The sequence below is a fragment of the Psammomys obesus genome, unplaced genomic scaffold (genome assembly GCF_907164565.1).
Source record: "Psammomys obesus unplaced genomic scaffold, mPsaObe1.curated_primary_1811, whole genome shotgun sequence".
In the NCBI taxonomy this organism is placed as follows: domain Eukaryota; kingdom Metazoa; phylum Chordata; class Mammalia; order Rodentia; family Muridae; genus Psammomys; species Psammomys obesus.
In genome coordinates this window covers 737,657-880,387 of record NW_026594322.1, presented here as the reverse complement: position 1 = coordinate 880,387, position 142,731 = coordinate 737,657, and the positions used below count along the sequence as shown (strand labels likewise).

The 142,731-nt window shown below is 43.8% G+C and overlaps 5 protein-coding genes across 10 annotated transcripts in view; 3 read left to right on the top strand and 2 right to left on the bottom strand.

Moving 5' to 3' along the window:
• The first annotated feature begins 29,048 nt into the window (after nt 1–29,048).
• On the top strand, nt 29,049–35,628 carry Spink4 (serine peptidase inhibitor Kazal type 4). Its single transcript, XM_055618623.1, has 4 exons — nt 29,049–29,172; nt 32,213–32,253; nt 33,849–33,961; nt 35,494–35,628. The coding sequence occupies exons 1-4, from the start codon at nt 29,103–29,105 to the stop codon at nt 35,537–35,539; spliced, it is 270 nt and encodes an 89-aa protein (XP_055474598.1). The 5' UTR covers nt 29,049–29,102; the 3' UTR covers nt 35,540–35,628.
• Nucleotides 35,629–39,278: 3,650 nt separating this feature from the next.
• Bag1 (BAG cochaperone 1) lies at nt 39,279–51,534 on the bottom strand. The gene is made up of 8 exons (XM_055618622.1): nt 51,040–51,534; nt 49,573–49,701; nt 46,702–46,784; nt 45,506–45,562; nt 44,762–44,875; nt 42,694–42,801; nt 40,743–40,805; nt 39,279–40,275 (listed from the first exon to the last, which is right to left on the bottom strand). The coding sequence occupies exons 1-8, from the start codon at nt 51,110–51,112 to the stop codon at nt 40,186–40,188; spliced, it is 717 nt and encodes a 238-aa protein (XP_055474597.1). The 5' UTR covers nt 51,113–51,534; the 3' UTR covers nt 39,279–40,185.
• Nucleotides 51,535–51,840: 306 nt separating this feature from the next.
• Nucleotides 51,841–66,471, top strand: Chmp5 (charged multivesicular body protein 5). The gene is made up of 8 exons (XM_055618617.1): nt 51,841–52,003; nt 52,754–52,858; nt 53,929–53,975; nt 55,452–55,545; nt 56,108–56,179; nt 60,697–60,805; nt 62,860–62,972; nt 65,737–66,471. The coding sequence occupies exons 1-8, from the start codon at nt 51,935–51,937 to the stop codon at nt 65,785–65,787; spliced, it is 660 nt and encodes a 219-aa protein (XP_055474592.1). The 5' UTR covers nt 51,841–51,934; the 3' UTR covers nt 65,788–66,471.
• Nucleotides 66,472–68,435: 1,964 nt separating this feature from the next.
• Nfx1 (nuclear transcription factor, X-box binding 1) lies at nt 68,436–129,003 on the top strand. Of its 4 annotated transcripts, XR_008721454.1 has the most exons (25): nt 68,436–72,238; nt 77,148–78,137; nt 84,374–84,532; nt 86,151–86,228; nt 88,794–88,899; nt 91,842–91,913; nt 92,729–92,868; nt 95,054–95,153; nt 95,254–95,471; nt 101,678–101,775; nt 104,514–104,544; nt 106,502–106,581; nt 108,791–108,899; nt 109,317–109,436; nt 112,505–112,584; nt 118,580–118,810; nt 119,325–119,398; nt 121,365–121,466; nt 122,031–122,072; nt 124,352–124,450; nt 124,967–125,033; nt 126,462–126,607; nt 127,224–127,328; nt 127,813–128,508; nt 128,599–129,003. XR_008721454.1 is itself a non-coding variant. In XM_055618614.1 (24 exons), the coding sequence occupies exons 1-24, from the start codon at nt 72,214–72,216 to the stop codon at nt 127,883–127,885; spliced, it is 3,345 nt and encodes a 1,114-aa protein (XP_055474589.1). In that variant the 5' UTR covers nt 68,436–72,213; the 3' UTR covers nt 127,886–129,003. The 4 variants fall into 4 exon arrangements, 3 of the variants coding, with proteins under 3 accessions (XP_055474589.1, XP_055474590.1, XP_055474591.1); XM_055618614.1 differs by having other exon boundaries at nt 127,813–129,003; XM_055618615.1 differs by lacking the exon at nt 127,224–127,328 and having other exon boundaries at nt 127,813–129,003.
• Nucleotides 129,004–138,832: 9,829 nt separating this feature from the next.
• The window catches only part of Aqp7 (aquaporin 7), a 9,015-nt gene continuing 5,116 nt past the window's right edge, over nt 138,833–142,731 (bottom strand). The window contains exons 2-6 of one of the 3 annotated variants that reach the window (XM_055618631.1): nt 140,685–140,811; nt 140,155–140,292; nt 139,807–139,925; nt 139,454–139,671; nt 138,833–139,186 (exon numbers count right to left, since the gene is read on the bottom strand). In XM_055618631.1, the coding sequence (XP_055474606.1) occupies nt 138,898–139,186; nt 139,454–139,671; nt 139,807–139,925; nt 140,155–140,292; nt 140,685–140,811 (891 nt within the window). In that variant the 3' untranslated portion in view covers nt 138,833–138,897. The remainder of the gene's footprint in view (nt 139,187–139,453; nt 139,672–139,806; nt 139,926–140,154; nt 140,293–140,684; nt 140,812–142,731) is intronic. The other 2 variants (XM_055618629.1, XM_055618630.1) reach the window with 2 other exon arrangements.

Below are 142,731 nucleotides of genomic sequence, written 5' to 3'. Positions count from 1 at the left end.
GAATTGAATGGCTCTCTTCGTTCCTCCAGCCATTAAGTCAAAGATGGGGACTGGGACCGGCTCATCCCTTGGAATGATGCTAATATCAGGGAGTAAGGTTGCCTGTACACAGGTCCCAGTCCAATCTGTGGGCAAGAACATATAGGTTTCGTTATTCCCGCATAAGAAAACAGTGTTATTGTCAGGGCAGAGAGCTATGAAGATGTCAATTGTTAGGGGGGCAAGCTCGAGCCAGCTGTACTTCTCATGCTATTTTTTCCTAAGAAGGAGCCCATTATTTTTTCACTATTTTTATAATGCTTTTAATACTAAATCTAATTCATTACTTCTCTTAAAATTACTTTTCTTCCGTTCTATTCTTGTTAAAGCTTTTGGTAATCTATCAAGAATATATTTCCTTGAATAGTTAATTGTGCTGTTTTAGGAATCACAGAGAAAGATCCAAAAAACTCATTAATCCAGCCCCACAACCGTGACCGAAAAAGTGTAGAGACCCTAGAATGCGTCTTTTTAACTTAGGTGGTCAGGGGAACCTGCCATTGACCTCCAGGGAGCGAATTTCCGAAGAAAGCATATCTCCCGCCCTGTAATGCTACACTGGCGACACTGGAGTGGGTGTAGCACAGAGCCAGCAGTCACTTGCAAGTGAAGGATTGGTGTCATTTAGGAGGCTATGAGTGACAGTAATAACATCTATAGTCTGGGGGTCTAAAATAAAGTTTCCTCTATTATCAGGAAGAACCAGAGGGTGGTAATTGAGGGACGGGTATTTTTTTTTCTATTACCTCTTCAATGTTTAACCTGTTCTTGTCTGACCTGATCCTGCGGCTCTCCTCTGTCTGAGAGGTAAATGGGAGGTACCTTACTCCAGCATACAGGCTTCCCTACCGTTCCCGAACAAGGGGCCTGGAGTAATTTAGATCCATGGCCTCCTATTGACACGTTGTGGGACCAATCATCTATCCTCATCACCCCCTGACTTGGTTTAATATGGCAGTGAAAAAGGTGGTGTTATCTTTTCCAGCACATTGTTACACAACCCCATAGCAACTGCTATGCACAGCCTGTTGATAGGTATCACAAGGGCAAGGCCCGGGGCACCCATTTACATAAGGAACCATTTTAGGCTTGGTTACACAATGCCATTCTAAACTTGGAATGCTCCCTGAAGGTTGTAGAGCTCTATATGCCCATTTATCGCCATACTCAACTTGAGCATAGACCTTGTTGGGCCCCCAAATCTCACCATTTAGATTCTGTTCTGCCATTCATCACCCCACCCTTGCAATCACAGGGTTTACCATACATTGCTTCCAGGGCCTTGCAAGCCTGGTGAGGATCGCCAAAGCTCCCGTCAATAGTTTCCCATTTGAGTACAAACAACACCATCCAGAGGTACCATTGTCTGTCCACTTTACTGGTCAGAGAGTTCATTGTCCCTGATGAGTTTCAGTTTTAGCGAGTTGCTAGGGGTTTGGACTTTTCCAGGTGTCGGCAGGTTGATGAAGAGCAGGCTTGACTGTGATGCGTGGATCCAAGTGCGATGCCCTCGACTTTGACGGCAGTTGGTATAGTGGTGAGCAGGACGTAATAAGGACCCTTCCACCAAGGTTCCAGATTCTGGCTGTGGTGTCATCGCATGTACACCAGATCTCCAACCCAGAACTGACGGGGCACCTCCAAGGACCCGGGTGCATATGCACTGCCAACCTTGTTCCAAATCTCTTTCTGAATAAGTTGCAGTCCTTTCAGCCTGGACAACAAGTCAGAGTTACCACTAGTTATGTCAAGGAGGTCCCCAAGAAGAGTCAGGGGAGCAGGAACCCCATAGAGTAGTTTGAAGGGAGTTAAGCCTAGTAGGGAGGGAGTATTTTTGACTCTAAAGAGGGCCAAGGGAAGGAGCACCACCCAGTCACCACCAGTCTCCATGGTCAATTTGGTGAGAGTCTCTTTTAGAGTTCTATTCATTCTTTCTACCTGTCCTGAACTTTGGGGTCTATAAGCACAGTGTAATTTCCAATCAAGCCCCAGAAACCTGGCCACCTCCTGGCTTACCTGAGCAACAAAGGCTGGCCCATTGTCTGACCCAATTACCTTTGGAATACAGAACCAAGGAAAAATGTCTTCCAGAATCTTTTTGGCCATGACCAGGGCAGTTTCTTTCTTTGTGGGAAAAGCTTCCACCCATCCTGAGAAAATGTCCACAAAAACCAGGAGATATTTATTGCCGTACCTGGCTGGTTTAATTTCAGTGAAATCTACTTCCCAATGCATTCTGTGTCTAGTTCCTCTCAGCCGATTCCCTGGGCTCTGGAAACCCTTACCTATGTTTACCCTCTGACAAGGTTCACATGCCCTAGTCACTCTCTCAATCAGGGCAGTAAGGTTTAGTATTCGGTACTGGGATTGGTGGGCAACTTCAGCCAATTTCTTTGCCCCCAAGTGAGTCCATTTATGCATCTGAGTTACTAATTTCTCCGTGTCTTCCTGTGGTAGAATGATTTTACCTTTGGAGTCAATCCATGCCCCCACATCGGTGTCAAATAGCCCCTGTTTTTGCCATATTAGCTTTAAGTCACTTTCTGAGTAGTTTAACCATTCTTCTCTGGGCAGTTCAGCGGTTAGTACCACTGGGACAGAGTTTCCTCTAGCGGCTGCTTTAGCCTCGTGTTCGGCCATGTTATTCCCCTTTGCTGCCCTGGAAGTTCCCTTCTGATGTCCTGGGCAATGAATAATGCTTACCTTGGCGGGCAGCAACAAGGCTTTGAACAAAGCCAGAATCTCATTTTTATTTTTGATCTCTTTACCGGCTGATGTTAGCAGGCCTCTCTGCTGATAGATGGCCCTGTGCACATGGGCTGTTGCAACGGCGTACCGACTATCATTTATCTTTTTATCCTTTCCCAGAGTTAATGCCTGGGTTAGAGTAATCAATTCAGCTTGCTGAGCAGAAGTGCCCTCCAGCAACACCTGGGCCCATATTACCTTATGTCCATCTACCACCACTGCCCCTGCCTTTCTCTTCCCGTTCTCCAAAACACTGCTCCCATCTGTAGAGTATGTCACCTCAGTGTCAGGCAGAGGCTGATCTTTCAAGTCCTTTCACCATCCCTGTTCCTCTGCTAGAACCTGCAAACAATCATGCTCTGGGGGCTGGATTTCTGGATCCAGCAATAAGGTGGCAGGGTTTAGCCCCGTAGCCAGAGCAAAGGTGACTCTATAGTTATTCAAGAGCAAAGCTTGGTAATGTGTCATGCGGGCGTTCGTGAGCCAGTGATCAGGTGGCTGCCTTATGACACTCTCAAGGGCATGAGGAGCAGAGATGGGGAGGTCCTGTCCCAGAGTCAGTTTATCTGCATCTTTTACTAGAGCCACCACTGCTGCTACTATTCAGAGGCAGGTTGGCTATCCTGCCGCTACCGAGTCAAGCTTTTTGGATAGATAGGCTACCGATCTCTTCCAGGGTTCAATTTTCTGTGTTAGCACCCCTTTGGCCATTCCCCAATTTTCAGCCACATAGAGATGGAAGGGTTTGGTCACATAAGGGAGTCCCAATGCTGGGGCTGACATTAAGGCTTGTTTGATATTATCAAATGCAGCTTGTTCATCCTTTCCCCAGATGAAAGAGTCGTTGCCCTTTGTAAGGGCATACAGAGGGGCTGCCATCTTGGCAAATCCTGGAATCCACAGCCGGCAAAACCCCCTGTACCTAAAAATTCCCTCAGTTGTTTAGTAGTCTGTGGAGGGGGAACATGAAATACAGTCTCTTTTCTAGCCTCTGTTAGCCATCTCTTTCCCCCTCTTAATATATATCCCAGATAACTGACCTGTTTCCTGCAGAGCTGGGCCTTTTTCACCGACGCTCTATACCTGAGGTCACCCAGCTCTTGTAACAGCCAGTCGGTGGCTTCAAGACAGGTTTCTTTACAATCTGCAGCTAATAGAATGTCATCCACATATTGGAGAAGAGTTACCTGGGGATTGGTGGCCCGGAAGTGTGCCAGGTCCCGAGGTAGGGCTTCATCAAATATGGTAGGGGAACTTTTAAACCCTTGAGGAAGTTGAGTCCATGTAAGTCGGCCCGAGACCCCTGAGTCCAGGTCTTTCCATTCGAAAACGAAAATGTCTTGGCTGGTAGGGCTAAGTTGAAGACAAAAGAATCCTTACGGTCCAGAACCGTACACCAAAGCCTGTCAGGGGAAGGGAACTCAACAGGTTATATGGGTTGGGCACGGTAGGATATAAGTCCGTGACCTGTTTGTTAACTTCGCTCAAGTCCTGTACAGGTCGGTAATCATTGCTTCCAGGCTTCCAAACTGGCAGCAATGGAGTACTCCAGGCGGATTGGCACCTTCTGAGCGCCTCTAGGTCAAGGAGCCGCTGTATGTGAGGGCAGATCCCGTCACGGGCTACCTTAGACATTGGATATTGTTGCACCGCGATCGGGGTAGCCTGAGGCTTCCCTCTATCTGAACTGGGGGCTGTCTCTCTGCTTTTCCTGGGCCAGCTGTTTCAGCCCGTGCCCTGGGATGTCTCTCTAGCCACCAGTCAATGTCTTTTTCCGGACTTACCACCTTTTCAAACAGGCGGTGTTCATCTTCCAGTTGAATCATCAGCACATGAATGGGATTTCCTTTATTGTCTGTCGCCTGTGGGCCATCTGGTCTAAGATGATATGGGCCCCTGTCTTAGTTAGGGTATCTCGCCCTAACAGCGGGTACGGGCATGTGGGGACAACTAAGAATGAGTGGGATACCTGGCCCACTCCAAGGTCCCCCATTCTTCGAGTAGTCCATGAGTATTGTTTACATCCAGGGGCTCCTTGGACCCACGATTTTTCTCTTTTTTAGCTCCTAAGTCTTGTAACAGAACAGAATGGTGGGTGCCAGTGCCCACCAAGAAGTGGACTGGCTTCCCCTCCACCTTAAGGGTTACCCTGGGCTCGGGGAGAGGGGCCGAATCCCATCCCCCCTAATCGCTGTCATCACCCAGGGTTAGGACCCGGGTCGCCAGGGCTCGGGCGTTCAATTTTTCTGGCTTTTTCTTTCTTTTGGACAATCCTTGATGCAGTGTCCTTTCTCCTTGCAATATGCACACTGATCCTTAGACAGAGGGCCTCCCTGATTGCCAGGAACTCTCTCCCTGTCATTACGACTCTCCTGCACTACGGTGGCCAGGATCCTAATTAACTTTCTGTCTTGTCTCTTAACCTTTTCTCTTTCTCTCTCTTCCTGCTCTTTCTGCTTCCTTTCCTTCTTTTCTTCTTCCGTCTCCCAACTATAGAAAACCTTCTCTGCTACCTGCACTAAATCCTTCAGCAACTTGTCCTGCAATCCTTCTATTTTCTGGAGCTTTTTACGAATATCTCTGGCTGACTGGTCTATAAAAGTTATAGTCACCATTGCCCTATGCTCACCTGAGGTAGGGTCATAGGGCATAAACCGGCGGTATGCCTCCATCAGCCGTTCAAGAAAGGCTGCAGGAGATTCATCCGGCCTCTGAACTGTCTCTCTTACCTTCGTCAAATTGGTGGGCTTTCGAGCAGCCCCACGGAGACCCAGCATTAGAGTCTGGCAGTAGACCTTCTGGTGTTCCCTACCTCCAGGTGTGTTGTAATCCCAGTTGGGATGGGTGAGGGGAAAGCCATCATCAATCTCATTAGGGAGGACGGAGGCCTCCCGTCCATTCCCGGCACATTCTTTCTCACCTCAAGGAGAACCCGTCCCCATTCCTCATTAGTCAGGAGGGCCTGCAAGAGTTGCTGGCAATCATCCCAAGTGGGCTGGTGTGAAAATAGGACAGATTCAAACAAATCAGTTAAGGCTTGGGGATTTTCAGAAAAGGGGGGGGGGGTTATGGGCTTTCCAGTTATAGAGATCAGCTGATGAAAAAGGCCAATACTGAAGGGGTTGATTTCCATTGCCATCAGGGCCCACAAAGATAGGGCCATAGAGCCTGGCTGAGCTGCCCATGGACCACTTTCGCTTTCGCTTTCGGAATCTGGTGGTGACTGCGGATGTGTTGAAGGGCTGGTGGCATCCTGCTGCGGACCTGCTGGGAGATTAGTGATGGGGAGAACTGGTGAGTAGGGAGGCAGAAGATCAAAAAGAAGGAAATCTGTATCTGGAGTGGCAAGTATCTTCTTCTCCTTGACCACACAGGTGGCTGTCAGGGAAGTCTCTGTGGGAAGAATAAAGGAGCACAACCAAGGAGGTGGGTGATGAACTAGATCCTCCCAAGTCAGAATATAGGGAACCTGATCAGGGTGGCATCCTGGAGTCTGGAGGGTTATAATCTTGACAGCAAGGATTTTGTCAAGGTGAAGGGTGCCCTCCGGTGGCCGTCCAACCTGAAAAGTAGGCCATTCTGAGGAACAGAAAGTTTGCCATTTCCCCTTTTTCACTTCAACTGGAAGGTTATGTGCCCTATATCTCACCTCCGGGAAATGATCAAGGGTGAGAGATAAGGGTGTAGTCACAGTCTGTCCCATAATAAAGTAGTCCATCAAGAAAGTCAAAGAGGAAACAACAATAGAGACAAAGAGAACAAGACAAGCAATTAGACAAGGACGCCCTTGAGGGTGGTACCACAGAACTCTGATTGAGAGGCTGCCTGGCGGTGGCCGTCTCCGACAGGAAACAGATAGGAGGAGGACCGTCCCGGTCCTAGCCTCCCAAACCGGAGCGTCCTCCAGTTCCCAGTCAAGCGATATTCTGACATGAGTGTCTATCGCAGTGACTGATCAGATGACCAAAAAAAGGTCCAGATAGGCACCTAAACAGAAACAGATTGGTAAGACAGAAACAAGCAAAGCAAAACAGAAATCAGACTAACCTGTTCCAAGCTCGACCTCTGAGCTCAGTCTGATGAGGGTTGGGGAAGGGGCACGCCCTTTTCTGGCCAAATGCACCAAAAATTTAAGACCTGGGGTCTCACAGCTCAGGAGTTCAAGATCATGCCCTTCCCAGAAACTCCCACAGACCACGACTCGATGCAAAAGCAAGAGATTTTTTTTATTCCAATCGTGATAGGGTTGCCCCTCCAAAGGCAGGAGACGACCCCAAGCATGCAAAGCACAGGGTTTTATACTTAAAAATCTGGCCACTTTTGCTCTATACATTGATTGGGCAGCAAGAATAGCATGAAGATAGTTTACAGCTAGTTGTTTGCAGTTTTTGGCCATTCGTAAGTTTTCTCAAAACAATTCACCCTGCCCTTATTTTTTAAAAAACTATCTCGAAGCAGTTCATCCTGCCCTTTGAGAGCTATCTGCCTCTGGCTTCAATTCAAGGCCAGCTCGGAGCAGTTCATCCTACCGTTCGAGAGCTATGTGCCTCTGGCTTTAATTCAAGGATGGGAATAGTCACAGCTGTTTTTCTTTTACAGTTGTTTGCATTCTCAGGTGGGCTCTCAGTACCAGAACTATTTTTTCAGCTATCTATAATCTGCAGAGGTCAGAGGATACTTTGAGAGAGCTGGGTCTCTTCTTCTACCATGTGATCCCAGGATTGAGCTCCAGTGCCAGGCTGGGTAAGCACCTTTTCAGGCCAGAAGATGGCAAAGGATTCCTTTAAGTGGAGAAGTGGAGTGACAAATGCTGTGAACTGCCATGTGAGTGCTGGGAACTCTTCCAGTGGAAGACCAGTAAGTGCCATCTTGCAGCCTTGTTTATATGCTATTTAAAATGTACTCTTGAAGAATTTCACACTCGTGTACAATGTACTTTGATGATCATGTTCATCCTCCACATCTACTTAATGTGTGTGCGTGCACACACATGTGTACATACACGGAGGTCAAAGAACAACTTGTTGGAGTTGGTTCTTTCCTTTCACCATATGGCTCTGGGGAGCACACTCAGGTCATCAGGTTTGGCAGCAAGTTCCCCTAACCCACCAACCCATCTTGCTGGCCACAATGTGCCCTTAAAAAAGTTTGTGTGGGGGCTGGGAGATGAGTCATCAGTTAAGAGCACATTCTGCTCTTCCAGAAGACCCAGGTTAGTTCCCACATGTGGTCTCATGGTCAACGCAGGTGCATTTCTTGGTTTCAATCAGATTTTAAAATTTTACACTGCAACTGCTAAAAGATTGTAAATGCTTCTACTGTGGGCTGCACAAATGGCTCAACACTTAAAAGTATTGGCTGCTCTTCCAAAGGATGCAGGTTCAATTCCTAGCACCCATGTGGTAACCTGCAACCAAATTTGTAAGTTCAGTTCCAGGGAATAAATGGTGCACAAGCATACATGTAAGCAAAATACCCATTCAACAGAATAAAAATTTTAATGATTTAAAAATGGTTGTACTGATTACTCTTAGTGCCACTGATGTAAGTACTCTACTCTGAGCTTCCTACCTCATGTCTTTTCGCGTTCCAACACAGGGCTTGCCACCTTGCCCATCTCTATGTAAGATTTTGAGCATAAGACCCTCATAATGGGAGAGTTCTCTCATCCTCTAAGGCTCCCTCTGCCTGACACCATGCTACACATTCAAAAGACACTCAAGAAAACGAAAACAAATGCTAACAAAAGCAGGTCAAGTTGGTGGGAAAGAGGTGGGAAGTGGGCTGGTGTGACTACCAAGAAAGGAACTTACAAACCACACTATTCTAAGATTCTCAAAAAAGGGCTTTTCACTTCCAGACAAATTTCTTTAGTTCAGTTTTACTATGTTTACTTTAAAAACTGAAAGCTGGTCATCTAATTTTAAGTTCAAGTCATACGGCTGGACTTAGTGTATTGGATCTGGTGCCTTGAGTTACTTCCTAGGGGTTGGTAAATGAAATAATGCACTAGTGTGTATCAGTTTTCTCTAAGATTGAAATAATCTATCCTTAAGCCTGAAGTAAACTCAAAATAGTTTCAGGAAGTACCTGAAACTGACCAGATTCACTAGGTTGGTCCCTCTCTCCCTCCCAGAGTGAACAACACAGAGACACCAGAGAGTTGCTCTGAGACAGCCCAAGTTGCAAAAACACTGTGAGAAGACCAGCTGCCTGGTGGAGGCTTTGACCAACTGAACTTGCAGTGTGCAATGTGCTCCAGGTTCCCAGCTTTTGTGAGTTGTCACCTATGCTGGGGTGACAACTACATCAGCCATCACTGAGACATTTCTATTCCTATAAACACCAATAAAATTCATTGGTTCACCAAGTCGGAGTAGATGTCTCCTCGGGAAATATGATGTAGACAACAGTTAGCAACCAAGCTGAGCAGACCAAGAAAAACTGAAAACAATTGTCCATCAACGAAAAATGGTGGCCTAGCCAGTAACACCATGGTTCTCAACCTGTGGGTTGTGACCCCTTGTAGGAGAGGGGAGTCAAATGACCCCTTTACAAGGGTTGTCTAAGAGCATTCATAACAGCAGCAAAATTAGAGTTACAAAGTAGCTCTAATTTAATGGTTGGGGTTCACCACAACATGAAAAACTGTATTTAAGGTTTGTAGCATTAGGAAGGTTGAGAACCACTAATTAATAGGTCACTCTATTGATATTTTAAAAATCAATGTTCGGGAGAGGAAAGGATGGCTCAGCAGTCTGATTCCAAACAGCTACATGGCAGTTTATAATCATTTGTAACTCCAGATCCAGAGGATACAACACCCTCTTCTTTAGTGGACACTGCATGCAACTCTTAGATAGACAGACAAACACATAAACATAAAGTTAAATAAATCTATATTGGGGGGCAAGATGGCTCAGTGGATAAAGACGTTTGTCTCCAAATCCAACAACCTGACCTCTATCCTCAGGACCTAAATGGCAGAAAGAGAGAACTGACTCTTGCCTTCTGTCCTCTGATCTCCACATTAATGTACACATGTGTATTTACAAATAAAATTAAAATAATTAAGAGAGTAAATACAAATTGGCATTACATTGTTCAGATATGGTGCTGTATGCTTGTAATGTTGATTCAGGATGCTGAGTCAGAGGATCAAGAATCTGAGGCCAGCATAAGACATTGCAAGTTGGAGGTCAGGCTGGATGCAAACTAAGACTTGTCTCAACTCCTCAGAAAACAAAGTACTCATTTTATTAACATCAGTATCACAGATAAGGAAACTAAGGTCCATTCTTGCTTCCACCTGTATTGTATCTTGTTACAGCCCTGGTCATAGCTGGACTCACTTGAGTCTACCCTTGTCCCCCTGCTGCGTTTGGGCCCCTGAGATAAGGTCTCATTATAATCTGAATCCCTACCATGGTAGATGCTCAACAGCTTCTTGATGGATATCTTTTAAAGGCAACTCACAAAAGGCATAGATGGTTAATATCTAAGGCACTGTCTTAGTTTGGATTTTATTGCTGTGAAAAGACATCATGACCAAGGCAACTCTTATGAAGGTGAACATTTAATTGGGGCTCTTACAGTGTCAAAGGTTCACTCCATTATCATCATGGCAGGAAGCATGGCAGCATGCAGGCAGACGTGGTCCTGGAGGAGCCCAGAGTTGTATGTCTTGATTCGTGGGCAGCAGGAGACTGTCCTACTGGACATGGCCTCCAACAGGGTCACACCTGCTCCAACAAGGGCATACCTCCTAATAGTGCCATCTCCCTTTGGGCCTATAGAGGCCAATTACATCCAAACTACCACAGGGTACACATCCTAGACTGCTAATTAGGATATTCTGAGGGTTGTTATTAGATATTTGTTTGGGGGAAAATAAGGAAGATTTTGCAATCACTTAAGCTGGAAAATATGGAATAGAACATGAATACCCACAGTGTATCAAAGCAGATACTGAGATTCAACCAAACCTTCGGCAGAGTGCAGGGAATCATATGAAAGAAGGGGGAGTTAGTATGACCTGGAGAGGACAGAAGTTCCACAAGGACCTAATATATCTGGGCACAGAGGTCTTTTAAGAGACATGGGATGCAGCCCATGGCAGCTCAGTATCCAAGTGGGTACTCTAGTAAGGGGAAGAGGGACTATTTCTGACATGAACTTGTTAGGCCCAGCATGAGCCTAATTTTCAGAAAAGATGAAGAAAACTCAGGAGACCAGATCTCATCGATGCAAAATCACAAGAGGTTTATTTTAACCATTGTGCAATGGGGTCACCCCTGCCAGTCAGCAAAGAGTGGCACCGGGAGACAAAGGCCTTGGGTTTTTAAAAGACAAGGCACGGGAATTTTGAGGTTGCAGTCTTGGCAATTCAGGATTGGATGAGGAAGCTATAAAGTAAGATAATTGATTAGTCTTAGGTGCTCAAGCTTGGCCAGTCCTGCCAAGTGAGGATGCAGCTGCAATTAAAGGTGTCCTCACAGATAAGGTCACATTCCTCCATTCTCTGGAAAGGTACTAAGAGGCTTTAGCTTAACCTGGACCTAAAACTCAAAATTATAGGCTTTAGAAGACATATAGGTTACAAAGTTGGTCTGATCCTTTCAAACTCAATGGTTGGCTCTTTGACACCCCCCCCCCCGGGTAGAGCAACCCTGCTAGGCCACAGAGGACTTTGCAGCCAGTCCTGAAGACACCTGATAAACCAGGGTCAGATGGAAGGGGAGGAGGTCCTCTTCCATCAGTGGACTTGGAAAGGGGCAGGGAGGAGATGAGGGAGGGAGGGTGGGAATGAGGGAGTGGGATACAGCTGGGATACAAAGTTAATAAACTGTAACTAATATTTAAAAAAAATTTTTTTTAAACTATAAAAAAAAAAAAAGAAAGAAAATGAATACCCAAAGAATTCCTAATTCCTAACTACTGGTTGTGGGCATGTCTAAGATAGAAATCCAGTGCACAGCATCAGCCTGCTTCTTGACCACAGAGTGCATCTCTGGAGAAACATCTGGTGGGGTGAGGAAGTGTGCTGAGGGAGAAACAAGAAATGATTGCAACCTAATGTTCACAAAAGAATTATTGTCTAGCCAAATTGACAAGCCTCCAGCTCATCTCAAAATGAAAATATCAAGGGCTAGAGAGATAATTCCACAATTATGTGCACTTGTTCTTTCAGATGACCTGGGTTTGATTCCTAGCCACATACTTGGCTCACAACCATCAGTAACTCCAGTTCCAGAGGACCAGTGCCCTCTTCTGACCACCACAGGTACCAAGCAGGCACATGGTGCACATACATATGCCCAGGGAAAATTTAGACATAAAATAAATATTTCTAAAAATTAAAAATGAACCAAAGTGCTGCCCTGGCCTTGAAGCTTGGAGCAGTAAAAAACACCCAAGCACCACCCTGGCCTCAGCTGGGGACCAGCGGGAGTCTCTAGGATGAACAAATACGTGATGGAGAGGTGGGAAAGTTAGGAAAAATTGAGTGGTGCACGAGCTATGGAGAGAGGTGGAACTGGAGACAGGATGGCAGGGACAGGTGAGAGAGAGGGCTGAGGTCGACATGTTATCGTCACCCAGTAGGATCAGCCTGGAGCTTACACAAATGCAGACTCAGCCCCTGCGACCCAGTTGCTGGATACCCCTGTCTCTTGGCAACCACGAAGGCCTAAGAAATGAGGAAAGTTTTACTTTCTGGGGTGGACCTCCTCGAAGGACCATGATGCATCGGGAGGCTATGTTCGTGTCTGTGGTCTATGCTGTGGCCCCAGGCTGCAATGAAGACTAAGATCCATGTAGCCGTATGTAATCTGTGCTTCTGCCTGATGCCTTGGTGTTGTCCTCTGGCTTTGCTGCATGGGGGACAGCAAGAGGCATCCTGACGTGAGTCGCATGTGCAGCCACCTGAGGCCATGTTAAGGCCACCTCCCATGCAACCACTGAGAGCCATGAGTGGGTCGGTGGTCTTGATACGAGAAGGGCCGTGTTGATGTCTGTGGCCCGGGTTACCACTGAAGTCCATGCAGATGACTGTGGTCTGGGCTGCCATAGAATCCATGTTAACCACCATGGTTTCAGGGAAGCTGGCCCCAATCCTGTCACACCATAGCTTTTGTCAGGCTTCCGGCACAGAAAGACTCATTCTCCCTTGGCAAGTTGGCTGCTAGGAATTTGATCATTTGCCAGTGAGTATATGGACAACACAAAATGAACCTGTTCCCCACACACACTTTCTCTTTTGTTGGCGTTGGGAGTCACGGGGGAGAACAGACATGGGAAGACTGGGAGGTGAATGTGATTGAGGCACATGATTGAGGTGGGGTTACCAAACAGTAAAAATAATTTTTTAAAGGTGGTATCTCTGTAGGCCTTAATTTTGGAAAGCAGCTACTTACCCCTCAGAGAATAAAGTATTATGCATTTTTATCAATTTGAAAAATATATCTACAGGATTATTGCTGAATATTTTGTTACTACTAAGGGACAATTATTTTAAGACCGGTTGTTGTTTGCTTTTTTTAACACATATTCTGTTCCTGCAGAAGATGATATTGGTAACTTACCAAAAAGAATCAATACAGTATGTGTGCTTTAGCCTTCTTCTATTTATCTCATCTGCAGATGTTGAGAATGTATGTGTTATATAAAATGTTTATTTTATGTCTTTGTTCAGTTTTTTAATTAAAAGACAAAATTTAAATTAAAAAAAAAAAGGAGCAGTCTGGCTAGTGCTGGCACACACCTGTAATCCCAACACTTGGGAGGCAGAGCCAGGCAGATCTCTGAATTCGAGGCCAGCCTGGTCTACCAAGCAAGTTTCAAATCATCTAGGTCTACACAGAAAAACCCATCTTAAAAAAACAAAACAAAACAAAAAACAAGGGGCTGGAGAGATGGCTCAGAGGTTAAGAGCATTGGCTGTTCTTCCAAAGGTCCTGAGTTTAACACCCAGCAACCACAGGAGGCTCACAACCATCTAGAATGAGATCTGGTGTCCTCTTCTGGGGTGCAGGTGTACATGCAGACAGAATATTGTATACATAATAAATAACTATATATAAACAAAACAAAAAAAGAAACAGCAGAGGAAGACACCCAGTGCTAACTTCTGGCATCCATATGCACTCTTACACACAGACACACATACACAAAAGTACATGGGAACAAAACAAAACTTCAGGACATTGCCTGAATTTAGCTGTGATTAGCACCAGAAGAAATTTGGAGGCAATTTTTAAGAAAGAAAAAAACATGAAAAAAATATGAGATTAGAATCCTGTCACTCCTCCTAGCTATATAACTAGAGAAATCTTTACCCAGGTTCAATAAAAGACATACAAGAGGGTATTTTGTCATTAAGATATTTGCAGCTGTTTGGAGAGCTGGATGTAATGATACATCTACAAGGAAGGGAAAGGGAACCTGTGATGTTTGCTAACCTCATGATATTTATTTCTAAACTAGGTGTACCTACAACAAAAACAGGTTCTTAAAACTTAATGCCAAATGGAGGAGAAAGAATGAGAAGCAGAAAGAGACCTCCAACACAATATTAATGATTGAGTAAAAAAATACAAGCCTACCAAACAATGACTTCTGCTTTCAAGAAAACCATTCACACCTTTAATCCTAGCCCTTAGGAGGCAGAGGCAGGTGGATCTCTGAGAGTTCAAAGGCAACCTGGTCTACATGATAAGTCTCAGGCCAGACTGGGCTACACAGTAAGAATGTCAGAAAAGGTAAAGGGAAGGGAAGGGAAGGGAAGGGAAGGGAAGGGAAGGGAAGGGAAGGAAAGGGGAAGAGGGAGGGGAGAGGAGGGGAGAATCGGGGAGGGGAGCTAGCTAGTGGTGGAGGTATACACCTGTAACTACAGCACTTTGGAAATAGAGGTAGAGGATCAGGAGTTCAAGATCACCTTCAACTACATTTTGAGTTCAAGGCAATCTCGGTCACTGTTAAACTTTTGTGAATCATCACTACGTTGTGGTAGTAACTCCAAATTGAGCCAGAATTCCAATTAAAAAGAAATAAATTTGCTTGCCTGTTTGGTTGGGGAAGGTGAGTAGGTGTGTGTCAGTACCATGAGGAGGTCATAGGAAATTTGCAGGAATCGGTACTCTCTTTCCACTGCACATATTCCAGGATCAAACTTGGGTCCTCAGGCTTAGCCACAAGTCCTTTTATTTGCTAAGCCATCTTACCAGCCCTCTCCCTACCATCCACTGGTTAAAATAGAGGTCACTATGTATCCCTGACTGACGCAGAACTTGCATGTAGACCAGGCTGGCCTCCCACCTGTTGAGACTAAAGACATATGTCATTTTGCCAGGCTCCCTTTAAAAACAAAGAAGCAATCAAACAAAACAAATTAAATTTACATACAGCAAATAGCTCCAGTCAGTTGTACATTCTGAAACTGTATCAGGAGGCTTTTGTGTAAATGTCATATATTTACAGGGTAATCACATTCATGGTGGCCTTGGAGGCAACTAAGAGAGGCCTAGACCAGGTGGCTACAGTATACTGTTTTCCATAATTAGAAACAGTATATTTTAAGCTAACAGAAAGCATATAGTGATAAAACATACACTGAAAACACAGTAAGTTATTAATATTGTCTGTTTGTTTGTTTGTTTGTTTGTTTGTTTGTTTGTTTGTTTTGAGGCAGAATCTATTTATGTAACCAAGGGCAGCCTGGAACTCACAGTTCTTTTGCTTTCCCTCTCCTGCTGGGCATACAAGCATGCAACCATTGCATTCATATGGAAGTGAGAGGACAATCTGCATGAGTCTGTTCTCTCCTTCCACCATGTGGATCACAAGGATTGAACTTAAGTTATCAGATTTAGCAGCAAGCCTTTGTCCAGTGAGCCATCTTGCAGGCCCCAAGGCACACTTCTGTACAATTGGCACCATGGTGGGTTTGTCTGCATTCCCACAAACATGTAAGCATGGCACTGTATTCTGTATAACACTTATGGCTAAGATTACTAGATAATAAGAATTCTCCAGCTTCCTCATAGTCTTATAGATTGTGATTAATGTGTCATCTGTTGTCTGCCCACTGTTGAAATGTCATTATGCAGCACACAACTGTCTTTAATTTTAAAGGGTCTTGTTTATTTCTTGGTGCTGGGGATGGAGCCAACAGCCTTGAACATGCCAAGTATGTGATCTACCACTGACCTGTATCCCCAAGCATTAATTTGATGATTTTTTTACATGTATGCACCTTGTAATTAATGGTCTAAACAATATATGAAAAGTATGGAATACAGGGTATGGTATGCGTTTAATCCCAACACTTGGGAGGCAGATCTTTGTGAGCCTGAGGCCAGCCTGGTCTACACAATGAGTTCCAGGCCATTCAAGACTACATTGTAAGAATCTGTCATATATATATATATATATACAATCTAGCATCTAAGGGAACCCATTCCTGATATGAGAATTTTATTCCAGGTATCTACTTAGGGTATTGTTCTCCCATTATAGGCTAGCACCCCATTTAAACTCTTTCATATATGTATATATTTTAGGATGTTTCTATAGTACTAAGTTCTCATATGGCCTTTCAAAGGTCCTTTAGCATTAATTTTTCCTCTCCATGTTCCCCTCTACCCTCGCTTCTCATCCCCTACCATATTTAACCCCTCTTGCTCTGTGAAAGATCCCCTCCTCCTCAAATGCTCAACATACAGAGAACAAGGCTTTAGGATGCTCATCCCTAAATATGTTCATATCACACTCAAGCCTCAGGGACCTATGGGAAGAAGGACCAGAAAGATTGTAAGAGCCAGAGGAAACAGTATTTTCCATTTTCCAGACACAAAGTGCAGATGCACCCTCCAGAGACTATGACAGAGCGTACAGGACTCTGTAGGCTCATGCCAGACAAATATCCCAGCATGAAGGTGGGCGCAAAGAGCTATTGATAGGTATTTGGTTGCTGCTGGAAGACAGAAAGGTAGACAGGTGGTGGTGCTTCTTGGGGTCAGGGTAGATTTGGAGTCTCTCTAAGAGGGGTCTGTCCTCACTATCCAGGTCCACAAAATCTGGAAGCTAAGCTAGTCGCTGTGAAGAGACACTGTCAGTGTGCAACAAGCTTGGCTACAGCACTTAAATTGCCCCATTAATCCAGTCCAGCAGCAGTCAAGATCCCCCTTTTGAAAAAGGAAACCAGCACTCAGGGCCACACAACAAGAAAGCCACGGGATGCTATGAAAGACAGATTCCTGCTCTTTCCCAGCTCTCAGCTGGTCTTTGTGGGAATCCTGAAAGAAAGAACTTGCAGCTGTCATGCAAATTAAGAGGAAGAACTGCTCATCAGGGTCCCAGGACCCCTTCCAGCAGGCGGAAAGGATCAGGTGAGACCACATCCTGCCCACACCCACCACAGAGAGTGCAGCACGCTCCTTTTGGCTAGCTTTCAGGAGGCAATCACCAGGGAGGGGCTGACCAGCTCTCATGCCTCACCTGTCAATTCACTGGGAAAGTAAATATTTAGTGACTGCCTTTTGAAACTTCTTTTCCATCTGTCCCTGGACCAATGTTCATGAGCTGCTGAAACAACCACCAGAAGTTAGTGGCTTTCTTTGAGAGGAAGTGGGCCAGGTTGGGCACCTTGGTCAAGTGATGGAATTTCCCGGACTCCCACAACAAGTACCAAGGACAGTTAGTTTTTAGGATCCTTGGGCTAGGACTTCTGCTAGACAGCATAATAACTAATTATTTCATTCTGCTCCCTTAGCCACAATGTGGCACACGTCATTTTGGCAAACTGGTAAAAGGCCAGTTCCTGTGCCACACTGACAGACTGAGAGATGAGCGTGCACATTGTACAACCCACACTCAGTCTTCCCATGGGTTTGGGGTTTTTGTTGTTGCTTGCTTATATTGATACTTCTTGGTTTGGGTTGGGTTGGGTTGAGATGGGTTTGGGCTTTTTGAGACAGGGTCTGTCTATCTGCCTTGGCTGTCCTGGACCTCTCTGTATAGACCTGGCTGTCCTGGCACCCATTGGTGAGGCATTCTTACACCACGTCATGTCCTCCAACCTGACCTGGGATTGCAGCTTGCAGCCATATCTGTCCTCTAGCGGTGTGGATGAAGCCTGTCTACAGCAGGTGAGATAATTGTAGCCCCTGCGAGGTGCCTCTTTCAGTCTCCTCTCCTGCATAGGTGTGAGCATGCACACACCTGCACACTCACTCACACAGTCATACACACACACATAATAATTAAATGTTGATGTATTTATTAAGACTTATTCAGTAATATAGCCTTGGCTGACCTAGAACTATGTAGACCAGAGTAGCCTCAAAGTCACAGAGGTCTGCCTGCTTCTGCCTCTGGGGCACTGGGATTAAAGGTGTAAACCACCATGACCAGCCCTTTTTTTAAGATTTATTTTCTTTATGCATATGAGTGTTTTTCCTGGATGTACGTCTATGTATAACATGCATTTCTGGTGCCCATGGAAGCCAGAAGAGGGTGTCAGATCTCCTGAAACTGTAGTTACAGATAGTTGTGAGTCAGCATGGTGCTAGGATCAGAACCCAAGTCTTCTGTAAGAACAACTCATGCTCTCAACCACTGAGCCATCTCTGCAGCCCTGCCCAGCCTATTTTTATTTCTGGCTTTATGTGTGTACCTGTGTGTTTGTGCATGTGAGTGAAGTGCTTGAGAAGGCCAGAAGAGAAAGTAGAATTATAGGCAATCATAAGCCGCTGAGCATGGGTGCTGGGGATTGAACTTCAGTCCTGTTCAAGAAAAGTATGTGCCTAACTGTTAAGCTGTCTCTCCAGCCCCAAGTAAATCTTTTAAAAATATATACAAGCAGAGGCCTGCCTGCCATCTCTTGGTGCAGGCAACAGAAGATATCCACAAGTGATGTGGTGAAGTGATGGGAAAGAAAGAGAAGTGGAATGGTTTGAGCACAATGAAGAGAAGTGGAACTGAAGGCACAAAATTGGTGAGGAACAGCCTGATGTGTTCAGCCTGCCCAGCCACCTGAGGCCAGGGTGAGGGCCTGGCCCATGCTGCCACTGAGGACCATGTCTGATCCATGGCCATACAGCACAGGGGTCTGTGTAGACATCCATGGCCCATAATGCCACCAAAGGCTATGGTGACCTCCTTGGTCTGGGCTGTTGCGTGGGACTGTGTTTATGTCCAAGGGCTGTAAAGAGCTGACCCATCCCCTCACTAGCTGCAACACTGGAGAGCAGCCTAGGCACCTGTGGTGGCTGGGAGAGCTGGCCCCATCCCCACGCTGGCTGCAGCACTGGAGAAAATGGGTCCTGCACCATGCCTGGGTAGCACAGTAGAGCTGGCCCTGGTGGCATGGGTAAGCTAGCCAAGGCAGTGCTGGAGAGCTCTTCGTGGTGTTGCAGGCTCAGGAGATCTGGTGGGCTGCCCACCTCAGCTACCATCCAAGCCCAGATCCAGGACTTTGAGCTGGCCCACCCCAACATCTACCCAATCTACGAACTGCTGGATCAGGTAAAGGAGCTGGTCCTGCACAACCAAAGCTGCAGGATATCCATGGCACAGACAACAGTATGATATCTGAGAGGAATCCCAGTGAGTATCCAGTATTGATAGTGTAGCAGAATCCAGATGCCTCCAACCAGACCAAATGACTCACTGAAGTGAAGATTTGCGAGTAAAAATGTGTGGACAGGAAGGTGTACTGTGTGACACATTACAGCTTCCACAAAGAGATAGGGTTTTTTTGTTTGTTTGGTTGGGTTTTTTGTTGTTGTTGTTGTTGTTGCTGCTGCTGCTATTGTTTTAATTTTCTTTGGGGGGCAAGGTTGCAAGGGTGGAGGACCAATATGAAAGGACAGGAAGATGAGTGGGATTAGAGTACGTGATGTGAAATTCAAAAAGAACCAATATAAAGTATATATGCACGCACACGCACGCACGCACACGCACGCACACACACACACACACACACACACACAAAAGACTTTCAAAACTGTGAAATGAATCTGGGCAGTTGTGGTTTACGACTTTAATCAGCACTCGGGAGGCAGAGGCAGGCAGATTTCTGTGAATTTGAGGCAATCCTGATCTACAGAGTGAGTTCCAGGACAGCCAAGGTTACACAGAGAAACTCTGTATTGAAAAACAAACAAACAAACAAACAAAAAGTGGAAGTTGGTCCTGTGAGCTTTTGTTGGAAATTCCTTTGATTGTTTTTTTTCTATTCCTTTCTTTTCTTTTTTTTTCACTTTTTTTTTATTAATTACACTTTATTCATTTTGTATCCCCCCATAAGCCCCTCCCTCCTCACCTCCCGATCCCACCCTCCCTCCCCTTTCTGCATGCATGCCACTCCCCAAGTCCACTGATAGGGGAGGTTCTCCTCTCCTTTCTGATCTTAGTCTATCAGTTCTCATCAAAAGTGGCTGCATTGTCCTCTACTGTGGCCTGGTAAGGCTGCTCCCCCCTCAGGGGGAGGTGATCAAAGAGCAGGCCAATCAGATTATGTCAGAGGCAGTCCCTCTTCCCATTACTATGTAACCCACTTGGACACTGAACTGCCATGGGCTACATCTGTGCAGGGGTTCTAGGTTATCTCCACGAATAGTCCTTGGTTGGAGTATGAGTCTCTGGGAAGTTCCCTGTGTTCAAATTATCTTGTTCTGTTGCTCTGTTTGTGGAGTTCCCGTCCCCTCTTACTATTTCCCACTTCTTACATAAAATTCCATTCACTCTGCCCATCAGTTGTCCATCAGGCTCAGCATCTGCTTTGACAGTCTATACTGCAGAGGCTTTCAGAGGCCCTCTGTGGCAGGTTCCAAGGTTGTTTCCTGTTTTCTTCTGGCTTTCAAAGGCCCTCTGTAGCAGGTTCTGAGGTTGTTTCCTATTTTCTTTTTCTTCTGATGTCCATCCTCTTTGCCTTTCAGGATGGGGATTGAACATTTTAGTTAGGGTCCTCTCTTTTGCTTAGTTTGTTTAGATGTACAGATTTTAGTGGGTTTATTCTATGTTGTATGTTTATATGAGTGAGTATATACCATGCGTGTCTTTTTACTTCTGGGACAACTCACTCAGGATGATCCTTTCCAGGTCCCACCATTTACCTGCAAATTTCATGATTTCCTTATTTTTCATTGCTGAGTAATACTCCATTGTATAGATGTACCACAGTTTCTGCATCCATTCTTCAGTTGAGGGGCATCTGGGCTGTTTCCAGCTTCTGGCTATTACAAATAAAGCTGCTACAAACATGGTTGAGCAAATGTCCTTTTTGTGTACTTGAGCCTCTTTTGGGTATATGCCTAGGAGTGGTATGGCTGGATCTTGAGGAAGCGCTATTCCTAGTTGTCTGAGAAAGTGCCAGATAGATTTCCAGAGTGGTTGTACAAGTTTACATTCCCACCAGCAGTGGAGAAGGGTTCCCCTTTCTCCACAACCTCTCCAGCATGTGTTGTCCCTTGAGTTTTTCATCTTGGCCATTCTGCTGGGTGTAAGGTGAAATCTCAGGGTTGTTTTGATTTGCATTTTCCTAATGGCTAATGAGGTTGAGCATTTCTTTAAGTGCTTCTCTGCCATTCGATATTCCTCTACAGAGAATTCTCCTTTGATTGTTTTTAAAGACTAATTATGTATACAATGTTCTGCCTACATGTACACCTGCAGGCCAGAAGAGGGCACCAGATCTCATTATAGCTGTGAGCCACCATGTGGTTGCTGGGAAATGAACTCTGGACCTCTGGAAGATTAGACAGTGCTCTTAACCTCTGAGCCATCTCTCCAGCTCCCTAAACTCCAGAACACCAGGTTTCTCATGCAGGTTCATTCTGAAGCCAATTGATGGTAGTCCTTCCAACTTTGTGGTATCAAAGCAGAACTCCCTCCTTGCACTAGCACAGAAGAGACATCCTTGAAACTGCTACCTATAGCCCAGAAGATGGTCTTTAGGTAGTTTTTTTAGATAAAGAACCACATTTTTGTTTTGGTGGTGACATGCTGGGTTCTTGGCTGCCCAGAGAAGTGGTGGTTCTTTGGAACAGAGCATCACCTCCTTCCTACTGTGTGTACACAATACAGCATGCCCAATGGTTGGGCACTCAGAACACCTGAAGCCCTTGGACCAGCAGACCAAGACTCTGGAACTAGGTCTCTTGCTGTCTCTAGGTTTTACCCAGTGCCAGTCATATTCACAGAGTTAGCAAGAAGACACCAGAGCTTGTGCAGAACTATCACTGGGATATAAGGTGAACCGTATGTCCTTATTCCTCTCTGTTGGGAATTATGACAGTTACATATGTCACATGACAAGACAGGGTCAGGAGCATTGCAGGAAGCATAGGAATAGGTACCTGGTCAGATGGCACCCCGATTAGGGTAGGCTGAAAGGAAAATCAAGAAAGAAGATTTCAAGTACAGCAGAGGGAGCAGTACAAAGAAAGCTATATCCAGAAGGAAGCCTGAAGGTGGCCTGTCTGATAGTCAAGTGTCCAGAGTGTGAGAGTTGAAGTAAGAGGAACCACCAACCCTTCCCCACCCAGCCCCAGTTAGAAATGTTCAAGTATGTCAGAGGTCCAAACACTAACAGAAATGAGGCTTTGTGGGACTCCTCTACATAACTCCAATTAACTGCTTAATTTACCAAGCTATCCCTGATGAAATTTTTTTTAAAAAAAACTACCCCTTCAGCTGGGAATGTGGCTCGGTTAGTAGGGTGCTTGTGTTGCTTGTTCCAGTTCCCGGGTTCTGTTTCCAACCACACACAAACCAGGCATGGTGGCACGTGCTTGCAATCCTTGCTAACAACAAGCTAAGAAAATCCTCCTTGGACTCAAAGCTCAGACAAATGAATGGCATCCATCTCCCCTAACAGAGGCCCAATGAAGTAGAATGGAAATGGTGAGTTTCAGAGTCAGGTGTCTGAGGAGCCCTGGACAGTACACACTGCGCAGCTGTGTGGGTTCAGACCAGCCTCTCTAGTTAGAGCGGGTGCTGACACAGCAGGTACATGTGCAAGGAAGGGCACTTTAGACTTCAGGAAGGGTGGAGCAGGATATGGGGCTAGGGCCAAGGAAAGTGGTCCAGAGACAAGCTGGCCTTGTTGACCATGCCATCTGGCAGGCCCAAAGCCTGCTTGAGCTCAGTTAATCCATCCCAAGCCAAACAAGGTCCTGCTCCCTCCACCTATAAACTGGCATTGTGACTCAGACCTCACAGATGAGCTGCTGCTGTCATTGGCAAGTGCTCCCAGGAGAGCTAGCCTTGTCCCAAACTGAAAGGATGGCATGAGGGCCCCTGGTGAGGCTAGGAGTGTTGGCATAACCAAAACACATGTCCTTGCCTTCCCCTCAATAGCACAGATAAAGAAATGGCTGGCATCCCTTCTGGTGCCAGGTGTAAGCACTGTATTCTAACTGTATCAAAGCCAGCACCTGTCTAGGTTTGAGCTCTCTCCTTTGGGGAATCCTTGGGAGCTAGAGTTACAGGCAGTTGTACAAGAGCAGCACCTACCCTCAATCACTGAGCATATCCCCAGGCCAAGCCCATTTCTTGGATGGGTGAACATGTGCAGGCCCAATGAGGCGGCATGCACTCAAGGTTCTCCAAGTGGATGGTGGCTGTCTGGGACTTGAGTGTGGTAGCTTTCATCTCCCACAAGTTATCTTCTCATTTTTCTCACTCTGGCTGAAACAGACTTCCTGGTATTTACTTTTTGAGGATGCTGAGCATATTCCTACCACAGGCCCTTTGTGATTATGTCCCTCTGCTGGGAAAGTTTCTTCCCTCAGATCTTCAAGGCCTGTTCACTCTCTGCCCACATGCTCTATCTAAAAGCCTTCACCCCACCACCTCTCTGCCTTAAAGTGCCTGGTTTCCTCCTACACAGCATGCCACGTGTTCACTGCTGAGGTCTTTGATGTCTGTCTGCCCAGCAGATCCGAGTGCCACATGCCAGGGACTTTATCCCGCTTATAACTTGATCTCAATGGCTCAAAAACTGCATAGAGCATGAGACACATAGCAAGCATTTGTTGAACAGATGAACAAACCCAGTCTGCCTTACTCCTGATTCAGACCCTCTATGCATCCCAGAGCTGCCAAGAGAGTAGTAGGGCTAGGAGAAGTTGGTTCAGGCTTCAGAAAAGTGATCTTATCCCTTACTAAGGCACAGCAGACACTCTGACCCAAGTCCTGCACTTGTGTCTGATAGTCTTGGGCACCCAGAAGTATGGGGTTATCAGCAGGTTTCTCTGCCCTCTGCTTTCTCTTGGGTGAATCACTCAACATTTATTGAGCACATTCTGTGTGTGTGCAGATAAAAGAAGTATCACCCTCTCTCTTAGGGATCTCATAGCTGTCAGCAAAGCAGAAGAGCATGAGAGAGGCTGCAAGGGAGAGGAGATGTAGTCATAGGAGCAGGGCATTGGGGGTGGCCAATGACAGCAATGCTGAGTAAGAAGGGGCTCTTAGGGAAGGTTTCAGAAGAGTTTCTAGCACTTGTTCCAAAGGACTGGGACTACAGTGGGGAGTGGTTCAGAGAGGGAGACTCAGCATAACTGGCAAGAAACACATTGTACAGGGCTAGGGAAGTAGCTAGAGGGTGGGGCACCCACATAGTGTTTGAGGACCTGGTCTGATCCCTAGAGAATGTACACATACAGAGAGAGAGAGAGAGAGAGAGAGAAGGGGATACAATCCACAGGATGCAGTTGAACTAAAAAAAAATACAAGTCCAAGGAACAGTGAGGAAAACAGGGTGGAATTCAATGTTGAAGGGCTTTGCATGCCTGACTCAGGAACTTGAGCCAAATGCTGTCAGTAGTGGCCAACATTGCAGTGTCTGGGGCATAGATGAACTGGCTTGTTTTGCATGATTTTGGAGTGGCAGATGGTGAGCCAAGGAAATTACTTGAAGGCATCATTGAAATGGCCAAGATAGATGCAGTAGTAGTGGGTCTAGGGCATACCAGTGGATTTGGGTGAGGAGGAGAAGGCATAAGAGTTACTCAGGGCCTGGCAGTAGTGTCTTACGCCTTTAATCGGCAGAAGCAGGCCGATCTCTTTCAGTTTGAAGATAGCCTGGTCTACAGAGTGAGTCCAGGACAGCCAAGGCATCACAGAAAAACCCTCTCCTGAGAGAGAGAGAGAGACTGAGAGATCTGAGAGAGATACCTCTCACAATCATTGGACATGGTGGCTCACACCTGTGATCCCAGCACTTGGGGAGTAGAGGAAGAAAGATCAGCAGTTCAACTTTGCCTATACAGTGAGTTTGAGGCTAGCCTGTACTATAGGAGACCCTATCTGAAAACAGACAAGAAATACTTAGGAAGCAGACATGCATACTCAGTGGTAAGTCAAACAAGACTAAGGGTCAGTTTCTGAGGTCCCTCAGATGTTGGTGGAGCATGGGGTGGGCTTGTCTAAATGGACTCGCTGTCATGGGGTGCTGTGCAGCTGCAGGTGGGTACAGTAGTGAGGCCCATGCTTGAACAGGATGACAGGTTAAGAAGTTACTAGGAATGAATCTAGAAAGTGCCCAGAGACAGATCTTTGTCAAGGTAGGATGGTGGTGGACTTGACATGCCATGGACTGCCCTCCGTACTTTGAAGGATGCACAGTTGAAGATCCCTGCTTCCTTGCAGCAAGGAGAGCCACTGGTAGTATCCCTGCAACATGAGGTCTGAAGTTCAAAATGAGAAAATATACAAATTCCTGTGTCCCCTCTGTCCCTTTCTCACACTGATGTGAGACAATGACAGACATGGCAAGAGATCAGATAGACAATGAATTGCTTTCCAGAAGTCTCTCTGTGTGCAAGGGAGGGGGAGCAGGCAAGGGACACGTCTGTTCACTGGTATTTCTGTGGCTCAGGGGGCCAGAGTCAAATCTAGGACATACCCCCACCCCACAAGCCTCAGAACAGCAGATCTCTTGGGTAAAAGTTCTGTTCAAAGCCTTCCAGTGGTGAGAGTGGTTGGTAGTGTGCTCCAGCCACACCACTGCAGGGTCAATGGCTTCCTGGTTGGAGCTGCTGGGGGGAAATCCTGAGTGGAAGGTGGATGACCTGATTTTGAGGACCATTTTGAGTTCCTCTCTACCTTGCTTCACATCAGGAAATCATCAAGTATTTGCATGGCTTGGCTGTGTAAGGGACTCTACTACCTACCTCAAAGGACCCTTGCCAGTTCCCAAAGAGGAAAAGGATTTTGAACCTGAGTCAAGGACCAGGGCACACTTCAGGCAAGGTTCTACTGCAATGTGGGCTGCAGAGGTGTCTGCCTCGATGCCTGATGATTCCCAAAGAATCTTCCTCTTGGTTCATTATACTATTCTTACAACTCTGAGGCCCGGAATCTTTCAAAATAAGTAACTCACAATAAGCAACAGAAAAAGCAGGGCTTTGTTTTTATTTATTCTCTGATATAGGTATGTATTTATTTTGGTGGTGAGGAGATCAAGTACAGAAAATAATTCATGCTAGGCAGGTGCTCTATGAATAAGCTACAAAGCCAGCCTTAAAAACAGCAACAAAAACATTGTTTTTCTTTTGATACAGGATCTCATGTATCTCAGAGTGGTTCAAAATTTCTAGTAGCTGACAATGATATTGAATTTCTGATTCTCCTGCCTTCGCTTCCCAAGTGCTGGGATTACAAGTGATCATTATGGGGTGCTGGGAATCAAAGCCAGGATGTCATGCTCACTGGGCAAACTCCAGCTGAGGCACATCATCAGCCCCAGGTTGAGGTCTTGAGACAACATATTAGATTGCCAGACTGACCTCAAACTTGCCCCCATCTATTTCAGCATTACAAAGTAGCTAGGATTACAGGCTTCCACTACCGCTACTGGCTAGCATCTGCATTTTTTAAATTATCTTCCCAGGGAAAATTAATCTGCAGGTAGAGCTTATTAACCTTGATCTAACTATGGAGAAAATAGTTTGTAAATATAATTGTTCTTTTTAATACATCAGAAATTGCTTGAAAGCAGACAAACTACTCATTCATATAAATTATACGGGTAAGGAGGGGTTATAGATACTGCTTTTCTTGAAAAGAATCTTGTCTGCATCCCGTAAAAATGCAAATGGGCACAGAGGACCTGAAAAGCATGACAGCATTTTTCTTTTTCAAATTTTTAAGTTTTAACATTTACTTATGGGGCTGGAGAGATGGCTCAGAGGTTAAGAGCACTGGTTGTTTTTCCAAAATTCTTGAGTTCAATTCCCACAATTACATGGTGGCTTACAACCATCTATAATGAGATCTGCTGCCATATTCTGGCCTGCAAGTGTACATGCAGCCAGAATACTGTAGAAATAAAAAGCAAAATAAATCTTTTTAAAATAAACACTTATTTATTATTGTGTGTTTGTATGCAAGTGCATGCTGGGGGGGGGGGGGTGTTCTTGTACCATGATGAAAGTGTAGGGGTCAGAGGACAACTTTGTACATCTGTTCTCACCTTCTACCTTTACGTGATTTCTGGGCATTGAACTCAGGTTGTCAGGTTTGCGCTACCTGTGTTTTTATCTGTTGAGCCTCCTCAAAAGTACTTCTGTTTCTCTGAGCCAGAATCTCAGTTGTATTCCAGGCTGGTCTATGAACAGCTGGCACTGGCAACAATCCTCCCTCCCCAGTCTCCTAAGCACTGAGATGGCAGGTATATGCCACCATGGCCAGTTTAGCATGTCTCTCTTACTATGTTTTACTGAGAGGAGGTCACAGGTATAGGGCCAAGCCATAGAGCATGTGAAGTGTGCTGTGTTTTATTTTTTTACATTTATTTATTTTATGTGTATGAGTGCTTTTCCTGCAAATACATGTGCACCACATGCGTGCCTGGTGCTCAATGAAGTCAGAAGAGGGCTTCGGATCCCCTAGAAATAGAATTATAGATGTTTGTAAATCATATGGGTTCTTGGAATCGAACCGGGGTCCTCTGAAAAAACAGGAAGTATTCTTATCTACTGAGTCATCTCTCCAACCCCAATATGCTGTAATTAAAACAAAATATATTGTCAGTTAGTTGTACCCACTTCATGGTATCAAAAAAGGGAGTGGAGATGAATGGCTTACCAGTTAAGAGCATATGCTGCTCTTGCAGAGGGCCCAAACTCAGTCCCCAACACCCACATCAGTCATCTGCAACTCCAACTCCAAAGGATCCAATCTTCCTGAGCTCCACAAGCACCGGTGCTCATATATGTGCATACCCACATACAGGCACACATAAACACGTGTGTAAAGAAAAAAACATTAAAAAATAAAAGTAAGTTTTAGGGACTGGAGAGGTGGATCCCTGTTTAAGAGTACTTGCTGCTCTTGCAGAGGACCTGGGTTTGGTTTCCAGCCCCCACACAGTGCTTTACAACCATCCATAACTCCAGGGTATCCAACATCCACTTCTGGCCTCTGAAGGCACCAAGCATATACATGGTACACACACATACATGCAGGAAAAACATTCAAACACATAAAAACAAAAATAAGTGACTCTGAAAAAAATGCTTTAAAAAGGTTGTAAAATCAGTACTTCATTCCACATTTGGCAAAATGCTTTCCTGCCTGGTATCACCACCGCGCTCGATGCCGCCCCAGGATGGAAGCAGAGCCAGAACAGTCATCTTTGTTTCATGTGTTGGTAAACTGAGGCCCAGTTGGGCAGGCCTGGTTGTACTGCTCAGAAGGATGAAGCAGAAAGTTCAAGTTCAAGGCTTACCTGCCCTACAGAGCCAATAAGAGGCCTGACTAAGCAACTAAGCAGGAGCCTGTCTCAAAGAGTAAAAAGGGGGTTGGGGATGTACCAGCAGAAAAGCATTTGCCCAGCCCTCACGAAACTCAGTCCTCAGCACTAAAACCAAAGAAACACTCAACTGAGTTCCAAATAAGGAAAGCAGCTTTTTTGAATCATGGATTTGGCAGAGGCAGCCCTGACAAAGGCACCGTGATTCTCTTCCTCTATCTCTGCCATCTATTTTGTGTTTCTCCCTGCTTCCACTCTCTCCCACTTCTCTCCTTAATCAATAAATGGAGTCAACTTTGCAAACCATCCAAAAAACCTTTGCTCTCTCTGAACACCTGCTAGCCCTAGCTCTGTCCCTGGCCCCAGCCCCAGCACCATAAAGTCTGCATCATTCCTTGAGCAAGCCTTTTCCAGGTGTCAGGATGAAGAGATTAACTTGGGGTGACACTCTGGCTGCCAACTGGCCAAAGATAAGATAAGGATGTAGATTGGCACAATAAATAGGCACCAGCCTCACTCTGTGCCCAGACCACAGTGGGTGAGTTCACACCAGCTCATGAGCAGCATGGCTATGCATCTGTGGTTGGTCACCCTGACCTTGGTTTCCTTCCTTGCCATGGACAGGGGTGAGTGGATAGAACTTGAATTCTCAGAAGCTTGATCTTAGTAGGTAAACTTGTAGGGGTCGGGGCAAGGCAAGGCCTACAGTTTCCTGTGAGACCGTGCTTTCTGCATAGTTCTTTCTTCTGCATTCATTCTAGAATAGTGGGAAAAAAGAAATGGGTTCAGTCCTGACTCTGGACCAGAACTGCCAAGTCCTCATCCTTGGAATTGTGAAGTAGAATGCTGTTTCAATTTGAAGCTGCATTGGGCATTGTGGACTGGAGGCTGAGGAGACAGAGGGAGCAGTCAAGCCTCAGGTTGACTATGGGGTGTCAAGTGCTAAGAGAGACTTGGCCTGGGCCCTCATGGTCCTGTTCTGCCTTGACAAGGTAAAGAATGGAAGCCATCCGAACATATGGTGGGGGCCCTCGGGTGGCTAGACACATACAGCAGAGATGGGATTCCTCAGGCAAGCCTGGAGCACCTCAACAGTCTCACAGTTACTGTCTGGGACTTTACTGGCCCTTTAACATATTAGGGACCAACACAAACAAAAAGCACTGTCCCAGCAGATCTTAAACTTGGTGGATAGGGGAGGGGATAGACAATGAGTACAATGTAAGTACACAATAAAGGCTAAGGGAAGTATGGCACTAGGAGATTGGGGTTCAGAGGCAGCTGCAGTTTTAAATCAGGGGAGGTCTCTTAGAGAGGTTCAGGTTTGAGGAACGCTTGAAAAAGGTAAGGGAGTGAAGGTTGGACAAGAAAGTTCCCCATCATGGAGAGGACTAACCGATATGAAGGCCCTGAGGTAGAAGCATGTCTGGAATGTTTAAGGTACTGTGTGGATGGAGGGAGTAAAGGGCATGGGAAAGTGAAAGGAGATGAGGGGGAGAAGAGGGGAAGGGAGAGGAGAGGTGAAGGGGGAAGGGGGAAAGGAAGCAACTGGGAGCAAAGTCTTGGGAGTTAATAAACATGTGAGACTCAGTGATGGGAACCAGAGAAGGGACGTTCTGCCTTTTAAATTTTTGAAGTTTTTTGTTTTGCTGTGTACTTCAGTCTCATCTTGGACTTTTGATCTTTCTGCTTCAACTTCCCAAGTGCAAGGACTATAGGTCCCTTCCTCCACTCACTCAGCCTTTGTAAGTATTTTTTTTCCTAATAGTTACAGGCCATGAAACACATAGTATTTTTGCTCAGAAAACTTATGGATGTGCTGTGACAACACACAAACTTATATGTTCCAAATCTCTATCAAGATGCAGAACTCGGAGGCTGGAGAGATGCCTCAGTAGTTAAGAGCACTTGACTGTTCGGCCAGAGGTCCTGACTTCAATTCCCAGCAACCATATGGTGGCTTACAACCATCTGTAATGCGGCCTATTTCCTTCTTCTGGTGTGCATGAAGACAGAGCGTTCATATACATAATACTTGAATATTCAAGATACAGAATGCAGCTGGTCGAGGATTACACTCTTGCGTGTGCTTGTTTTCCTTGCTGTGTAGTACTCCACTGTATATATGCTTCATGCCTTATCTGTTCTCTTCTGGGAAGACATCCGGGTCATTTCTAGTTATGACCATTATAAGAGAAAACTTTAAGCATTATGGTGACAAGCTTAGGTTTACATTTTGATCTCCCATTGCCAAGCTGACAAGGCATACTAGAGGTGGCAGTTTTCATCTATGCCTTTTTATCTTTGTCTGGAAAATCCCCAAGAAAAGGTCAAATCAGCTAAGCTTGCAGTAGATGTGGGATTCTAGTGCTGGAGACAGCTTTCTTTATGGTAACACAGCTTTCTGTTCCACACAGAAATGTAGTCCACCTTCCCACAGTCTCTTGCACTGACAGGATCCTAACGTAAGGCAGGAAGAGCCCATCTCTCCATCAGACTCTGGACAGCCCTTCAGAGTCATCTAGAAGCATCCATGCCTTCTCCAACCTTCAGAGCCTCTCTTCCTCCACCTGGGCCTTAGACACAGCCCAAGTTCTCTCGCCCACCTGCTATGCCCATGGACACACCGCTTTGCTCATTCACATCCAATAAGCAGCTCAGGCAAACCTTGAGGGCCACAACAGTGTGTCAGGAGTCAGGCCTGGGGTGGCAAACCTGTGTGTGACTCATAGCTCTGCTTTATCCGACCATGTTATTCAAGCTCTCTGGGGTCCATCACAGGTCGGTTAAGTGTTCCAGCAAACAGAGCCAAGGCTGCTGGGAAGTGTAGAAATGCTACACACCCAGAACAAGAAAGCTGGCTGAGTGTATGCATGTGTCAGTTGGCCCTGCAGGAAGCTTTGGAGCTGGGTGGCCCCTCCAGCGTGTTCCAAAGACATGAGGGCTGGTCTTGCAGCCATACCGCTATCAGGACCCATGACAGGGGAGGCAAGGTAGGGTGAGGCAGCTCCATTCCCCAAGGATAATTCCTAGGAAGCGACTGGCTGTGAACAGGCAGCACTCCTCAGACGTGTGCTGGACTCTGGGTAGCAGATACAGCATTCACTACCTCCACTCTTCCTTCTGTTATACAGTGGTGAGAGTATGGAGAGAACCAAAAGACATGTATTCTCAATGTCTGACATACAGCTAACTGATTTTTTAAAATATGTATTATTTATACAGTATTCTACCTGCATGTACACCTGCACACCAGAAGATGACATCAGATCTCACTATAAATGATTAGGGGCCACCATGTGGTTGCTGGGAATTGAAGTCAGGACCTCTGGAAGAACAGTCAGTGCTCTTAACCTCTGAGAAATCTCCAGCAGTAACAGCTGATTTTTTGTATTATTATTATTTGATGGGACACAAAAATTCCACTGGGCTCTGCGTAATTAGAGTAATTAGTAATTAGAAGTAATTCCAGACTTTCTGTCTTTATTCATATAACCCAACAATATGTCAGTTGTCTGCTAGTCCCGTCATCTGCATCTCCCTTTCTTTGAGAAGTCCAGATTGGCAGCACCTAGGTCAGGTGCTCCACAGGAGGCATTCTCACATTCTGACCAGGTAGCCAGAGCTGACAGCACAGCACTTTATTTTGCTCATTTTGTCTTTCAGAGCTGCAAGTGTCAGCGGGAAGGCTCCTTTTCTCAAGAATGGTAAGGCCATCACTCTGTTGGGAGTTCTCAGGCACTCTAGCATATCTGCCCTTCTGCTGACACCTTCAACTGGCCAAAGGCCGCCTCCTGAACCTGCATTTTCCTCAGATACCTCCTCCAGACTAAGCAGGCTCAAGCTCCAAACCTGGGCTCAAGCCCTCAGGATCTGGCAACCCAGGTCTCCAAGGTCCTTTCCTCAGCGGCAACTCTTCACCCAGCGTGGCAGCACCTGCTGTGCTGTGTAGCACAAGACAGGTCACAGGTTTCAGGCCCCAAAGAGGTCACACCCCAACACACTGAGGGGCATGTTGGCCTCTACCATGCACAGCTCATTGTTTGTCCCTTCACTTTAAGTGGGCAAACACCAGGCTGCCTGATTCCACCTTGGGTCTCACACCTCCGAAGACAAGGCCCGAGTATCACCTCAGGATCTTCCCTATTCATTAGTCCTTTGAACCCAGTCTGACTTGGTTCCAAAGAACTGAATATTTTATATGTATGGCTTCAGCTAATCCTATGTGAGATGAACACTGTCATCTACCATTTTCACTGAGGAGAAAACTGGGGCTCTGAGAATGTAAATAACTTACCAAGTTTACAAAGCCTCAGTGGCTGAACTGGGGTCACTAGAATGCAGACTTTAGTTGTTTTGTTTTTGAAGCAGGGTCTCATGTGGTGGAGGCTGATTTTTAACTAGTTAAATAACTAGTTAAAGAACTGTGTCCCTCCTGCTTCCACTGTCCCACTGCTGGGATTGCAGGTGTGCGCCGCCATGCCCAGCTGCAGAGCATGGGTTTCTACTGCTACCCTTGCCCTGCCTCTCTCGCCCCTCCTTGACCCAGGCTCCAATCCCAGTCTTGACTCAATTCTCCCTCGGCCTGAGAACCTCTCTGTCTGAGACTAAGCTATGAGACCTGCACCATTTCTCCAGCCTTCCTGCAGGGTCCTGAAAGGCAATAAAGAGCTGGGAGAGCTCAGTCAGTAACTGCTTGCCTTGTAAATGTGAAGACCTGAGTTTGACCTCCAGTGCTCATATAGCCCTAGTACTTGTGAAACTGAGACAGAAACATCCCTAGTGCTTGCAGGATACCTGGCCTGGTCTCCCTGGTGAGTTCCAGGCCATGAGAGGACCTGTCTCAAAACAAACAAAAACAATGTGAATGGTTCTTAAGGAACAATATCTGATGTTCAATGGCCTCTAGAAATATGTATACATTATTCCCCACTCCCTCCAACACATACATGCATACATATGCACACACAAAAAAGACAATTTTGGCCTTGGTAAGTGAAACATTTCCTAGGAATGATGGATGGCTGGTCACTGGGCTCACAAATGGACCCAGAGCAGATTTTCTAAATACATCCAATGATGAGTGTGTGAATCAGTCCCTGGAAGTTTTGAGGGGCACAGACTTCCTCCACACACATGAGCACACGCAGGATGTCACCACAGCTCAACAGACATCGGCTCCACATGCACACACACAAGTAGACACACCATGGAGTCCTGAAGGGTTGGTTTCCTGTTCCAAGCAGCACCCTCGGCCCCTGAGCACTGCCTCTGAATCATCCACTACTTCTTTTTTTCACAGCCCATCTGTGAGCACATGGCAGATCCTCCAAACTGTTCCCAGGCACCTAACCTGATCTGTGGCACTGATGGGCTCACATATAAAAATGAATGTCATCTCTGCATTACCAGGATGTAAGTCCCCCCCCCCCCGTCCAACTTCTTTGGGTGGCCCCCCTCTCTGGGTCATGCAAGTCTGAAAGGAGCAGGGCCTGACCTCATCTTCCTTCACACACACTGACTTAGCCAAAGAAGAGTCCGCAGGCATTTGTCTAACAGAATGAGCTAAATGTAACTCAAAGAAAGCACAGGGATCCAGGTCAAAAGCCAGAAACTGACTGGGTGGAGGCTGCAGAAACCCTGTTATTTTCCTTGTTCTGTCCCTGACTAGACACTCACATCTGATCTTTCATTCCTCTAGCCAACTACGGCTACTACCTGAGAGCCTCTCTAGTCTCTGGGAATAGGCTAAGAAAGGGAGGCCAAGGCAACAGTCAGCCCCCTCAAGATTCAGAGGGAGTTACACAGAAGCAGAAAATGAGCAGGGCCAGAGAAGACTAGAGGAGGTAAAACCCATGCTCATCCCTGCAACATAAGCAGAAATCAGCTAGAGAAAAGGAAGAATTGTAATTCCAGGAACAAGGGAATTTGAAAAGGTCTCTAAAGGAAAGTTAGTTTAAGTTAGTTTAAGGAAGAGGAGGAAGTTGGATATAGCAGAATGTGAAGTGGGGAAAGAAATGATAAATGAGACAAGCAGGGGCTAGACCACAACCTTGGTCTCAGTATCCTCACCAGTCAAATTATCAGACTGAGAGCCTAGTGAGATCAGGGAGATAGAGATCTTTGGCTAATGCCAAGCTCTTTAGGCAGATGTGAAAGTCTGCACTGGAAGAAATGTAAATCAATAGGGTCCTGGCTCTGGTCATGATCAAAGCTTATGGTAAGGAGACATTTGGGGGCAGAACTGACATCCTCAGTCTGTGATTGGAGGGTGAGAGGAGAGAGGATAAAGAACAACTGCCCTCCCTCCCTTCCCTTTCTCTACTCTTTCTGAAACAGGGTCTTGCTATATTGCCCAGATTGATCTTGAATTCCTGGCTTGGTTTGGTTTCAGTACTAGGGATTGAACCTCCCATAAGCTAGGCAAGCACTCTACCATTCAGCTACACCTGCACCCTTCATTCTTAAACAGGCCTTGAACTCATTTTATAAAGCTCAGGAAGGCCTTGACATTAAAATTCTTTGCCCAGACTCCTGAATAAGGGATCCCAGCCCTGTGGTTCCAGCCCTAGTACATGCTACTTATGGCCTGGGATGGCCAGTGGTAAGATGGGGGCTCTAAGGACAGCTTTGGGATGCAATGATGTTTATGGACAGTTTGGCCTCTGATATATTTTAGTGAGGCCATGCTATAGGTGCAAGTACAGAACAGAGGTTTGGTGGCTGTCAGCAAACAGTGGTAGCTGAGACCCCAGGAAGCTGGAAGTTCTCAGAGCATGTCTAAGAGGGTCAGCTTCTAAAGTGTGTGCTAACAGATCCCTGAATCTGCATCAGCATAGTTCAAGGTGGGGATCAGCACGGACTCTACCTGGACAGGACCTCATTTTTTAATCACCTCTTACAGTTCCTACAGTTAATGGCCTCATCCTTGTCTTCTCTGATTCTAGGAAAACCAGAAAAGACATCCAGATCATAAAGGATGGCAAATGCTGAGCTCAGAGGTGCACTCAAGCCATGAAACTTCCTGCTGAAGAACACTGATGCTCCAGAGGCTATGATATGAAATAAAACATGCAGCCCCAGCTGGTGATGTGGACCAGTCTTTGGGAACTCTGGGGAGACGGCCGAAAGTATGCAATCAGCTTCCCAGCTGAATGTTACCCAGCTGCCCTGGCAGACCCCAACCTTATTACACGTCCCAGGTTAGGGCTCCAGTCATCTTCTATCTTCTTGAGGGCAGACTGACCCCAGGGCACCACCCAGTGCTCCACCTACCTCAGACCAAGAACCTAAGTGAGAGGAGCATCCTGATGCCATGTGGGAGGTGAAATGGCCCTGAATCCATGCACGGATTTCTCCGGAGCTGACCAGCACTTGGAGGCACATGCACGTACACGTGCTTGACAGGGTGCAGCTGGCATTCAGGCAGTGTGCACCGTACAACTCAACTACTTCTTATAATATCAAACAATTTTTTTTTTTTTTTGGTTGAGACACAAAAGCCCACGCTGGCTTTAAACTCTGAAGCCTCCTGCCCAAGCCTCCTGAGTGCTGTGGACTAGGTGTGTATTAATAAACATTCACAACTGGGCAATGTGAGTGCTTCCCTACACAGATCATCTGGAGAGCCCTAGATCTCAGGTCCAGTCTCAGGTCAGCTCCTAGCACAGCAGGATGACCAGCATACCTGCCCTGCTGACATATCCACTGTGACTGGCTCACACCAGCTGGGCCTGAACAGAGTCTCAGAGAGGTGGGATTTCTCTGTGGAAATCTGATGATGTCCTAAGATGAACAGAAGTCACCTAACAAAGGAGTAGAGGAAAGTTGGTGTGAGGCTGTCCACAGAGACAGCAGGAGGTGCAAAGACCCCCAGAGCAGTAGGAAACACCATGAATCTGGGAACCTGAGAGACTAGAATGGCTGAGGGGCCAGAATAACGTGAGAGAAGACAGAGAAAGGGACTCTTATCTTTTCTTCTGAAGGGTGTGACAGGTGTTGAGACAGGATCTCACAGTGTGGTAAGGGTACCCTTGAACTTATGACAATCCTCCTGAGTCAGCCTCTCTGGCGCTAGGATTATACATGTAAGTTACCATGTCTGGCAGGGACTGTAGGGTCTTTATCCTAAGGGGCACTGGAGCCACTGGAGGTCTCTAAATAGAACTCTCACATATTTTACATCACTTAGGGTGCTCTGAGAATGAACTGGAGAGAGGTAGAGACCAATTGTCTTAGTTTTGTATCCTGTTGCTATGATAAATATCCCAACAAAGGCAACTAAGGAAAAGGGGTTTATTTGGCTCTTTAGTTCCAAGTTGGTCACACTGCATACATGAGACTGAATGCATACATGCTAGTGCTCAGTCTTCATACAGTTCAGAATCCTCTGCCTAGGGTCTGGTGTTGCCCACAGTGGATCTGATCTGTCTTCCCACCTCAGTTAACATACTCAAGACTTATTAACATACTCAGTCTTATACACAGGCCAACCTAATTTAGTCAAACCTTCCCAGGTTTCTACATTGTCAAGTTGACAACACTAACCTTCAAGGGGCTGGAGATGGTTGTTCTGCAGTTGAGAGTATATTGCTCTTGTAAGAGAACGCGAGTTCGGTTCCCAGCACTCACGGCAGGCAAATCACAACCACTGCTACCAGCACCTCTGGCCTCTGTGGCTATCATGAGTGTGTGTGTCACACACATTTTACAAAAATATATCTTAAAGAACAGAACAAGTGTGTATGACTCCATGCCAATTTGGAAGAAAGCAGAAATTAACAGCATGTGTGGAGGATGTTAGCAAGCTTGCCTGGTATGTCTAAGGCCCTGGGTTTGATTCCCAGCACTACGAGAGAGAGAGAGAGAGAGAGAGAGAGAGAGAGAGAGAGCGCCAGCTAGCTAGAGATGGCTTGGAAGTTAAGAGCACTGGGTGCTCATGCAGAGGACCCAAGTTCAATTCCCAAAACTCACATGGCAGCTCACAACTGTCTATAACTCCAGTCTCAGGGGATCTATGTCCCCTTCTGGCCTCTGCAGCCAACAAGCACACACATGGAGCACAGACATGCATGCAACCAAAACTTCCATATACATACTACAAATTACACACACACACACACACACACACACACACACACACAGAATTCTGACACAAAGTGCCCAGCTTTGTCACCTTCTCCCTGTCCTCTCCCTCTTTATTATGTGAGGATCAGATCACTGAGATATACAAAAACCAGTGCTTTGTGCTGAGTAGCTGAGTTTTCTGTGTGTGCAGTGCCAGAGAAAACCTCAGACTTTGTTACTCACTAGCCATCCACACTGTTTATTCTTTTTTAAACAGAGACTAGCTGGCCAGTGAGCCCCAGTGAGCCTGTCTATTTTCCCAGTGCTAGGATTACAAACATGTGCCACTACTGCCAGCTTTAAAAAACAAAACAACAAAACAAAAAACATGAGCTTTGAAATGAGACTCAGATCCTCTTCCTTGTGTGGTAAACCCTTCACCAACTAAGCTATCTCCTCAAATCCCACAGTAACACGGCCAAATGACTGCCACATGACACAGACAGTGAACTGCTCCAGTAAAGTTGGACGTGGGGCCTGTCTACCTGTTTGCCTCTACCACCAGGTCTGATGTCTTATCTACTCAGTTCTAAATCACTGGGACTTCAGTGAATCCCTCTTGGTTATAAGCCTCAGAGTGGCCTGTTGAGAGTCTGTCTCCTGAGTAATGTGCTAAAAAATGAGCTGACAGCAACTGACTAACTTAAAAGAGACAGAATCACTCTCAGCTTCATCAAACGTAAATGCTGGCAAGCCATAAGTCTTTTCTTTCTCATATAAACAAGAAATAAACACTATATACAGTTGTGTACACCTAAAATTCAAGAATTCAGGAGGCAAAGGAAGACAAGTTCAAGACCAGCCTAGGATGTACAGCAACTCTGTCCAAAGGAGGGACACATGCATTGTGGAAAGAGAGAGAGTATGTACATTCCAAATACTCTTGTACTTGATAACAGCACACAAACTGACTTTAAAAGCAGTGGAGGGGCTGGAGAGATGGCTTTGCAGTACAAGTACCGCTGGCTCTGTGGAGGATAGGGAGGAGGCAGCACCCACATGACAGCTAGCAACTGTGTCTAGCTCCATTTCCAAGATCTGCCAACCTTTTCTGACCTCCAAGGGCACTGCATGCACATGCATACGCACAGGCAAAACACTCATATACACAAGATAAAAATATATAATGTAAAAAATATAAAAATAAAACAGTGGAAGCGGAAGTCAACAAAATCAACAGGCAGAGCCTCAGAAGGGACCAGAGCTCAGAGGGTATGGTTAACAGAAGCTGTCATCTGGTTTCTCCCTTATACACTCAAACTACCATCTTGGCCTTCCTAAGCCACAGTTCTGAACTGCTTTCAGGCAGAGACTCACTTGACATTGGGTTCTGAACATTCTGGAGATATGTTTGGGGGCAAGGTCATTCATCCAACTACAGGGCCCAACTTGGAATTGCACCTTGAAGCTGGGCGGTGATGGCACACATCTTTAATCCCAACACTTAGGAGGCAGAGGCAGATGGATCTCTGAGTTCCAGGCCAGCCTGGTCTACAGAGTAAGTTCCAGGATAGCCAGGGCTACATAGAGAAACCCTGTCTCAAAGAAAGAAAAAAAAAAAAAAACTGGAGAGAGGAAAAAAAAAAAAGCACCTTGAAACCAGGCATAGTGGTGCTTGTCTTTAATCCCAGTACTTGGCACGTGAGAAGCAGAGGCAGATAGATCTCAGGTCTACATGGTGAATGTCAGAACAGACAGAGCTACATAGTGAATGGGGAGAAGCAGTGGAGGATGTGGAGAAGCAGTGGAGGATAAGGAGGGACAGTGGAGGTCAGGGAGGGGCAATGGAGGATGAGGAGGGGCAGTGGAGGATGGGGAGGGACAGTGGAAGATGTGGAGAAGCAGTGGAGGATGAGGAGGGGCAGTGGAGGATGAGGAGGGGCAGTGGAGGATGAGGAGGGGCAGTGAAGGATGGGGAGAAGCAGTGAAGGATGGGGAGAAGCAGTGGAGGATGTGGAGGGGCAGTGGAGAATGAGGAGGGGCAGTGGAGGATAAAGACAAGGTCTTTAAAAAATCAATGCAGTCAGATGTTCTAGAATCAGGTCACAGCAAAACAGCAAGGTAGTCTGCGGATTGTCAAGGTACCAAATCTGTATCCAACATTCCCATCTGGACGCAATCTCCTGCTCTTACCTCTACAAACTGAGGTCACAAGTTCATGAATTTGAAGAAGAGAGTGTCCTACAAACCTGGAACTAGCTCCAGATAAACTAGAGTTCTTCCCAGCTCAGAAAGCAACTGGGTGACAAGAGCTGGTAACACATGGGCAGGGCAGCCTCTCCTGCAAAGGCAGCTGAGGGACAGCACAACCACACATCCACAATGAGAAAACAGGAAGTCTATTTGAGGTTGAAAAAGACAGTACTTTTTCATTGAGAACTGATGGAGGAATAGCGAAATTGACATTTGACCAGTTGCCTCTGGCCACCCTAGAGAAACAAGCAACTTCTGTTTCAGAGTGAGCAGGGCTATGAAGCTGCCCTCAGGCCAGCACACACACTCTCTACCACACTTCATTCAGCAAGGGCCAAGTTCGTAGACTGCAGCCGTTCTGTCTCTTGGCAGATGTATTGCTCCACTGTGTCGCACTCTGCTAGGAGCACCTACAAGACAGACAGAGGCAGTGAAATTCAGGGCCACCCATTGCCCGTAAAAGGTGCTTTACTTAGCCATCCTGAGGGAACTGTAGATTAGACTCTAAATAGACTGTACATGGATGGACATGGGCTCGCAGACTGGACTACAAAGGGAACAGGAGTAAAGAATAGTGAAACAAAGGGCCATGGTTTCTGACTATGCTCTAGCCCAACAACCTTTCAAAACGGGGCACAGAACACACCACTGGCCCTTACCGGAACTTTGCCAGCCCTACCTGCTCTCCAAAGAATGTGCCCAAACTGATTAAATGAGGTAAAAAGAGGACAAGAATGCCCTTCTTGGGTTCATGCTAATAAACAATAACAGACCACCCTCTTATCACAGTTCTACACTACCCCTGGTTCGAACAGATAAACATACATACCAATACACTAATATATTATAGCTTGTTATGTACTGCCACATAACTCACCTGAACCTTTTTCACCAAATTCTTCCTTTTTAGCCTGCTGTCTTTAAAATTTTCTGGTAGGACCTATGGAAGAAACAGTTGACACCAGACAACTGACACCAGCAGTGACAATGACATGAAACACTGGAATTGCATACAATACACCAAACAGGTCAGCAATAAGAGTGGGATGAGCGTTTTCAGGTACAGTTCTCTAGGTCTGCATTCTGTGTGAGTCCTCTTATGGCTCTTATTCCTAAGATGGCTCCCTCCCTTGGTTGCGATGTCTGGAACACAGATTTTGGGTTTTCTTTGTTTCCTATGTATGGATACTACTATGCCAGGGAAAGTACCTTCTGTTGTTTTGGTTTTTTTAAATCCCTCTGCCAGAACAGCAGAGACATTCAGTCTCAAGAGTGAAGTACCAGGTAGAGACCCGCTTACTATCATCTGTTGGAGGTTGGTCTGATGCAACCTCTGATCAGATCAGATCTGGCGCTCAAGATCTGGTTATACCTATCTTTGTTTCGTAAACCTGCCTAATACATACCTGATTGGTTGATTAAATAGCCTATACCTGGGCAGGGCAGAATGGGGTAGGCGTGGATAAGATTCCCAGACTTCTGGGTTCAAGAGAGAATCACAGGAAGAGAGGAAGACACCACAATGGGTTAGGCTGGAGAAGGACCCACATGGGGCCTGGAGGAAGGACTCCAATAATGGTGTGAAGAGGCCCAGATGAAGGATACAAGCAAGTATCTTGGGATTATGGATGAAAGAGAGTCCAGATAGGAATGGTGAAGGTGGATGGCATTGGATGGGGCTCGGAGATAGATGGTGAGGATATTGAGCCAGCGTAGGTGAACTATCTGCCCAGCCCAAGGGAAATAAGGCAATTATAAAATCTAACAGGTGTCTGCATCTTATTATTTGTGATAGTGAGTTAAATAATACCGCCATCATAATCTTAAGACAAATGATAAACATTATATAGCCCAACACTCATTTTATTTTTTTATTTACTACAACAATCATCTGTTAAAGAAACCTGGGTCAAAGCTTCACAGCCTCCCAGGATCTGTATGTGGCTGAATCTGTAACAGACACTAGCTCAGCAACATCACCAGCCACCCAAGCCTTAGGAAAACCTTAACCACAAGATCATAAACTTCTTGGGCTCCAGGTCCATGACCACACACACGCACACACTCATCAAATATATTACAAAAGCCCTGTAAATGCCTGCAGATCAGAAAATCCATATATTCACCCAGAACCTAGCATGCTATCCTATTTCCTCCCTGCTGCTGTGGAAAAACACTCTGATCAGTTAAAAGAGGAAAGGGTTTATCTGGCTTATACTTCCAGCTCATGGTCCATTATCAATGAAGTCAGGGCAGGATAAAGCAGAAGCCATGGAGGAACACTGCTTGCTGGCTCACTCTGGCCCACGCTTAGCTTGCTTTCTTTTTAAGGTTTATTTCATGGGTGTATACGTACACCACATGCACACCTGGTACTTGAGGCTAGAAGAAGATACTGGATCTCCTAGAACTAGAGTTACAATGGTTGTGAGCCACTGTGTGGGTTCTGCAAATCAAACCTAGGTTCTCTGGAAAAGTAACCAGTACTTTTAACCACTGATCATCTCTCCAGCTCAAAGTTAGCTTTCTTACAAAGCCCAGGAAGGATGCAGCCCATAATGGGCTATATCAATTACCAAAACAACCTCGTCCCCACGTGCCCATATACCACCCAGATCAGTAAAATTCCCTCAATTGAGATGCACTTCTTAGGTACCGCTAGGCTGTGCTGAGTTGACAGTTAAGGTTAACTATGATATATAGTACCTGGCACACAGGTAGATGCCTGACACCCCCAAGTAACAGATTTTCCCAGATAACAGAAGTACAAGATGATAGAATGGACTGAAATACTGTCATTAAAGACTAGTATCTGAATATTTACTTACCATTGTGTCAATCTCCTCTAAGATCTTCATGAATTGCTCAATTGTAGCCTTTACTTTCCTATCAAGTTTGCAGAGAGCTTCTGCTTGCAATTCCTTAGCCAGAAAACCCTGTGAAGGAATAAGGGACCAATGCAAGTGTTTCTTGAGACTCATGGAAAACCATGCCATAGACTGGAGAAGCGACCCAGAGTTCACCATTGATCTAATAAGCCAGGCAGAATCTCAGACCTTCATCCCTTGGGAAATTTAAAAATGTGGCCTTGGCCAGTCTAAGAATTCTACAGGCTGCAGACTGTTCTTTCTCACACAGGCCACTGGTGCTCTGAATGTCTCCTGAGGCCTAACAATGTATAGCCTTCAACACAAGTGTATACTTGTACATTAGACAGACATTAAGAACACACACTTAAATGCTAGCACAATGGCATGTATACAGCATGTGGACATCAAAGGTTGGCATGGGGTGACTTTGTCAAACATTCTCTGTGTGGTGGTTTGAATAGGAATGACCCCCACAGGCACATATATTTGGATGCTTGGTCATTATGGAGTGGCAATACTTGAAAGGAATCACGAGGTGTGGCCTTGTTGGAGGAAACATGTCACTGGGGGTTTCAAAAGCTCAGGGTTTCAAAAGCCCAGTGTGTTCCTCTATATGCTACTGGTGGATCCAGGTGTAGAGCCCTCAGCTTCCTCCCCAATACAATGTCTGCCTGCATGCTGCCATGCGTCCCAGCAGGACAAGTTACTTAAACTATCCATGTCTCACTGCTCTCTGAAGGGGAAGATGTGTAGATGCTCAAGTAACTCATGGCACAGACAGATACAAATGATAACAGAGGATGGCAGTATTCATTTTAGTCCTGTTTTGAGACAGATCTTGTGAAGTACAAGCTGGTCTCCACTGCATAGTCAATGCTCCCCTTGAACTCCTGACTCCCCTCTCCCCATCTCAGAAGGGCTGGTATTATAGGTGTGCAAGCCACACTGCTTCAAGCAGCGCTTAGGCTCTTTACACCACTTGCTGTTTATTCACATCTCTCTGCCTAATCATCAGTTAGCTGGCAACTGAGCTGAAAAGCAGGACTTTCTGAAAAGGGATTATCAAGCCAGAGTAACAAACGCATATTTGACAACATACAGCAAGAAGTTCAAATATCACTCAAAAATCCAAATTCAATCCCATCAAGAATAATCACAACTGCTCAAAAAAGACTTAAGGTCTAAGGGCACCAAAAGAAGCATCACACATACAGAAAAAATAATTAGGTAAAACAATAGAGAATAGAGACTAGGTTAGGTAAACCACGATATATTCATATGCAATAAAATATGCTCACTTTCAATGACACAGGAAAATGTTAATTTTAGTCAATAAAAAAATTTACCAAATGTACATCATATTAAAATTTAATATGATAGAGGTAAAACATTTTTCAGAGTAATAGAATCTCTGGATCACAAGTTAATATGTGCACACAAGAAGCAACAGTAAAAGGACAGAGTTTAGGATGTGATAGGCCTCAGTTTGAATCTATAGGTACATTTAAAACTTTTAGGTAAGTATCATAAATAATTTTATAATCAAAAACACAAAACAGGCCTGGAAGATGTAGCTAAGGGCACTTCCAGTCTGCTCTTCCAGAGGTCCTGAGTTCAATTCCCAGAAACCACATAGTGGCTCACAATCATCCTGGGATCGGACACCCTCTGCTGGCATGCAGGCGTATATAGAATGTGTAGTGCTCTTCTAGATGATCTGAGTTCTATTCCCAGAATCCACATAGAGGCTCACAACCTCATGTAACTCCAGCTCTAGGGGAATCTGAGACTTCTGGTCTCCCTCCTCTAGTCCCACCAGCACACATAAGCACTTACTCTCACACAGACGCACATGTGCATGTGGACATGCACACATACAAAAATACATACATACATACATACATACATACATACATATATATACATATATATAAAATTTTAAAAAGAAATCTTTTTTTTTTTCTTTTTTTTTAAGCCAACCAGGCAACAACACCATAGCACTGTATCTACAGAACAGAGATGTCACCTGCTGGATGCCAGAAAGCTCTTTATTCAACTCTTCCAGGTGGTTAGCTGTCTTCTCTACAGATACCTCCAAATCATTCAGCTTCTTTAACTCAACCTCTTCCTCTGGATTGCTCTAACATAAAGAATAAAATGAGGTCAGTAATCACAAAGAAGAACAGAAGTCTGTCAGAAGAAAATCAGACCACAACTGGGCTAAACCACTCACCCACAAGACTGAACTAACTCTGATACTTCTTGGAAAGTATGGTAAAGGGTTAGACTATAAAGTTTCCTATCTACAAAGTCTAGTCCAGGGCGATGGAGGCTGTGAGGCAAACATCTGGTGAGAATCTTAACGATGTATGCACAGAGAATGGAGCCAATCCAAGCATCAAATTCAGCCTTAGCCTTGGGCTAACCCCAACTCCAACAGTGTAAGCAAGGACTAGAGAGAATTCAGTGCTCTTCCAGAGGACCTGGGTTCAGTTTCCAGGACCCATACAGTGGCTCACAATCTTTTGTGATTCAGTTCCACAGAGTCCAGCCCCTCTTATAGCCTCCATGGGCATCAGTCATAAACATAGGACACACACAGAAATGCAGGCAAAATAGTCATACACATAAAATAGGATAAGTCTTTCCTCCCACCTCAGCTTCCTAAGTGCTGGGATTACAAATGATGCACTACCACGCTCAGCAGTATGACAAATCTTTTCTTTTTCCAGGCAGTGTCTTAAATAGCACAGGGTGGCCTCCTACTTACTATGAAATGGGAGGATGGTCTTGAACTCCGGATCCAGCTGCCTGTATCTTCCCCAGGCTAGAATTACAGGCATGTGTCACCATGTTTGGTTTATGACTATATCCTTTCAAATGGAAATGTTGAACTCTACTATTTAATATGATGGTGACAATAATTTATTGAATGCTCCTCATATGCCAGGGACTATGCTCACCATGTTACCTAAGCTATTGTTAAGCCCTGCCACAACCCTAAGAGGTAAAAACTGTTTTATAATGAAAATGGAGCTTTTTGTAGTAATGGGACCTAAAGTCCCAATGTCCAAAGGGGAGGGACAGACTATAATTTAGATGTGGCTCCTGATCCTAACCAGTTTTAACCGAAACTACCACAGTTTCTGCAAACTGAGACCATGGGTACTGCCTGCTGCCATGCTGTTCTCAAAAGCTTCAGCCAGACATCAGTATCCTTTCTCTCCCACAGCTGGCATCCAGGGCCAGCAGCTTCCGGCTTTGTTACACTCCCCTAAACTGTTCATTCTTCTTTGTGGCCAAATCTCAAGCCCAGTCTCCTGGAGGCTCCAAATCAAGATTAGACTTTCATTTCTCCCATTTAGCTCATCCTTGTCTTCAATATACTCAGCCACATCACTAAGAAACCTTTTGAAGTTCAGTAATGCCACTGTGTCACAATGCAGGGCTGGGCACAGTGTCCATCACCTCAGGGGCCACAGCCCTCACCTGTCACCAACTAACTCCTTCTCTTTCCCCCTCAGTTATTAAGTTTGAATCTTTCTACTCAAAGTTGGGTTTCTTCTTATAGATTTTAGTAAAAGAAGCAGTTACAGGAAGGCAGGCTCCAGAAACTTGACCAAGGGTACTCACTTGTGGTATCTACAGCTTTACCAAAGGTTCTCTTGAGAATTCTAAGGAAAGCCTAGTTCTGGCACATTTTAGCTAAACAGAGTCAACAAATACAAAAGCTGCATCATTGCGGAAACACAGTGGTTCCTCAGTTCAAGAGCAAAAGTCTAATCAACAGAATAGAAATGCCACAAATAATGGAACAACTAAACTGGGTGATGTCATCAGGCTTCATTTAAGGAGGCATGTCACCAATGCTGAACAGGGTAACAAACTTGGCCTTCTATACAGAAACATGTATCAAAGACTTTAGCCATTCAGTTCTCAAGAATTTTGATGGAAAAAGCAATTCACCTTTTCTCCAATTAACATGACCCGGCAACCATTTTGTATTCCAAGTGCTGACAATGGTGTCTCCATGTCTTTCAAAGATTTTCCTGAAAAAAACAAATGCACATCAAATTTTAACATCTGTACAACACTGAAAATAGACTCTGCCAATATACAAGAGAAAGAGGTGGGATTCAAGCCCTACCCCCAGCTGTGGAAAAGAGTCAACTTCCTTTAAGGGTGTGACCTATCAGGGGTCCACCTCAGTCCAGGGCAGGCCTGCACCCAAGAATATTTGGGCAACACAAATTGAACTCAAATGAAGGAGCAGGGGAGATGCAAGCAAGGAAATTAATATGCTCAAATAGAAAGTGCAAAATTTTCACAAAACTAATAAAAGTATTATTTAAAAACAGAAATGCAAATCTAATTTTAAAAAGGAGGCTGGAGATATAGCTCAATGGTTAACAGCAGTGGCTGCTCTTCCAAACAACTGAGAAAACTGGGCATGGTGATGCACACCTATTCTGAGGACTCAAGAGGCAGAGACATGCAGACCTCTGTGAGTTCAAGCCAAGAATGGTCTGTAGACCAAGACCCAAGTTCCAGGCCAGCACAAACTACATATAAGACCCTGTTTCAAAAACTAACAAAACCAAACAAACAAATAAAACACTTCATGTTTGCTAACAAGAAAAGGATAAATTTGACTTTAACCCCAGCACTTGAAAAGCAGAGGCAGGTGAAGCTCTGAGTTCAAGGCTAGCCTTGTCTACAGAATGAGTTCCAGCCAAGGCTACACAAAGAAACCCTGTCTCAAAAAACCAAACCAAACAAGAAAAAAGAAAAAAAAAGGATAAATTAAAATTTTTTTGGAAGCTTTATCTGATAATGTTATTTCAAGATATTTATCCTAAACAAACAATTGGAAACGTACTTAAATAATAGTTACTAAAACTAATATTAAGAGACAAAGGAATAATATAATTCATATAATAGATAAATTTCTTTTGAAAACTTTTTATTATTATTTTTTTATGTGTATAGGTAGTTTGCCTGGATGTACACTTGTGTGTCATGTGTGAGCCTGGTGCTAGCAGGGGTCACATCCCCTGGAACTGGAGTTACTGACCAGTGTAGAGCCTCTGTGTGGGTACTGGGAATTGAACCTGGTCCTTTGGAAGAAGAGTCAGTACTTTTAACTGCAGAACTACCTCTCTAGTTCCTAAAGGTTTTAAGATTTTATTTTATTTTTAATTGTGTGTGTGTGTGTGCATATGAATGCAGATGCTATTTCTATAGCTCCAAGAGATAATTTCTGTATAATAAAAGATTTTATAGTCATGAAAGCTCTTTTTTTCTGGGGATACTTCAATGAATGTTGGTGAACTCGATATAATACAAAGTGAAGTGTAAAATACATGGGCTGAGGATAGGGTTAGTGATAACTTGCCAAGCATGTTCTATAGATCAAGAACACCACTTTAAAAAAAAAAAGCTTTATCCATGGAACATTTCCTTTTTCAGGCTTTCTATTTTAAGACTTGGTCTTCTTTTCTTTCCTTTCTCCTCCCGTCTCCTTTGCCTCCTGTCTCTCACTCCCTCCTCTCTGACAGGGTCTGACCATACTACCCAGGTTGGCATGGAGCTGGTTTGTTTCCAGGTGTGTGTTGCCATATTTAACTTTGACAGATAAATTTCTTTTGTCTTTATCATTCAAAATTAAATATTTTTTAAAAAAATAAAAAAATAAGACATGGTGCATATTACATAGCCAGTTTCAAGATGGCTTGGGCTATAAGAAGCTACCACTCTCCTACTCAGAAAAAAAAAAAAGCAAATATCTATAATATGAAATATAAATAAAAATGCTTCCTATTCCTATAGCCAAAAGCTCTACCACTGCTATAATGTTCATTAATAAATTATTTACAATGACTGAAACCTAATGATATAAATCTGGCCCTACCAAAAATAATGGGTTCCTATGGGAATGGGAAGACAAAGGATAGGGGTAGGGAGGTGCTAGTGACTCAGAAATCAGCATCATCAGCATCATCCAATGCTCTGTCCAGGGTCACAGCCAGTTTGCTGAGAACCTCTCTAACCAGCATGGTGGAAAAACAGCAAAAGCAGCATCTCTGTTGTCATACTAACAGAAATCAGATACTAGGCAACTTAACAGTAACTTCAATACAATCATGCAGAAGTAGTAAGGAGTACCAAATGAACATATAATGGAGTAAGGATATATAGCCTAGCCAGAGAAGACTATCCATTGTTTCCCCAAAAAAGTTGACATCTCCATCATCATGTCACTTCAAATCTGATACTCACCCAGATGTTTGCAAAATCTAGTATAGAAAAGGTCCTTAACAAATATCTGGTGAGTGAGTGAGTGAGTGAGTAAAAGAGTACCCTGAGGACTAAAGAAATGGCTCAGTGGTTGAGCATTTCTTGCTCTTGCAGAGAAACAGAGTTCAAGTCCCAGCACCCAAATGGTGGCTAACAACCCTCTGTAACTTAGCTCCACAGATGTTTAACATCCTCTCCCAGACTTCCTGGGCACTGCATATACATAGTATACAGACATGTAAGCAAGTAACCCCCCACCCAACACACACACATAGAAAACTGAAAGTCACCATTAGGTAAGACTAAGCTGTTTAAAATATGTCCTTGCTGGGCAGTGGTGGCACACACCTTTAATCCCAGAGCTTAGGAGACAGAGGCAGGCAGCAATCTGAGTTCCAGGCCAGCTTGGTCTACAGAGTGAGTTCCAGGACAGCCAGGGCTACACAGAGAAATTCTATATTGAAAAAAATAATAATAAATAAATAAAATGAAATCTGTCCTTTAGCCATAAGTACTCAAAGATGAATGAAAAACACCTACCCTTAAATATGAGCTTCTGAAAAGGCAGCGGAACCCCTATGGCCTCTTCAACAAGCTGAGCCAGGTCTTGGACAATTGGTTCACTATTACCTTGCTGTGGGGTAACAAGAAGGTCATACCTCTCATTGCCTGCAGAGAAAAAGAAAACATTCAGTTAAGGTGACTCTTCCACATAAGCCAGAATATAAGCAGATACATTCCTAGGGAGCTGAGCTGAACACAGTGCCTGGGGCTTGCTGGGCCAGTGCTCTACTTCTGAGCCCTATCCCCAGCTCACACTAGATCCAAGGCACAGTTCATATGCTGCTTATTACAAAGCTTGCCTTTGACGACCTTCTCAAGGATCTGTCTCCTCTAAAATAAAAAGACCATTTTAATGACAGCTGACATTTTAAGCAATTATACATAATAAGCTATATAAGACTTGTTCCATATATTATCTTAAAACCCCAGGACAACACCATAGAGCAGCTATCAGTCTAATTAAGACTTGCTTGGAGAAACCTTCAACTGTCAATTTGGCGTTAGATCCAACTGATTCCAAAGTCCACAGTTTTCCATCACAAGCCACCCTGCCTACTGTGGCCACACAGCCCTGTGTCTCTATGTCTCTATGGCACTGGTCTTGTAACCCATGAAGTCACCAGCAACGGACTGCTTTCCTCCTCCAAGTCTTTCTTACTGGGCACACCTAAGGACACCATAGTTAATGCTTAGTAAAGACAAATGAATGAATCTAATCAAACTACGAGGAGGCTTTGTTTTGCTTGAACACAGGTGCCAATTCTTTACTATGTAGGTGGAGTGCAAGTCCAGCTTATTAGACTGCTTTCCCAACCTATCCAGGGTCAAAATGAGTCCTAGTTCCTATCCGTGCCTCATAGACCAGAAATCGGAGGGAGAGGGAGAGAGAGATCCATCTCAAGGTCCTTTTAAATCTTCCGGACACAGAATCACAGTTCCAAGATGGCAAAGTATATTAGTCTCTCCTAATTCTAAGGAAATCTCGTGGATTCAGCTTTCTCGTGTACTTTCCAGTGCTAGTTCTGTGTTAATTTCAGCAGGGGTCCAGAAAATAATTTTCGGACTCAGAGCCCACTGTACCTGCGGTTCGATGACATCCAACACAGAAAGTACTCAATAAGTAATGACCAGCCCAACCACGCACCAAGTTCGGACTCACGACGCGGGTGGATGTCCAGAACCTCAGAAGTCCTACATACAGGACCGCCAAATACAAGCCTGACACAAAGACCCACAATTACTAGCGGAACACTCTCAACTATGCTTCCGAATAGAGGAGCCAACAAAGTCCAGGGAAAAAACAGACCTGCCACACAGAAAGATGTCCTGACACCAGCGTCAGGCATAAAAACATCCCCATGGATATAGCCAAGAACCCGTGCTTCCTTCCCCCGGGACTACACGTGGCCGAACCCGACCTGCGGAGACCACCCTGGCGCTCACTGTGGGTGATGGTCACGCTGAGTCCGGCTGTTTCCATTTCCTCCGTCTGGACCATTTCCTCCTTCTGGGCCATGACCTCGGTCTGGGTCACCTCTTCGGCCACGGTCACCTCCTCAGTCTGGGTTGCCTCCTCGATCGTGGTCACCTCCTCCAGCTGGGTCTCCTCCTTGGCCCCGGTCACTTTCTTGCTGCGGATCGCTTTCTTACCTTTGGTTAACTCCCTGCTGTGAGCCACGTACTCGCTTTGAGTAGAGTGGGGCCGGACTTTCTTCTTCAACCGCGGCCCGCAAGCGCCGGCGGCGGCGCCCCTGGTGGATCGGTCATGCCCGCTGGCTGCACTGCAGACAGATGAACGCTGAGAGGGAGGCAAGCCGCGCTCGGCCCGGGGCTCCGACTGGCGCGGCACCCGGCCGGGCCGAGGGGCGCGCAGCCGGAGTCCCAGCGGCTCCGGGTCGCCTCGCGGTCTTCGCGCGCCGCTGCGATCCGCCAGGCCCGCGTTTGTTCACCGCCCAGCAGTGGCTGCTGAGCGCGCAGGCCTGCAACCCCGCCCTACTACTCACCGGTTCCGCCCCATCTGCTCGCCACGCCCTCAGAACCGACCCCCGCCTCAGGCCCCGCCCCATACGCCCAGCCAGTAGGCCCCACCCACCCCGCCAAGGCACCGCCCTAGCCCTCCCTAAGCCCCGCCCCCAGAAGTCTTTCCACCTCTCCCAGAGCTCCGCGCTCCTTCTCCGGAAGGAGGAGCTGAACCCGGAAAAAGGATCGGGAAACTTTGCGCCACATTGCGCTTGCGCATGTGGGGAATAGGTGGGAGGGACCCGGAAACTGAAACCGGAGCGAGTACGCTTCCGTTTCTGGTTTTCTTCTAGTGTTTGTTTCTACGCCGCCGGCCAAGATGAACCGATTCTTCGGAAAAGCGAAACCCAAGGCTCCGCCACCTAGCCTGACTGACTGCATTGGGACGGTGGGCATTTGACTTTGTATACCTAGACTCTCCGAACCTCCCATCCTGAAGTCCTACTCCACCCCATTCTTGGTTCGGGCCCATTAAACCTCAATCTTCTCCATCCCCACCCTTTCCTTCCTGTTTTCTAGGTCGTTCCTGAACCCACAAACCAGAGACACCCTAACGTCATCACTATCTCACCTTACTGCACTTTCTGTTGCCCACTGTGCCCCATCCCTTTCTCGCTCTGGTCCTCACATTCCAACCTATCCTACCTAGGACCCAACACCCCATTTCGTCTTACCTGGCCCTTTAAAAATCCTATTTTCATTCCTCTTTCCTCACCCATGTCAAGGTTAACATTATCTGTACCTTAGTCCTGGATCTGAGTAGCACAGAATTCTGAACATTGGCCCGTCCAGATTAAACCTGATGGTGGAAATGGCGTTAGGTTTAATGTTAACCTGTGTCCATTGGCTCGTTCCATATACCTTCATGCAGAGTGCCCAAACTGACTAGTCTCCCACTTGGGAAATCTCAACCAGCCCAGTTTGTCTCGAGGGAGAGCTGCTACATCAGATTCTGGGAGGTGGGAGAGAGTTTATGAAGCCCTCTAAAGGTTCTGGCAGGAACTTCGCACACTTAAATTAAGTAAACCACTAACTTCCACCTTTTGCTGTATCCTGTTTGTTTTATCTATATTCCTCTCCTCCTGCTCATATAAAGATATTACAATAATTACCACTGCATTTGACATTTTCCTCCCAGGTGGATAGCAGGGCAGAATCCATTGACAAAAAGATTTCCCGATTGGATGCTGAGCTAGTGAAATATAAGGATCAAATCAAGAAGATGAGAGAGGGTCCTGCCAAGGTAAGGTTAGTGACAACTGTAGGAAGTACTGTGTAGGGAATGATGAAGGGTCCAAAAACTATATATAGATATAGATATATCTATAGATATAGATATATCTATAGATATAGATATATATCTATATATCTATAGATATAGATATATCTATATATACACACACACAAAATTTGGTGAAGAGAAATGGGAGGACATAATGCTTCAGAGAAGAGAGAATATAGCCAGATACAAGAGGGAGGCTGTAGAAGATGCTGATCACATGTCCAAAAGCATAGCATGCTCTACTGAAAAGGTCTCACTCTGGAGAGGAAGAATTGGTTGTTCTCAGAATCCAGATATTGTCAGTCTGACCAGGTCAGGATACATATATATATAATATATATATAATATATATATATTATATATATATTACAGTGGCAGGCAAAGAAAAAGTACTGAATTAGCATGTAAGACCAATGTTCTAATACTATTGCTACTTAATAGACTATGGATATATATATAACTATCTTTTTTTTTCAACTACTTAACTTATTAAGTGTGAACCAGTGCATCACTGAGCTTCAATATTCTCATCTGTTAAGATAATTCGTATATTATAATGTGAAGATTAACAAGTCACCTACATGGCACTATGTCTACAATATTGTAGTATTTGATAAATCTGCATGAAGAACCAACAAAGGGAGGAAACAAAGGTTGATGTAGAGGTTCTCGGACTCTGAAAGGGAGAGATTGGTGGGGTCGTTATAAATTGTTTCGAACATGAGGACATGATAGAGGTTGAGCATGTTGTGTTTAAATTGAAGGCAGCTGCATATACACAGAGGGCACTTTGGGGGCTGGAAGCGGAAATAAAATGCATCAGGAAAAGGAAGAGTAGTTCAGGGTACTGAGATGTGGGGTATGAAGGGCACTAAGGCTTGCCTGTGCTTGAAGGGAAGAATAGACCCAAGGAAACTCTGTGTCTATTATCTGAAGAAGAAAGCAAGTAGGTGTGCGGGTCTGAGCATATGGGAGACTTCTTTTGCCATATATGTTCCCTCTTTTTTTATTAAGTCTGTTTTTCTCCTCAGAACATGGTCAAACAGAAAGCCCTGAGGGTTTTAAAGCAAAAGCGGATGTAAGTCACATGCACCATCTCCTTTCTAAGAACAGTTTAAGCCCAAAGCAAAGGTCTTCCATTCTTTCCAGCTTTCATATCATTTTCTAAGTAATCTTGATTTTCTTACAGATTTCCAAAAACTTCCACTATTTAATGATACTAACTTAAGTTTAAGTAGCCATATGGTACCAGTGACTTATTTTGGCTGGCCAGGTTTATATTGTTTGGTGTCCACTTGTTTAGTTAGTATGGTCTTTTTGGTTTTGTTTGTAAAGTTAGGGTACTAGGTATTAATTCTCTCTCACCAGAATAAATGTCCAGAATTTGTTTTTTACTACTATGCCCCAGTGTTTGTGAAAAACCCAATTAATACGTGGACTGCTCAGCCTATGAGATCATCTGTGGAGTTGTAGAAGCTAGGTATAATCAGCTTGTAGGAAAACAGAAAAATTATGGATGGCTGTGTTCCAATTTTAAAATGAGTTTGTAACATATCAGATGCAGTCTTCCATTTTTTTAAAAATCTTAAATCACACTAGGAAAAAGAACTAATAATGTCTAGAATGACCAAGATATGTTACATTAGAACTATTAACCTTAGTAGCAATTGGTTTTAAAATATTTTCTTATGGAAGGAATACAGTTTGACTTTGTTGGCCTAGGCTTGTGATCCTAGGAAACTAAAACTATATTGTGTTTTCTATATAAGCTATCTTTTTTTTTTCTCTTTCTTTTTTCCCTGTGTCTGTTTTTAGAGACAGGATTTTGCTGTGTACCCAAGGCTGGCCCTCACCTCCAGTCTCCTGGCTCAGCCTCCATGTGTCACCATGACTAACTTAATGAATTCATCTACCAGTTTCCTAGATCATGAATTTTTTCTGCTAATTTGAGAGTTTCCTAATGTTGTGTAAAGATCATGATGACATAAGTCTTTGACATAGTATTATAATATGATAGAAAACATTTTAAAGGCTATTTCAAGTATCAGACAATATATTGAAGTCCACTGGATAACCTAGTTATGAATACAGGATTATTTTGAATCTACCTGAAAAACACTTACCAATATATATGAAGAACCTTAAAAATAAAAAGTCTTACCCTTTGCGCCAAAAATTTCACTTCTGAGAATTTATCTTTGGAAATACTTAGAAAAATGTAACTAAGATGAAATAAGATACAGAGCAAGTTTTGGGAGTGGTGACACAAACCTGCATTACCGGCATTTGGGAAGCTGAAGCAGGAGGATCACCACAAGTTTGTGTCTGGCCTGGACTACAAGACCTTTCTCAAAAATTTAAAAAAGGAGCAAACACTATGTTCTTAAGTTGGGTAGTTAAAACTCAAGTACATAAAAGAGAAAACGATTCTGGAGGTGTTTTGTAAGAGAGGATAGTTCTTAAATGATTTTGATTTTGGCTTGTTTGTCTGTGTTAAGGCTGCTTTCTTAAGCGTTTATATTTGGCTCACATTTCTAATTTTCACTCCAAAAAGGTATGAGCAACAGCGAGACAACCTTGCCCAACAGTCCTTTAACATGGAGCAAGCTAATTACACCATCCAGTCACTGAAGGACACTAAGACCACGGTATGCCCAAAGCTCCTTTTCCTGTTTTAATTTTTGTTGTTGTTGTTGTTTGGTTTTCGAGACAAGGTTTCTCTCTGTAACCGTGGCTGTTCTGGAGCTCACTCTGTAGAGCAGGCTGGCCTTGAACTCACAGAGATCCTCCTGCCTCTGCTTCCTGAGTGCCACCTCCCAGCTTCATTTTAATTTTTAACCTCATATACTTTCCAGTGGACTTTAAAAAATGGATAGCAAATATGACTTTCTGTGTTTAAATATTTTGCTTGCATGTGTACCTAGTGCCAAAGGAGTCAGAAGAGAGCATCAGATCCCTTGGATCCAGAGTTACAGATGGTTGTGAGCATGTGGATACTGGGAATCTAACTCAGGTCCTCTGTAAGAGCAACAAATGCTGTGAATCACTGGGACATCTCTCTATCACAAACATGACTTCTAAATATAGTGTATTTTCTGGGATGGGGATGAAACACAGTGGTAGGATGGTTGCCTAGTATTTGTGAGTTCAACTTCTTGGTCCTTTATTATAAAACAACAAATACCTTGTACTTCTTCTGCCCTGTATTAGGTTGATGCCATGAAATTGGGAGTAAAGGAAATGAAGAAGGCATATAAGCAAGTGAGAGTTGACCAGATTGAGGTGAGCTGTCTACTGGCTTTTGTAAGATGTGTGCTTGTTGCAAGGTTGAGAATAAGTGTATGTGGTGAGAAACACATAAAAAAGAATGGAGTCCTCCTGGGCCTGCAGTTTGCTGGTGTGGTGACTTCAGGAAAGGGAAAGACACCAGAGTTCTCCATTCCCTCACTGCTAGTACAAAGACCCTAGCACCACATATAGTTGTTATACAGCTAGAATAAGTGAATTGTCTTGACTATTGTTCCATTAAAAAAAAAAAAACAACCCTTCTGAGTGCTTAGAGGTGTGCACCACAGATGTTACATGAGAATATGTGTGTAAAGTGCTTAACACAAGTTAGTCCCCTTTTCTAGTAAATTTTCTTTCTTTCTTTTTTTTTTTTTTTACATTTTGGCAATAAATTATTAGCTTCTTGAAGAACATTTCTTTTAGGGTTTAGGTTTTGAACCTGTGAGCCTCGCTACACAGTTAGTGAGCTGTCAGGTAAACTTCCCACATGGCTTGCAGAGGTGGCAGGAGTGAGTCATGCCCTTAAAGGAAAAAGGCTTTCTTTTTCTTCATCTACAGTAGAGCGTTTACCCTCTCATTAGAATGTCTGTCTTCTTTCTTTCTTTCTTTCTTTTCCTTCTTTCTTTTCCTTCTTTCTTTCTTTCCCTTCTTTCTTTCTTTTCTTTTCTTTCTTTGTTTTTTGAGACAGGGTTTCTCTGTGTAACCATGGCTGTCCTGGCCTCACTCTATAGACCAGGCTGGCCTCAAACTCAGAGATTCACCTGCCTTTGCCTCCCGAGTGCTGGGTTTAAAGGTATGCACCACTACCACTTGGCCAAAATGTGTCTCTTCTTGAAGGAAGGGATTAGATTTTGTTCATTCAGTCTTTATCTCCATTGCTCTGAACGATACCTGGCCACAGTTAGGGCCCAGAAAGTATTTAGTAGTTAAAGGCAACAACTAGTTGTTCTAGTCAAGCAGTGTTTTGTTGTGTGAACAGTTGCTATGTCCCAGGCATTTTTCTAACTTCACAAAGGTGCTCTTTGGTCACCTTTATCTTCAGTAGGAATGAAGGGCATTCTTTGTATGGGGTTTGTGCATGTGCATGCAGTCTCTTCCAAGGCCAGAAGAGTGTGTCGGATGCCTTGCAGTGAGAGTTACAGATACCTGTGAGCTGCTTTTATATGACTGCAAACACCATGGTCAGCACAGTGTGGTTGGGGGGTGGGGAGGCAAGAAAAAATTTGGTTTAACATTATTCAGTAGCTGGTGCTGGTTCAAACTTTGTGATTTTGACTCCAGGACCTTTATTTGAGGCATACATAAGCACAGCACAATTTGGGAAAAAAAATCCTGGTCATAATTAACTCAATCCCATGTGTATAACAAAGGTTAAGACATGATTACATCAAAATTCTTATAAAGTACAAGTGACACTTTTATAAAGGTAGGTTCTATAAATTAACTAATTAATCAGGCTCAAAGTAAAATGTCAGTGATGAGGCTCTCGGGGAGTCTTATGGCCTGCCCATCCAGTAGTTCAGAGGTTCCCAGGCTCTTAGCTGCCTCTGCTCCCAGCCTTCTGGGCAGAAAACAAGCTATACCTCTCTCCCTTTGAAAAGACAGCCCTTCGTGTTTAACATTCCTGGTTTCCCAGGTGCTTATCTGAGAATACACATACCTACATGCCTCCTACAGGAAATTCTGGTACTGAAGGAAAGCTGCTAGTGTCTTCATACTCTGTGTAAAGAGCATGCTGATGCTTGGCCCACTTTTTTGGTCATGGTGGTTGAAGATTGAACATAAGGCCTTGTGCATGCTAGGCAAGTGCTATGCCTCCTCTCTCTTTTTCCACTTTCTAAAACTCATTTAGTTTTTAGACAAGGTCTTACTAAGTTGTCCAGGCTGGCCTGAAGTGCTGTTTTGTATACAGTATTACAATAAATTTTATAGTAGCCATATGAAATATGGCTCTTAATGATCTCATAAAAAAAGGTTTACTAAGCCGGGTGTGGTGCTGCACCTGTAATCCCAACACTCAGGGAGGCAGATACAGGTGGAGCTCTATGAGTTTGAGGCCAACGTGGTCTATAAATTGAGTCCAGGACAGCCAAGGCTAAACAGAAAACCCTGTCTTGAAAAAATAAAACAAAAAAGGGTTTGTTTGTTTATTTATTTAATGCATATGAATGTTTTTTCTGCATGTTTGTATGTGCACTTTATGTGTGCCTGGCCAGAAGAGGTATCAGATCCCATGAAACTGGAGTTACAGGTAGTTGTATGCTATCTTGGGGGTTCTGGAAATGGAACCCAGGTCCTCTACAAGAGCAGTAAGTGCTCTTAACTGCTAAAGCATTAACCCAAGTACCCCCTCCTCTTTTCAAAAGATTTAAATTATGTATATGCATGTGAGTCAGTGCAGTTGTACTGTGAGGCCAGAAGAGGGAATCAGGTCCCCTGTATCTGGAGTTACTGCCTCCTACATGGGTGCTAGCAGCCAAGCTCAGGTCCTTGCAAGAACAGTATGTGGTCTTAGCTGTAAGCCATATCGCTAGTCCAGTAATCCAAATGTGAATAACAGAGCTGAGGCCAGAGCATAGTGGTGGCACACTGGCTGACTGCAGTCAGAACTTTGGTTCCATCCCAGCACCACCAGAAGGGTGGTGGCACTTAGTTTTTTTGTTGTTAATTATTTGTGTTTTGTTTTGTTTTTAAGATTTAAAATATTAGGCAGGCAGTGGTTGGCGTATGCCTTTAATCCTAACACTTGGGAGGCAGAGGCAGGTGGATCTCTGTGAGTTCGAGACCAGCCTGGTCTACAAAAGCAAGTCCAGGACAGCCAAGGTTCCACACAGAGAAACCCTGTCTTGAAAAACAAAACAACAACAACAATAGATTTTAAAAAGATTTAAATTTTTTTTCATTTTATGTGTATTAGTGATTGCCTACATGTATGTCTGTGCACCGTCTGTCCCACAGGAGCCAGAAGAGGACATCAGATCCCTTAACACTGGAGTTACATGTGGGTGCTGGGAATCAAACACAGGTCATCTGGAAGAGCAGCCACTAACTAACCCAGTGCTGTTAACCACTGGGCCATCTCTCCAGCCCTTGAAGGCTTAGATACTGCTTCTCATTAAGCAGTGCAAGACTTGTGCAGGGTCTTTAGCTCAGGGTTAATGCTCCCACAGAGGACACCTTTGTCACACTGTCCCAGTTCACTCTCCAGTACCACCACCACCAAGAAGAAGTTCAATTCCAAGTACTGAGGAGAAAGAAAAGTGGAAGCCAGAAGATGGGCCTGGTGACATACACCTTAATCCCAGAATTCGGGAGGTAGAGAATTAAGAATTTAAGGTCCTTAATTACAGAGTGCATTTGAGGTCCAACTGGGCCACCTTCAGGAGACCTCTGGAGCATCTTCCTGGTCTACTGAAGCCAGTTTCTAGCTACCGTCCTGTAGAGAGGTGAACTGCTCCTGAGAACATGTTATGTCACTGGCAGCTTTAATTTCATTGGGGCCAGCAAGATGGCCCAGCAGGTGAGCACAAATATCACCAAGCCTGATGACCTGAGTTCAGTCTCTGGGACCCACACGGTGAAAGGAGAGCACCAACTCCTGCAGGTTGTTCTGATTTCTCCTTGTGCACTAATGGCATGCTCCTACATCCCTGCATGCACACACACAAACACGTGCGTATGAATGAATAAATAAATTTAATTTTAAAAATAATTTTTAATTCTCATTTCTAAGATTCAAGGGAAAATGTAGAGGATGAAAATAAGGCCTTCTCAATAAGGCTTGCTTCCTTACACTTCAAATAGTAATAATAACAATAATAATATCAATAACAGTAATAATGGGGCTAGAGAGATGGATCAGCAGTTGAGCACGTATTGCTGTTACTGAGGACCAGAGTCCAGAGTTTGGGTCCCACAACTGCCTATAACTCCAGCTCCAAGGCATCTGTCAGCCTCTTCTGGCCTCCTCAGCCATGTGCAGATGCACATACATAGATGCACAAGTAGAAATAATGCTAAAGTAAGAGTTGAGAAAAGGCCACAGGAGTCATGTCAGGCCAGAAGGCCAAAGAAAAGCCAAGGAGGACGAGGAAGATAAGGCTTTTAGGCAGAAACAGAAAGACGGGCAGAAGAAACTTGGGAGGTAGAAGCCAAAGCCGAGGAATTGAGAAATCTGGGGAAAAGTAAGCTGTTCCTTTTACCTGAGATGACAGTGACCCTTTTCCATTCTTGTTTAAGTATCTGAAGTTCCTGCTGTGACATCTTATGCCACCTATAGCTAAAATTAGTGCCTGCTGTACATTATAATTAACTTTTGTTTAAAAAAATTATACAGTGGCTCACTGTCTCTACTTTTCATTCAGCTAAGACTATCTCAGCTGTCAGTTTAGAATAAATTGAGTCTGAGTCATTCCAGAGCCTGCTTTGTTATACTATGAATTCTGTGTCACCTTGAATTAAACTCATTTAAAAGGCAAAGAAAGAAAACCCTGTCATATGTATTTCTATAGGATTTACAAGACCAACTGGAAGATATGATGGAAGATGCAAATGAGATCCAAGAAGCGTTGGGGCGCAGCTATGGCACCCCAGAGTTGGATGAGGATGACCTGGAAGCAGGTGAGGGAGGGCTGTGTGCATTACTTCAGAGCCTGGACAGGAGTACCTGCCGGGGACCTGTACCCAAAAGCTGCTTAAAATTTCTGTCAGACCCTGGCCTTGCTGGGCAGTGGTGGCACACACCTTTAATCTCAGCACGGGAGGCAGAGGCAGGCAGAGCTCTAAAAGTTCAAGGCCAGCCTAATCTACATAGTGAGTTTCAGGACAACCAAGGCTACAGAGAAACCCTATCTCAAAACAAAACAAAAAAAAAAAATGCATTTCTATCAGCCTGCTGGGCATGCTGGCATATGCCTTTACTTTCAACATCCTAGAGGCAGAGACAAGCAGATTTGTGAGAGTTCAAGGCTGACCTGGTCTACAAAGAGTTCCAGGACAGCCAGGGCTATGTAGAGAGACCCTGTCTCAAAAAAAAAAAACAACACGAAAAACAGTTCCTATCAGGATCCTTTAGGATTTGGTTATAGTACAGTTTGTAGGCAAAGAGCCTGTGAGGCAGCTGCATCCTCTTTCCTGCCTGAGCAGCATCACTGGGGTGGAGAAATCCTAAGGCTCACTGTGCTTGGTGTCTGTGTCTTCAGCTTAGCCTTTCTCTATTATTTTCCTCTTGACTTAAGGTTTTTATGGTACGTTGAAGAAAACAAATGTGAGTCCCACATTCTTTTTGTTGTTGTTGTTATCACTTTATTTATTTATGGAGGGACATGTCAGTCCCTGGCCATGCTTGTGGAAGTCAAAGGGCAACTGCAGGAGCCAGTTCTGTTTCTACCAGGTGGATCCCAGGGATTGAACTTAGTTGTAGGGCTTAATTGCAGTGCCATTTTACCAGCCTCACCCTTGCATTTATATAACCTCTCTACTAGCAGTGATCCTTACTTATAAGCACATACATGATTGGGAAGAAGTGTGAGATGCCACTGAAAGCACAGAACAAGGACTGTAACCTGGCGGTGGTGCGGGACAAGCATGAGACCTTGAGATGACAAGTGGGAAGGTGGAAGAATAAAGCTGTTCTAGTAACATGAGGAGTGATGGTGGTGTAGATTGTGTGATGTAGATACAGAGAGAGATGCAGACACAGAGAGATGGACCTTTGGTTGGATGCAGAAGAAGAGGGAGGTATCATCTCCGTTGTCAGTTTCTAGCACAACTGAACCAACCCATACTGGATTTTCTATGGCTTTCTATCGCACTCTGCCTTTTCCCCTCCTTCCCTCTTCATTCTTCCCATTTTTACCTAGAGCATTTTCTCCTTTAGCGTAATTTATTTTTTTTTTTTAATTTTCTGTCTTAAGTTTCCCCTGATGACTCCCTACCTGCTACTAGTATTTTACTTCAGTTATTCCCACAGCCTGACTTCACCTAATGGTTGAACATCTAATGATGTTCGGTAGCCCTGCGCCTCTTTGCACTGCTTTCCTTTAAGTCCATCAATAAATGAGATTTTTCTTTTTTTTTTTTTTTTTTTTTTTTACATTTGTGTTAGAATTATCTGGTTTGAATTTGCCAACTCACAAGTATAGCCTTGTCATTAAGTCAGGGACCCTGTAAACCTGTGGTGAGCTGATTGACTGTTTTGTTTTTGTTTTTCATAAATGTTATATACTGGTTTCCTTGAAATTTTCTTATGGTCACCTTTCACTTTGCAACTAGAAATTAATCACTTTCCCAACATGGGTGTATCTCTGAGTTCCAGGCCAAGTAGGATTACAAGTCAGACCCTGTGTCGAAGAACAAATAAAAAGATTAAGAACTAAAGTTGATGGGGCTGGAGAGATGGCTCAGAGCACTGGCTGTTCTTACAGAGGTCCTGAGTTCAATTCCCAGCAACCATATGGGTGCTTCACAACCATCTATAATGAGTTCTGGTATGCAGGTGTACATACAGGCAGAACACTGTATACATAATAAATAAATCTTAAAAACAAAAAGAACTAAAGTTGAGTCTCTTTCCCTTTGCGTTGTATTTACTCATAACAAGTCATTTGCTGACTTTGTGACATGACAGCCAGTTCCTCTTCACATTTACTGTAACGCAGCCTCTTTAATTTCAGAGCTGGATGCGCTGGGTGATGAGCTTCTGGCTGATGAAGATACTTCTTACCTGGACGAAGCAGCTTCCGCACCTGCAATTCCAGAAGGTGTTCCCACTGATACAAAAAACAAGGTATTATTTGTCCTCAAGTTACTGTCTGTAGTGCAAACAGTCTAACAGAAAATCAACTTTGTGGCCACAAGGTGAGGTGCTCTCCTTTTAAGATTTATTTTCTGTTTATGAGTTTTGCCTGCATGTATGCATATATACTAAGTATTTCTATGCAACATGGTAAAGGTTTTATGTCCACCAATCTGGAAATCTAAAATAGGATCTTTAAGTTTAGCAGCTGTGTGGACTGTTTTAGAAACCCTTGGTAGTCCAGTGTTCCTGCACTGGGCAACTAATTAGCTGCATAAACAATGCCCTGAGGCTAACAAATGTTTTGTTTTGTTTTGTTTTGTTTTGTTTTGTTTTGTTTTTCCTGGGCCTTATGCCTACTAAGCAAGTACTCTTTCACTGAAGCAATATCTTCTTTTGAGATAGGGTCTCATCAACTTCTCCAGACTGCTTCTGAGCTTTCAGGCCTCTGCCAGTAGGCCAGCTGTCTTTACATATACAATGACAGTTTGTACAATATATGTAATCAGCTTGTAAGCTAGCACTGCGTAGTATTTACAGGTTTTACCATTTCCTAGGAAAGCATTGTTGATACGTACATGAGCCTTGCTTAGTGAAAGTATTAGTTGTTTTGGTGTGTGTGTGTGTCTTTGTGTTGCTGGTAATTTATCTTACAGACTCACATTTGTTAAGCAAACACATTCTACTGATTAATATTCCCAGTCTGGTTTTTGTTTTGTCTTGTTAAATTAATTTAGAGACAGGGTCTCAGGTGTCCTTTACTCCTGAACTCAAGCAATCCTTTGGCCGTAGCCTCATAGGTAGCTGAGCCTGTAGGCAACCCACTTCTCTACTTAGCTTTTGAGTGGTCTCGCTCTGAGCTAACATGTTGGCTCAGTAGTTGAGTGCTCACTGTCTTGCAGAGGACCTGAGTTCAATTCCCAACACCTACATGTTGGCTCACAACCATCTGTAACTGCAGTTTCCAAGGGATCCAAAGCCCTCTTCTGGCCTTCACAGACACAAGTTATGTACATGGTGCACAGACATACATACAGGCAACTCATACAAAAAGTAAGGAAATAGTGGGTGCCGGGAGGGAAAGAGGCGAAAGAGCACCCACTCTGGACATACTACTTAATTGTGTATTTGATTGTTTAAACTATGAAGTATAAATTTTAAGTATAAAACTTAAAAAGTAAAGCTGAGATTAGCTCAGTTGACAGAATGCTTGCCTAGTACGCAAAAAGGCTTGGACACAATCCCCAGCTTCCTACATAGGTGTGCTGCCACACCCCTGTAATGCCAATACTGGGGAAGTAGAGGCAGGAGGATTAGAAGTTAAAGACATCTTGGCTACCCAGTGAGCTGGAAGCCAACCTCAGGTACATAAAGACCCTGCTTTGGGGTGGGAGAGAAGCTTTATGTTAAAAGAACCTAGTTCAACAAAGGAAGCAAACTAGGATTCCTGACACTGGCATCACTGAGCTGCTTTGAGCTTTTCTATTGCTTGCTTACATACATGAAGTATCTCACATGAGTATTACTTAAAGCAATTAAGGTCTTGTATGTGAAGGACTTAAAACCCTACCTTATATTACATAATCGTCATCATAAATAGTACCTTACTGCTTATAAAATCTCACTCCCTCTTAGTTGCTAGCGTGATGTGTTACTTGGCCCTGGTTCTATCTGAGCTCTTAATAAGGACACTGAGTACTCATAGTACAGTTGACACAATGTTTGAGTGTGGGGTCCAGTCCTGAATCTGCCTTTACTAACTATATAGTTCTGAGCAAATTAGAAATTTGTGTTTCTCTCTTGTCTTAGTGTTACCATTACTATGATAAAACACAATGAACAAAAGCAAATTGGGAAGGAAAGAGTTCTTCAACTTTTACTTCCACATTGTAGTTCATCACTGAAGAAATTCAGGGCAAGAACACTAACAGGGCAGGAACATGGAAGCAGGAGCTGATGCAGAGGCTGTGGAGGGGTATTGCTTACTGACCTACTCTTCATGGTTCACTCAACCTGCTTTCTTATGGCACCACCCACAATGAGTTGTGCCATCCCTCATCAATCACTAATTAAGAAAAAGCTCAATAGGCTTGCCTACTGCCCATCTTATGCTGGCATTTTCTCAATTTGGTCCCTCCTTTCAGGTAACTATAGCTTGTATCAAGTTGACAAACTAGGCAGCATAGCTCTAAATATTACTTTCCCTCGCTATAAAATGTGTAAAATTGTGTACTGTTTTGTACACAATGCTGAGGATATTTTTGTGACTGGTATGACTCACCGTTTCGGTTTCCTCATGACAAGTCCCTGAGGCATCTGTGTTATGTTAACTCGGGACCTCACACATACTGGGCAAGTGTTCTTCCACTGTAAAGATGGCAGAGCACAGGGTGTGAAGTAACTGCCCATCTGAGACACTCCCTTCAAGGATTTGCCAGTCTATGAAGGTAAAAATAATGTACTTAGAGGCAAGGGCCCTTCTTGTGTCTCCTGTGGCCGCCCACCACCTCTCTTCTTCCCAAGTTTACCTCCTCCTCTTGTTTCCTCACCCTGCACAGCACCTCCCCCATGAATCCTTTTTAGTTCTTTTCTTCATTCATCAAGACCTTTCCCTTTCATGGAAAGGCTCATTGTCAGTTTCTGAGTGAGATTTTAGTTCTGATTCTTTAAACATTTGGACATGACTTTTGACTACTAAATAATTATCTTTTTACCAAGTCAAAGAGCAGCCCTGATCCTCAGTTTCTTCTCACAGGATGGAGTACTGGTAGATGAATTTGGACTGCCACAGATCCCAGCTTCGTAGACTTGCAGCATCCAACACGTGATGTACAAAAACGAAAAACAAAACAAAAATAAACCTATTCTGGGACTAGGAAATATTTCCTAATTTGCCAAACAGATTTAGGTTTCTCTCCTTTCTTTGAAGGAAAAGCTAATTATACTGCTCCTATGTTTGTTAGTTTTTTTTATTTTTTTCCGTTAAGAACTTCATTGCTTTGGAGGAAGCTTTCTTTCACTAAAATTTGATTCTTTTTTTTTTTTTTTCTCTTAGGAAAGACTAACTGAAAAGTACCTTTGACTTTGTATGACTTGTTTTCATTAATTAACAGTAGTTTGAAATAAAACCAAGGAAATGAAACGCTAAATTCTATGGTAGTTTAAGTGCAGTCTCAGTGACTTGATACATTGCTAAGATAAAGATTATTGGCGAGACTGAGACTGTTGATAGTGTGCTTCAAAACCATTGTCCATTGTGATAGTGTAGGTGGGTTTAAGTGATGGCCTCTTTTGATAGGTTTTGTTGTGTCATGTGAGCAAGTTATACTCTGCCTAATGTTGAAATGAACTGTCACTACTGAACCGAGTTGCTATTTTGATTCCACAGTTCCCTCAGTATTAGAGCCTGACTTGTAATGAATAATGAATATTTCTTGATATTTAATATATAGGACATTTATTTATATTCAATAAATATTTTTCAAAAGGTTGTAATTGTAATAATCACTTTAGCCTAAAACCTCCAGTATGGAGACCAAGCTTAACCAGTAGCACTGAGATGGACAGGAAAGAGCAGAGGGCAGCCTCAGCTTGGGTTTTGGGTGTGTCACTTTTTAACTACTGTTTCTTGTTAATACAGTTGTACTTGCCTCATGAGGCTCTCACGAGTATGTGAGGAAGTAGTCATAAACTAACTTTAATGTGACATTCTCCCATGAGGGACTAACAATAAAAGGAAAACCGAGAGCTTCACCCCTTTCTTGTGGCCTACTTAAAGTACTAATACATACAATAAATCCAGCTGCTACCTCATTTCAGGGCCTTTATTATTTTTAAATTTTTTCTGTGTTTGGTGTTTTGCCTGCATGTATGTTTGTCAGAATCCCTGGAACTAGAGTTAGACATGCAGTTGTGAGCTACCATGTGGGAGCTTGGAATTGAACCCAGATCCTCTGCAAGAGCAGCCAGTGCTCTTAATACTGATCATCTCTCCAGACCCCAGCTCCAGGGTCTTTACTCATCCTTCTGAGGTAGTTAGTTAATCTTGGTAGTCAATCTGATGGGATTTAGAATTGCCTAGGAGACAAGCCTCTGTGCATGTCTGTGGTAGATTATGCAGATTAGGTCAGTTGAGGTGGAAGGCCACCCTAACTGTTGGTGGCATCTTTCCATGAGACAGGATCTAAGGGATGGGGTCCACAGGATGGGGTCTGTGGGGTGGGGTCCATGGGATGGGGTCCTGGGCTGATATAAAGGAGAAGATAAGCTGAGCACAAGCATTCATCACTCTTGCTTCCTGGATCCTGATGCAGTGTGAGCAGCTGTCTTCAGCCTCTGCACTATGACTTCCCACCTGATGGACTGTACCCTCAAAATGTGAGCCAAAAGAAACCTTTCTTTTTAAAGTTGTTCATCAAGTGTTATCTCACAGCAATCAGGCAAGTAGCTAATACATTTTTTTTTTCTTTCTTTCTTTTAACCTCACTTTTAATGAATCTATTCCCTCACCAACCTGGCTTGGCAATTCATGTTGTTGTGCATACCAGCTTTTCATGTGTCTGCAGAGCAAATCAATTAAACATGTTGAATACCAGCTGTTTCAAACTCTGTAACAGTCCAGGGACTATCAAGAGCAGTCATCCCTCCCTTCAGAAGATCACCAAGTGGGGATAGGACAGACCTGTAAACCTTCTCCATGCCCACAAATCTCACTTTCTCAAGAAACCTTCCATGAGCAGACATACAGTGCTTATCATAACCTCCTTGAATACTTTTTGGTTTTCCTGACTTATCTGAGTTTTTCTACCTATCTGGCCCCATAGTCTCTTCCATGGACTCTTCTTTCTCACTCAGTCCCTGAGTTGTTTCAGGGATTACTTACATAGTGATGGCCTAAAATAATTGTCAGTAACCTTAGCTCCCTACTCTTATTTTCAGTTCTGGGTGTTTCCATTTTCATGTCTGTGCTTTAATTTTCAATTTGACAGTACCTAGAGTCCTAAGGGAAGAGAGTCTGAGGGATTACTGATGTTGCCTGGGCTGTGCGCAGGTCTTTTGTCTTGAGTTAACTGATCCAGGAACCCAGCCCCTGTGGGTAATATCATTCCTAGGCAGAGACCCTGAATGTATGAGCTGAGAAACTGTACTAGTAGGTACTGGTAGTGTTCCAGGATTCTAGTTTTTTGTTTTGTTTTGTTTTGTTTTTTACCATACATTCCTTGCTTAATTGTTATTTAGTGACCCTAGCTACCCTCTTGGCCTCACTACTCACTCTGTATACTTCTAGCTCTGGTCTTTCTCCTGAGTTTCAGAATCCTAGTTGTTTGTTTTCTAACTTTTTTGAGAATTTTATCTATGAGTACACTATACATCATTCCCACCCCATCTCCCTGCTTTACTTCCTCCTATAGCCCCACTCCCTTGAACTCATGACCTCTTCTATAATTATTACATGCACATATATGTAACCCACTGATCCACTCAGTGTGCTTAGGGCTGAACACTTGAGACTGGGTAGCTTCTCTCTATCCAGGAGACTGCTGATGGTTGTCCTTCCTCAGGAGGCATTGACTGCTGCAGCTCCTCGTCTAGTGGTGGGGCCTTGTGAAATTTCCTCTATTCATGGTGGTGTGTCATCTGCAGTTGTCATGGTACAGGTCTTGTGGAGGCCACCATATTGTTGTGATTTCATGAGTGAAATGTCTCTGCCCTGTCTAGCTCATGGCAAGCATCCACCTCGCTTCTCTAACTCTTAAAATCTTTATACTCCATCTACTAAGATGTTCCATGTGCCTTAGCTATAGAGAGTGTGTTATAGATGTACCCATTGGAGCTGCACACCCCATGGTCACTTATTCTTTACATTTTAACCAATTGTGGGTCTCTAGTAGTTTGTGTCAGCTGCAGATACCCAGCTCTTTACCGGACTCTCACAAGCACCTCACAGTCATATGGCAAAGACAGACAGCCCATCACCTTTCTCTAGACCCAAATCTTTAGCCCTCCAGCTAGTGAAACTATTGTCTTATCACCTAAACAGTGCTCTAGAATTGTCTTCAAATCTCACATTTTGCTTCATTTTACATAGCCAAGAAATCATTAAGCTTTTAAAAAGTCACATTACTTATTTGGAGGGATGACATATGCTACAGTGTGCATGTGGAGGTCAGAGGATACTTGGAAAAGTCAATTCTCTCCTACCATGTGGGTCCTGGAGACTGAATTCCAGCCATCAGGCATGGCAGGAAATGCCTTTCTGCTAAGTTATTTCAATGGCTTCAAACCTTTAACTCGTTTTTCAAGCCCAGTTCCCTTTTCAGTTTTCACTTGCCTACCTATATGTCAGATAATCTTTTGGAATGAAAGACTTGTTTTCTCTACACACACAATTTTAATTCCTTGAATTCATTTATCATACACAACTAATCTTTCTGAAATATGTGTGTATATGTGGTATATGTATGTATGTGTGTGTGTGTGTATCTGTGTCAACTATAAACACTTAAAATTACTAACAGCTCCCTGACATCACAACCACCTGTAACTCAAGCTCTAGTGCCCTCTCTGGCCTCCAAGAACACCTGGACACATGTGATGTACATATATATACCCAGACAAGCATGCTCTCACCTATACACACAGCCATACACACAGACAAGACAATATTTTTTTTAAAGAAAGCCCATTAGCAAGAAAAACACTGCAACCCCAAGAGGGGGAAAAAATGTGCAACAGCTATGAATAAGCAGTTTAAAAGAGGAAATCCACAAGGCCATTGAGTAATGTTCAAGCTTGCTGCTAAAGCTGGTGACCAGAGCCAGATCCCCCAGACCCACGGGTGAAAGGAGAGAACCAACCAACTCTTACAAGTTGTCCTCTGACCTCTACACACATATCATGACACAAATCTGCTTGCACATTGTGCACACACTCATACAATGTAATTCTAAAACACCTTTTAAAAAAGAAATGTTCCAGTTCAACCCAGAATATTGTGTTGTGTAGCAATACTCACAGCAGTAAAGAGACTAAGAATGATCATGAGACTGAAGGCTTAACTTGACTTTATAATTAGAACAGTTTTTTAAAAATCGTCAAACTCAATAATTTAGACAAAACCAGAATAAAATGTTAACACCATATCTGTGTGCTGGCACACACCTTTAATTACAGCACCTAGGAAGGGGAAGACAAGACAAATCTGTGAGTTCAAGACCAGCCTGCTCTACACAGAAAGTTCCAGGATGGATCTACTTCATGTTCCTGGGGAAGCCTGAATTATTTGACAAATGCAGTCTTCACTTCTCCTATGCAATAATGCAGTGTTGTGGTATAGTTCAGGGAAAGTTAGGTTCTACAAAATTGGACTTTTACATTGTATTTGCTTTCTAAACTACTTATCTCTGAAAGTTAGTTCAGGTATTGTGTATATTGAACCATGAGCATTTTCTTAAAGATTAGAATGCTGAATGACAGAAAAGAGTACACAGGCCTGACCTATGGAGATTGTATCAAAGAACTGAGCAGAGATTGACGTATGTAGCTCACTTTGAACGGCCCACTCTTAGTGATACCCTGTAAATTACAGATCATCTTGTTCAAGCCATCAGGTGTACATTGTGAATGGAAGTGGATGCGCCCTGTTCAGTCATCTCAGGAAAGGCTTGGGTGAATAGGGAAGTAGGAGAGAATTTCTTCTCATCTGCAGGTGGTTGAGTCACAACCAGGTTAAGTTCCTGCTTAAAAGACATAAATGATATTCTATATTCAGGACCAATCATGAATGACTGTGACCTGAGAATGGTTAGGATTACCCTGGAAGACTTACACTGTAAAGAAAGAGGTGATGGAAACTTACAGTTGCAGAATGAAAAGTCTAAATCAATGCTTTGATCAGATACAATAGTGGGGACATCAGGTAGGTGGGAGTCAGCAGACTGGTGAGACTGTTACAGTTCATATGTTTATCATTCTTAGCTTTAGATTTGGTTGCAGCTTGTAGTCTGCTGAGTTTAACAATACATTCCAAGGTTTTACCTAACAGTCATAAAGATGTCACTTCAGATGCAGAGGTTGGTGGTAAGCCACTATAAAGGGACTGAGGATAACACAATTATGAAACTGTAGAATGCAGGACCTTCAACCTTTACAGAACTTCACTTCAGAGTTAATTGTAGAACTTTGTGAAATGAACGTGGGGGTGTCCACTTCTAAGAAATCAGCAAGAGCTCTGCAACAGGAAGAACTTCTGGTTGTAGATAGATAAGATTGGGCTCCTAAATTTTGGTGTCAGTGATAAATTGCCATCTTCATTTGACTTTGTAATTATCATACTATGTCGCCCAGGCTAGCGTGGGACTATGTAGAACATGCTGGCCTCAGACTCAACAGAGAACCGCTGTCTGTGCTGCCAGAGTGCTGGGATTAATGGCCTGGGTCATCACACCTTGCCTTGGCTATACATAAAAAACAAAACCCGAAGTAAACTAAAACCTTAACGTTTGTATTTCTAGCTGGGCGTGCTGGTGCACGCTGGTGTAAAGGAAGATCCTACTTTAAGGCCAACCTGGGGTTACATCGTGACACCATGCACCACCCCCAAAAACTTCAAACTTTTTCCCTCAGTTGATGTTCACTTGTATTTGTTACCTGCCCACCATTCTGTGGCTCGTTTGCAAGTAATTAGCCTTTAGATATGTTTAGTTTAGTTTTACTTAGACAAGGACAGGTAGCCCAAGATGGCCTGGAACTCATCCTACCCCCAACCCCGTTCCGGCCCTCACCCCCATTCAGCATCCCGGAGTTGTATGCTACCACCGTCGGCAGGTAACCTATTGTTTTGCCGTCTTCTCTCCACACTGTCTTTTGATTTCTAATCGGGAGGGGCCCTTGCCGTTTGAGTGGGCCTCTCCAGGGAGATTCTCTGAAGGCCGTTTGAAGCTGGGCGGATGGCAGGACACGACTAAAAAGCGTCGCAGCCAGAGAACACTGTGCCTCTCGAAAGGAAAAGCAACTACGCTAGCGCCGGCCCTAGATCCCGCTGTCCTGAACCCCTCCTGCCCCATCCCCCGCCCGTCGTATCGGTCTGACGTCCAAGTGCGCCATCCCACTGTCTGCTCCGGCGGCACCACCCCCGAGGCCCTCCACGCGCGCACACAGGAGCCGGAAATCCGGAACACGTGACCAGGTGACAGCGCTCGCGCGGCGCTCGCTTGATGTGCTGCGGCACGGGATGGCGGAGGCGCCTCCGGTCTCAGGTACCTTCTGGCTCCCCATGCGGGATCTCTTGAGTCCGGAAATCTAGTAGGCAAGGAGATCAGAGGGTTTGGGCTATCGAGGGGGCGAGGGCTGCGCAGGGACAGTGACTCGCAAGGGCCAAGCCACGCGCTCTGCACGTACGGAGCCCTCCACCATTTTCGACAGGGCGGGGAAGCCCGGCCTCTGGGTTTCCGAGGACAGCGGGCGGGTCCCGGCGCCCAGCGACCGGACACGGGCGTCCCGCGGCCAGCGGGGCTCCTCCCGGCCTTCCCGAGGCAGCGCGGCGGGCGGGCGGGCAGGCATAGGCATAGGCGAAGTCTCTGTCTTGGGCCCTGGAATCCAACGAGTTTGCCCGCCGTGCTAGGGTGTGCTCTCAGCTTCTCCGGGTGGCGGGCGCGCGCTGAGCGCGCGAGCGGGTTCAGCCTTGAGTGGTTTAAAATCCCATCTTGTGAGTGGGTGATCCAGTCTCAGTTTTCTCCTCTGTCAGTTTGGAGTTAGTAAACCAATTGCCGGAACCTCCCTATTTCCGTCCCTAATTGTTGGCACACTTTCCCTCCTGGAGCTATCCTGAGGTAGAGAGGATAGTCAAAAGGCTATCATTTGACTCTTTGACTCATTTGACTATTAATTATGTTATTTCCATTTTCTTTATGGTGTGCTGGTAGGTCCGGGGTTTCAAAGTTTGTGGACAGCAATCAAAAAAACACTTTGCATCCGGGTATTAGTGCACACTTGCAAAAATGTAAAAGTGAACCGAGAAGCTGGGGAGATGATAGTGCTGTGTTTAAGAATATTAGCCCCTCTTCCAGAATAGTCACATCCACCTGTACGCTGTAGGAGATCTGACACCCTCTTCTAGACAGGGAGGGCATCAACACACACGATGCATATATCCTGCTTCCCCCCCCCACACACAAAATGCGTACTTGCTAACACAGCACACAGGATTTAAGTTTTTGTTGTTGTTGTTGTTTCTTATAAACAAAAATGTTTACAGAGGTGTCCGGCATGGTGGCACACACTTTTAATTCCAGTAATCAGGAGGCCGAAGCAGGAGGATCTTTGAGTTCAAGGCCAGCCTGGTCTACATAGCCACTTCCAGGCCATCCAGGGTTACATAGTGAGAGCCTCTCTCAGGAAAGGCAGGATGAAAGGCAGAGAAGCAGTGATTTCTTTTACTTTCGACAACATACTCTAACGTTACGATTTAACAAAAACACTTGTCACAACCCACTAAGTAGATTTGACTAAATGCTCTTCCTGAAAATCATCACAGCAGTGTTCAGCACTGGCTTGAACTATATAGCTGTGCTTCTGTAACGCCGCATGTTTTCCGATCAGCAAGTGAGGTGTACTTATTCCTGCAACAGTGTGCCCTAGCCTTGACTTGGATATAAAAACCGTCTTGGGACCTTCACTGACCCTCTAAACTAGATCTTCTGATCTTCTTACTGCATGTTAACATCTGACTTTCTTTCATACCCTCAGCTATCTGAGGCAGAGTTAAGTTGAGGGCTGGTTGTAACTCAGAGTTTTAGCCTCTGGGACTGTGCTCTAGGTTACCACCTCTCCTCCCTAAAACATTTGCTGAGTCCCAGTGTTTCTACAGTGTTTGTTCTTAACACCGTCTCTAGCTTATCCACTCCCTAAAGAAGTGTTTCCCAACCTTGCTAATGATGTGATCTTTTAATACAGTTCTTCAAGCTGTGGTGACCCCCAAACATGAAAATATTTTGTTCCTACTTCATAACTGTAGTTTTGCTGCTCTTATGAATTGTAAATATCTGTGTTTTCCAGTGATCTTAGGTGATCCCTGTGAAAGGGTTGTTCTATGATCCCAAGGGGGTTGCAGCCTACAGGTTGAGAACCACACAGGACTGAGGTCTTTAAATAGACTAATCCAGGATGATTTTTTTTTTCTTATGCTCAGAGTTTCAACTTTGTGGACACCAGCACTAGTTGGATTCCTTTCATGTTTCAGTGTTTTGTTGGGTCGTTGGCACTCCTTACTTGAATTGTAATGATGCCTTCCTCAGAAGACCTCTCATTTACCAAGGAACTTCCACTTAGAATAGTGAAAAGAGTCTCATCTGTGCCATGGGACAGCTTCCTGATTCATGTGTCCCTTTCCTTATGTCTCTTTAAGGATCATTCTTTCTTTCTTTTATAAATTTTTTTTTAATTTTTTTGTACATTATTATGGTATCTATGTGAGGGTGTTGGATCCCCTGGAACTGGAGTTACAGCCAGTTGTAAGCCGCTAAATGAGTGCTTGGAATTGAACCCAGAGCCTCTGGAAGAGCAACCAGTGAGCTGGGCCATCTCTCCAACCTCTGTTAAGGGTCTTTCTGTGGGCTTTGGCTTAGGTCTAGTGAAAACAGTTATGTGTGGCTAGGGACAGCATTGTCTGGATCTGTGCACTGCAGTTCAGTGTGAAACATTCTTTGCCAGGCTGTTGGGCAGCTTTCCTGACCTTTTCTCTAGCCCCTCTTTTGACATCCTTACTTTTTAAATGGCACTTGGTACCATTTACCTATTCCCACTTTTAAATTTCTCTCATGTCGCCAAATACCTCTGCCACTCTGTGTTTGTCCAATCCTCTTGCCATTTTGTGAGGCCCTTCCCTCTACCTTCAGAACACTACCTATGTGAAAATGTTTGGGACAAACCCTGGCTTGAGTGAGATGTTTCTCTATGGCCTTTATGATCTCACCAGCAATTCAGTATGTTGCTATAGTGCTGCTGCCTTGCCTTTCAGTGTGCAGCATGACTATAAGCACAGTCACCAATGGTGTATGTCCTAAGTTAGACTGCTGAGCTTGCCTTGGAGTGCCTGTGGCCTTGGAAAAGTTACTCTGCTGCAGCATTCTCATCAGGAACTTGAAGATTAAATGACTTAATGGGGCCAGAGAGATGGCTCAGCTCTTAAGAGCACTTTCTGCTTTTCCAGAGGGCTCAACTCCAGGAGACTGGATACCTTCTCTTGCCTCAGCAGTACTCACTCATGGTGTATACAAGAGCACAAGTGTGTATGCTCACACAGAGAGAGATATACATATTTAAAGTAGAATAAAGAAGTTAACCTACGCAAAGTTCTTAAGAGTATATGACACATACTAAGTACCTATTAAGTGCCAGGCCTTATTACTTGAAATCCACAGGTTTTGCAGTATACCCATTGGAGTCTGTGTTGACAGTCAGTAGCTCTAAGAGCAATGATAAGGCACCATTTTAACTGCTGTAACTTGCTTTATTTAGGAGCCCTAGCAACTCTGATGTAGAGATTGTGTTCTCCATTACATATAAGAAAATGGGCTAAGTACCACATTAAAGCAGGACATGATAGTGCACGCCTGTATCACTCAAAAGGTTGAGGGAAGAGAGTTGTCAGTTTGAAGCCAGTCTGAGCTATAGAGTGAATTTGAAAGCAGTCTGTGCTGCATATAAGGCCTTTTCTCGAAAGGTAGATGATTTAAAACAATAGGTGACTTACAACTTCCTGTAACTCTTGCCTTGGGTGTACATGCTCTGCACGCAGGCACACACACACAGAGTGTAACATATAAGCTGGGCGTGGTGGCGGGCGCCTGTAATCCCAGCACTGGGAGACAGAGGCCAACCTGGTCAACAAAGTGAGTCCAGATTAGCCAGGACTAAACACAGAAACCCTGTGGGGGTTGGGGGGAGCTGACCTATGCAAAGTGCACTGTGTGACACATACTAAGTGCCAGGCCTTATTATAAAACTTTAAATCCACAGGCTTTTAACACACTTAAATTCTTATCTTATAGACTGTTGATTGCTACCATAACTCTGACTTTGCTACTGACTGGTTTTGTGTCAGTAGGCAGATAGTTTCTCTTCTCTTTCTCCTCCTCCTCTTCCCCCTTTAGACAGGTCTCACTATGTAGGCCTGGCTGACCTGAAACTCACTGTGTAGATCAGCCTCAAACTCACAGAGGTCTGCCTGCTTCTACCTCCTTAGTGCTGGGATTAAAAGTATGCACCACCATGTCTCTGCCCTGGCAGATGATTTCTTTGGGCTTCAGGGAACTGAGCTGCCTGTACTCAGAATCACCTTGCAGAGAAATTGAGTGGGCTGAAATTAAAGTAAGGTTAAATTTTAAGGCTTGGGAATTTTAAAAACATAGTGTAGGAGTTACATATGAAAAAAGCAAACTCTATTCTGGGGGGAAGAGGGAGACTTAGTACTCACTGTGTGGAATCTTTTAGGTTCCTTAATGATCCTTTGAAATAAACATTGTTATTCTTTATTATAGATGAGACAACTAAGACTATAGGTGGTCAGATGATAGCCCTAAGGGTATTCAGATTTTAAACCCATTTTAGCTGATTTCAAAGCCTGAGTGCTTACTGTTATGCAATGTTGCTTTGGTGTTTTGAAAGACCACATGGGGCTTCTCATCCCTAAACCTGACCTTTATGTTTTATTGAGATGAAGTCTCACTCTGAAACCTGGGATAGTCTCAAACTTGTGATTGTCCTGTGTAAGCCTCTCCAGTGCTGGAATTAGAGGCATGCCCTCTTCCTAGGTTTTGGTTTTGGTTATAGGTTCTTAAGTAACCCAGGATCTTCTAGAATTTGAATCCCAAGTGAGGGGATTACTAGTACATACTACCATGCCTGGCTTTGCCTCTCCTAAGACTTTTGGATATATGTATTCATAGTGCTGGATGGCCTAGGCCATCAGTGGCTATCAGTGTGACCACTAGACATGAGATACTTACTAACCATCCTCCACAAGGACTGAGAGCCTTACACCTTGCCTCATTAAGCCTATTTTATACAATGCCCTTAGGAAAATAATTTTTAGATTTGCCTTTAGAATCTTGTGGACTTCATAAGTGACATTAATTTCTTACCAGATGTCTATTTCTTATTTCCTAGGCACTTTCAAATTTAATACAGATGCTGCTGAGTTCATTCCTCAGGAGAGAAAAAAATCTGGTCTAAATTGTGGAACCGAAAGAAGACTAGACTCTAATAGGATTAGCAGAAGAAATTATAGTTCCTCACCTCCCTGTCACCTTCCTAGACAGGTCCCTTATGATGATATCTCTGCTATTCATCAGCATAACTATGACTCTGGAATCAAACCTAAGAGTCAGCAGCTTTTCTTCCAGTCATCTAATAAATCCCTCAGAAATCATGGCTTTCCAAACCAGCCATGGCAGAGATTAAGGAATGAGAAGCTCCAGAGCAGAGTCAAGAAAGCACAAGGGCTCACTGAGCAAACATCAGACACATCGAGTTTAGAAAGTATAGCCAGATCAGAGAGTGGCGCACCCCCTAGAGAGCACAGCCCTCCGGAGAGTGAGAAGGAGGTGGTCATTGCAGATCCCAGGGGAGCGAAACCCAAGAAGGCAGCACAGCTTACCTACAGCTATGGCAGAGGACCAAAGGCCAAAGGGAAACCCAAGTTCGAGTGGGGTAACAGAATGAGTCCTAAGTCTGAGGATGAATGTACCAGGCCTGTGGGGATTTCCCACACTGACTCTTCAGATGCTTCCTGTAGAAAAGCTGTAGTGGATGGATGTGTGTCCAGACGGAATGAGCAGAGAAGATTCCTGCAGAAGAGGCCTCCTTGGGAAGTGGAGGGGGCCAGACCACGACCAGGCAGGAACCCACCCAAACAGGAGAGTCAGCGACAAATAAATGCAGGGCCCAAAAACAGCATGCCCCCCATTCCAAAGGATAATCTCAGAGAAAGACCAGCAAAGTCAGCCTGTGACACTGGGAACTTGTCAGGTGTCAACAAGTCTTCCAGAAGGGTCAACCAAGAGAAAAATGCTGTCAGGAGACAGGAGCCTCAAGGGCTGTCTCCCTTCCCCAGAGGCAAACAGAGCCATGTGCTGAAGAATGTGGAAACACACACAGGTGAGTGCCTGCAGGGGTGGACATATGTTGCTCGTGCTAATTATTAAGCAGAGCATTCACATAATTGAGAGGACACAGTGAAGTCTCTTACTTAATTCAGTATCTGCTCAGACTCTGTCAACTACCCATTGGTAATCTCTTACTTATTTTTCCTTGTTTGCTTGCTTGAAGTTTGTTTGGGACAGGGTTGCATGCTCTCTGCCACCAAGTTATACTCCCAAATCTTTTTTGAGACACAATCTTCGTGAGTTACCCAGGGTGGCCTTGAGCTTGCTTGTGGCCCTCCTGCCTCAGCACCTTGAGTAGCTGGTATCACAAGCCTGTCCCACCAGGCCCAGCATTGTTTTAGTTTATATATGTTCCTCCAATAAATTATTATGTTAGGGCTTTAAATATAGATAAACATGCTACAGATACCTGGTTATGCTTTTTTTTTTCTTTTTTGCTTTTTTTTTTTTTTTTTTTTTTTGAGTTATGGTAGCAGAAGGAGGACATGCTAACATTCTGTTGGCTTTGCTAATTACAGCCTGTATCTCCTCATCTTTGCAATGGTCTTGTCTCATGTCTTACTTTCTTTTCAGTTCATCTTTTGCTCCATCATCAGTGAACAGTTTTTCCAAAACACATCTTGAACTCATTCTTCTGTTTTCTGGTTCTCACCACTAGAGACTCCAGTTTCTGCTCTGCTCAGCATTTCCATCTTCTTTTGCCTTACTCTACCATTTTATTCCAGATTTCTTCCTGTTTTTGTCTTTCCATGTTGCTACGTACACAGCTCCCTCTTTCTAGAGTTCCTACCCCTTAGCTCACTGGTAAACTTTTTTGCTTTTTTTTTTTTTTTTGGAGGGGGGTTGGTTGGTTGGTTGGTTTTTGTTTGTTTTGTTTTGTTTTGTTTTTTAGTGTGTCCTTTTTGGTTTTTGCGACAGGATTTCTCTGTAGCCCTGGTTGTCCTGGAACTTGCTCTGTAGACCAGGTTGTCCTTGAACTAAGAGTTCTACCTGCCTCTGCCTCTGCCTCTGCTGGTATGTACCACCAGTTTTTTATGTGTATGTATGTCTGTGTCCTATATGTATGCCTGGTGCATAAGGAGGCCTGAAGAAAATGTCAGAACCGTCCCCCCTCCAGAAACCCATAGCCTCTGAAAGAAACAGATATTGAGTGCTCTTAAGCACTGAGCATCTCTCTAGCTCCTTGTTTTTCTTTGAGATAGGGTCTCACTATGTAGCCCTGGCTAGCCTGGAACTTGCTATGTAGACTAGGCTGGCCTTGAACTCACATGAATCTGAGTGCTGGAATTAAAGGCGTTCATCCCCAGAACCAGTTAAAAATGTGTGTGCGTGTGTGTGCTCGCGCATGCTTGCAAGCGCGCTGAGAAGCCCTCTGAGGCCAGAAGAAGGGAATCAGATCCCCTGGAACTGAAGTTACAGGTGGTCTTGAGCTGCCCTGGGACTTTTGGGAACTAAACAGCAAGATTAGTACACCATGAGCCATTTCTTCAGCAGTAAACACCTTTTAGACGGTCTCACTGTGGGTTCCTGGATAGCTTGGAAGTCCCTGTATAGACCAAGCTGGCCTAGAACTCTTTTAAGAGTTCCTCAACCCTTCCCCGTGCCTGGATGAAAAGTTTGACTCTAATTCTACTAGTAAATTATGGATGTTTCAAAAGCTAATCCAGGGAGCCCTTTCTTACCCCTATAGTATTTATCTCTTCCAGTCTTTAACAAGGATGTCTATTTGTTTCATATTACTTCTGTCTCCAACTTTATCACTTGGAACCATAATTTGTTTCCATGACATTGTTGCTAGTCTTAGACTAGTTAAAAAGAAGATGCTTTGCTTTTTTTGAGTCTCCCTATATAGCCCTGGCCTCTTGAGTGCTGGGATTAAAGGTGTACACCACCACACCCAGCTTCTTTTTTTGTTTGTTTTTGAGATAGAGTTCCCTTCTCTAGCCCTAGCCAGTCTGGAACTTGTTATCTAGAACAGGCTGACCTTGAACTAACCCAAAAAAAAAAAAAAAAAAAATCTTCCTTTCTCTGCCTCTGAGTGCTGGAATTAGAGGCATGGGCTACTATCCTTGGCCTAGATACCATATCTATCTTGTTTTCTTTCTTCTTTTTTCCCTCTGTGGTGCTCTTGCCACACAACTTTTGGACACAGTAGTTCATCATCTCTATTACACAGAACTTATGCTGAACTAAAGCCTTTCTGTAAGTACATTCTATCCTCTGGTTATATCTTCTGAAGAGGTAAATGTTCTCCTCAGTTACCATCCTTCCTCATTCTGCCCTGAGTGTATATTTTATCAAGGCAAAGAGCTAGGTATTGCATTGAGCATACCTTTAGTCCTAGCACTAGGGAAGAAGACTGAGTTTGAAGATAAGACTATGGTACTTAGCAAGACCTTCCTGTGTTGGGGGGCAGATAACTTCAGGACGTAAGCACTTCCTTGTGAGTTTTACCATATTGTTCTCCTTTTGGTTTAATGTGAGGCTTTAACCTAATCCATGAAGCTGCCACCTGCCCTGGGCCTGTTTTTTCACTGGCCTCCCCCTTCCCTGACCCTGTCCCCACAGCCTTTCTCTGTAGCTCAAGCTGGCCTAGAACTCAGAGATACACCTGCCTCTGCCTCCACAGTTGCTGGATTATAAGCATGTGCCACACCATGCCCACCTCTCATCCTTTTGGGGACTCAAACATACATGTAAAGTGAGGTTTGCTTTGGAAGCAGGGCCTGGCCAAGTTAGCTACTAGTTTTAGACCCTCATCCTCTTGAGATTATGGAGTAAGTAGCTGACCATATGGGTTATATCAATTTATTTAAGAATGGATGGCTTTACCTTCAGTGTAGTAACCATTAAAGCCCCTTCCCACATCCACCTTCAGCTGAAATAGCTCTTACCTTCTCACCTCCTGATTCTTTGTGGGTTTTCCTTTGTGCTGGGGATTGAAATCCCAGGCACCATGAATATGGCAAATACTTCACCACTGAGCAGATTTTCAGTCATAATGACAGAATTTCTACTTTGTGGGTACCGGAGGTTGAACCTCAGGACCCAGCATGCTTTCACAGCACTCTACCACATAGTGTGTGGTGTGTGTCCACAGTTGTGTCGTCATGTTCTCAGAGGCTAGAGGAGGATGCCAGGTATCTAGCTCATCACTCTCCTGTTTACTCCCTGTTTGCTTAGAAATAGAGACATTTGGGGTTGGAGAGATGGCTCAGAGGTTAAGAGCAATGTCTGTTCTTCCAGAGGTCCAGAGTTTTATTCTCAGCAACCACATGGTGGCTCGTAACTATTTATAATGAGATCTGGTACTCTTTTCTAGTCTGTAGGCATACATGCAGGCAGAGTACTGTGTAAATAATAAATAAATAAATCTTAAAAAGAAATGGAGACAGTTTATTAAGAAAAGGAAGGCACTCTTGAAAATGGGCCAGTGAGGAGAAAAGGGGCTTTTATTTTAATTTTTTTAATTATTTTTAAATATAAAGGCAGGGTTCTTATTCAGTTGGACTGGCCTTTCATTGACCACACAGTTACGAAGGATGGTCTTGAACTTCTGGTCCTCTTGCCCCCACTTCAGAGTGATTGAATTACAAGAGTGCACCTCCTCACCTGATTCCTTCCTAGAACTCTAATCCCAGAGCCTAGTGCAGGCTGTGCAAGCACTTTGCCAACCAAGGTTGTACAACCAACATTGTAGTCCCTTCCATTTTATTTGTTTATTTACATAAGATTTTACTTTTGTAGTCCTGCTTGGCCTGGAACTCTGTATAGACCAGGGTGGCCTCAAAACTCTGCCATACAAGTGTTGGGGTTAAAGGTGAGTGCTGCCGCTCCTGGCTCTGTATATATAATTTTTTGCTGCTGTATTTTAAAGTAAAATTCTGATAATCCAGTTATTTTACCCACATACACCTATTCTCAGCTTACATCCATACGAAAGAGAGCCAGCCCTCCAGTTTACTCACATGGTTGCAGTGCTGCTCTCACACAAAGTCAGCAACACGTAGTTAATAATCAGACCCCTTGGTTATCTCAAAAAGTCTTTACTCTTGAAACTTGAAAGCTTTAGTTTCCTGTCTGTTTTTCTCTCTCTAGGACCACTTTGGAGCCATTTGTTATGTCTTATTATTGTGGGTGCTCACTATATCTAAAGTACCACTCTTACTAAAAATCCTTGCTCCCAAAGAGAGTACATTCTGTGTATACAGTTAGATAATGAACAATATAATAAATGGCTTATCAGGTAGGTTTTGTTTCCTTTTCTTTTTATAAGACAGGGTCTGACTATAGAAGCCCAAATTCTCCCAGTGGCCCTACCTCCTCCTAGTCCTACTGTTCCTGTCATACCGTGTATGGTTCTTCAAGCCCTCACTGACCTCCTTCCTATTTCTCACACTGTCAGGCCTAGGTGAGCCTTAGAGTTTTGATCCTCCTGTCTCAGCATCCTGAGTGCTGGGATTGCAGGAATGTACCGTGATGGATGACCCTATCATATAGCTGTTGCTGAGGAAAAATACAGTGTTGAAGAATACTGTTTTTGTAAGTGTGGCCAAGGAATGCTTCATAAGAAAGACATATTTTGGCGAGGGTAAGGGGATAAGCCATGCAGGTGTCTAAGGCAATTCTTCTAGGCAGATATGGAGCATAAAGATCCTAGGCAGGAAACTGCCTGACAGTGTGAGAAATAGGAAGGAGGTCATTGAGGGCTTGAACCATGTAGGGTGTGAACAGGAGCAGTGGGGCTGGGAAGATGTGGGGCCGCTGGGAGGATTTGGGCTTTCATTGTCATGAGATTGAAAACTTTTGACAAAGGGCTAAGGAGGACCCAGGTTCAGTTCTAGCACCCACATGACAGCACACAGTAGTCTGTAACTCCAGTTCCAGAATATTTGACACTTTGTTCTGGCCTCTGAAGGCACATGTGAACAGAATACTCATACACATAAACTGTTTTTGTTTTTTAATTGGTGAGCACTGACCAGAAGAGTGTATCTACTTTTCTGTACCCACCCATCCCTATACCATACCTGGGAATTAAGCACTCTACTGCTGAGTTGTATTTCTGCCTCCTTTTTCTTATTTTGAGACAGTGTCTCACTAAATTGTGTAGGCTAGACTTGCCATTACTGTGTCAGGTAGGTCATAAACTTGTGATCCTGCTGCATGAGTAGCTAAGATTGCTGGCTTACAACCACCAGGCCACACTTAATTTGCAGTTTGCTGTTCGTTCTTTATTTATTTATTTTGTGTGCGTTAGTGTGAAAATGTCAGATCCCTTGGAATTGGCATTACAGACAGTTGTGAGCTGCCATGTGGGTGCTGGGAATTGAACCCAGGTCCATTTGGAATAGCAGGCAGCACTCTTAACCACTGAGCCATCTCTCCAGCCCCTTAGTTTGCTGTTCTCATTGCTGTGGTCAAAAGTAGGAAAACTACTAAGTAGAGCACTACAATAATCCAGGCAAACTTGGGCCAGAGCAGCTTAGGTCAGAGTGAGAACATCAGAAATGGGATGATAGACATACGTGCAAGTTGCTGGCATAATGTGGAGTATGAAAAAGCTTTATAAAAGACTTACAGTAACTTGTGGTTTTCCACAGTTGGTAGCCATCCATCAACATGTCTATATGATACAAATCTTAATAGCCCAAATTCACTGCAACTGGATTATAAAACAATAGTTATAAAACAGCTATGGTGGTGCATGTCGGCAGTCGCAGCCCCCTGGAGGTTGAGGCAGGGGGACTAAGGTTTCCCTGAGCAGTATAGCAAGACTATCTCAACAACAGCAACAAAAGTTACTTGAATAAGAGAAAATTCAGCTGGGTGTGGTAGTACTTGAGAAGTGGAGACAGGAGGAAAGGGTGTTCAAGACCAACCTGACTTACATAAGACTGTCCCAGGACCTTAAACAAGTAAATAAAATAACACTGCAGGGAAAAGATCAGTACAGCAGATGACTCTTAGGTCTATCTAGTGCTTATAAGAGAGTCTCCTTGGACCACAGGCCTGAGCTACAGCTCTGAGTAATTCCTACCTAAACGTCTCCTTGCTCTGTCCTCTATCAACACCGTCTGCCCTTTCTTGGTCTCAAAGTCTAAATAACCACTTACTCAGAATTAGGTATCCCTTTCAGTCTGTTAGAATATCCTTTCAAATGGCTGTGTCTTTATTGACTAAAGTGAGGGGTCATTTTCTGTCTTTTCATTTTTTTTTTTTAAACAGGTTCCCTAATTGAGCAACTAACTACAGAAAAATATGAGTGTATGGTGTGCTGTGAACTGGTTCAAGTTACAGCCCCAGTGTGGAGCTGTCAGAGCTGTTTTCACGTCTTCCATTTGAACTGCATAAAGAAATGGGCCCGGTCTCCAGCATCTCATGCAGGTTATTTATTTCTGTTTCCTGAGTTGTTCTCACTTACTGTTTTGATAAATTTGGTTTTAAACCTAGCTTAAAAATACTAATTCCTAGCTGGGCATGGTGGCACACACCTTTGATCCCAGCACTTTGGATGAAGAGGCAGGCAGATCTCTAAGTTCAGGGACAGTTGGAGCTATCTAGAGAGTTGACCCTGTCTCTTAAGCACTTTATCTCATGTTTTATTACTGAACTTAAGTTGTAGATCTTAAATAAACTAGCTAAACATAGTATGAAAATAGGGTATAGTAATGAAATCAGTAATTTTTATTGAAAATGATAGGTTTCATTGAAATGGCAATCATAAAAAGCATTTGTTGGGGGCCTAGAGCGATGGCTCAGAAGTTGGGAGCACTGGCTATTCTTCCAAAGGTCCTGAATTCAGTTTCCAGCAACCACATGGTGGCTCACAACCATCTATATGAGATCTGGTGCTCTTTTCTGGCATGCAGTTGTACATGCAAAACATAATACATCTGTTTAAAAAATTATTATTTTTTTTTTTTTAAAAAAAAGCATTTGTTGGACTAATGAAATGGCATGAAGGGGAAAGGATAATTTCTACCAAGCTTGAATTTGATGCCCAAGTGCCACATGGTAGAAGAAGAAAACCAGCTCCTGAAAGTTGTCCTCTGATACTTCCACGTCACAGCTCTCGAGAGTACACACACAAAAGGAAACCTAATACAAAAATTACTTGAAAAAGCATTCATTACCAGGTGTAGTGGCACACACACCAGTACTTGGGAGGCAAAGGCAGATGTATCTCTGTGAGTTTGAAGCCAACCTTATCTACATAGCAGGTTTCAGGACAGCCAGAACTATATAGTAAGACCCAGCCAAAAGAACCAAATATGTATATAGTATGTTTAGACATTTATATAACTTGTTTAATTTCTCCTTTGGCTATTGTTGTCTCTCCATTTCACAGATCTTTGTAGTGCTATAGGCCCTACCTAAAGTACACTAGTATTATGGGTAATACAGATATTGCTGATAGTGGGCTCCCAGTGCTGTCTCTTTTCAAGTCAGTGTTCAGATATTGATGGTAGAAATGGTTGAACAACATGGAACCTACTTGAGTCACCATATTAATAGGTCTTTGCAACCTGAATACAGTACTTAATGACACATTCAGCACTGTGAATTTTTTTTAAGAGAACTTTATTCAGAAGCAATAGGACAGAATTAATGCACTGCAGAGGGGCAGCTCTGGGGGATAGTTAACTTAAGATGCTTAAGTATCTGATAATACTCGGTGTTTACGTCTCACTACTTAAGTGGTGTGAATAGATTTACTTGTCTCTTTCTTTTTTGAGACAAGGTCTCATTAGATCATGCTGGCCTCAAACTCACAGATAATATGCTTATGCTTTCTGAGTGCTCGGATTAAGGGTGTATGCCACTATTCTTGGCCAGATTTTAATTTTTTTTTTAACTGTGCTGCTTTTTCAGGGGGGTGCAAAAGATTGAGCCTAGGGCCTTGTATAGACTAAGAATATTCCCTACCAATGAGCTATATATCCCTAATCCAACTTATGCTGCAGAAAGAAACTGTATTTAATATATATTTTCTCTCTCTCAGATGGCCAGAGTGGTTGGCGGTGCCCTGCTTGTCAGAATGTTTCCGCACATGTTCCTAACACGTATACTTGTTTCTGTGGTAAGTTTGTTTGCATACACTGGGACAGTTTTTATTCATACATTGTACCTCAGTGGTCTGCTGGGCTCATTTTAGAAGTTACTGATAAGGCCTGAGAGTCTTAAGAAGCTTTACTGTTGTCCTCATGCATTCTGTCACCAGGTAAACTCATAGGCCTTGGTGCTCTTGGCAGGCTATTCTAAAGTGGGTCCCATGCATATCTGAAGCTGTGGTGCTGACCTCTGGGTTTTAGCATAACCCAGAACAATCCCATGGCAGAGGAAGATATGTGGGTTCCCTCTCAGTGCTGGCTGTGTAGCAGCTTTGACATTCTAGATTTAAGCAGCATGAATAAAAATAGTGTTTACAAAATCAATCATTTGTCTTTATAATGGAGAGACTTTCTATAAACTAGTAATGTAAACTATCCTTGTATTTTCTCTCTATATAGAATAGTTTTTCCTGGTTTTGTTTGTTTTGAGACAGGATCTTAATGTATAGCACTGACTAGCCTGGAACTTACTATATAGGCAAGGCTGGATTTCAACTCACAGAGCCCCATCTGTTTTTGCCTTCCACATGCTGGGATTAAAGGCGTGCAGAGGCAGGTAGATCTCTGTGAGTTCCAGGATATTCAGGGCTGTTACACAGGAAAACCCTATCTTGAAAAACAAAAAAAAAAAAAAAAGATGTGCTATCCCGTTCAGCCCCCTTTTCCTATTGTACAATAGCAGCAGCTTTCTTTGATCTAGATGCCAATTTCTCCTGCTAGCAGTATGTCTTTTTTTTTTTTTTTCCTCCTTTTAGTGACTAGTCTCCAGTTGATTTTGTTTCTTGACAATTTGTTTCTCCCTTTGAACAATGCATTAGAGTTTGCATCTGCTTTTGTTGTCTCACTGAAACTATGTTCAAAGGTCATCAGTGGCAGTGGCCATATGGGCTTATGTATATAATTAACATTTTGGTAGCAATGACTCCCTTGACACCTTTGACCATTCCCTTCGTTAAAAAAAAAAAAAAAAACAATTAGCATCAGGTGTGGAAGCACACACCTGTGATCCCAACACTCAGGGAGGCAGAGCCAGGGAGTTCTCTGTGAGTTTGAGGCCAGCCTCGTCTATACATTGAGTCCAGGACAGCCAAGGCTACACAGAGAAATCCTGGGACGGGGGGGGGGGGGGGGGGGGGGGGTGGTTTTTTTTTTTTTTTTTCTTTTTGTATCCTACCTTTGTTGTCTGTCCTAAGCAATTTGCTCATAGTCCTCTTTATTTCATGATGACAAGCTGTTTTTAATTCCTTGATTCTTTCACTAACAAACATGTTCTCACTCCCCACCTTTTTTTTGGTCCTAGGGTCAAATCCAGGGTCTCTCACACATGCTAGGCAAGCACTCTGCCACTAGCTATATCCCCAGATCCCCTTTTCATTTTATCTCCGTTTACCTGTCTCACTTCAAATGCCTTTTTTTCCAAAGGAGGGTCATTTTGTTAATAACCCCTTCTCACTTTAGCCTCTCCATGTGTGGAATCTATTGATTGTAAATGTGTTATTACCAAAGTCTGAGTTTTGAACATTAATTGCTATTAGTAAAGGAAATGAATATTCTTGAGTATCATACTGGGAAGGTAATGTGAATTAGAAATATGAGGTCACTGGGGAGTCAGGCAGACAGAATAATAGCAAGGCTTAATTACCTTAGAGGGTAAGCATTTTTTTTTTTATGTTGGCTTTTTTCAGATAGTTTTGCCCTGTAGTCCAAGCTACAGGAAGGTCTCCATGAAGATCTGTATAGTGACATTGACTATGAAATTGCATCCCTTTTCTGCCTACTATGAAGCTTTAGAGTCGGTCTCCTCCTCTACAGGAGTTTCTTGTCTTTCCAACTCACAACCTCTTCCTGGTTCACTCCAGAGCCTCTGTCCCATTTTTACCCACTCCCTCAGCTCCCACCTAGTACTAGACTAGCTCCCAGCCCATGGAATATGGTAAGGAGATGCTCCACTCTGCGAACCCTTTTTTTCTTTCTTCTTTCTTTTCTTTTTTCTTTCTTTCTTAACATTACTATAAACACTTTTTTTGTCACTCTAAGAGGATTTATTAGTGGTTTATCCAGACAGTATTTCTTTTGTTTAAAGATTTATTTATTATGTATACAATGTTCTGCCTGCATGTACACCTACACACCAAAAGAGGGCACCAGATCTCATTATAGATAGTTGTGAGCGATCATGTGGTTGCTGAAAAATTGAACTCAGGACCTCTGGAAGAGCATACAGGGTTCTTAACCTGAGCCCTCTCTCCAGTTCTCTAGTCAGTATCTTAAAAAAACAGATTGTGTTCAATAGTCAAAATGTTATTTTCACAAGTAAAAATTACTTTATCTTTTCAGGTAATCTTGACATTAAGATTTGTCATGCTCAGAAGATGACTTTATTACAGCCAGCTCTTTGTTTTAGAATATGCAGTGACATGGTTGTACTGCTGAAAACGCTAAGTTTTACACTCTCTAGTTGTACTGTGTTGATTCATAAAAGTTGAGAATGTGGTTGAAATTTATAGCACTGATTCTCATCTGTTATGTTGTAGGCAAAGTGAAGAATCCTGAATGGAGCAGAAATGAAATCCCACATAGTTGTGGTGAGGTTTGTAGAAAGAAACAGCCTGGCCAGGACTGTCCACATTCCTGTAACCTGTAAGTTGGAAAGATAGACTTTTACAGCTGTCCAGTGGGAGTACTTAGCAAGTGGCTTTATGTGCACTTACCATTGTTGTGTAACAAGATGGGATAAAGAGGGGTGTGAACCATTTGCTGAGTCTAGAATCTTTAGCAGCCACACTACATAAGTAATTAAATCCTTTTCACAGTCCAGTGATGTGTAGGTATGATCGTTTCCACTGTACAGATGATACTCAGAAAAGCTAAGCCTCATGCCCAGTCTTAAAATGCTAGGATGTGATGGAACTGGGTATTAAAAGCCAGTGGTCCTTCCACTCTAATACCATGCTGGCTCTGAGGAGAAAGACCTTCTGATGCTTTATAGGTGTTTATAAGATAGCCTGGGAAAGGCTTTGTGCAGCATTCTATGTGATAGTTACTCTGAAGGTGTGAGGAATTCCATTACCCACATGATTAATTAGACTTTCCTCCAATTGCCCTTAATTCCCAAAGGATTACATTTGCCATCATTTAGTATGCTCCTCCCAGAATACAAATTGCTGGGAATTAAAGCCAGGTCCTTAGGAAGAGCAGCAAGTGCTCTTAACTACCAACCCATCCCTCTAGTCTGTAGATTCTAGGTTTTTGTTGTAGTTTTTAGTTTTTGTTTTTTGAAAAAGATGTGAAAGGAGAGGGGGACCCGCTAGATTGGGAGGAGGGATAAGAGAAGGCAGTTGGTGGGGGAGGGTAGGCAGCATCAAATATACATGATATACAGGTATGGAGCTGTCATAAATCCGTTATCTATGTTTTGGGCTTTATTGTTTGTGTATGTGCATGCCACAGCACCTGTGGAGGCCAGTCAGTACTATCCTTCCACCTTTACATGGGCTCTGGAAATGAAATTCAGTAGGTCACCTGGCTCAGAGAGCAAGCCATCTCCACTGTCCTGTTTTACATTTGTTTTGTTTTTTGAGACACAGTTTCACTACGTAGCCTTGGCTGTCCTAGAACTCTGCAGGCCTCTGCCTCCCCAGTGCTGGAATTAAAGGTTTCGTACTACTACTACCCGGCCAAACAGAGGAGGTGCTTTTTTTTTTTTTTTTAATTTATTTTCTGTGTGTGAATATTTTTCTGCATGTGTGTATGTGCAGCACGCTGTTGTTTTCCAAGGCAGGAAGAAGGCAGTGAATCTCCAGAACTGCGGTTATAGATAGTTGTGAGCTACCGTGTTGGTTCTAGGAATTGAACTCTTGGTCCTCTGGAACAATAACCAGTGCCTTTAACTGCTGAGCCATCTTTCCAGCCCCTGTTTTATGTTTTAAGACAAGGATCTCATGCTATAGTCTTCACTGCCCTCAGCCACTCTGTTATCGTCATACCTCAGCCTCTTGAGTGCTGGGATTATAGGTATGATCCACCATGCCCAGCAGAAACCACTGTTTTGTATGACATATATTCACTCTTTTAAAGATGCTCCTCCAGTTTGTAGAAATTCCAAAAATAGGGTTGAGTTAGCTAGGTGGCTGTGGGTAAAGGTACTTGCTACCAAGACTGAGACCTGAGTTTGAACCTTAGGAATGTACATAATGAAAGAAGAAAACTGGCCCCCACTTCTTGTCCTCAGAATCTCCACATGGACACCATGGACCATGTACACACACAAACATAAACATACACCTAATGTGATTTTTTTTTAAGTTCCAAAAATATTGTAAGTAAAATTTTTTTAACCAGTCTATAATTGACACTGATTCTTCATAAAGACAGTATTTATCTGAATATATTTAAATTCCATTTTGTAACCTATTTTTGTTCTAGCTTCTATTCAACATTCTGTTCAGATATCTGGTTCCTAGAGCACATCACTAAGCTCAATTTCTCCCACAACCTCTCGCCCCTGTGCCAGGATTATGTGCCATCATCTTCTGTTTCTTATCAGCATGCTGTCCCTCATGTCAGCCTTTTCACCGTTACCATCATCAGCCCAGTGCCTGGTTATTATTTCACCAACTAATAAGAACATTTCTTGTCTTGGTCTTGGTGGTTGAGAGCACTTCCTCCTCCTTGCTCCTCCTTCCTTCCTTCCTTCCTTCCTTCCTTCCTTCCTTCCTTCCTTCCTTCCTCCCAGCTCTCCCACATGCTAGGCAAGTGCTCTGCCACCAAGAGTAGCCAAGTATTTTTATATACATACTGTTATAGTTGAACAAAGGCCATATAGTTTAAACCCAAACAAAACCAATTTTGAGTTAGGTTTTTTTCTACAATGATTATTATTCAGAAATGATAATGCTGTCAGCTTTTTCTATGTAAAAAAAAAAAAAAAAAAAAAAATGTTACCTTGGCTGGCCCAAAACTCACTGTGTAGATCAGACTTATCTCAAATTTGCAGTAATCCTCCTGCCTCTGCCTTCTTAGTTCTGGAATTATGTGCTATCTCATCCTTTTAAAAATATTAAGTAGCTTTGAGAAATACTAAGACATTCCATAGTAGACTTACTGTTGCCTGTCCTAGTCTGCTTTTGTTGCTATGGTGAAAAAAAGAAAAGAAGAAAAACCTGACCAAAACCATCTTGGGAAGAAAAGGGAACCTATCATTGAAGAAATCCAGGGAAAGAGCTTAAGTAAGAACCTGGCTAAAGCAGAGGCCAGTAGGAACACTGCATACTGGCTCTCTTCCTCTATTCGTTTTCAGCCAGTTAGTTTTCTTATAAAGCCCAGGACCGCCTGCTAGGGTAGTGCTACCCACCGTGGACTAGGTCCTTTCCTATCAGTTATCAGTCCAGTGTCCCCAGACGCATTCATAATCTGATGAAGGCAGTCCCTCAGTTGAGGCTTCCTCTTCCCTGTTGTGTCAAGTTGACACCAAGGTTAGCTGCCATGCCTATATTCATAGTAGCACACAGCTCTGGCAGCTTTGTTTTTAGCTTTAATACATAGAGATGATTTGTTCACTGACACTTCCTTTTTCCTCTCAGTCTCTGCCATCCTGGACCCTGCCCACCCTGTCCTGCTTTTACAACTAAAACTTGTGAATGTGGACGGACCAGGTAAAGTTAGAATTAGACTGAAGAAAAACTCAGTTTTCATGATTTACCTGTGAGTGTCTAGCGTAAAAGATTAGTAAGCAAATAGAAATGAATGGCGGGTGTAAATAAAGTTAGCCCTTGGTACCCCTGGGGACTTAGTTTCAGGACCTCTAGGGATAAAAGGCAGTGGGGCAGCAAAATCAGGGTATTTATTAGAACAAACTAGAGTCATGGCCATATGCAGCATAAGTACTCTTGGTCCCAAAAAAATATTATTGTGCTTCTGGTCAAGTATTATCAGCTCTGGGCACCCTGTCCTTTCTTTCCTGTGTGTAAGAGGAGGAGTCGCAGTGGAGAGTCCAGGTCTGACCCGCCCTTCCATGGCTCTTTCCCTCCTTCATGCTGTCCAATGGAATAGGATACATTTTCAGAACTGCATTTCACCAGTATTAGAAAACAGCAAAAAGAGAAAGACAGGGTAGATAATAGGAACAGAATAGAAAGAGGTGGAGGGAGAACAGTTGAGGAAATAAAAAATGGTAGGGGGCTGGCAAGAGTGCATGACTGTTGGCAAAGATCTGACTCAGTTCCCAGTGCCCATGTTGGGCAGCTCACAATTGCTGGTCATCAGTTCTGGGGGATATGACATCTCTGACCACCATGGGTACCTGTGTTCGTATTCACAAACATACTCTTGCAAAAGCATACTCTTAGAAAAAGTTGGGAACAGCAAAGTCAAGAAAAACATTTAATGGGTGTTGAGGGAAGGATGTGGATGTTACCGCTCTTTAGTCTGTAGTAGGAACTTGATGATGTGTCTGTGTCTGTCTTTATAGGCACACAGTTCGCTGTGGCCAGGCTGTCTCTGTCCACTGTTCTAATGCATGTGAGAATATTCTGAACTGTGGCCAGCACCACTGTGCTGAGCTGTGCCATGGAGGTCAATGCCAGCCTTGCCGAATCATACTGAACCAGGGTAAGTGGTGTACATACCTGTTAGCAATGCTTGTGGGCTTTTCTAGAATTGTGTGGTATATCGGTTACATTGCAACAAGACTGCTTCATAGAAACCTGCACTAGATGGGGGATCCAAGGAACGGGGATCAAAAATCAAGCTCACAGTGAGGCATCTATTTATACTTGCTAGAGTGTCTAAAATGAAAAAAGACTGAAAACCAAATGTTGGCAAGGCTAGTATGTTCATCAGTTCACTGATTCTAAAAGTATTCATTGTTCCCTGCATCTATATATCTGACAAATGTTTGTTTGGTGAGATAAGTGAGTTTTAGAGTAATAAAGATGCACATACTCTGCATGTACACCTGTATGCCAGAAAGACGGTATCAAGTCACATTATAGATAGCTGTGAGCTACCATGTAGTTGCTGGGAATTGAACTCAGGACCATTGGAAGAACAGCCAGTGTTTTAAAACTCTGAGCCATCTTTCCAGGCCCCAAATAGATTGTTTTGTTTTTTGTTTATTTTGTTTTTAAAGATTTTATTTATTTTATGTATGTGTATTTTATCTGCATGTACACCTGCATGCCAGAATAAGGCATAAGATTCCGGTACAGATGGTTGTAAACCACCATGTGGTTGCTGGGAATGGAACCCAGGACCTCTGGAAGAGCAGACAGTGGTGTTATCTGCTGAGCCATCTCTCCAGCCCCCTTGTTTTCTGTTTTTTCAGACAGGGTTTTGCTGCGTAGCCTTGGCTATCCTGAACTTGTTTTGTAGATCCCTCTGCCTCTGCCTCTCTGAGTGCAGGGATTACAGGCATGCACCACCACTCCTGGCTTGTACATGTTCTTATTAGAAGACAGAATGTCTTTGGGAGCAGGTGTAGGTGTGCCAGTGTCTGTATCATGCATACCTAGTGCTCAGTTACAGCCACATAGGTGCTTGGGATTTGAACCTGGATCCTTTCCGAGAGCAACCAATACTCTTAATCCACTGAGTCATCTCTCCAGCACTGGGCTTGTTTGGTTGGTTGGTGTTTTGTTTTTCCAGACAGGGTTTCTCTGTGTAACCTTGGCTGTCCTGGACTCACTCTGTAGACTAGGCTGGCCTCAAACTCAACAGTGATCTGCCCGCCCCCGACTCCCTAAATGCTGAGATTGCATGTGTCCCGCCACCACGCCCAGCTGTAATGTTCATTTTTAAAATGTAACAAGTTTATGTTCCGGTGACTTGAGGCTTTCCTCTTACTGTGTGCCAGAAGCAGCTTTTGGTTCTGTTTAATATACTGTTTTATTTTATGGATATGATTATTTTAACAGGTTCTCACTATGTAGCCCTGTCTTGCCTAGAACTTGGTTTTAAACCAGGCTGGCCTTGACATCAATTTCATTTATTCTGATGTTAATTTTCTGTGCCAGTAGATAACCTAAATTGCCCTTAGGAAGGAATTACCACAGAATTTCCGTTTCGTTTCTACTCTTGTTTGTTGTTGTTTTATTTTGTTTTGTTTTGGAGACAGGGTTTTTCTGTGTAGTCCTGGCTGGACTTTGTAAACCAGGCTGGCCTCGAACTCACAGAGATCCACCTGCCTCGGCTGGGATTACAGGCATGCACCACCATGCCCAGCTTGTTTCTGCTCTTATGGGCAAGATATACATGCATAGATTAATTTGTGATAAATATCCATTGTGATAAATATCCATTGTGAAAAATATAAAGTGATACTTACCAGAGAAATTACATAGTTTAATAAAAATGAACCCTTGCTTCAAATTTAACAGTAGTGTTATTTAAATTACTAATGTTTTCAATATAAAGTATCAAATCCATTTTGGATATGCTGAAATGGAGATGTGAGCGTGAACCCCTCTACTACTGCTGCCAGGTTAGCTGGCAGGTACCCATGACATATACAGGAGCTTCACAGTCCCTGCTGTTCCACCATTGCCTTAGATCCGGAATTGTGTCCTTTTAACTCAAGGCAGTCTGTTTGCAGGATGTGCTACAGTGGCACTAAGAGGCCGGCAGAGGAACAGAACTCTCTTTGTTCCCTGTAAAGCTCTTAGGTGGGTTGGAGAGCTGCTGTATCAACCACATTAATTTCTGCATTGTGTCTCACTAATGAACATTTATAGGTTTGGGGGAATATTGTTAATGCATGGATAGGTTATTGATTTGTCTTTTAAATTGTGTCCTCAAGTGTGCTACTGTGGCAGCACCTCCCGAGATGTGTTATGTGGAACAGATGTGGGGAAGTCTGATGGATTTGGGGACTTCAGCTGTTTAAAGATATGTGGCAAGTAAGGTTTCCCTTTTTTTGTTCTTATATTAAAGTTGCTTTTAGATGAAAGCTTCATTTTATGTAACAGTTATGTAATTGTCTCTTCTTTTTCTCAACAGGGACTTGAAATGTGGGAGCCATACCTGTTCTCAAGTGTGCCACCCACAGCCCTGTCAGCCTTGCCCACGCCTCCCCCATTTGGTGCGATGCTGCCCTTGTGGCCAAACACCTCTTAGCCAGTTGCTGGAACTTGGAAGTAATGGTCGGAAAACATGCATGGATCCTGTCCCTTCGTGTGGAAAAGTGTGTGGCAAACCCTTGTCCTGTGGTTCCTCAGGTAATTAGTTAACATAAATTTGTTTTTAAAATATTTATTTAGGGGACCATACCAATTCCAGGGTATCTGATGCCCTCTTCTGACCTAAATGGACACAGAGCCCACACATGGTACACAGACATACATGAAGCAAAATATCCACACACATAAGGTAAAAATTAAAAAAGATTTATTTAAAGTATATATACAAATGTTTGGCAGTACTGATGCTTTTTTCTTTTACTAAAACTACACTTGTGAAAATACAATCTGATCTCTCCAATTTTATCGCCAGCATCGTCAGTTCTCTTAGCAGCCTACTCTAGTATAAACACCATATATACTTTTACTGATCTAGCATTCCACAGGTGTTCACATGTAATCTTTTTTAATAGGAACATGCTAAAATAACAATGGATGGGATGAACTGAAATTCTAAAGTATGACAAAATCTCAGCCAGTTAAAGCATTCTAGGAAAGCCTTATAGCTGAGCCTCCTGTATAGCTGAGGTTGAGGATAATACCTCAGCTACACAGGAGTACTTTTGAATGAGTACTTTTCTAAACTTTTCCTTCAAGACAGGGTCTTGCCCTGGCAAACTGGTACTGTGTAGCTCAGCCTGGTATCATTTTGGTGGCTATCTTCCCAACTCAGCCTCTCCAGGGCTAGAACGATAAATAGGAGTCACCATCCCCAGATCATATTATTGTAAAAAACCAGTAACTGAAGATAATTTTTTTCCGCTTGTTGATATCTTTCTTGTGGACCTTGGGCCCACTGAGGCTTTTCAGACTATGTGCTCTACACACATGTGCAGTTTGGATTGTGTGCTTTCTGAGGCTTTTTATGTACTTACTAAGGTGATATATGGCCCTGGCTCTTGTTGTTTATTTCTCTTAATATTTTTACTGTGGCTGCCTTCTGATCTGTATTGATTCCTTGCTTCTTCCTCTTTTGTGGCTTTTGATTATTTGGATATAGAAACCAGAAAATTTCACTGGAATTAGATATGAAATAATACTGTGAGTTTTGTTTTCAGAGACAGGATCTTGTATGTAGCTCAGGCTCTTACAGAATTCACTGTGTAAGCCAACTATCCTCTCCCCCTGCCTCAGCTTCTCAATGGCAGGATTACAGACATGAACCACCTATCTTACTCAGTAATATGAGTTTTTGAGTGTGGCTTGGTCTTTGAAGCATGTATGGATGTAGCTTTGCAGTTACTTGGTGGCTTCTTTGCTGAGTGAGGGTTGAAAAATAAAACTTTAGAAAAATAAATGTAGGCATCCTATGAAACAGTAGACAGGCTTAGTTCAGTTTCATGTAAGTAAAAAGCGAGGATTTATATCAGTGGAGAGCCCTATGTAATTCTTTTTCCGCAGTCTGATTTTAAAATTGTATATATTATTTATTATTATTTTTAGGTTTTTCTTTGGTTTGGTTTGGTTTGGATACAGTCTCGTGTAGCCCAGGCTAATCTTGAACTTTCTTTGTGTGTGAAATAAAGACCACGCTCCTGGAAGAGTTTTTATACCAGCTTCACAACACAGAAGCCCTATCCTGAGGTTCAGCTACTCTGCTGGCAATAAGAGAAAAACTAGTGATGGGTAGTGAAAGTGTACAGCAAGAGACAGCAGTAGGCTGTGCTGCTGGACCTTGGTAACTATGCCGCCGCTGATATTTCTACTTAGCCCAGACCAAGCTCTGCTTTATCACTCGGCTACATCTCCATCCCCTAACAGACTGTTGTATATTTATTTTCTTTGGTTTTAATCACTTGATTCTCATTAAAATTTTCAAACAATATGGAAATATGTGGGAGAAATTGAGTTACTGTACACCTTTCTGACTTCACAAGTACTACTCTACTGGTTTTTAGACAGTCTCATGTCTCATTTGATTGTGTTTATGACTTTTCCTGAGTGCTGTTATGCCAACTTGCTTTTTGTACTTGATAGCATAGAGGACAGAGATCAGTTATCATCAGACACAGGCTCTGATGAACTTTGCTCTTTGGCTAAACTGTCTGGCCCAGCCTGGCTGCTAGGTGGCTGTTACAGATCCAAACTTAGGTCTTCATTTTTGAACAGTAAACACTTTACCTAATAGGCTATCTCCCCATCCTAATGAAATAGTTTGTTGATAATATGTGGTCAGTATTTAAAAAACTTTTTTGAAACTTAGAGAAATAACTAAGCTAATCTTTTAAGTTGGTGTAATGGTATATGCTTGTAATTCCAGCATGCTACCCTGGTACTGGAGGCAGAAAAATTAGGAGTTCAAGGGCCAACCAAAGCTACATGAGGCTTGTCTCAAAAAAAAAAGAGAAAGGAAGGAATAGAATGTGGTGATACAAACCTGTAACCCCAGCACTTGAGAGGTGGAAGCCTAAGGGCCCTTTAGAAAATAATAGATGCTCTTAATTAACAACAATTAAGCAAAAGAAGAGCAATTCATTAGTCCATAGTATAGGCCAGCTATTTCACTAGAAAAATGCCAGGGAAAGAGATGTCTAAAAGGAGCCTTTGTAGAATCAGGAAAAATCTCAAAGACTGTCCTCTTAGCCATATTTAATAGGATCAGACTGCTGAGAAGTCTGTGCTCTGGGTATAGTTTAAAAAATAAAAATTTAAATTTAAAAAAAAAAAAGCAAATTGATAGGTCAATGGAGTCTCAGTGTGGTCCAGACAAGGCACAAAGTTTAAAAGAAGTGGTTGGGAAAAAAACCTGCTAAAACAGCTGTCATCCTGTTGAAGTGTGTACTTCTAAGGCTTTGCTGCCCAAAAAATCCTAGTGACTTCATACTATAAGGTAAGTGGATAGCTCTAAAGTAGTCTGACCACTTCACAAAACAAGTAAATCAACAACTAAAAATGCTGGACATGTTATCACAAACCTTTAATCCCAGCACTTACTTGGGACACAAAAGCAGCAAGTTTCTGTGAGCTAGAAGCCAGTCTACCTGGTCTCTTTAAAGAGTGCCTGGCCAGGCAACATGAGACAATGCCTCAAAAAAAAAAAAGCTATGGAAGTTCAGTGCTACCTGGTGGCGGCAGCAGCACACACAGGTAGAACTCTGAGTTCAGGGACAGCCAGGGCTACACAGAGAAATCCTAGCTTGAAAAGCCAAAAAAAAAAAAAAAAAAAAAAAAGAAGAAGAAGAAGAAAGAAAGTTCAGTGGGGTAGGTAAAGGCACTTGCCATCAGAGCTCATACATGGTGGAAGGAGAAAACAGATTCCCACAAATTGTCTTATGATCTCTATAAGAGTGCCATGCCACTCCCATGCTCATCCACTCAACACACATACACTGTAAATAAGTAGATGGGTGGGTGGATAAATGCTTTTTTTTTTTTTTTTTTTTTTTTTAAGCTATGGAAAAGGGAGACTGTTTAGGCAATCCATCGTGTGCAGAGAAGCAAAGCAAGGAAAGCAGCAACAGAAACTACTTATGAGAGTAACCAGATGTCAGACTTAGGAAAAACTTCAAGATACCCGTTATAAGTATGTTCACTGAGCCAAAGGAAACCATGTTAAAGAGGTAAAAGAAGGTATAAGGTAGAGTCACATCAAATAGAGAACATCAATAAAGAAAAAGAAACTGGAGCCAGTCATGGTACTTTACGTACACAGTACTCCTAGCACTGTAGAAGAGAATTATGAGTTCAGATCATCCTCAGTACAGCGTGACCTAAAAGCCAGCCTGGGATACAGGAGAAAGGCATATTACAGAAACACAGATTTCAGAGTGGTGGCACATACCCATAATTCCAGCATTCAGGAGACTGAGATGGAAGGATCTTGACTTAGAGCCTGTCCTAGGAGGCTGTGTATTGAGACTGTTTAAAAACAAAAATAAAGAACCAAATGGAAATTTTGGAGTTGAAAAGTTTAACAACTAAATTTAAAGGTGCTCCGCAAGTGATTTGACCTGACAGAAGAAATGATCGATAAGACGAGGGATTGCTTACCTAGTGTGTATGTTATAGACCCTGACCTGCAGAAAGTGCTGGATTTGATCCCCAGCACTTTATAAAAATTTATATTCAGTATGAGCTATAATTCCAGCACTCAGGAGCATTTGTAAGTTTGGGGCCATCTTTGACTACGTAAACGACAATCAGAAGTTCAAGGTTAGTCTCAGCTACATAGCAAATTTGAGGTAATTCAGAGATACACAAAACCCTGTCTTAGAAAAAATAAGTGGAGCGCAGCAGTGGTAGCTCACACCTTTAATCCCAGCACTTAAGAGACAGAGGCATGCAGCCTCTGAGTTCAAGGCCAGCCTGGTCTCAAGTTTCAGGACAGCCAGGAATACACAGAGAAACCCTGTTTTGAAAATCAAAAAAAGAAACAGGGAAGGGAGAATAAAAAGAAAAGAGGGCTGGAGAGATGGCTCAGAGGTTAAGAGCACTGGCTAGCTGTAATTCCAAAAGTCCTGAGTTCAATTCCCAGCGACCACATGGTAGCTCACAACCATCCATACATGAGATCTGGTGCCCCCTTCTGGCATGCGGGCATACATGCAGGCAGAACACTATACATAGTAGATATATAAATCTTTAAAAAAAAAAAAATGAAAAAACAGAGCCTCATGAAAATGTTATTAAATACATTGTTATACATAGAGAAGGAACTAAGAGGACGGTTGGAAAGAAAAGAAAAATACTTGAATAATGGGTGAAACTCACATTTATTGGAAAACATGTATCAAGAAAGTCATCCATGCAAAGAAATTGATGCCCAGACAGGTAATAAAAATATTTACAATCAAAGACAAAAAGATAGTTTTAAAAGCATCAAGAGAAGATAAGTTATGACATACAAGAGAACTCCTTCCTATAAGATCACTTATGAGTTTGTCATAGAAGCCATTCAGAGAACATCACAGGTAGACAACATATTCAAAGTACTGAAAGGAAAAAGAGGAAAAGTAAGACACTTCTAACAAGACTCTTGTGTGTAGTTAGGCAATCTTTTGAAAGTGATATAAGCAAAAACTGTAGATTCATTGCTAGCTTTACAGTAAATAAATACTAAGTGTAATTCTGCAGGCTAAAAGCAAGTAAGCACAGATAGAAATTCAAGTCCACTTCAAAAAAATAGAGTACTAGAAAGGTCATTTTAAAGGATAGAGTAGAATTGTCTTCTTGGCTGAGACTGTTAGCTCAGCGGGTAGACTTCTTCCTAGCATGAGTGAAGCTGTGGATTCAGTCCTCAGCACCATACAAACCAAGTCTCAGTACTTGAGAAGTAGAGGCAGAGAATTTGCTGGTCAATGTTACCCTAAACCACATTGTATTTTTCAGACCATGTCTTCCAAAACAAAACTATATTTTTCTTTCCAGTTGACTTTAAAAGCAAGTGTTGCTGGCAGTAGTAAGATAGCTCAGTGTTTAAAGGTGCTGCTGCCAAGATGAATGACTGTGTTCAGTTGCTGGGACCCACTGGTGGACAGAGGGAACTGACTCCTGCAAGTTGTCCTCAGACCTCCACATTGCCTCATTTCATACACCTACACACACAAACGGTGTCACTTGCCTTTTCCCAGCACTCAAGAAGCAGAGGCAGGCAGGTCTCAGAGTTCAAGATCAACTAGGTCTCTACATACACTGTGGCATGTGTACAATTCACACACTAAATAATAAATATAAATTAATGGCTTGTTTTGAGACTGGATCTCACTGTGTACCTCTGGCTATCCTAAAACTCACTCTCTAGACCAGGCTAGCCTCAAACTTAGTGATCTGCCTGTCTCTGTCTCCCTGAGTGCTGATATTAAAGGCATGTGTCACCACTCCTGGCTTAAATATAAATGGGATAAATATAAGCTATATAAAAGAATTAATGTAAGGGAGCCGCTGAGTTGGACTGGGAGTATAACTCCCAGTTATACATGTATAATCTCCTGGGATCATCCTTGAGTCTCTGAAAGAGGACTTGTCCTGGGTCTGGGAGGTCCGAATCTAATACAAAGCAAAGGTCAGAAAGTCTGCTCTGCTTCAGCATATTCCACTGACTGGTGTTAGGTTGTGTCTCTGGAAGCACCCAGCCTATTGGATGAAGGGAGCTGAGGACAAAGCACTAACCCCTTCCTTGCTCCCCCAGCTCTGACTCTGGAGTTACTCAAAGTAGAGGTGAAAATAACAGTGTTGGTAATAAATTTGGAAATGTCAAAATAAGTCACTGCAGTTTTCACTGCCAATTCTTTTCCTTTTTATTGAAGATTTCATTCATACCTGTGAAAAGCTCTGTCATGAAGGAGACTGTGGGCCATGCTCTCGCACATCAGTTATTTCCTGCAGATGCTCTTTCAAAACCAAGGTAAGTCTAAAGACTATTAGAATCGCTGTTGTCATTACCTTTTAAAATGGTGATTGCCCAGTTTCACCGTGGTGTGTGATTCACTGACCACCACCAGTGTACCATGGATAGGCTGGAAAGTGCAGGGACAGTCTTAGTGAGGCGGCATCACCAAGTGCACTTGTAAGGGAAGAAACAGCACTGCTGTGATTTAGCCACATGAGAGCTGGACATGGCCCACAAAGCTCCTCATTTCATTCTCGTCGGAGCTGAAGGCCAGTGGGCCCCAGGACCAGTCACAGCTTGCTAATTTGGTAGACTCTGAAAACTGTCATAGTCATGGTTGTAGTTTTATTGCCAGGAAAGGACACAGATTAGAATTAGTAGATGAAACATGTAGGAAAGAATCCAAGAAAGGACCAAATGTGAAGCTTCATCTTTCTTTCCACATGGAATCAGGACAGCATTCCCTTCTCTGTATCTGTGTGTGGTGATGTGTAGGGAATGTTCCAGTCAGGAAGGCTCACAAAAGCTGGTGGGTCTAGAATGTTTACTGTCATACTCTGTGACCCCTAAGACTGTTCACTGTGACAAGCCTATTTCTATGCCATATGTTCAGACTTTCCAGTTGACACAAACCAGATTCAAATAATGGCATTTAACCAAGACAGTACCTCTTGAGAGTCAAGTCCAGAAGGCAGATATCAGTTTGATTTTATTCCTAGGTAGTGTGTCTGGGCACACTAGAGAGAGGGACAGCTGGCCATTTTGGAGTTAGACTTTAGTGCCCATTTCTATCTTTAACCAGAAGAGTTAAAGATAGCTATCTTGGGATAGAGCCTTCTAAGTAATGAGCTGTCCTGTCATTTCAGCACCTATCAGGACTTCCTCTGAAGAGCTGGGGTGGAGACAGACCCCAGCATTTGATTGTTTTTCCTAAAGTGGCCAAGGTCTGGGCAACAACTGATTCCCAAATAATTTTGAGGACTTAGTTAGCCTCAGAGTAAAAGAAAAAAGAAAACAACACAACTTATATGACGGAAATTATTATGAGGTGTTTTTTTTTTTTTTTTTTTTTTTTTTTTGCAAGTCACAGTAAATGCCAGCTCTCAAATCACTTTCTACTTTGTCGATGCCAGATTAATGGCTGTCAAGGGGTTGGGGGTGTAGCTTAGCTTAGTGATCAAGCATGTAAGCCCAGAGTTCAGTCTCCAGACCCAAAAAAAAAAAAAAAAGAACAGGTTTGAGATGTTGTGATTTAATTAAGTCACTGATTTTGTAAATGCCCTCAGGTGTTCTTAGTGTCTTTTGTGAACAAGGGTTGCAAGTATGGTCAGACACAAACTACAAATAACTGTTGTATGCTTGCATTTCTGCTTTCTTGCTTCTCATTTGTGCTGTCCTTGTGCTCACTAACCCATGGCAATGCATATATTCTTCAAAGGCTTTGTAAATTGAAATTCTGAAACTCTCTATAGTTGACTATCAGTATGAATTCTATGAACCCTTTTGACAAGTTAAAGATTCTCTTCAGAAAGCTGATAGATATCATTGCCTCATCATTTAGCCATGTTGATTTTTCTCTTTGTTTTGTTTTTCAAGACAGGTTTTCCCTGTAGTCTGGCTGTCCAATAACTCTCTCTGTGGATCTCAGAGATCTGCCGCCTCTGCCTCTGGCCTCTGGCCTCTGCAAAGCATGGATCACTATGCCTGGCTACATGCATTTTTCACAAAATGTTTCTTGCAATGGGAGAAGGCAAATTTGTGGCAGTGTTGTTTTCTTACTCTTTCTTTTTCTTATTGGTTTGTATTTTGTTCTTTTGACACAGTGTCTCAGTAGCCCACACTGTACCTCCGAGGCTAGCCTTGAATTCAGAGCTCTTCCTGCCTCGGCCTCCAGAATGCTAAGATTATTGGCATCATGCCCAAATAAGAAGCTTCAGTTTTCTACACCTCTTCACATCTATTTACAGATCCACTTGCCAGTTTTGTAAAACAGAACCGTTTCTACAAAATGAGCCCAGGAGATGAAGCCTCTAGGCTCCTGCCACTTCATATGAACCGATTCAGTTCCCATCATCCTTACCACACATGTTCCACATGACCATGCCTCAGCAAATGGCATGGGATAAGCCTCTGGGGCTCCTCTCTCAGAGTTGAAACCACAGAAATAACGTTTCAACATTCAAAAGCCTGCTGTATTTTGTTTATGGTATTTTCAGGAGCACATTAAGTGTTTTACCATATGTTAAGTGATGGCAGACTATTACCTATTTTCAATGTTTAACCTTCTTTTATTTTTTAATGAATTAATTTTTTGAGACATTGTCTCAAAAAATTGTGTTGCTTGGGTATCAGGAATTTATTGTCTTGACCTGCCTCCCAAGTGCTGGGATTACAGGTGTGTAGCAGCATGCTCATCTTCAATTTTCCATTCTTACATCTGCTTTTCATGGGTTTTTCTGTCTGTGTCCTGGGTCAGGCAATCGTATTTTAATACCATTAGCCACCCCTTTCTTTTCAGACTTTGTAATTCCTAATCCTCTCTGAGTTTCAAGACCAGACCACAAAGATTGTTGGAATTGTATTGCATGAAACGTTGGGAAATCTGGCATCCTGTTGTGAGTCAAGCATACTGACATAATTGGGCCTGCTCCAGGCTGGGGTTGGTGAATAACTGTGTTATAATTTGTATTCTTCTGTAGGGCTCTTTTTAATTACTCCTAAAGTAGCTACTGTTTCTTTTTCTTTTTCTGTAGGAGCTTCCATGTACCAGTCTTAAAAGTGAAGGTATGACCGTGAAGGAGCACAAGGGAATTTTCTGGAATGAAGATAATGCCCTATGTATTCATAAAACATTGAGTTATGTGTTTGTCAAAATTCAGTGAGGAAACATTAAGATTTGTCCATTTAATTTATAACTGTTATGTTTATAGCTTATAGTAAGAGGAGAAAAGTCATATATTGAATTCTAATTAGTAGATTTCTTTTTTAAAAAGTTGAGCTAAATGCAGTCATGTCTACAGCTTACTCTGAAACACATTTTAAAAATAAATTGAAGTCAGGGGGTATGTGCCTACAGTCCCAGCATTCTGGGACAATTGAGAATTTGAAGCCTGGCTGAGTCTCTAGCATAGCAATTTCAGGCACACCTGCATTATATTTCTATATAGTTGCCAATTTTGAAATAAAAATAAGGCTGAGATATCTCAACTAGTAAAAGCTATACAAGCCGATGACCTGAATTCAACCCTAGAGCCCCACATAAGCCAGATATGCAAGATGGGAAGCATAGACAAGAGAATTGGCTAGACACTCAAGGGACAGCGAGTCTGAAAGCTACAGAAACAACAAAATACCTGCCTAAACGGGTGAAGAAAGAGAAAACCGATTCCCAAAAGTTGTTCTCTGACCTCTGCTTTTCTGTATTTTCAAATACAGAAATAATGTTTTAAAGGGGGCTCTCTAGAGATGTCCAGTGGTCAAGAGTGCTGGCTGTGCAGTCGTGAGAGCCAGTTAAGGAAGTAAAGGCATCATCTCCATGTTGTACTCTGAGCTCCGGGCAACCACATGTTGCTGGCTTCCAACCTAACGACAACAACTGGAGAGACTCAACCACAAAGGAATAGGCAGAGTTATAGAGGACATCTGAGGCACGCACCTGTATGTGTTCACACTCACACACATACACAAAAGCACAAAATCTTTTTTACATAAATAAAAGGGGAAACTGGAGAGATAACAGAGGTTAAGAGTACTGGCTGCTCTTCTAGCGGACCTAGGTTTGGTTACCAACGCCCCCAGGGGGCCTTAGAACAGGTTCTCTCACATATCCAGGGCTATTCTAGAATTCACTATGCATCTAAGAATAACTTTGAACTTCTGATCCTCCTACCTATACCTTCCGAGTCCTGGGATTACAGATGTGTACCACCATACTTGGTTTATCCAAGTTCTAGCCTAACCAGGGCTACACAGTGACAAAACAACTCTGACTGTCATAACTGGGTGTGAAGTGGGGTTTTTGTTTTCATGTTCTTAATGGCTAATGATGTTACACATTATATACCTTATGTTTCTATGACCATTTGTGTGTCTTTTGGGAAAAAAGATCTAAGTTATTTATTTTTATTTTTTTTTATTTTTTTAACTAAGTTGTTGGTCTTTCTGTTGCTATTTTGTAATATCCAATATCTGGATCTTGTATGCTTTTGAGGTATATGCTTTGCAAGCATTTGTTTTGTGAATTGTTGCCATTTCTTTATGGTGTCCTTCAGTGTCATACACAAAAGCTTTTTTGTTGTTGTTGTTGTTGAATCCAATTTATGTTCTCTGCCTTTTGTGTCTGCCTTAGGTGCTTAGGTGCCCTGGCCACCACCGCCTACTTCTCTTCCTCCTCTGTTCTTTTTTGGTGAGGGGAAGGGAGAATTGGACCCGTCTTTTCTTTTGTATGTGGTGCTAGGGATACACATGTACTCTATCTACAAAAGATGATAAAAGTGGTGCTAGGGATACACATGTACTCTATCTACAAAAGATGATTGCACCTTTTCTCTACATTCTTACCCATACCATGTATTAATCAGCTTCGGGGTTTTGTTGTTTTAACAGTTGAAAATAGTATTTTTAAATTATTTTCATCAGTAATTCATTTGTATTTCTTCAGCCTATAGTCACCCAGATATGTCTTGAATGAATGCTTACATCTTTTGCATGTTTATTTTTTTTCTTTAATTGGCTGTAACAGATGCTACATTTATGTGTGACAAGCGGTGTAACAAGAAACGATTGTGTGGACGACATAAATGTAACGAGATCTGCTGTGTGGTAAGTGGACTTGTCATTTGTTAGTGTTACCTGATTCCACTCATCTGGAAGCCTCAGTCCTCTGGAATGTGACCCAGATTTAGAAATCAACAGGAGTCCCTAAGCAGCAATGAGAGAGCTCTCGTCCCTGTGTGCACTCAGCAGGCACAGCCTTTTTTAGGCTTTTAGTGATACCCACTGGCCCAGAATAAGAAGAGTATGCATAGAGAAGGCCTCCAACCCCAGTCCTAAGACAACTTTATTTTTTCTTTTTAATATTTCTTTTTGTTTTAGTTTTGTGGGTTTGTGTCTGTGTTGGTCAGTTTGGGGATATGTATACGTGAGTGCGTGTACCTGCAGGAGCTAGAGGTGGTAGGTCCCCTGAAACTGGAATTATAGTTTTGTAGGCCACATTAGAGTGGGGAACCAAACTTGGGTCATCTACAAAGCAGTAAATTCTCTTAACTGTTGAACCATCTCTCCAGGTTCCAAGACAACTTTAGATAAGAATGGTCCTCTGGGAAAGTGACTGTGTTGCCCAGCACAGACTGGTGTGGAGTTAACAATTTGAGCTTTGGGTTTCATGCTTTCATTGGGCCAGATCAGAGGTCAAAATGAATTTGCAGGGTTCTCTTTGTTTTTTTAAACATAGGTCTCAATGTATTGCCCTAGTTGTCCTTGAAACTTAGTTGCCTTGTAAACCAGCTGACTTTGAATTTAGGCTGGATTCTTCTGCCTCTGCCTTTCTAGTGCTGCGATTAGTATCGTAAAGTCACCATGCCTAGCTGACTGTGGCTTTTTTAAAAGGCATAAGTTTCATTTATTTAAAATACTTATTTCTGGGATGGAGAGATGGCTCAGAGGTTAAGAGCACTGTCTGCTCTTCCAGAGGTCCTGAGTTCAATTCCCAACAACCTTAGATGGCTCCCAACCATCTATGATGACAACTAGTACCCTCTTCCAGCCTGCAGGTGTGCATGCAGGACATTGTATGCATCATGAATAAATAAATCCTTTTAAAAGGAAAGCACAGAGTCTATTTAAAAATATATAAAATACTTATTTCTATAGACTTAATTGTAGGACCACTACCTGACATTGTTATTGTGTTACATATATGTATATACACATATATAGCGAGAAAGAGATAGAGATGCTGTATTTGGCCTCTGATCCGACCCACTGAATATGTGTGTACATGTATCTATACAAATATATGTACACATATAGACAGATACATACAGTATGCATCAAACAAGGCAGACTAATACTAATAACGAAGTACAAGTTGGGTTTTTTGTTGTTTTGTTTTAATTTTTGTTTTTTGTAGCACTAGCTGGCCTGGAACTTACTTTATAGAAAAGTAGACTGGTTTGGCCTTAACTCACAGAGATCTGCCTATCTCTGCCTCTGCCTCCCAAGTGCTGGTATTAAAGGCATGCACCCTGATACCTGGCACAATATTGTTCTTTAAATTTTTATATTCTTCAGCTAGGCAGCCAGTTAAGTCAGTAAAGTGCATGTCTGACAAGCATGAGGACCTCAGTTTAAACCCTAGCACATATAACAAACGCTGGGCATAGTGGTATGTTCTTGAATTCCAGTGCTGTGGAGAACAGGACAGGCGAATCCCTGGAGCTTGGCCAGCCTAATGAATGAACTCCAGGTTAATGAGAAAAGGAAGCAGACAGTGTTCTGAGGATGACACCTGAGGTTGTCTCAGGCAGCTCCACACATTCACACACATAATATGAAAAAAAAAAAAAATTGTCTTCACAAAGTGAAAAGTGACTGTATTGTGTTTTATACCAAGGTTGATAAGTCAGTTTGGAAGCCTAAAGACTTCCTCTGATTATCAGAAATTTCAAACAAAAGCAGACACATGGGGCTGGAGAGATGGTTCAGCAGTTAAGAGCACTGTCTACTCTTCCAGACGTCCTGAGTTCAGTTCCCAGCAACCACATGATGGCTCCCAACCATCTATACTGAGATCTGATGCCCTCTTCTGACATGCAAGTATACATGCAGAGCACTCATATATGTAAAATAAATAAATCTTTAAAAAAAAACCAGCAGATAGTGTAGTGAGACTCATGGGCAGCAAGTGACTAATCATTCCTGTCTTCCCTCCTTCCCACACATCCTTTCATTCATCAATGTGTACACTTTTTTTCATCTTGTTTGTAAAATGGAGAAAATATCCTGAACAAATAGAAATCTCTCCTCTTAGGACAAAGAGCACAAGTGTCCTTTGATTTGTGGGAGGAAACTCCGTTGTGGCCTTCATCGGTGTGAGGAACCTTGTCATCGAGGGAACTGTCAGACCTGCTGGCAAGCCAGTGAGTATTTTCGTTGTGTACTTAGTTTCTGGAGCTGGTCGTAGTGGCACATGTCTTTACTCCCAGCACTAGGGGTCAAAGGCAAGCAGATCTTTGTCAGATTGAGGTTGCCTGGTCTACACAGTGAGTTCCAGGACCACATGTAGACAAAGCTACATAGAAACCCCTATCTCAAAAACAAAAGTTTCCTAGAAACTTTTTGAGTAGCTTGTTTGCTTAGATTGATAAGGGTTATTGGACTAAGCCTTACTATTTCAAACATCTTGAGATTTTTTAGTTATTCTTAACCAAACACAGTAGTGCATTCCTATAATGAAAGTACAGAGAACCATTAAATAAATACATATCTATATGTATTATTATATCCATGTATACAAATTATGAAGGCTTTTTTTTTTTTTCCATCTATTCCCTCAGGTTTTGATGAGTTAACCTGCCACTGTGGTGCCTCTGTGATCTACCCACCAGTTCCCTGTGGGACTAGACCTCCTGAGTGTACCCAAGCCTGTGCCAGGAGCCATGAATGTGACCATCCAGGTGAATCACTCTGTTTTGCCATACCTTGTGTCCTACTCATACCCTGTCCTTTAGAATAGAATGTTGCAGTGTAACTGCAGAGTACTCTGGCCACGCTGGGTCAGCTGTTCCTTGCTCCTCTGCTGCTGTGAGGGTGTATCTATGATCTAAGCCATAGCCAGAACACATAGCATGCCCAGTTCTCCTTTCTTTAGTCCTGAAGCTGTCAAGCACATCCAGCAGTTTGGAAGAAACCCTATTTTGTTTTCTTTCAGAGACTTCTCTTTCTTTTTTACCTCTACTTTTGGTGCATATGTTAACTTAGTTATAGCCAGTGAGCTAGCGGGGGGGGGGGGGGTGGACGACGGACATGCGTATTCCTGTGCTTGACGCCCTGAACTCAATTTCCTGGTCCTTAAGGTGGAAAAAGAAAACCAATCCTGACAGCAAATTATAAAAGAATTTAAGCCAAAAGGTTGATATTAAGTCAGCTATTATGGCACTTTTTTAAAAGATTTATTTTATTTTTAATGTGTATGTGTGTGGGTATGTACATAAGTGCAGAACAGAAGTCAGTATCAGATCCCCTGGAGCAGAAGTTCCGGGTGGTTGATAGCTGCCTGTTAGAGTCCTAAGAACTGAATTAGTCCACTGAGCTATTTCTCCAGCTTTCCATTATGTTACATTTTAATAATTAATTTTCTATATGAATATATGTGTGTATTTTATGTATATTTTCCTTTTTTTCTTAGACTTGTTATTCTGAATGTAATGATTTTAAACTTGGCTTTTTTTTTTTTTTTTTTTAAGTGTACTTTGTTTTCTGACGAGTTGAGAGAGTCTTAGTTTGTAGCCAGCTTGACCTCCAACTTGCCATGTCTTATGCTGGCCTCAGATTCTTGATCCTGAATGTTGAGGTTACAAGCATACAGCACCATATCTGAACAATGTAATACCAATTTGTATTTACTCTTAATTATTTTAAATTTTATTTGTAAATACACATGTGTACATTAATGTGGAGATCAGAGGACAGAAGGCAAGAGTCAGTTCTCTCTTTCTGCCATTTAGATCCTGAGGCTAGAGCTCAGGTTGTTGGATTTGGAGACAAACGTCTTTATCCACTGAGCCATCTTGCCCCCCAATATAGATTTATTTAACTTTATGTTTATGTGTTTGTCTGTCTATCTAAGAGTTGCATGCAGTGTCCACTAAAGAAGAGGGTGTTGTATCCTCTGGATCTGGAGTTACAAATGATTATTAACTGCCATGTAGCTGTTTGGAATCAGACTGAAGTCTTCTTAACTGCTGAGCCATCCCTCCCTCTCCCGAACATTATTTTTAAAATATCAGTAGAGTGACCTATTAATTAGTGGTTCTCAACCTTCCTAATGCTGCAAACCTTAAATACAGTTTTTCATGTTGTGGTGAACCCCAACCATTAAATTAGAGCTACTAACTCTAATTTTGCTGCTGTTATGAATGCTCTTAGACAACCCTTGTAAAGGGGTCATTTGACTCCCCTCTCCTACAAGGGGTCACAACCCACAGGTTGAGAACCATGGTGTTACTGGCTAGGCCACCATTTTTCGTTGATGGACAATTGTTTTTAGTTTTTCTTGGTCTGCTCAGCTTGGTTGCTAGCTGTTGTCTACATCATATTTCCTGAGGAGACATCTACTCCGACTTGGTGAACCAATGAATTTTATTGGTGTTTATAGGAATAGAAATGTCTCAGTGATGGCTGATGTAGTTGTCACCCCAGCATAGGTGACAACTCACAAAAGCTGGGAACCTGGAGCACATTGCACACTGCAAGTTCAGTTGGTCAAAGCCTCCACCAGGCAGCTGGTCTTCTCACAGTGTTTTTGCAACTTGGGCTGTCTCAGAGCGACTCTCTGGTGTCTCTGTGTTGTTCACTCTAGGAGGGAGAGAGGGACCAACCTAGTTCAGTTCCAACCTGAAACTATTTTGAGTCTTCAGGCTTAAGGATAGACTATTTCAATCTTAGAGAAAACTGATACACACTAGTGCATTATTTCATTTACCAACCCCTAGGAAGTAACTCAAGGCACCAGATCCAATACACTAAGTCCAGCCGTATGACTTGAACTTAAAATTAGATGACCAGCTTTCAGTTTTTAAAGTAAACAGCTTTCAGTTTTTAAAGTAAACATAGTAAAACTGAACTAAACAAATTTGTCTGGAAGTGAAAAGCCCTTTTCTGAGAATCTTAGAATAGTGTGGTTTGTAAGTTCCTTTCTTGGTAGTCATACCAGCCCACTTCCCACCTAGCCCCTCTTTCCTACCAACTTGACCTGCTTTTGTTAGCATTTGTTTTCATTTTCTTGAGTGTCTTTTGAATGTGTAGCATGGTGTCAGGCAGAGGGAGCCTTAGAGGATGAGAGAACTCTCCCATTATGCTCAAAACCATACATAGAGATGGGCAAGGTGGCAAGCCCTGTGTTGGAACGCGAAAAGACATGAGGTAGGAAGCTCAGAGTAGAGTACTTACATCAGTGGCACTAAGTGGTACAAATCATTTTTAAAAAAAATTATTTTGCTTACATGTATGCCTGTGCACCATTTATTCCCTGGAACTGAACTTACAGATTTGGTTGTGGACTACCATATGGGTGCTAGGAATTGAACTGGCATCCTTTGGAAGAGCAGCCCACAGTAGAAGCATTTACATAGAATAAGTGACAGATGTCTGGACATTGGTTAGCAGTTGTAGTGTAAAATAAAACTAAAAATCCAAAACAGAACAGCAGACCCAATGGCTCTCTTGGGGATGATAGCAAGGCTACTCTGTTCTTTAAATTCAGCGTGCCTTTTTCCCAGTTTAGCGTTTATGTGTGTGTGTGTTTTCTGTATGTATTGAGTGCTGGCAAAGACAAGAACAGGGCACTTGATTTCCTAGAGTTACACCTGATTGTGAGCCACTGATATGGGTGCTGGGACCTAAATGTAAGTCTTCTGGAAGAGCAGCAATGACCATTGAAAGAAAGTCCTGACTCTAGAAGTTTGATGTTACACACCAGTTAGAATGACCAAATTATTTCTAAAGTTATATTTCTATTTTGCAGTATATCATTCTTGTCATAGTGAAGAGAAGTGTCCCCCTTGTACTTTCCTAACTCAGAAGTGGTGCATGGGCAAGCATGAGGTAAGTTTCTCTCCTAGCTCTTCTTTGTTTCAGTCAGAAATGTATAATTTAATTGCTTAATCGTTTATTTCTGTTATCATCTTTTCATTAAAATTTACCAGGGCCTGGCAAAATGGCTCAGAAGGTAAAGACACTTATCATTCAAATCTGACAACCTGAGTTTAATCCTTTTAACTTAGCACACATACATGCATGCTAAATACACTCAGTAATAATAAAGTAAAATAAATTTTGAAATTTATTTATTTCATGTGTATGAGTGTCCTTCATGTATATTTGCATGTATGTCTGCGTGCCTGGTGCCCATGGAGGCCAGAAGAGGACATCAGGTCTCCTGGAACTATAGCCACAGGTGGGGTTGTGAGCTGCTGGGTGCTGGGTGTGAAACTTGGGTCCCTAGAACAGCTAGCTAGCTGTTAGTAATCGTTAGTAAATGTTAGTAAAACGCTGAACCGTTTCTCTAAACCTGTTCTGTCATTTTAAAATCTGATTGAAACCAAGAAATGCACCTGCGTTGACCATGAGACCACATGTGGGAACTAACCTGGGTCTTCTGGAAGAGCAGAATGTGCTCTTAACTGATGACTCATCTCCCAGCCCCCACACAAACTTTTTTAAGGGCACATTGTGGCCAGCAAGATGGGTTGGTGGGTTAGGGGAACTTGCTGCCAAACCTGATGACCTGAGTGTGCTCCCCAGAGCCATATGGTGAAAGGAAAGAACCAACTCCAACAAGTTGTTCTTTGACCTCTGTGTATGTACACATGTGTGTGCACGCACACACATTAAGTAGATGTGGAGGATGAACATGATCATCAAAATACATTGTACACGAGTGTGAAATTCTTCAAGAGTACATTTTAAATAGCATATAAACAAGGCTGCAAGATGGCACTTACTGGTCTTCCACTGGAAGAGTTCCCAGCACTCACATGGCAGTTCACAGCATTTGTCACTCCACTTCTCCACTTAAAGGAATCCTTTGCCATCTTCTGGCCTGAAAAGGTGCTTACCCAGCCTGGCACCGGAGCTCAATCCTGGGATCACATGGTGGAAGAAGAGACCCAGCTCTCTCAAAGTATCCTCTGACCTCTGCAGATTATAGATAGCTGTGTTTTTCTTTGTTTGCTGTGCTGGGGACTAAACCAAGGGCTTTGCACTCTGGGTGTATTGGTTAGTTTTAAATAACGTGATAAACCTACAATGACCAGAGAAGAGAAAATTACTTAGAACAGGTTGACCTGTGGCTTTGTCTGTGGAGAACTGTCAGTTGTTAAAGTATGAGAAACCCCAGTGCACTGTGGAAACCTAGGCATGGGTTCCTGAACTGTGTCAGAGTGGAGATCAAGCTGAGCAGCAAGTAAACAAAGAACCAGACAAGCATTTCCCTTTCTCTCAGCTGTGGATGGGATGTGATAAGCTTCTGAGTACCTCCCTGGTTTCTCCTGCCATAATGGATTTAATTTGGAATTGTAAGCTAAACCATTTCCTACCAATGTGACTTTTTCTTAGGCTATTCTGTCACAGCAATATAAATGAGACTAGAACAGACACTGAGGAGTGAGGTTGTTGCTGTGATAAATCTGACCATGTTTTTGGAGGAGAAATATGGAAGACTTTGGAACTGGACTCATGAGTGCTGTTGGCAGAACTGAATGGGCCATCCTAGTGGAAGCTTGGAATAAATATGTGCCCTGTGAGGACTGATTCTTGAGGTTTCAGAGGGAAGCAGGGACTTTATCAGGAGTTGGGCCTTTTCTTATAATATTTTGGCTAATAATCTATGTGTGCTGATCAGACTAAGTCTTAAGAAAAGCCATGATTGATGAGGAGAAACCTACCATGTCTCCCAGAGACAGTAGGGTTCTTGGGGTCAGCACAAAGAGGGAACATAGCTGTTGTCCAGGGGCCAGGCTACAGCTCAGGCCTGCAGCAGAACTTGACATTGTAAGTTACCACATGATGCTGGTTTGAAGGCACAAAGGGTCATGGAGAGCAGCTGAAGCCAGACAACGTGTAGCAAGGTCCAAGTCCCTACAAAGAGTCCTGGAGAGGCCATTGGTGAAGTTGAAGTCTCAGTAGCAGTGGAGATGCCACCGAGAGCTGCTAGTGTGGAATGGATCCAACCTAAAAGAAGCTATGTGTTCTGTTGAAGGAGTTGAAGAACTGAGGCTGCCTAAGCCCTTGGGAGCCTGGAAGATTACATTATGACTGAGTTCTACGTATTGGACATTGATCTGCAGGATTTGGATTTACAATGCAGGATTTGGTTTTGCTTTAGCATAGCTGCTTTTATGCCCTAGTTCTTCCCTTCTGGAATAAGAATGTTTTAAGTATGTAACTTGTTCTTTATTTTGCAGGAGCTCACAATTAAGAAACTTTGGACTTTTAAAGAGACTTTGGACTTTTGAAGTGTTGGAATTTTTGAAGACTTTGGGGGGCTTTTTTGGAGTTGGACTATATTTTATACTAAGATATTACCATGAGATTTGGGGACAAGAAATGAAAACTTACTGCTCAAAGTGACGTATTTGTGTGTTATCTTGAAAAGGGATGAATTGTGTTGGTTTAACTGTCAACTTGATGCAACCCAGAATCACCCAAAAAGAGGGTGCTAATGAGGAACTACTTAGATCAGATTTGGCCTATGGGTGTGTCTGCAGGTGTTTTTCTTGATTGTTAATTGATTGGGAAAGATACAGCCCACTGTGAGAGGCACTGTTCCCTAGGCAGAAAACCCTAAGCTGTATGAATGGAGAAAGCACGATGAGCAGCAAGCAAGCAACATGCATGTATCCATTTCTCTCTTCCCTTGACTGTGGATATGACTAGCTACTTGACTTTCCTGCCTTGACTTCAATGCAATAATGAACTGTAACCTGGAATTGTAAGCCAAATAAATAAACTCTTTCCTCCTCTGTGTTCTTTTTGTCAGGCTATTTTATCACAGCAACAGAAATAGCAAGGGTCCTGGGACTGGACTATATCCCATGGATGTGTGATACATGCTTCTCCTACTCCAACATATTTTGTGACCTGTTCTTGTTACCTCATAGCATAACTCTTGATATCTATAACATGTTTTGTGTAGATGAATGCTTTATCTGCATGTATACCTGCATGCAAGAAGAGGGCATCAGATTCCATTATAGATGGTTGTGAGCCATCATGTTATTGCTGGGAATTGAACTCAGGACCCCTGGAAGAACAGACAGAATAGGCATTTTCTGCAATTAATTATTTTTTGTGGTAGTTGTTTTTTGTTTGTTTATTTTGAGACAGGATTTCTCTGTGTAGCCCTGACTGTCCTACAACCCACTCTGTATCACAGGCTGCCTTCAGACTCAGAGATCCATCTACCATTGCCTTCCAAGTGCTGGGATTAAAGGCATGAGCCACCACACCCAGTCTCTTTTGGTAGTTCTTAAGTCATAGCCCTTCACATTCCCTCTCTATAATGTTCTATAGTGTGTGTGTGTGTGTGTGTTTGCTTTGAGGCAGGATTTTATATAGCTCAAATTGGCCTCAAACTTGCCATGTAGCCAAACATCATCTTCATTCAGTCAATAATTGAATACCTGCTTTATGTCAGGTAACAGGATAAGTGTAGGATAACTTGGAAGTTAACAAAACTGACACACCCTGCTTTTATGGATCTATCATTCAGGAATGTGTGGACAGATAGAAACAAACCATTGCAAGTAGAGTTATGTGCAGAATAAAGAGTCCTGGGGGGACATCCTGCCAAAGAAAGGCATTCTAGACGAAATAACACTGTAAAGGGCACTAAGATATAATAAGCAAATCATATGAGGGATGAGTGACAAAAGCACAGAACAGTATCCCTGACTCCAAAGCAATTGGAAGCATGTATGTTCTAGATCTGGAGGCCTCTTCAGAGCTAGACATCTAGAAGTTAGATGTCACAGGAGCTGGATGTGGTAACACGTGCTTGTAATTTTTGCATTGGGAAGGCTGAGAGAAAGATCGAGAGTTTGAGGCCAGCAAGACTCCGTGTCAAAATAAGAAGTCATGTGTTAATAGAATAAAAATTGACTCCAAGCCAAGTGTGATGACTAAGTGCCTTTAATCCCAGCAGAGGCAGAACCAGGTGGATCTCTGAATTTGACCCCAGCCTGATCTGCAAAGCATGCCCAGGACATCCAGAGCTCTGTTACACAGAAAACCCTGCCTCGAAAAATAGAAAACAAAAAGTCTCCAAATTTCAAGGGCTGTTAAAGCATTTTAGTGGATATATAAAAGTAACCTTGAAGTTGATCATAGTAATCCCAGCACTTGGGGGAGTGAAAGCGGGAGATTGAAGAGTTAAAAGCTGGGACTGGAGAGATGCTCTTCCAAAAGGTCCTGAGTTAAATTCCCAGCAACCACATCGTGGCTCACAAGCATCTATAATGAGATCTGGTGCCCTCTTCTGTCATGCAGGTACACATGCAGGCAGAACACTATATATAATAGATAGATAGATAGATAGATAGATAGATAGATAGATAGATAGATAGATAGATAAAGCTTTAAAAAAATAATTAAAAGTCAATCTATACTATTAGATCCTGTTTCAAAAAAAAAGTAATCTTTGATTAGTAATAAATTTCTGGTGTGTTTCCAGCAATGGGAGGCCTAGAAGCAGGTAATTTCTCAAGAAATAAAGTGAATTGAGAGTTCCTGTTTCCTCTTCATTTTTAAAGATTTCTGTGTGTGTAAGAGAGATAGGGAAAAGGGTTATGTGCCACAGAGTTGTGTGTGGAGGTCAGATGACAGCTTGCAGGAGTTGCTTCTCCTCCTGTATGGGTCCTGGGAACTGAATTAAGTGTTTGGCTTGGCAGCACATGCTTTTATCCGCTGGGCCAACTTGCCAGTCCTTCCGCCTTCCTTCCTTTTCACAGGGTTACCCGAGGTTATGAGACCATCAGCTGGGACATGTGCTGGAATAGTTGGGCAGTCACATGATACGGCCCTGCAGTGGTGCCAAGCACACCTCTACTAGTTTCTCAACTCAGCCAAGAGACTGGGTGATGACATGATCTCCTCCTAAATTGTATTAGTAGTTTCGGGGAGAGGAAGGAAAAGTTGGAATGTTAAAACAGGGTCTTGCTGTCTAGTTCAGTCTCACTTCAAACCCAGTCGTCCTGCCTAAGCTCTTGAGTGTGCTAGGATACTGTGGTTACAGCATTTTTAAAATATCCCCCATTTACCAGGTCTTGTCTGTTTATTACCCACCTTGGTAAGTTTGTTGGGTCACACACGGCTGTTGCCACAGCTTTATCCTTAAACAGCTTCTGTTTGTCTTTCTTTCCTAACCACTCGGATACTTAGATTTTGAAAATCCGTTGCCAGGCAGTGGTGGTACACACCCTTAATCCCATTACTTGGGAGGCAGAGGCAGGTAGATCTCTGTGAGTTTGAGGCAAGCCTGGGCTCTTGGAGATCCTGTCTCAAGAAACTCTTAAACAGTGCTAGCCACATTGTTCAGCAGATAAAGGCGCCTGCCAGAAAGCCTGATGGCCTAGGTTCAGTTCCTGGGACCCACATAGTAGAAACAGAGAAACAAGTCCTGCAAAAAACTTACATACGTTTGTTTGTTTGTTTGTTTGTTTGTTTGTCTGTTTGTTTTTCAAGACAGGATTTCTTGTGTAGCCTTGGCTGGCCTCAAACTCAGAGATCCACCTTCCTCTGTCTCCTCAAGTGCTAGTATTACAGGTGTATTTCACCCCACCCAGCTGCAAACTCTTCTTTAACCTCTCATGGATACCGTGGCACGCACACACTAAATTAATACATGTCAAAACAACATTCAGTTCATTTACAAAAGAGCCTAAGGTCTAGGAACATAAGTCAGTGGTACAGTATTTGCCTGGGGCTCTTGGTTCAGTCTTAGTATTGCCAAAAAATAAAGGTAAAAGAATGCATTCTAAGAGTGAAAACTCACCCAGAACCCACACAAAGATGAGAATCTGGCTCCTTCTGTCTCTCCTAGTTACGAAACAACATCCCCTGTCACCTGGTTGATATCTCTTGCGGATTGCCCTGCAGTGCCACGCTACCCTGTGGGATGCACAAATGTCAAAGACTCTGTCACAAAGGAGACTGTCTTGTGGATGAGGCCTGCAAGCAGCCCTGTACCACACCCAGAGCTGACTGTGGCCACCCCTGTATGGCACCCTGCCACCCCAGTTTACCCTGCCCTGCGTCAGCTTGTAAGGCCAAGGTAAGTGTTAACTCGACCACTCGTGAATCCAGAGTTGACTTCAGTGGCCCCTGTATATATGTGCATCTAGAAACTGCCAGTCGTTAAGGGAAGTCATACAGTCTGCATGATTTGTGTGAGGTGCTGGTGCTGAACCTAGTGAGCAGGACAGATAACAGCTCAGTGATGACTCAGGCAGTTGGGACTGTGCTCCCCTGGGGGAGTAATTAGGGCCTCGTGGAAGGTAAGTGGGAGATTCAGCTTGGTTGATCTGGAGTCATCGAGGCTTGGACCTTCGTCAGGTGTGTACACTGGATTCGGTGGGGCAAGCTGCCTTCTAGATTTGTCCTTTGAACTGGGAGTAAGAAGAGAAGTAGTTTCCAGAAAGGGGTGCTATGACTTGGGCCTACACCACGTAGCATGCCCATTGCCGCTTCATCAGTTTCCAGTTGTGCTCTCCTATGCTTTGATCTGGAAAAGGCTTTAAAAGGAAACATGCCTGGTTCTCACCCAGTTCTCATAACTAATACTTCAGGTGGAGTTACAGTGTGGATGTGGGAGAAGAAAGGAGATGGTGATGTGCTCTGAGGCGTCCGGTACTTATCAGAGGTCAGTGCTTACATGCATTCTCAAAATTGCTGGGTCTGCTTGAAGGGTACTCATGTTTCTCTTCTCTAATCCCAGAGACATGCTAGGCAGACGGATGCTCTGCCGCTGAGCAATAGCTCCAGCCCTGGGAAGTTGATGGCTTTTGTCATTGCTGTGGGTTCTGTGAAGTTTTGCATGTGCACACATGAAAGCAAAAGGACATCTTGGGAGAGTTGGTTCTCTACCTCTACCGTGTGGGTCCCAGGGATCAAAATGAGATTTCCAGGCTTGGCTACAAGCATATTTTTACCTGTTGAGCCATCTTGCCAGTCCCTTAGAACTGTTTGTTTGTTTGTTTGTTTGTTTGTTTGTTTGTTTTTGAAGTAAGATTGTACATCTAGGGCTGGAGAGGTAGCACAACCGTTAAGAGCATTTATTACTCTTCCAGAAAGCCTGATTCTGGATCCCAGGCAGCTCCTGATGAGGCATAACTCCAACTTCAGGGAATCCAGTCACCTCAGACACCCACATAAACACATGCACAGATGATAATTAATTAAATAAATGAAATAATAAATCTTTAGAAAATGGTTATTCTAATGTATCTGATGTGCTTTTAAGTGCCTTTCTGGGCTGGTGAAATGGCTCAGCAGGTAGCAGCTTGTGCAAATCTGTTAACCTGAGTTCCAACCCTGGAGGGACATTTCTTACCCTCAAAGGATGAAAAAGAACAGATAAACGAGTGGTCGTCTGACCTCCACATGTGCATTATGCATGTGCACTGCATCAGCACACACACGCAATCATTAATATACAGTAATGAAACTAAAAATATGTTACTGCCTTTCTTTCTGATAATTCATAAAAGAATTCTGTGAGCCCTCGTGGTAGCACATGCCTTTAATCCCAGCACTCAGGGAGGCAGAGGCAGGTGGGTCTCTGTGAGTTCCAGGACAGCCTGGTCTACAAAGTGAGTCCAGGACAGCCAAGGCTACACAGAAAAACCCTGTCTAGGGGGGAAGGGAGGAGAAGGAAATATTTTGCTTTCTCTTTTCTCATGCTTTCCTCCCCCTTTTCATCTAATTACAGCATAAGATAGAAAGGAAGGTGTCTTGAAGTTAGGTAAGGTGGTTTAATACCTTACTGCCTTTCCTTGTTGCTGGCACAGGTAAGGTACGCTGTCTCATCACAAGCATAGGCTCTCTGATCTAGTAAATATCCTTACGACCTCCTAAAATATTGACACCCATATGGTTACACAGATCTGAGAACAGAGGTAGGCTATAAAAGGCTATATACATCTCTAACTAGACATGAAGGCATGCCAAAGCTATAGGACAGGCTTACACACGTATCTGATTGGCTGTTAGTTGGTTTTGTTCATTTGTTTTTGGAGACAGGGGGTTTTGATGGGGTTTTTTTGTTTGTTAGTTTTTTCCTTTTGATTTTTCAAGATAGGGTTTCTCTGTGTTACAGCCCTAGTTGTCCTGGAATTCACTTTGCAGACTAGGCTGGCCTCAAACTCACAGCGATCCTCCTTCCTCTACCTTCCAAGTGCTGGAATTAGAGTGGGCCACCACCACTCAGCAGAGACAAGGTTTTACTTTGTAACTCTAGCTGACCTGAACTCACTGTGTATAACAGGCTGTCCCCAACTCAGAGATCTGCAAGCCCCTGGGGCTAAAGGTGTATGCCATCATGTCTTGCCTGATTGTCTGTTGGGCGTTGGCCTGGATGTTCTGGAGATAGACATGGTTCTGTTAACTCTTCACTTCTTGTACAGCTACTCAGAATTGAACTGAGGGTGTATGCCATAGTGTGTCAATAGTTTACATGTACTACTTCAGTGAACACTGATGACAGCTGAGCTTCTAGAATCATGTAAGCTGTCCTGTAGTTGGTGGGTTCTAAGGGAAGCTTCTGTGTCCCTAGTACGGTGAGGTTCCTAGGATCCTGTAGTGCCTCATCTTCCTTTTCTGTATTTCAGAATAACTGCTATTTCTATGGCCTCTAAAATAACAGACATGCATCTTGGAGACTCAGTGGAGACCAACAAGTTCATTACCAAGAAAGAAGTACAGCGAGCCAGGTAATTCTGGAAGCCTGTGCCTTCTTCCTCCAGTTAAGCAGTCTCTGCAGGAATCCGTATATCTCAGCCCTCCGCAGTAGAGAGCCCACACAGTGGGTATCCAGCAGACTTGGGTATTGAGACTCAGCACAACAGCAATGAGCCCTGCTTGGGACACTACAGGACCAAAGTCAGGTTTCCAGGTCTCACTTCAGTCTGCTGACAGAAGGCAGAGTCCTGAATTTGTGTAGCTAGACCCACAGAACCCAGATCCAAAGTGGTGACTGTGTCTAGAAAGGGGAGTGGGGATCAGTCTGAAGCCTCCCAGGGGCTGCTAGGCTCCAGGAGGCTGCCCATCCTCACTTGTAAAGGACCCATTGAGCCAACAATGGAGGCTTAGGGAACACTGTAACTTTCCTCTGGTGGGGGTGGGGTGTTAGTGAAGCCTGAAAAACACATGGCCTCATCACTGCTTTCTGGTCCTTAGAAGGGCTGCAGTGTTCTCCTATAGTCCACCTGCAATGTTCTTACTAGATAGGAGCTGTAGAGCTGGGCCCTGACTACATGTTTCATTTGTTTATCAAGGCTGCAGTGTGATGAGGAGTGCTCTGCCTTGGAAAGAAAGAAGTAAGTAGTTTCCATAGCTTGCTACAGACTTCTCGAGCCCTGTGGAGCTAAAGGGAGGAGCAACCCCTCTTTCACTCAGCCTCTGTTCTGAGTCTTAACTGCTATCGGCAGAGGAATGTGGTCCTAAGAGTTGGATTGTCTAAGATAAATCATTCAGGTAATTTCAGCACACTCAGAGATGTGAGCTGTGTAGTTTTGTCGTGATGTAAATTACACATTTCACGCAAGCTTATTTTGTGACCAGCCACCTTCCTGATTCAGCAGAGGTAAGAGAGGCTATGAAAAATGTTGAATGGGTTTTCTGTTGCAGTGTAACATAAGGAGCTGAGAAGATAATTCAGTCTATAAGATATTTTGCCATCCAAGTATAAAAACCTGGATTCAGGCCCCTAGCACCCAAGGAAAAGTTGGGCATGACACCTATAATTAAGCATGGGGAAGGTAGGAACCAAAGGAAGCCTGGGGTCTCCTAGCCAGCTAGTAGCCAGATCAGCAAGTTCTGGATGCAAGGAGAGACCTTGTCTCAAAAAATAAAGCAGATCCCGGACTCTAGAGGCAGAGGTAGATGGATCTTGTGAGTCTGAGGCCAGCATGGTCTACATAATGAGTTCCAGGGTAGCAAGGGGTGTGTAGAAAAACTCTGTCTCAAAAAGTAAAATAATGAAGTGCAGACTGATCAAGGAAGTACCCAACATCAATCTCTAGCCTGCACAGGCACAGTATAAGCCAGGTGTGGTGGTGCACACCTGTACGCCAGCACTTGAGAGACTGAGGCAGGTCCATCCTGCCATACAGTGTTTTCCTGTTTCAAGACAACACAAAAAGCCAGAATGTCAGCATGTGCCTGTAGTCCCAGTACTTGGAAAGTGGAGGCAAGACAATAAGAAGTTCAAGTCCACCTTTCTCAGGGCTCTGATTTCCCTAAGGGGAATCATGAATGCAGTTCTCCAGCAAGATGGCCCTCCACTTCTATCACTTCTGTTTGACACACAGCTGTGATGAATCTCCAGGATTCAAGGCTGAAGAAAAAAAGACTAAGTCCAAAAGGTTGTTATTTGTATGATTATATATACATACATATTTATATATATGTATATTTGTATGATTATATATACATACACATATATACATACATATGATTATATATACATACATTTATATATACATATGTATGATTATATATACATATGTATGTATTATATATGTGTGTATGTATATATAATCATACATTACAGAAATTTAAATGATAACATTACAGAAATGAGGACTAGACCAGCCAGATCAGATACTGAGCAGGGGCAAAAAGAAAAAAGCAAGTGGGCATAGCTGTTAAAAGGCAAACCAGCGGGATCTTTGCAATAATGGAAATGTCCTGTGCCCCTACATTGGTGCCAGTGTGTTCACTGTAATACTGTACTGCATGTTTCCAAGAAGTTAGCATAGGTAGAAACTGGATAAAATGTTGATGGCATCTCTTCATAGTATTTCTTGTCACTGCACACTAATATACAATTATCTAAAATAAAATGCTTACTTATAAGAAATTTAATCAAAAGATTTGAAATGATCTCTTTTATATCCTATTAATAATAAATTAAGTATTGTAATTTCTTTTGTACTTCAGGGAAAAAAAAAAAAGAGGAAGTTCAAGTCCTTCCTTGGCTCTTAATGAGTTTGAGCCAACCTGGAGTACATGAGATCTTGTCTCAAAAAAACAAAATGTGTCCAGGGTGATTTCTGTAGTAAAAAGGGGTGGAAGTTCTTGATGTGTGTGAAAACATGTGCTGAGACTCCTATAATCTATAGTAAGCTAATGTTTATCTCTTACTTCACCAAAGTCATAAATTAAACTCTATCATAGGTTTGTATGTATAGAAAGCAACCAGTATAGGGCCAGGGATGTAGCTCAAAGAGGTCCTATCTCAAAAACCAAGGTGGAGCTGGGCATGGTGGGACACACCTTTAGTCCCAGCACTCAGGGATACAGAGGCAGTCAGATCTCTATGACTTCAATCCCAGCCTGATGTACAAGAGTCCAGGACAGTGAAGGCTATGCAGAGAAACCCTGACTCAAAAAAGTAAAAACAAAACAAGGTGGACACCATGGAAGAAAACACCCAAGTTGTCTGCATGCACACATGTACATTAAAGCCAAAATGTTTTGGATTCAGGCATCTCTTGGGAATCTTGAAACTAACCACCTGTAAATAAGGGAGAAATGCTGTATAATTTTCCTGTTGTCTTGTCCTTGTATCTGCTTATTTCTCGATCACTTTTAGGAGGTTGGCAGAGGCATTTGACATCAGTGATGATTCTGATCCTTTCAATTTGCGTTCTTCAGCATCAAAGTTCAGTGACAGTTTGAAAGATGATGCCAGGTAAGCAACTGATTATCCACTTTCCTAGCCTGTGGTTCATGAGTGTGTCTATCTAGTATTATAAGATATGGTAGTTAACATGTTTCCTTCCATTATTAAGCCAGATAAAGTTAACTTATGTTGTAAGAAATCACATGTTTAGCTGTCCCTTAGTTGAGGGGTGGTCCCCACAATAGGAGTCTAGGCCTACCAAGGGCTACTCAGGTTCAGGTTGTACTGAAAATGAATGGCTGAGCCATGTCTCATCCCTGCCTCACAGTCACAATCATAAGTTCCTTATCAGGGGCAGTATCATCTCCTTTTCTGGCTCTCTGGTGGCTGTTTCTCCTCCTCCTTTTCTCCTATCTGTCTCTTTTCTTTGATGTTTTGCGACACTTCCTACTATCTGGCAGCTCTTCGCCTCTGCACACCTTCTGCCAGCATTGTCCTCTCTCTACTGTGTAGGCAGAAGGGGGGTGGAAGAGGTTCCCAGAAGAGCAAGAACAGATGAAATTAACTGATGATTTCTCATTTCAGGAAAGACTTAAAGTTTATCAGTGACGTTGAGAAGGAAATGGAAACACTTGTGGAGGCCGTGAATAAGGTTGAAGTAAACATGTCCAATAGGCATTTCTGAGACCAGCTTGATTAAAAAAACAAAACTAATACGTTTCAGAAGTAGTGGTAGCCTAGAGGGTTGTAGGAAATGTTTGTAGGAAAAGTTTGCAGATTCCCAATGCCCAGACATGGAAACTTAGGTTGTTTCTTTCATTATAGATAACCTTTATCTGGACATGGTGGCACATGCCTGTAATCCCAGCACTCAGGAGGCAGAGGCAGGTGGATCTCTGAGTTCAGTACCAGCCTGGTCTACAGGCAAGGCTACACAGAGAAACCACCATGTATGTGTTGTGTGTGTTGGGGACGCTGTTCAACAGAAATAGTTGAATGACTTCAGTTGTCTGTGATAGGAGAGCACACTCTCTTCATTTTCTCAAAGTTGGGACAGAAGCCCTGTGGGGAGACTAAAGATGAAGATCAGGGCACAGGCTGAGGAGAATGGCTTCAGCCTGCCAGGAATAGCAAAGTGAGATCTGCGTAGGAAAGTAATTTAGTTAACTGGGTATGATGATGGATGCCATTTATCATTTATCCCACTACTTAGGAGACAGGCATAGGTGGATCTCTGTGAGTTGGGGGCCAGCCTGATCTACATAGCAAGTTGTAGGATAATCAGGGCTACACAGTAAGATCCTGTCTCAAAAAAAAAAAAAAGTGATTTGGTAAGCAGCAGCTAGTACTGCTCTGGCTTCCTCTTCAGTCCCTGGGTGTGAGGTCAGCTGTTTTAGGACTGTTTCTAATGATGGCTACCCTTCCCAGTGTTTGCTTCCCTCACCCGATTCCCACTTCCCTCCTTTTCCCTTCCTGTTTCTACTTCCAGTAGGACACTGACCTAAAGGAGAAGCTTAGTTGTTCCTTTTCTGCATAGGAAACCTGAGCAAATGTATTTCTATGTTTGTTGCTTGAGTAGAACTAACTGCTACAGGAAGTGAGGGTTTCTTGTTTTTGAAGTCTTCAGTGTATCTAGGTGTTTCTTGAGACTATCACTCCCAAGTTATGGACTCCCAGGAAGAACCACTAACCCCACCACATACTCCTAGTCTCTAGCCTTGTCTGTCTGCCCATCTGCTTTCCCATTGTAAATTAAGAAGCGCGTGAGATCCCACGCTCACACAGAATGTTAGGATTTTCAACCTCTGAGAATTGAGTTGCAGGCTGAGTCAATGATTCCATGGTAAAGGTGCTCACACAAGCCTGATAACCTGAGTTTGAGTCCAGGGGCCCACAGTAAAAGGACAGAACCAACTCCCAAAGTAATCATCTGGCCTACATGGTAATAATAATAAAGACTGAAGCAGGAAACAATAAAGCTAAACTCAGCCACTCTTCTAGTTGTGTTCTTGGGGTAAGAATAAGTCATGAGCACTGTTTCCAGGGGCTGGTGCTCAGCAGTCTTCTTTCCTTCCAACAGGGAAAGAATCCTAAGAAAAGCTACAGCTTCCCTCCCATGAACAGGGACCACCGCCGCATCATTCATGACCTGGCCCAGGTTTATGGCCTGGAGAGTGTGAGCTATGACAGTGAACCAAAGAGAAATGTTGTGGTCACTGCCATCAGGTAGGTTGACCTTGCCATCATGGGTAGAGCTCTTCAGCAGGACAGGCATATCCCATTTCTCTGAAACAATCTTTTCACCATTACCCAAAGATCCAAACCAGAGAGCAAAGCCCTCAGGACAGATAAACCCAAGTATACCCAGGTCTCACAGCTGCCCTCATCCATTTTACATGTTGGAGGTGGCATTTCTGCAGGTGGAGGGACTCTGAGCAGAATGCCTGCTTATCACTTCTGTAATCCTATCACTCTGTCTCCTGTTTCTCCCTCCGACCTTCCTGGCTCTAACCTCAGCGTGACAGAAAGAATGCTGTACTCTGACTCAGTGTTGCCATCAGAGGAAATGGACATGGCAGTGTGAGATAGGAAGGGGGCAGAAAGGACCATCTGTACCTGAGGGTGTCAAGAGAATGTCACAGTGAAGAGCAATGAAGCATGGCATGGGAGGCTGTGGGCAAGTGGGTCTGGCCAGGATGAGTGTAAAGGGCAAGTTGAAACCCAGTTGACCACACTTGAGTTAGGGTGTGCTGACAGCATGCTGCCCGGTCAAAGGCCGGGTTTCTGGATCTGCGGCTTCTGCTTGCCATTCACATTCTCAGAGTTGCACTTCACTCCTCAGAGGGAAGTCCATTTGTCCTCCTACCACGCTGACCAGTGTGCTCAACAGGGAAATGCAGACACGGCCTCCACCACCAATTCCTCATCACCGACACCAGACAGACAAGTAAGAACTAGCTGCTTTCCAAGCAGAACTTGTGTGGGCAGAGGTCACAGGCACAGCCTCCACCAAGAGTGTCTTCTCTTTACTACTGAAACCAGGTCAGCAGAGTCTGTGCATCCCAACAGGCAGTGATACTGATTTTTCTTTCTCAAGACAGATTTTTCTGTATAGCCTTGGCTATCCTGAACTCACTTTATAGACCAGGCTGGCCTCTAACTCACAGAAATCCACCTGCCTCAGCCTCCAGAGTGCTGGGATCAGAGGCATGCGCTACCACTGCCCAGCTATACAAAACTTTCTTATGGAATTTTTTTTTAGAGTAGAAGAAAATATTAATGTAATGAACACCTGTAGGCTGTTAGCAGATCTTGGCACGTGCTGGTACATGGGTTCCCGCTGTCCCAGAGATGCACCCTTAACTTTGTAAAGACCTAGGCTTATTTCCCCTGGAGAAGAAAGGCCTAATTATTCTTCAATTGCTTTGCAGGACTCCGGGGAGCAGTAATTTACAGAAGATATCGAAGGAGCCAGTGATCGACTACTTTGATGTCCAGGACTGAGACGATAGATACCCTGAGATAAAAGAATGATTCTATGTAGTGGAGACCCATTTGCCAGCAGATAGATCATGCCCATTGCTCTTGTGTGGCAGAGCCCCAGCACACATGCTGTCCTGTGCTGATACATCCATAGCATGAGTGTGTCAGAACCCCCTTCTTGGCTCCTAGCCCAAGTATCTCGCCATGGCCAGATTTCTGGCTATGTGGCCACAGGATTCCTAGTCATATGTTTGAAGAGGCTCCTCATACCACCGTGGAGAGGCTAGGGAGTATAGTATTTATTTGGATAAACCAGAATTTTTATTCCGAACTGGCTTGTGGCACCTAGCTGTAGTCTTAGTTATCCCAGTTGTTCTCCTGGTGTACCTCAGTTTCCTCATGTAGGAAGACACATGAACTACTGACCATTGGGAAACCACGTTGGTAATCATACGTCTTAAACATAGCCATCTTACCTAGACTTGGCTGAAAGCTCCCATGTCTCTCTAGACTGGTGAGGTTTTATAGAATTCCATTTTCTCAAGTCCCTGGCATTTTACCGCATTACCATGTCTACAGGGACAGTTCAACTGTCTCCCATAATGGTGAGAACTTGGAGCAACTTCTTCTACCATATTCACACTGTGAGTCTATGAACTGTCCACTTCTAAGTCCCTTCTGGTTGATAAAGACTGTCACATCACATAGACAGCTGTTCTGTGTTTTTTTCCTAGGCCATCAGCGGCCACACTGACTCTCCCTACACCTGAGCTCTGAATTGTGTGGACAGTGCAGAGCTTATGCCAAGCAGCTTACTGTCTGGATTCTTCAGCTTCCTTCCTTCAAGGCAGCTGTGTGGCCATCCGTATTGGCCCCTCTTCATTACAAGCTAGACTTCTTTTTTGTTACTGTTATTTGGCTTTTTCAAGGCAAGGTTTCTCTATGTAGCCCTGGCTGTCCCAGAACTCACTCTGTAGAACAGTCTAGCCCTGAACTTAGAGATCCGCCTGCCTCTGCGGAGGCAGGGGAAGTGGTGGGGAAGTAAAGGTGTTTGCCACCACTGTCTGGCTTCTTTTTGCTTTAAAATAAATTTTGAACCCCCAGAAACTTGGATCATAAAACAAGGTACTTAATTTTCACCTCTTTTATTTTATTTTTATTTTATTATTTTATTTTATATTTTATTTGAGACAGGATTTCACTAAATTGCTTAAGCCCGTTCAGATCTTAAACTCTCAGCCTCCTGAGTGCTAGGAGCACAGGCCTCTATCCCAAACCCATTGGAGACACTCGATTTTATAGGAAAAGCTAGGCTGCTCTTTGGTCCTAACCACAGTCTGTGTGGAAATCATGAGGATGTAGTGGCTGAGGTGACAGGATAGAAGTGATAGAAACAACAAAACCTCTCTGGGCCTGTTCAGTACAGGGTCTGAGCCAACAACCAACAGGAAGTCTGTGTGCAGCTGTCGTCCAGTCTAAGTGAGTGCTCTGGCTGTGTGTGCCCCTCAGGAAATCGAGAGGCAAATCTGACTTCATATTCTAGCCCTGCCACTTGACAGGGTAGGGGCTCTCCCTGCCTGGCCTGAGATGTGAGGGTTAAAGGAACCACAGATGACACACAGGTCTGGGAAGTGTATGTCTACAACACTAACCAAGTAAAGAATGTGATGCTGGTTGGGCCTCTCCTGATAAACAGATGGCTTTGTCCCAATCTCATGGTGGGACTGGTAAAACACATGTGCTTGAGGAAGGATTAATTGTCCAAAGTAGGCAGAAAATGGTGATGAGGCTTGAGGCTAACAGCAATGTGCTGAGTCATGGGCAAACCTAAGCAGGGTAGCAAGGCTGCATTTATGATCTGTATCAGCAGTCCACAGATGTTTTCCAGAAGATGCCAGAGTAAATACTTTTTTAAATATAAAGTTTATTATCAAAAGAAACTTGCAAATAAAAATATAATACCAAAATTTTCCAGATCCAAAGCCTGTCGAACTCATTGAACTTTTGTACAGTTGGAATAGGCGTTTGGAACAGAAACTTTGGGGCTTCACACTAAACTACACTTGATGGGTGTGGTGGCACATACCTGTAATTTCAGCACTCAGAGGGGCAGATGAAGGCAGATCTTTGTGAGTTGGAGGCCAGCCTGGTCTACAAAGCAAGTCCAGGACAGCCAGGGCTATATAGAGAAACCCTGTCTTGAAATATTTAAAAAAAAAAAAAAAAAAAAACCCACTTTACACTCTCAAACTGAATATTCTTAAGCTTTACCCACCACCAAAACCAAACAAATCCATGACAGAATTAGAACTAGGGAAACAATTAGCATTTTCTGTCCTCTTTCAGCTTCTGTCTATTACCTGCATTCAGTCCAAAGTAAATTGTTTACTCTCTCTGAGACTTTGAGTTTCTGTTGTAACTAACCAACTCCACCATATGTGGGCTGGAGAGATGGCTCAGTGAATAAGACCACTGTTCTTCCTAGAGGACCCAGGTTCAATTCCCAGCACCCACATAGCTGCTCACAACTCTTATTCCAGGGCATCTGACATCCTCACACAGGCAAAACACCAATGCACATAAAAAATAAAAATAAATTGTATTTTTAAAAAAATATTCTGACTTAGCAAGCAATTTTAAAATTAAAAAAAAATCTGGATTTGGTCATAGAAGGTATCGGAAGCAACTTTGAGGCAAGAAGGCTGCCCCAGAGGCTGCAGAGGTGACAGGGAAGCCAGATAGTAAGCCAAGGACCAGCAGGAAGTTTGCTTCTCTCTTGTCCCCAAGGAGACCCCAGGCCCCAGCAAAGGCAAACTTTTTCTCATGGGTCTGGTACATTCTTCACGAAGCAGTGATGGACAGTTGTGCATTAAGGCAAACTCAACAGTGAGCACCACCTCTGTCTCATTCGTGGAGAGAGCCATGGGTTCCGAATATCTGTTCTCTGGCTCCCAGGGCCATGCTCTCAGCAAGAGTTCTTCCTGGGCCAGAGCTTCCCAGAGACTAAATTCTTGGTAATTCTACCCTGCCCAGCATAGCTGGCTCTTTTCAACCTTAGGGCCATCCAAGTGGGCAATGGGATATATGTGTATAACTAAAGATGAAAAGCCTTCCTGGTTGCAGGTCTGTGGAGACAGGTCTGGTTCCTGTCCAACCTTGCCAGAGGAGGAAGGCTTAGGGAAGGGGCTATCCTGTAGATTTAAGTTTGAAGAATTCCTGTGCTACCAGACTTCCAGTTTCCTGTCCGAAATGAAAACTGAACATGTACTTCCTCTTCTACAAGGTGCTAGCAGCCAGGCCAGCACCTCAGCCTTCACTGACCTACCGTCTGTCACCCACACCCAAGAGAACGTACAACCTCAGCATAAATCTTCTATAATGTTTCTCAGACTGGAGAGATGGCTCAGAGCTTAAGAGCACTGTCTCCTCTTCCAGAGGTCCTGAGTTCAAGTCCCAGCAACTACATGGTAGCTCACAACCAGATCTGGTGCCTTCTTCTGGCATGTTTATGTACATGTCAGACAAAACATTGTACACTTAATAAATAAATAAATCTTAAAAAAAAAAAAAAAAAGACATGGTTTCTCTCTGTAGCCTTGGCTCTCCTGGACTCTGTAGACCAGGCTGGCCTTGAACTCACAGAAATCCACCTACCTCTGTTTCCCAAGTGCTGGGATTACAGATGTGTGCCACAGCACCAGGCCTCCCATGACATTTTAGACCCAAAGATCCCCAAGGAATTCTGCCAGCCACTCCAGCCCTCAGTTGACAAAGGCCAAACCTGGAGGAAACAGACTCTTTGGGATCACAGTGTGTGCCACAGCAGGGCTGTTGTACAGGCCAGAAGGAGGCTAAGTCTTCAAGAAATGAGCTGTGACCCTCACAGCTTCCTCACTAGAACTGGATTGGAAGTAGCTCTTCCCCACGGTCCAGGAAGTTCTTGGCCCCGGCTCCATGAGAGTGCTCTTCCAGTGCACAGACGCAGGAAACGTGGATGCAGAGAGCCCAGCTGGACAAGCAAGATGACCGTTGGCTTGCTCTGACGCAGGCACTTGACTTACAGTGGGCCTCAGGTTCTGCATCCATTGGGTGGAATCATGTTTCCTTCCCATGCTCAGAGGAGATTCTGCATCCGTCCAGTGGGACAATCATTCTTGCCGGTGTGCTGCACCAAGCCACCATGAGGGGAGTCATAGGATCAGGGAGGCAGAGACTCTGCATGCCACAGGCATCAGAACAGCTAAGTCTTTAGCCCAGACCTGGACAGAGTCAGTAGGTAATGTGGGGGTGGGGAGGAATAGAGCAATGGTCAAAGTGGCCCTGGCAAGGGCAAGAGCTTTTAGTGACCCCATTTCCCTCTCCTCCTATGCCAACACGTGTGAGGGAGTCCAGAGTCCATCTCCATGCTTTCCCAGGAACCTTTTATAACAGTGGATAGCAGTTACCAAGAAACACCTGATTAGCATCAAGTACCGCCACGTTTCTCTTTCATGCCTCAAAGCCCCAGGAAGTACATTAGGTCACTTTCCCAAGATCACTCATGAACAACAGGGAATCTGGGATTCTCACTAAGTATCCTGTGTCCTCTGCACAAAACAGAGGCAGCTCTGGAGTCTCTGGGGGCAGGGTAGCCCAACAGGCCCAGTCAAGAGGGCAGGAAGATGTACCAAGATAGAACCAGCAGACTCTGAGAAGATGGGACTGTTTCTAGAGTGGCCACTAGAGGGCAGGATAGAACCCTAAACCAGAGGGTGGGGTGTACTTATCAGGCATCAGGAAAGTGTCTCTGTGTAGCCCTGGCTGGCCTTGAACTCAGAGATCCACCTGCATCTGCCTCCCCTGTGCTGGGATTAAAGGCTTGCACCACCACCGCTCAGCAGTTCAAACTTTTAAGTAAAAGGTACAAGCCATGTTGTTTTGGGTCACATTTTCTCTTCTTTTTTGATATTTTCCTCTCTATTGTTGGTGTACAGACTAGAGACACAAGGAGAAAACACAAGCCATGAAGTTAGCCAAAGGAAAACTATTCCATGGAGTTGGAAGAGATGAAAGCGGCTACAAGGGCTTTGCTATGAAACCATTCCATGAACTGTGGAGAAACAACAAGACCAAAGGGCCACAGGGGAGCCAGCAACAGGGAAGAGTGGGTATCTAAAAAGTGGCAGAGGGATTTGGTGGTATCAGGCCTCAGGCCTTGCTGGCCAGTGGGAAACTTAGGACAGAATAATGTGTGAGCTCTAGCTCACTTTTTACAAAGGACCCACGGCCAGAGCAGTGGCTCAGCAGTGAACAGCTCCCACTGCCCTTCCAGGCAATCCACATTTAGTTTCCAGCACCAAGTCAGGCTGCTCACAACCTCCTCCAGTGCACACCACCCACATACAAAAAAGGTAAAAGTAAAAAAGAAAGCAAATAAGGGATCCAGCCCCACTCTTAAGACTGAACTGGAAGAAGGCATCTTCAAGCAAAAGGGCTGTCACCCACTGCTGTCATCCAGCAGTGACAGGGTGGGGTGGTGAGAAGGGGCTGGGTTCTGGATACATTTTTCGGATAATACTTAAGGAGTCTGTTGACAGCTGGGATGTGGGATGTGAGAGAAGAGTCAGGGATGATGATTTAAAAGTTTTTTTGGCCAGAGCAGTTGAAACATTAAATTTGCCATTTACTAGGGTAAGTGTGGGAGGAGCAGGCACTGGAAGTGACAATCTGTCCAGTAGGTGGCTACCCTTTGAAGTCTGAAGTCTGGAGAAAGGACTGGGCCAAGAAGCTAATTTAGGGAGCTGTGGTACATAATGGTATTTAAAGGATGGCGAGGTCATTGTGTCCAAAAAGTGGATGAAAAAGAAGAGGTACTGGGACAAGCCCAGAGCACTCCACCCATTGTTGAGGGGAAGGACAGTGAGAGGACCAGAGCAGTAGTGCCTTCAGCCACTCCCGGCCTTGCCTCCTCCTCCACCTTTGGCTCAAGCCCTTGAGCATTCACTCCAACGGTTCCCTTGAGCTGAAGCCCCATGTCTCTGATGAACAGGACTCTTCTTGCAGACTCTACCCAGCCTTTCTCTATCACCAGGAAGTGCTAGTAGCAGAGTTAAAACTGAAAACTCCTCTGCCTGAGACTCATCTTTGTTTAAGCAAACTGAAGCCCACAGAGTGTCAACAGCCTGCTGAGATTTCAGAAGTTGAATGTTGACCTTTTTAATATAAGGAGGGAATCTGTTGTTTTATATTGAAACCATGTGTTTCTATGTTGCCCTGCTGCCTTTAAACATCTGGGCTTCAGCAATCCTCCTGATCTAGTCTCTTGAGTAGCTGGGACTACAGGCCTCATGCAGCTATGCCCAGCTGCTTTATTTTGTTTTGTGTGTGAGTGCATGGGAGGTGTGTGTGTTTGTGTGTGTGTGTTTTATACTCTCATTTAATTGTTCCTGTATGTTATTTACAGAATATATTTGACAATTTAAAACCCAAAGCTAGCAGAGGTCATACCTTGAATGCGAAGACACATGGGCCTCAGTTTCCTCGAACATAAGAAGACTGGATGAGAGATTGCAGAGTAAATGTAACAAGCATAAAGACCCATGAGCCAGGCATAAGCCCTTCAGAGCAGCGTCAGTCTGAGTTGGGAGCTCTTACCTCAGGTCACACATCTAGTAAGTTGTTAGAGCAGGGACTCAGATCCAGGCTGGTGGCTTCACTTTGCTTTTAAATGTCCCTGTCTGTTCCTTATATATATATGATGGTTGGAATCTCTCTAAGATCCACTGCTTCCACTATAAGGTCAGTGCAGGGCTGGGTTTGGAATAAAAGGGCACAGTCTCCTCAAATAAAAGGCATCAGCATGAGACCTGGGCTGAAGTGGCTGTTCCTATCTCTTCCCAGGCTGCAAGGCTCAATCTGAAGGTCAGTAAGACCAGCAGCTGGTGTCCCTAGTAAGACCTGGTGAATGGGAAGGCAGGCCAAACATGGAGTAAGGGACTACCAGGCTGAGACCCAAACCTTTACTTCAGTGTCCTAGAAGGGCCTGGCATGGTACTCAGTGATCCCACCTCACTCCTAGCCTCCCCCCAACAGCAGACTCAACTGCAGAGGGGGCAGTATGGAAAGAGGGCTCACAGTGTGGGTCTTCCCAGCACTGGAAAAGTCACCTAGGAGGTAATTAAACACCAACAGATCCAAGCCTCATTGTCTAGATGGGAAAACAAGGTCCAGAGTCTGGAGGGGACACAACCAGTGTGTGCTGGGACAGGAAGAACATGAGAGGAATGTGTTATGAACAAAGCCAAAAGCCCAAGGCCCCACAGCTGCCGTGACGCCCACCCCACCCATCCTGGCTGCACTTCCTTCCTGCGCTGAGACCCATCGTTCTCTTTTACAGAGTTCTTACCTCTGCCTCAACCCATGTCTTCACATATTCTGTGTGCCTGGCCTCAGTCTCTCAGGTCTAAGTCTTCTGACCTCATCTCCTTCCCACCCTTCATCACCTTTGCACTCCAGTGCAGTGGCTCCTCCAGCTTCCCACCTTGTGGACTATGCTCCACTCTCGGCCTGGCATGCCCTTCCCCTGAGATCCACACAGCTCACCCCACATCCCTGCAGCTCTCTCCACACGTTCCCACTCCCTTCTCCTTCTGGGCCTCATCACTCACTCACCACGGATTGTGCATGAATAAAAACTCTGGGGGCCAGGTTCTTCCCTGTGTCTCCAGCCTTGAAGCTGGAGGGTGTTGGCCACGGTGTAGGCTTTCAACACAGTCTCCTGAGCATGGAAAGACCTGATCTGTGATTGGGATCAAGGCTCTTGTGACTGGACACTGAGACCAGAGACTGCAAGGTGTGACAGGATCCAGCCATGGTACCATAGGCCTGGGATTCCAGCAGGAGGATTATCAGTTAGAGGCCAGCTTGAGCTACATAAAAAGATCAAGCCTCAGAATAACAAAAAGCTTATTTCCAGTGTGATGGTTTAGAGGTAAGGACACCTGCAAGGAGTGGGTGGGAGGGGAGGGTCAGGCCCTCAGCGTGGAGCCTGGACATACCTCTCATATGTTCCTCTGAAGTGCCAATAATGAACTCATGAGCTCATGAATTCATGGGTTCATGAAAGCCCCTGGGGCTGAGACAGAAGGAGCTTGTCTAGGGTCAAAAGAAGAGGCAGATTTGTAGTTGTCGAAATGTTACTGGTCACCTCCAGCTCCGGGTCACTTGGCTTTCATCCTCCTATCATGGGACACCAGATACATTGAAACCTCCTCTTCCTCTCCTAGATTCTGTGTGATCTCCATACCTGTCAGCCTTTCTCCACTCCCATGCTGTGATTATTTCCTCCTTGGAGTTTTCTGTTTATGTATTTATTTATTTATTTATTTTTGAGATACTGAAGATTGAACCTAGACCCTGAGGCTCAGCAAGCACTGTACCACCTGACCACACCCCCAATCTCTTTCATGTGGAGGTCAGAGAACAACTTTTGGGAGTCATTTCCTCTCCTCCATCATGTGGGACCAAGTGATCAAACCCAAGTAATCAGGTTTGGCCAAAAGTACCCACAGGATCTCACTAAGTTGCCCAGGCTGGACTTGAACTTTCAATATGATGAGTGTGATTACTGTGCTGAGTTCAGGCTCTTTTTTTTAAATACATGACATAGTCATATGGGATTATATCACAATGTTATCAGACAAAATTGTATAACAAATTCATAAACTTAACCCTATAACTAGAGACTCATTAAACTCTCACATGAACTTTGTGCTCTGAACATCTCCCTAGAAAAGTCTCTCCTTTTAAAATAGTGTGAATGTCCTAAGAACATATTGCTTATTTTCTTTTTTTTTAAAGATTTATTATGTGTACAGTATTTTGTCTGTATGTACATCTGCACACCAGAAGAGGACATCAGCTCTTATATATGGTTCTGAGCCACCATGTGGTTGCTGGGAATTGAACTCAGGACCTCTGGAAGAGCAGCTGATGCTCTTAACCTCTGAGCCATCTCTCCAGCCCCTATATTCCTTATTTTCAACTGCACTGTCTGGCTCTATGTCTTGTTGTTTGTTTCAAGACAGAGCCTCACTCTATAGCCCAGGCTAATCTGGGAACTCACTGTGTAAGCCTCAAGATCATGGCTTCTGCCTAAGTCCCAAGTGCGAGAGTATAGGCCCAGGGCTCCACACTTGTTCCTAACATGCACAGGAGTACGCAAATGCATGCACACATGCACACACCACACATTATAGTCCTCAGATGCAAAGGTCCAGCCTCTTTTATCACACATTCCAGGGCCTGCACACCGTAAGGCTCAGCAAGTGTGGAAAGTAATAAGGAGACAGAGGGGATGCTGCCTTCTGAACCCTGCCTGACCCCAGCAGCAACTGGTCCTCTGAGCCTTCCCTCTCGTGCATGAGGCTTTTTCATGTCTCAACCCATTTTAGGGATTTCTCGTCTTGCTTCCTCCCTCCCAACTCTGGAGTCAATTCCTCCTATTGACAAAAGGAGGAAATTAGAGGCGAACCCATTAATGGCTTTCACTCCATACAAGCAATCCTAAGGAAATAAAAACTGATTCTAGTAATGGATTTTAAAACTTTTCAGCCAGAACCCGGGTGCAGTGGCACACAGCTGTAATCTCAGCACTCAGGGAGGCAGAGGCAGGAGGATCAAGGCCAGCCTGGTCTACAAAGTGAGTCCAGGACAGCCAAGGCTACACAGAGAAACCTTCTCTCAAAAAAACCAAAAAATACAAAATAAAAAATAAATTCAGCCAGGCATGGTGGTGCAGGCCTTTAATCCCAGCACTCAAACGGCAGAGGCAGGTCTATCTATATGAGTTTTACGCTAGCCTGATCTACATAGCAGAGTAGCTAAAGTGAAAGCCTGTTGAAGGAGGAGAAGAAAAAAATACACACATGCTCACACACATATCACAGACGAAACACATAAACAGACAAAGTACACATGTGATATTAAAATCTTTAATTAAAAAACTTGGGGGGCTGGAGCCCAATTGGGGCTCAGTGGTTAAGAGCACTGTCTGCTCTTCCAGAGGTCCTGAGTTCAAGTCCCAGCAACCACAAGGTGGCTCATAACCACCTATAATGGGATCTGATGCTCTCTTCTGTCATGCAAGCATACGTGCAAGTAGAGTGCTCATAAACCTTTAAAAGAAAAAATTGGGCCCAGTGCTGGTGGCACAGGCCTTTAATCCTAGCATGCAGGAGGCAAAGGCAGGTAGGTCTCTGTAGCCTGGACTACAGAGTGAGTCCAGGACAGCCAAGGCTATAAAGAAAAATCCTGTCTCGGAAATCAAAATACAAACAAATGAACAAAAACAATGGAGCTGAGGAGCCGGGGATTTAAGTCCATTCATAGATATTACCTATGCACGAGGCCTTGGGTTTGATCACCGGCACCACATATAAACTGGGAACGGTAGTGCACACTTGTAATCCCAAAACGCAGGTGGTAGAAAACAGAGGATTAAGAATTCATGGAGTTCAATTCAAGGCCATCCTGGGCTATATAATACCCTGTCTTCAAAGAAAAGGGGAATGAACCTGAAAGGCCACTGAGGAAGGCGTTAAAAAAAAGGTTGAGAAATTCTGATGTGAACTCTTGGCCTTGCCTTCTTTCTGGCTTAAAACTGGAGGACAGGAAGAGCCAAGAGACACTGTGTTCCCATCCCAGGGCACCCCTAAGGATTCCCGGAAGTCCACTAGTCTGGCTGGTACCTTTTATATCACCCTGAGGCCCCAAGATAGGCATTCTCCCACCTCCTGGAGCTGAAAAGAAGATGGGGTCTTCTGGCTCTATGTTTCTGTATTAGAAAAGAATAACTGGGACTATGCCAGAAAGGGTGGTAAATGCCTGAATCCCCAACACTTGGAAGACAGAGGCAGGATGATCACCACAAGGTTGAGGCCAGCCTGTTCTCATAATTTCCAGGCCAGAATAACTCAGGAGGAGTCCAGCTGCAGGAGGCCTCAGGGGAGAGAGCCACTGGGCATGAGGTGTGCTTTATTGTGGTAGAGTTGTGGTCACAGATAAGCTCCACTTAGAAGCGCTCTAGAGGCAAAGAGCCACTTAGGGGTGGGCCAGGCTGGACAAAAGCTGGGGTAGAAGAGACAGGGTTGAGGGGATCTTTGGGGGACACGGTTATCTTCCCATCTCCTGCTGCAGAATTCTCCAGTCTCTGAGGATCCTGCGGTATACTGGAGTGAATTAAGCCCACGTACACAATGCCACCTATGTAGGCTCCCAGGATGGGTGCCACCACAGGCACCCACCACCAGTTGTCCCCGACACTGCAGACAAAGAGAGGGAGGCCTGCTGAGAACAAGTGGCCAGGATGCCACTTGTGTCCAGCACAGACTAACACAGGGTGAGCAAACCCATCTACCCTAAGGGACTCTCACCCTGGGTTAGGGACAGAGCTGACAGTCCAACAGCTGGATCTGCATGTGAAGATCTTTAGGCCCCTCCTGTTCCCAGACCATGTGGGACGGAAACTCTCCTGTGTGCCCTTAACAGCTCACACCTCTGCATGCAGGAACCCCAGAAAGCAGACAGGAGTGGACCTGGCAGGGGCAGTACCTGAACACTGGGATGCCCCAGCCAGCAATGAAAGTGAAGAAGCGGGGAGGCAGGTCACGGGACGGGTTGATTGCATATCCCGAGTTCATGCCTAGGGATATTCCAATAACGCAAACAAGGATGCCTATCACCAGGGCCTCCGTCCCTTGGAGGGCTGGACTGTTGTTCTTGTCTGTGATAGCGAAGATACACAGCTGGAGCAACCCAGTCAAGAATACCTGAAGAGTAAATGCCATGGCAACCCACTGGGGACACGGCAGCAGCAGAGCCGTGTCCTGAGACAGTCCCACCCAGAAGCCTTCTGTCTGTTCCATCATGTAGAACCCGAAGTGGGGACAACCATGCTCACTGACCTCATCCAGGAAGCCTCGCCACAGGGTCATGTGCTCAGGAAGATAGGTGGCAAAAATGTTTGCAGTGGCCCTGGGGCCCGTCACCAACAGCACTCCATGAGCAAAGTGGTCAATGGCACCTGTGGAGGCAAAGACTGAGCTATAATTCTCACCACAGTCCCAGAAAGGAGGTTAGAATACATCAACAGCTTAGACTCTGATAAGGTTTTTTTTTTGGTTTGGTTTGGTTTGGTTTGGTTTTGGTTTGGTTTCTGTTTGTTTGTTTCTTCCAGAACAGGATACCAAAATGGAATCCAGCCATATTTCAGAAAAGAGCCTGGAGGCCAACAACCCAGGAAGAAGGCTCACCATAGAAAAGTAAATAGGTGGTAGCTGCCGCTGAGAAGGAGCCCAGGAACTGACCCAGCACGTAGACGGGGAACTTCTTCCAGGGCATCCGGCCTAGCGCACAGTTGGTGAAGGTCACAGCTGCGTTCATGTGAGCCCCTGTTGTGAGAATGGATTAAAGACACAAGCAACAAAATAACAATGTTGACAGCAACAGCAACAACAGGAATTTATGGAGTGTGTTCCCTGTGATAAGAACTCTCTTGTTTTTGACCCTTCAAAAGACCACACATGGCAGGGACCACTATCTCCATTTTTACCATAAGGCAAGTGAGGGAAGAGAAGGTTCACCCTTCACTTAAGATAAGCCAGCTAGTAAAAAATAGTCAAAGGGTCCATGAAGAGTCTGGGGAAGACATGGGCAGAAGCCAAGTCCCCACAGAGGCTCTCCTCCCTATGGGTCACCTAAAGGTACAGCTCCAGCTTGGACAGAAAAGGGGCTTGCTGAAGGAGGCAGAGACAGCACACCCAGAAGATTCAGCCTTACTCACCGGAGATGCCTCCTGCTACATGCACTCCCATGGTGACTCCGAAGCCAAAACCCAAATTGACACCAAGATAGCTGCCAAGCTTTTGGTCTCCTAGAACCATGTGAGCCACGGAACCAAGGCCAAACACCTGTGAGGGAGAACTTCTGATGGAGCAGCCTGCCCAGCATCCCCCATCAGAAGGATGCTCAAAACTCAGTTTCCCTTCCTTGCCACCCCAACCCCATGCCCTCATTCCTGGACTGAGAGTCTTCTCTTATAAAACTGTCCTCCTTGGCCCCTAGTGAGACCTCTCAGACCTAAGTCAGTGAGATCTGGGTGATGGGTATTAAGAGGTCTAAGTATGGGATCTCATAGCCAGAGGCTGCATCTATGACTTTTGGGCATGGGACAGATGGTGTGAACCCCACCCCAGCATCCCACACTGCAGGCTCGCCTAAGGATGTTCTAACAGGCCATGTGAAAGAACTATTGCTCTCCACATTGGACAGATGGACTACCTGAAGCTTAGAGAAACCGAATGAAATATTCAAGGTCACATGACCTGAGACATGAGGAGCCAAGCATGAATCTAGGAAGCCATTGTGCCAATCCTTGCTGCCATGCACGTCATTGTATTCTTAGAAATGCTGACCCAGCCAGGTATGGTGGTGCACACCTTTGATCCCAGCTCTGAAGAGGCAGAGGCAGGTGGATCTCTGAGTTTGAGGCCAGCCTGGTCAGGACAGCCAGGGCTGTTCCAGAGAAAAACCCTGTCTGGGGTTGGGGAGCAGGGGAGAAGCGATGCTAACCCCTCTGTGCCTGGAATACCTGATCCTACATTATAAAACATTTAAGAAACCTGAGAGATGGCTCAGCAGGAAAAGGTGTTCACTACCAAGCCAGATGTCCTGAGTTTGATCCTAGAACCTACATAATAGGAGAAAACCAACTCCAAAAAGACATCTTCTGACTTCCATAGGTGTGATGTGACACACATGTGCCCACACCCATTTGCACATGTATGCACACACAAACACACTAAATAAATAATGCACAATACATCTTTTAAAAGAAAAACAGTTAACACTCAGGCGGTACTTCTTGTGAACTGTTCTTGTGTTCTGTACATGTATTGTGAATAGATAACTAGCGGTCAGGCTGCTGGAAATCAGAGTCCAGATATATGTCCTTTAGCATGGCAGTCACTGACCACATGTGGCTGTTACATGCTTGAGGGTGGCTACTCCAATCTGAGATCTGCCGTAAGCATAAAGCATGCACTGAATCACAGACTTAGAATCACAAATGAGGACCACATCAGCAGTTCCCCACTGAAGTTGGGGATATGTGGGTTAAGTACAGTAGTGATTCAAAATCTTTCACCTGTTTCTTTTACCCTTTTAATGTGGCTACTACAGAATATTAAATTATATTTATAACTCATTACTTGCCTTGCACAGCTTTGTTTATGAGAGAGAGAGGAAAAAAAATAAAATGTGGATATGAGAGTTGCCACCAACCCAATCATGGATAAGGGCACCAGGAGAGGAAACAGACTGAACCTGAACAGGACTGATGGCCTGTAGAGAAATCTCTGCTAGAGCAAACAGAAATTATGCCACACGGGAAGAGATAGCACCCACGGAGGACACAGTCAGCTCTGCCCTGGCAGCCTGAGTCACATCTGTAAAGTCCTGAAGAGCATTTCTTCGGGTGTGACAGTCCTAGAGTCAATATACACTGAGTGTCTGTGGTCAGATCCTAGGGGCATGATAGGTCCCAGAAATTGAGAGGTAAATGGTGGTGGGGAGTGGATGAATTTTTGTTTCATTTTGCTTTTGTGATGCGAGGTCTCACCATATCGCCCAGAATAGCTTTCAGCTCCTAAGCTCAATATATCCTTCTGTCTCAGGCACAAATCACTGTGTCCAAGTAAAGATAATTTTGAGGGAAGATATTGTTGTATTCTTCCTGTTGTTTGAAATGGAACTCAGGCCTCCATTTCCACAAAGAAAGTGTTCTGCCACTGAGCCCCAGCCCAGCAGATAAGAAGGAATTAGAAAAAACT

What these genes read in the sequence shown, in the direction of transcription:
- Spink4 (XM_055618623.1), top strand. Translation starts at nt 29,103, where the DNA reads ATGAGCAGCATGGCTATGCATCTGTGGTTGGTCACCCTGACCTTGGTT. An exon ending in GGCTCCTTTTCTCAAGAATG is followed by an intron (nt 32,254 to 33,848) that starts GTAAGGCCATCA and finishes TTTTTTTCACAG; the next exon opens with CCCATCTGTGAGCACATGGC. An exon ending in CATCTCTGCATTACCAGGAT is followed by an intron (nt 33,962 to 35,493) that starts GTAAGTCCCCCC and finishes CTCTGATTCTAG; the next exon opens with GAAAACCAGAAAAGACATCC.
- Bag1 (XM_055618622.1), bottom strand. Translation starts at nt 51,112, where the DNA reads ATGGCCCAGAAGGAGGAAATGGTCCAGACGGAGGAAATGGAAACAGCC. An exon ending in CAGCGTGACCATCACCCACA is followed by an intron (nt 49,702 to 51,039) that starts GTGAGCGCCAGG and finishes TTTTCTCTGCAG; the next exon opens with GCAATGAGAGGTATGACCTT. An exon ending in ATTTGGTGAAAAAGGTTCAG is followed by an intron (nt 40,276 to 40,742) that starts GTGAGTTATGTG and finishes TCTGTCTTGTAG; the next exon opens with GTGCTCCTAGCAGAGTGCGA.
- Chmp5 (XM_055618617.1), top strand. Translation starts at nt 51,935, where the DNA reads ATGAACCGATTCTTCGGAAAAGCGAAACCCAAGGCTCCGCCACCTAGC. An exon ending in TGAAGGACACTAAGACCACG is followed by an intron (nt 55,546 to 56,107) that starts GTATGCCCAAAG and finishes GCCCTGTATTAG; the next exon opens with GTTGATGCCATGAAATTGGG. An exon ending in TGAGGATGACCTGGAAGCAG is followed by an intron (nt 60,806 to 62,859) that starts GTGAGGGAGGGC and finishes CTTTAATTTCAG; the next exon opens with AGCTGGATGCGCTGGGTGAT.
- Nfx1 (XM_055618614.1), top strand. Translation starts at nt 72,214, where the DNA reads ATGGCGGAGGCGCCTCCGGTCTCAG. An exon ending in GGAGGCGCCTCCGGTCTCAG is followed by an intron (nt 72,239 to 77,147) that starts GTACCTTCTGGC and finishes CTTATTTCCTAG; the next exon opens with GCACTTTCAAATTTAATACA. An exon ending in CACGTATACTTGTTTCTGTG is followed by an intron (nt 86,229 to 88,793) that starts GTAAGTTTGTTT and finishes GTTATGTTGTAG; the next exon opens with GCAAAGTGAAGAATCCTGAA.